The sequence below is a fragment of the Scyliorhinus torazame genome, chromosome 12, assembly GCF_047496885.1.
Source record: "Scyliorhinus torazame isolate Kashiwa2021f chromosome 12, sScyTor2.1, whole genome shotgun sequence".
NCBI lineage: Eukaryota > Metazoa > Chordata > Chondrichthyes > Carcharhiniformes > Scyliorhinidae > Scyliorhinus > Scyliorhinus torazame.
In genome coordinates, this window is record NC_092718.1 from 78,560,305 (window position 1) to 78,682,200 (window position 121,896).

At 53.3% G+C, this 121,896-nt stretch overlaps 1 protein-coding gene across 1 annotated transcript; it reads left to right on the forward strand.

Moving 5' to 3' along the window:
• The first annotated feature begins 30,813 nt into the window (after window positions 1-30,813).
• On the forward strand, window positions 30,814-121,445 carry LOC140386508 (Schwann cell myelin protein-like). The gene is made up of 12 exons (XM_072468901.1): window positions 30,814-31,141; window positions 35,737-35,822; window positions 45,995-46,363; window positions 73,136-73,441; window positions 79,810-80,064; window positions 81,746-82,003; window positions 88,745-89,029; window positions 93,238-93,513; window positions 104,908-105,201; window positions 106,142-106,247; window positions 115,018-115,099; window positions 118,131-121,445. Exons 2-12 carry the CDS (start codon window positions 35,774-35,776, stop codon window positions 118,425-118,427), a joined length of 2,577 nt encoding a protein of 858 aa, XP_072325002.1. The 5' UTR covers window positions 30,814-31,141; window positions 35,737-35,773; the 3' UTR covers window positions 118,428-121,445.
• Window positions 121,446-121,896: the final 451 nt, after the last annotated feature.

Genomic DNA, 121,896 nt, shown 5'->3' on the forward strand with positions numbered 1-121,896 from the left:
ACGTTAGTGGGCAGGCTTTGGGGCACAGTCTGGTGAGCACCACACTACTGATAATGCACATCAGGTGGAGGCAGGCACCCCCAGGTGAGACAGCAGTCGGAGGTCACCTGGATCCCAGGACCCATCTGTGTCCCTGCCTAATGCTGAGCTTGTGGAACAGGTCATCCCGGAGCTGATGCAGATGATAGGGAGCAGCCGCATTCAGGGGGAGATGTCAACAACACTCCAGCACGTCCATGGCCGCTTGGAGGAGTTCCAGAGGCAATGGGCACAGGAGATGTCACCGGCAAAGTGTGGCACCGAGGCCAACACTGCTCGGGTGGCGGCCGCAGTGGAGAGCCTGGTGCACGGCGTCGGCACGATGAGTGAAGGTGTCCACGGCACCGCGCAGTCGGTGACGGCCAAGGCTGAGGGTCTCAGCAGAATGTCTCCACCTCAATTGTGCACCCCGGGCAGACACCTAGATACAGTGGTAGAGCTAGGAGGGAAAAGCATATTGAGGGTCACTGGGGGAGGGAATGGGGAGGTAGGTGAGATGGAGGTTGGGAGGGTGGGGGGGGGTGGGTATTGGGGGGGTGGGGATCAGCACCATCGGGAGATTGGGGATTTGTATTACACATTAAACACCTTTGTGCACAACCAGTGTGACACCTCTGTCACTCTCTTCTGCAATGGGGATTGACATCCGAACGCTTGGCTCATCTCTTGCGGCATCTCTACCTCCCTGTGGCACCCTCTGGCCGTGGTCAGATCCCGGGAGCTGTGTCCCATCCCCTGGGTGTTCGGACGTTGCGTGCGTGGTGCTGCCTCCCGCCGTGGCCTGGCACAGTGTCCAGGCATCGAGGTGTGATTGGGATTCTAGGCAATGACTCCCACATGTTACATGGCCCATGAAGGGGAACTACTTAGGATGTGTGAAGTGCTCACTTAACCACGACTGCCAATTCCCAATTTGCAATCGCCTTCAGCCACACGGCCAGAGGCCTCGGCAGTCGGCGGGGGTTATGGGTGGTCGGTGGGGCAGGCGGGTAGGTACAAGGGTTGCCCCTGGAAGGTGTACACACAATCCAGGGGTTGGCATGGTGGTGCAGACAGCGGTTTCCCCCAGGTTGCACCCCCCCCCCCCAGCACCTCCCCCCCCACTCTCCTATGGCGGACCACCCCTGGGAAGTGTCCCCCACCATCCCGCCGAGCACTGGGACGGCAATCCCAGCGCCTCCGGGCTCTTTGCCTGTGACCAAAGATGGCCACTCATCTCCTCAGCTCCCTATTTCAACCCTTCCGCCAGGTTCACGTTTGTCAAAAGGAATACTAATTGGTGGTGGCGTGACCCCTTGCTGGGGGGCCGCTGAATGACAGGAGACTGTTGGATATGGGGTGTGTTAAATTCTAGTGCGTTGCAAAGAATGAGTCAGTGCCTCAAAGAACGTCTAGCTTGTGACTAGTTAAGATTTATTAAATTACAATAATGCAATAATGTGGGTAGAAAACAATACTAATACTACTAACGAACTGTAAACTGTTAACAACTAGAATAGAAGAGCTAATACTAAACACGTCTATCCACGACGACTCCTCACTCAGACTCCCCCAAGTTTGCAGTGTCACGTGGTGTAGTTCTACTGCCACCTGCTGTTTGGGTGTCTTACATATTAACATACAGAATTGCTTATGCATATCATTACACAATGGCTCTGGTTTAGCACACTGGGCTAAATCGCTGGCTTTTAAAGCAGAACAAGGCAGGCCAGCAGCACGGTTCGATTCCTGTACCAACCTCCTTGAACAGGTGCCGGAATGTGGCGACTAGGGGCTTTTCACAGTAACTTCATTAGAAGCCTACTTGTGACAATAAGCGATTTTCATTTCATTTAATTTCTTGTTAATTGTATGGAAATAGGGCTTAAGCCGTGATAATTGGTTTCTCGCTACACTACGGCGAGATCACGATTGCACCTATGGGAGCGGGCCGGTTGCATCACAAACTGTTTGGCTCCTGGTGGGGTTCTTGCTTTTGGCCTCTCCCGCTATTCACCGGTCACATTTCGCAAGAGCAAGGGTGGAGAAGCACGCCCTCTGTCTCTCTCTCACTCTTTTCACTGTCTCTCTCATTGTGTTTCTTCTTCTCTCTTTCTCAATCTTTCTCATCGTCTCTTGGGCAGCACGGTAGCGTAGTGGTTAGCACAATTGGTTAGCTCCATGGTCACAAGTTCGATTCCCAGCTTGGGTCACTGTCTGTGTTGTAAGGTTTTCGGGCAATTCGGCCTTTTTTGGAACTGCCCAAGAATAAAACTCAGAGACTGTAAACTGACTTTTCAGCCAAGAGAACGTAACCAGTTTTCCCAGCAGGCCTGGTCCGCTGAGCTGAGTAGGGAACATAAGTATTTACAAACCCCCCCCTAGGAGCTACAAGGAAGAAGGAGCCAAACAACGAGATAAGATCAAAACACAGACCAAGGGGCACGGGAATACACAGGGGGCCTGCCTGCAAGCAGGACAATGGGATGGTCATAGCCCCATGCAGATGTAAATGACCTGGCCTCCACCAGAGCAGAATCCAATCAACACCCCATCAACATAGCAGCTATCTCCGGAGCAGATGGAAGTCTTTGAAAATCTTCAAGGGAGCTCAACCTCGTTATCTCAAAAAGCAGACTGGAGGCGGACCTAGGGGAGGTACTCCCATCTCGACAGGTCTGACCGGCTCAAAGGGGGCGGGACCAGCGGGAACTTTAAATCTTACCTTTTTCAATGCAAAAGGGGCTGGCCGATCACAGGACAAAGCCAGGTAAAACAATATAAAAGGGGCTGTGTTTTCGATTGGGGGTCTCTTCGTTCTTGGCTCGACCTCTGCACCCCTGACTTGACCTCTGCAGCCTGTGACCGTAAGTACCCTGCAGCAGCTTGCGAAAATTCCTTGACTTTAATAGTGGTTGAGGCTTTGGGGAAGGGAACTTGTTTTGTGCATTGTGCTATTGCTAAAAACTGTGTAATCATAAGAATTTTCGTTGTGTCCGTTTTAGTACCTTTGAATAGACTTAGTTTGTATTAGAGCATAAGATTTTATTGTATTTCTTCTGTTGATGATTTTGACCTGGGTTTTGCAATAAACCTTGATTTGATGATAATTGGAGTCGTTTAAATTCTTCAATCCTTCACCAGCGATCTCTGACCAAGTCATTGTTAAAATACTCCTCACCTTAATTCCGGGTTCAAGAATCGAGGGTCATCTTGAGCGATTCACTCAGGACAGACTGCTGGTTAGGAAATAAACAGCAGTGTCCTATTCTCTCTCTTGGGAAAGCTACTCTAGTGGAGTAGGAACCGGGTGGGTGTTGCACCACCGGCAAGAGAGAGAGAATCACCTGGGTATTGGTAGGGGTCTGGAGATCTGTGTGATATAAGTCTCAGGCTGTCGGTTAGGAATAAACGGCAGGCTTGAATCAGTGCTCTCTTCAGTGGAAGTGTCCCAGTGCGACATCCCCTGGCCTCTGAAGTTTCAGTGCCAGCTGGAGAGAGACACACACAGATATTCAAACCCCAGATATCGGCCCAGTAGTGGAGTAGCGGAGATGGCACCCTCTACAGTGTGGAGTCTGCACGTTCTCCCCGTGTATGCGTGGGTTTCCTCCAGGAGCTCTGATTCCCTCCCACAGTCCAGGCTAGGTGGATTGGCCATGCTAAATTGCCCTTAGTGTCCAAAATTGCCCTTAGTGTTGGGTGGGGTTACTGGGTTATGGGGATAGGGTGGAGGTGTGGGCTTGGGTGGGGTGCTCTTTTAAGAGCCGGTGCAGACTCGATGGGCCGAATGGCCACCTTCTATATTGTAAATTCTATGATCTATGATCTATGATCTATGATCTTTTCTCTCACTCTTTCTATCTCTGTATCTCTGTTTCAAACTTTCTCACCATATATCCCTCTCTCTCCCTGTCTCTCTCTCTCTCTCTGTCTGTCTCTCTGTTTCAACCTTTTTCACATCTCTCTCTCTCTCTCTCTCTCTCTCTGTCTGTGTGAGCGGCACGGTAGCACAGTGGGTAGCACTGTTGCTTCACAGTACCAGGGGCCCGGGTTCGAATCCCGACTTGGGTCACTGTCTGTGCGGAGTCTGCACGTTCTCCCCGTGTCTGCGTGGGTTTTCTCCGGGTGCTCCGTATTTCCTCACACAAGTCCCGAAAGATGCGCTGTTAGGTGAATTGGACATTCTGAATCTCAATCTTTCTCAATGTCTCTTTCTCTCTCACTTTGTGTCTCTGTCTCAATCTTTCTCACCGTCTCTCTCTCTCTCTATCTCAATCTTTCTCACCGTCTCACTCTCTGTGTCTCTGACTCAGTCTTTCTCACCATCTCTCTCTCTGTCTACCTCAATCTTTCTCAGTGTCTCTCTCTCTTTGTCTCTGTCTCAATCTTTCTCACTGTCTCTCCCTTTCTCTCTCTATCTATCTCAATCTGTCTCACTCTCTGGCTCTCTCTCTTTCTCACCATCTGTCTCTCTGTGTCTCTGTCTTAGTCGTTGTGGTAAACCACTGTTGTACTTATATTATAGGTTGTACAGTAGAACCTGCACTACAGGTTCGCCCGTGGCCCCTGCCTGCTGGCTCCGCCCAGGAGGCGGCGTATAAATATGCGTGTCCTCCAGCTTGCAGCCATTTAGCCAGCTGCTGTGGGAGGCCACACATCTGATAGCAATAAAGCCTGTTTGGATTCAACTTTCGTCTTTAAGTCAAATTGATCGTGCCTCAATTTATTGGTATCAGTTTCAAAGGATGACCTCCGTATTAAACCAGATCGCCTGCAACTGGATCCACACTCAAGCGATGCCAGAAAGGACTTCAAGCACTGGCTAGGTTGTTTTGAAGCGGAGATCAACGCGGCGCCGACCCCAGTTCCAGAGGCTCAGAAGATCCAGATCTTTTTTCCAGGCTGAGCTCCAAAATCTTCCCGCTGATCCAGGATGCGCCAAACTACGCCGAAGCCATGACTCGACTCAAGGACAATTCCGAGCAGAAGACAAACACGCTCTTCGCCAGGCAAGTGCTCGCAACTCGTTCTCAGCTACTGGGTGAGTCCATAGAAGACTTCTGGAGGGCCCTAATCCCACGAGTCCGGGACTGTGACTGCCAGGACGTTACAGCTAAGGAACACTTCGACCTCCTTATGAGGGTCACCTTTGTGACCGGAATTGGGTCAGACAATCATACATCAGCGGCTCTTAGAAGGGGCCACGCGCGACGTCACAGAGACTAAAATGCTAGCGCTCTCCATGACGGTCGCCCTGCGCAATATCTAGTCCTACGCCCCCAGCTTCGCAGCCCACCCCTCCTACGCTTCATGGACCTCACAGACAGCCGCCCCAGCGGGGGCACTGCCCACCCAATACGCCTGCGCTATATGCCAGCCAGCAAACCCCAGGGGGCCCCAATGCTACTTTTGCGGCCAGCAAAAGCACCCCCGCCAACGCTGCACGGCCCGCGCTGCCCTTTGTAAAGCCTGCGGGAAGAAGGGCCACTTCGCTGCGGTGTGCCAGGCCCGCGATCGCCCCAACCCCCCCAGTCACGGACAATGGGCGCTGCCATCTTCTCCTCCCCCCCCCAGACCATGAGCGATCAGTGGGCGCCGCCATCTTCCCCTCCGCGCAACAAGCGTGTTTCATGGGTGTCGCCATCTTGCTCCATCCCCGCAACGTGCGTTCCATGGGCACCGCCATTTTGTAACCCCCAAGATCTCCGGGCGCCGCCATCTTGTCTACCCCCAGCACATGGACACCACCAGCATTCCAAGATCGAAACTCAATGGCCGCCCCATTACCCAACGACCAACCAAGGCTCGCCTCCATGTCACTCGACCAGTCTCGCCCGCATAACCTGACCAATGCATCCACCAGCGTGAAAGTCGACAGTCATGTGACCTCTTGCCTGCTGGACTCCGGGAGCACCAAGAGCTTTATACACCCAGATATGGTAAGGCACTGCTCCCTCACGATACACCCCGCCAATTAAAAAATCTCCCTGGCCTCCGGATCCCATTGCGTAGCGATCCGGGGGTACTGTACGGTCACGCTCACAGTCCAAGGCGTAGAGTTCCGCGGCTTCCGCCTCTACGTTCTCCCTAATCTCTGCGCTGCACTTATCCTCGGCCTGGATTTCCAGTGCAACCTCCAGAGCCTAACCCTTAAATTCAGCGGACTCTTATCACCCCTTACTGTGTGCGGTCTCGCGACGCTAAAGGTCGACCCACCTCCCCTCTTTGCTAATCTAACACCAGATTGCAAACCCGTCGCCACCAGGAGCAGACGGTATAGCACCCAGGATAAGACCTTCATCAGGTCCGAAGTCCAGCGGTTGCTTCGGGAGGGAGTCATCGAGGCCAGCAACAGCCCCTGGAGAGCCCAAGTGGTAGTGGTTAAATCTGGGGAGAAAAACCAAATGGTCGTGGACTACAGCCAGACCATCAACAGGTACACGCAGCTCAACACGACCTCCCATGCATATCTGATATGGTTAACCAGATTGCGCAGTACCGGGTCTTCTCAACGGTGGACCTGAAATCCACCTACCACCAGCGCCCCATCCGCAAATCGGATCTTCCATACACAGCCTTCGAGGCAGACGGCCGTCTATATTACTTCCTTCGGGTCCCCTTCGTCATCACTAACGGGATCTCTGTCTTTCAAAGGGAGATGGACCGAATGATCGACCGGTACGGTTTGCGGGCCACGTTTCCATACCTAGACAATGTCACCATCTGCGGCCACGATCAGCAGGACCACGATGCCAACCTTGCTAAATTTCTCCACACCGCCACTCTCCTAAACCTCACTTACAACAAGGAGAAGTGCGTGTTCAGCACAAACCGCTTAGCCATCCTTGGCTATGTGGTCCCCCGATCCCGACCGCATGCGCCCCCTCATGGAGCTCCCCCTCCCCCACTGCCCCAAGGCCCTCAAACACTGCCTGGGGTTCTTTTCATATTACGCGCAGTGGGTCCCAAACTATGCGGACAAGGCCCGCCCACTCATACAGTCCACCCAGTTTCCCCTGACGGCCGAGGCCCAACAGGCCTTCGCCCAGATCAGAGCTGACATTGCCAAGGCCACAATGCACGCTGTACATGAGACACTGCCCTTCCAAGTAGAAAGCGACACATCAGACGTCGCCCTCGCCGCCACCCTCAATCAGGCAGGCAGGCCCGTGGCATTCTTTTCCCGCACCCTTCATGCCTCTGAAATTCGGCACTCATCCGTCGAAAAAGAGGCCCAAGCTATCGTTGAAGCTGTGCGGCATTGGAGGCATTACCTGGCCGGCAAGAGATTCACTCTCCTCACTGACCAACGGTTGGTAGCCTTTGTGTTCAACAACACACAGCGGGGCAAGATCAAGAATGATAAAATCTTGCTGTGGAGAATCGAGCTCTTCACCTATAATTACGAGATTAGGTATCGCCCTGGCAAACTCAACGAGCCCCCGGACGCCCTAACCCAAGGTACATGTGCCAGCGCACAGGTAGACCGACTCCGGACCCTGCACGACAGCCTTTGTCACCCAGGGGTCATACGGTTGTACCACTTCATTAAGGCACAAAATTTGCCCTACTCCATCGAGGAAGTACGGACAATCACCAGAGACTGCCAGGTCTGTGCGGAGTGCAAAACGCACTTCTACCGGCCGGACCGCGCGCGTCTGGTGAAGGCCTCCCGCCCCTTTGAACGCCTTAGCGTGGATTTCAAAGGGCCCTTCCCCTCCATCGATCTTCACACATATTTCCTCAGTGTGATCGATGAATACTCTCGGTTCCCCTTCGCCATCCCCAGCTCCGACATGACGTCTGCCACCGTCATTAAAGCCCTCAATTCGATCTTCACTCTGTTCGGTTTCCCCGCCTACATCCACAGTGACAGGGGATCCTCATTCATGAGCGATGAGCTGCGTCAGTTCCTGCTCAGCAGGGGTATCGCCTCCAGCAGAACAACAAGCTACAACCCCCGGGGAAACGGACAGGTAGAAAGGGAGAATGGGATGGTATGGAGGGCCGTCCAGCTGACCCTACGGTCCAGAGATCTCCCGGCCGCCTGCTGGCAAGAGGTCCTCCCTGATACACTACATTCCATTCGCTTGTTACTCTGCACTGCCACTAACAATACACCGCATGAACGTCTTTTTGCCTTCCCCAGGAAGTCCACATCCGGGGTGTCGCTCCCGACTTGGCTCACAGCTCCGGGAACCGTGCTTCTCCGTAAACATGTGTGACTCCACAAGGCAGACCCGTTGGTGGAGAGGGTACACTTGCTCCACGCAAACCCCCAGTACGCCTACGTGGTGTTCCCCGACGGCCGCCAGGATACTGTCTCCCTCAGGGACCTGGCACCAGCAGGTTCCACCCCCACACCACCCCCGTCGCCCCCGGCGCCACCCTTCCCTCCCCCGTCGCTCGCAACACCACCCCCCCCAGGACCGTCCGCCCTCCCCCTGCCCACGCCCGTCGATGAAGAGGATTTTGGCACGCTCTCGGAGTCACCCTCAACCAGGTCAGCACCAACATCGCCGTTACCACTTTGTCGCTCCCAAAGGACCATCAAGGCCCCGGACAGGCTGAACCTCTGACCGGTCCACCGGACGCCAAGAGACATTTGTTTTGATCTGTAAATATTAAAATCATGATTGTATATAGTTATCCACCACCCCTGCCGGACTCAATTTTAACAGGGGGTGAATGTGGTAAGCCACTGTTGTACTTATATTAGAGGTTGTACGGTAGAACCTGCTCTACAGGTTCGCCTGTGGCCCCTGCCTGCTGGCTCGACCCAGGAGGCAGGGTATAAATATGCGTGTCCTCCAGCTACAGCCATTTCGCCAGCTGCTGTGGGAGGCCACACATCTGATACCAATAAAGCTTCAGTTTGGATTCAACTTTCGTCTTTAAGTCAAATTGATCATGCCTCAGTCTTTCTCACCATCTCTCTCTCTGTCTGCCTCAATCTTTCTCACTGTCTCTCTTTCTCTCTCTCTCTGTCTGTCTCAGTCTTTCTCACTGTCTCTCTCTTTCTTACCATCTCTCTCTCTGTCTCAATCTTTCTCACTGTCTCTCTTTCTCTCTCTCTCTGTCTGTCTCAATCTTTCTCACTGTCTCTCTTTCTCTCTCTCTCTGTCTGTCTCAGTCTTTCTCACTGTCTCTCTCTTTCTTACCATCTCTCTCTCTGTCTCAATCTTTCTCACTCTCTCTCTCTTTCTCACCATCTCTGTGTCTGTCTCAATCTTTCTCACTTTCTCTCTCTCTGTCTCTGTCTCAATCTTTCTCACCGTCCCTCTCTGTCTCTCTCTTTCTCACCATCTCTCTCTCTGTGTCTCTGATTCAATCTTTCTCACCATCACATGCTCTCTCTCTCTGTCTCTGTCTCAGTCTTCTTCACCATCACTCTATTTCTACCTCTGTGTGTCTCTCTTTATCACGGTCTTTCTCTCTGTGTCTCTTTCACACCATTCCTCTCTCTCTGCGCCTCTGTCTCACTTTTTCTCACCGTCTCTCTCTCTCTCTCAGTGTCTCTGTGCCTCTGTCTCAATCTTTCTTGCCGTTTTTCTCTCTTTCTGTCTCAATCTTTCTCACTGTCTCTCTCTCTGTCTCAATCTGTCTCACCGTCTCTCTCTCTCTGTCTCAATCTGTCTCACATAGAAACATATAAAATAGGTGCAGGAGCAGCCCATTCAGCCCTTCAAGCCTCACGGTTTCTCTCTGCGTCTCTGTCTCAATCTTTCTCACTGTCTCTCTTTTCTCCTCTCTCTGCCAATTTTTCTCACCGTCTCTCTCTCTCTCTCAGTCTCTGTCTCAATCTTTCTCACTGTCCCACTTTCTCTACAGCTCTCTCTGTCTCATTTTTTCTCATCGTCTCTTTTTTCCTCTCTCTCTCTGTCTCTGACTCAATCTTTGTCACCGTCTCTCTCTGCCTGTCTCAATCTTTCCCATCATCTCTGTGTCTCTGTCTCAATGTTTCTCACCATCTCTCTCTCTGTCTCTATCTTTCTCAACTTTCCTCTCGCTCTGTATATGGGCAGTACGGTAGCACAGTGGTTAGCACTGTTGCTTCACAGCGCCAGGGACCCGGGTTCGATTCCCGGCTTGGGTCACTGTGATGAACGGTTACTGTAACACTGTACCCTTGTCATCATGTAAGGTGATATCCCCTTTAAGACCGGGCTTGGAACCCTGGGGAACTCCGCCTCCGGCTACGTCCATCTGGGAGCCGTATATAAGGGGCCGCCTTGTGGGCTGTGCAGCAGTTAGCACAAGTCTCGGCACCAGTCTAGTTCTTAGTTTATTAAAGCCTTCTTTACCGTTTACACTCTAAGCATCGTTATTGAGGGTACCACAATTTAATAAACTAAACTACATCAGGATGGACGCAGGCCTAAAACCAGAGAAGCTCAACCTGGAAGCACGGACACCGGAGGCAAAGGAAAATTTTAAATACTGGCTCCGATGCTTCGAAGCTTACCTGGACTCCGCAGAGACTGCCATCCTGGGGCCGCACAAGCTGCTTTTACTCCACGCCCGGGTGAGTCACAGAATCTCCGCCACACTCGAAAAGGCGACGACTTATGAAGAGGCAGTCGAGCTACTCTGCAAGCGGTTCGTCAAGCCTATCAACGAGGTGTACGCCAGGCATCTGCTCTCTACCTGCCGGCAGCGGCTGCTCGAAAACGGGGCAAAAGACCTCCAGGACACGCTAACGCTCGCGTCCTCGCTGGAGCTGGCCCGACATAATTTGGGTACGAACCCCGCGGACTCTGCGAGCCCCCCCCGGACTTCCTCAGCCTCAGCCATATTACAGGCCTGCGCCACACGGCGACCCGCTCATCATGGGGGCACACCATGCTACTTCTGCGGGCAGGGCCAGCACCCACGCTCACGCTGCCCAGCCCGCTCCGCGATCTGCAGCGACTGCGGGAAGAAGGGGCATTTTGTGAGGGTCTGCCTGGCCAGACACAGGGGCCAGAAGAACAAAGAACAGGCTCTCAGGCCTGCAGGCCTCGCAATGCGACTGCGCACCGACCCGACACGCCCCCTTCTGACGCGTCATCAGCCTCGTGCGAATCATGGGAGTGGCCAACTTGTCGGCGGCCATCTTCTCGACCCGACACGCGCAGCCGACAGCGGCGGCCATTTTACGAGTCCGACTCGGCTGAGGACTCGGACTACCCGCGAGTGGGAGCGATCACACTCGACCAAACTCGGCCAAAACACCTGCAGAACTCTATGATGCAGGTCCAGGTCAACGGGCGCGACACTGCATGCCTCTTCGACTCCGGGAGCATGGAGAGCTTTATCCATCCTGAAACGGTAAGGCGCTGCTCCCTGCGCACCCATCCCACGTCCCAAACCATAGCCCTCGCATCCGGGTCCCATTCGGTATGACGAATGTGATATAAGATAGTTACTTTAGAGATATTAGTTACTGTAATGTAGATGTAGGCCGGTCTAATTCTGTTAGTTCACAGACAAAGGATTTCAGAACGCATGGCAAGCAAGGAGGAGGGGTGTCCAGTGAAGGAGGAGAAAAGGATGCTGGGTAATAGGAGACCAGAGGAAGGGATGAGAAGTGAGCCAATTAGGATGTATGGCCAGGTCAGGAGGGGTATAGGATGTCCTATAGGAATCGTGTCTGTGAAACTTGATGCGATTTGAATGTATTGGTAGAGATTTCTTTGTTCTACAGACTCACTCGATTCGGGGACTCAGGAGGAAGCTTGTCTACTGTGTTTGTGTGAAACGAGTCAGACTTGCAAGTCAAATAAAATTAACTAATGCTATGCCTGCAAATCCATCTCGAGTTTTATTGAGGCCAGACTGACGGGTAAAGAATTATTATTTCTCATTTGGTGCCGGAAACCCGGGATTTCTCCAGACAAGCACCGGCCAGCTGCGAAATCAGAATTAGACTGATTTTGGATAAAGGCGAGTGGAAAAAGGCCCACAATGTATAGCTGGAAAATGACCGCGCATGGATTTTCCCCTCTTCTTATCGTCTGATTAGTCTGGTCACTCGCGGTTGGTACGGAATGATCGTCTCAACAAAATCAAAGGTCAGTCTGGAGATTAGAAATTTAATTGATGGGATTTCTTAATTGTTGATTCGGTTTGGGGTTAGGTTTTGGGATTGATGAGACATCTAAAAAAAGATGGTTTAATTCCATGTGTGAGTTCTGATTCGGTTTTGGGTTCGGTTTTGGAATTGATGAGACATCTAAAAAAAGATGGTTTAATTCCATGTGTGAGTTCTGATTCGGTTTTGGGTTTGGTGTTGGGATTGATGGGACATCTAAAAAAGATGGTTTAATTCCATGTGTGAGTGTTTTAAATCTATAGTTGATTGAGCTAAAATTGTACCCTTCGACTGAAGTGGCGAAAAACGCAGTCTTGAGGACTAGTTGAGATTATGGCGAATTGCTTGGCTAACACGAATGATCCAGGCATGCCACTGCAAATATTATGTGATATTTATCCAGATAAAGCGAAAGATTTTAGGACAATGTCAGCAACCTTAAGGAACAAATTGGGCGATGAATGGCCACTAGGGGGCACCAAAGACCTAGACATCATTAAGAAAATTCAGGGACAAATCTGGAAAAAGAGCCAAAGTATGAAAGCAAAAGAATTAATTGGATTATGGAGACAATATTGTCAAGAGGAAAGAGATAAGATCATGTTATCAAGTTGGCAAGACAATGCCCTTAAAATGGGAATTCCAATTAGTGAAGGGGGAAACCAGAAAACGTTAGAGGTCTTGAAAAAGGAGTGTGCATTCAAAAACGCGCAAGTAAAGACAGGGAAGGCTCGGGTCAAACAAAAAATGGGCTATGTAGTTCAATGGCTGGCCTTGCATTTGTCGTCTTTAAAATCTTTCCTACTTCAAGACTGTGAAGAAAGCAACTCTGTCTCGATAAAAATAACTTTGTCTTTATTGACCAAAGTCTGCATGCAGTATGGCTACAGTTTGAAGAGAGAGAGAGCTGTTAAGGCAAATCTGCTCATTCTTTCTCAAGCTCGCAAAGACATGGAGAAAACGTTCAATATTTATACAAAAGCTGTATCATTTTACAAAAACAGACCTTGTTCAAAAATGTCAATACAGTCATAACTTCTGACCAAACATGTTGTCATGGAAAGACCCTGACTCGGCTTATTTGCAGTATTTTGTCTTTAGAGGGTTTAAGACGTGGTCCTATTTGGCTTTCACCTTTGCCCTCATGATGCCTTGACGCAGATGGACCTAGGTCATGAGGAGGTTGTGTTATTAGGACATTCCTAGATCGTGACTTTGTTATCAGGTTTTACTAAGGTCAGGCACTATTTTCCCTCTTCTGGCCTTGTATGACAGATTATGTGGATTCTTAGCTTTGTCTAGTTTGTCAGGGTCTGGTCTTGGCACTAGCTGACACAGCTTTCTTATACATGGTTACATAAGTTGGCTATTTTTCCCATCATGCTATTGCTGAGTTTGTACACTTTCACACATTGACAGAAGATGAAGAATTAGACAATTTGACACGGTCGGCTAGGGTTCCGACTGCACTAATTCCGGAACCACCAGAGTATCATAATTTATATCCAGTCACTGCTCCCCAGATTCAAATCATGCCAGCCCCTCCAGCCCCTTCGGTACCATCTTCACTGTCTGAGAGAGAAGGGGGGCTCTGTTCCACAAGCCCAATTAGCTCTAGGACCCGATCTTGGACAGCGAGAGAAGGGCCTGATCCTATCCAGAAACAATTACACATAACCTCCTAAATCCCTTCAGACCGATAAGGAGGGACAGAAAAGTCCGAGAACAAAGGGAGAGGATAGGGATGACGCTGAGGAGCTGGAGCTCCCTCTAGTGACAGGGAGGCATGTCGAAGTCTTGGAAGAGCCAGAGGAAACAGCTCGAGTGCCCCCTGGTGAGACTCGGAGACAGTTGCCGATTAGGAAAATACCAAACCCTGACGCTGTGATGGCAGCAGCCCAGCCCACGATAGACTTTTATTTCCCATGGAGACCCAGTGAGATGATGGCTATTATGGCTGCAATCCCAGACAGAAAAAAATCTCCTGCTGCTTTCATGGATCATCTGAGAACTACTATCTCAGTTTATCAAGCTGATTCTAGGGACCTCTGGGCCCTAGTCCAGCAGGTTTTAACCCCAGCAGAGTACCACAATCATCTCAATCACTTGAATTATGCTAGCCATGACGCACTCCAGCAGGCCCATGCGTTGGACGATGATAGACGGACACAAATCCTGAATGTGTTAAATAACACATTTCAAAAGCCCATAAACATTTCTGCTATCTTACACCTCAAACCTAAAAAGACTGAAGAGCCAGAGGAATTTCTGGAACGTTTTAATGAAATCTACCGTGGGCAGTCAGGCGACTTGCCATATCAAAATGGTCAGAATTCCCCTCGATATTGTGCTATGTTAATGCATTGCCTACCACCTTCTGTGGCTACTGCCATGAAATGTAATAACATGAATTGGACAGAGAACGACCCTTCCCAGGTGGCCAGGGCAGTCAGATTTTATTGGAAGGAGGGTGTAGGCCAGGAAGGAGGCTCATTTACAAAGATTAAGACTGAGTATGTAATGAAAAAGGATGATCTGAGACCCAACCAACGGCAGAAACGGTGGCTTACCAGCTGGAACCCCAATATTGTGACTTTGGGTGGGTGGATCAGCGAGGGGGGGGATGTCAAACCCACCCAAATGGACCCTCAGCTCCTCTTTATGGCCCACCGTATGTACCAACAGCTTTACAACCGCTGCCCCCTCTGAGGGGCCATTGGTCTACTGGGAGAAGAGGACAGGGCAGATATAGAGGGAACAATGCATGTTTTAATTGCAGCCGTGCAGATCACTGGCAACAGGAATGCCCCTTTAAAAGACAGGCAGCAGAAGGAGACTACCCGACCCAAAGGAGGGGGTACCCACCAAGGGGAGGACAGACGAGATACACTGACTTCTCCCAGGCAAACCCTTTCACAACACAGGATTGACTAGCTAATTTAGTCATAAGGACTCTCCAATCGGACAGGGAACCTATTGTCTCTCTGCAGATAGGAGATCAACATCACCCATTTGTAATCGACACTGGAGCAGTCATGTCTTCAGTGCAATCAGAACTTCGACTACCACTATCTGACCACACGCAGCATTTGTCGGGGTTCCAGGGACAGGTGTGTGAGTATCCTATTTCTGAACCTGTGACAGTCACTTACGAAAATAAGTCTGCAGATCATCAGTTTGTAGTGACTACTGGATTGGACTGTAACTTGTTGGCCCGAGATTTACTGTGTATCTTCCAGCTACAGCTAGAGTGCGGAGACGAAGGGGTAACGGTTCAATCATGGAGGATGAGACAACAGTGCTATATTTCTATCACCCTCCAGTGGTGGACGTTAGACATTGAACATTCACTGCATCACGTTACCCTGGTCTATGACAGAACCGGACAAAACAGGGAGTTGGAGGACAAATACCGGCCGTTAATTGGGATCAAATGGCCAGTCAAGGTTATAGCCACAGTCACGGGAAAAGAAGGTATAGACGATTTTGTTACAATACCACTACATTTATGGCCACAGTCAGCTTCGGTAAGCCCTCATATTACATGTCAGGTCCACGACCAGTACCATGCCAGGGATCTGGGGCCTATGGTAAGGAGGGCAGTGGATCAGTCGGATCCAACAGAGTACGCACTTCAAGTCACGCCAGATGGCACTGCCATAAAATATTTTGAGGTCCCTGAAACGATTAACACTCGACTGCAGCATCACCGGGGTCGTGATGTTTTGGAATATGTCAATCCACAGGTCTGGGCGGAATTCCCATCACAAGTGGGAAAGACAAATGTTACACCTATTAAGGTAACGATTAAGGACCATGTAAAGCTGCCTTCCATTCGGCAATACCCCCTGAAACCCCAAGCTGCCCCGTCTATAGACAAATTAATTCAAGAGCTGTTGCAACAGGGTATTTTGGTCCCTTGCCAATCAGAATGTAACACCCCCATACTTGCTGTGCCTAAACCAGCTAAACCAGACCAGTACCAATTAGTACAGGTTTTACGTTCAATCAATGCCATCGCACAGCCGTTACATGTTCTCGTCCCTAACCCTGCCCACATACTGGCTCAAATTCCAGCTCAAGCCCGGATCTTCGCTATAATAGACCTTCAGCACGCCTTCTTTGCCCTCCCACTTGCGACTGAAAGTCAATATTTGTTTACCTTCACTTACAATGGACAGCAGTATACCTGGACCCGACTGCCTCAGGGGTTCGTCAACTCACCTACGCTCTTCTCCAGATGTCTGCAGACCCAACTCCAGGCTTTGGCATTGGAGCACGGTTCCACTCTAGTGCAGTATGTAGATGACATATTGGTAGCGAGTCCTGACGAGCCCAGTAACAGGGATGATGTGATCCAGCTATTAAACCACCTATCCTCGTTGGGTTATGTTGTTTCACAATCAAAGGTCCTGGTGGCTCAGACAAAGGTCAAGTTCTTAGGAGTTTTATTTACAGCCACAGAAAGAAGTCTTGAACCCAGTAGGATTGAACCAATATGCCAATTCCCTGCCCCTACCATAGCCAAGGAGGTCCGTCATTGGCTGGTTATGGTGAAATATTGTCGGCAGTGGATACCAAACATCGCTGTCTATACAAAGCTGCTGACGCCTTACACTAGAAAAGGGGGGAATTTTACTCTCACCACCGAGGCAGTCGAAGCCTTCCGTTGCCTGAAGCAGGCCTTGTTACAAGCACCGGCCCTCGGGAGGCCCTTGTACGACCGACCATTCCAGATATACTGTACTGTTCTGGAAGGATGTTCAACAGCGGTACTCACCCAACAACATGGGGACAAGCACCGGCCCGTAGTATATTACTCTTCCAAACTCGCCCCAGTGGTGATGGGCCACCCTGTTTGCACCCAGATCTTGGCAGCGATATACAATAGTTTGCAGGCTGCTGCCAATATAACTCTCCAACAGGATATTACGGTGTATAGCTCCCACTCGGTAATCACACCATTGGGGCAACTGCAGACTCAGCATCTTACCGCAGCTCGTCAGAATAGGTATGAAATATACCTTTTGAACAATCCACGTCTGACATTTAAATACTGTACCACTATCAATCCAGCCTGTTTTCTTAGCGGTCCCCCTGTCCATGAGGACGCACCTGGCCACGACTGTTTAGCCTTGATTCAGGAAACTACCACAATAAGGGACGACCTGAGTGATATTCCGTTAGAACAACCTGACATGATTATGTATGTTGATGGCAGTGCATTAATAAGCCCCACTGTCCGGAGACTGTCCGGTTATGCAATCGTCGATCAGGATGGTCTGATTCTAGTAGCGGCAGCTTTCCAGACCCCTTATTCAGCCCAACAAGCCGAACTTTTTGCCCTTACCCGTGTATGTATACTTGGGGTAGATCGTCGGGTAAATATTTACACTGACTCCCGATATGCTTTCGGGGTAGTTCATGACGTCGGACAGCTCTGGAAGAATAGAGGATTCCTTACCTCGGCAGGCACGGAAATATCCCACCGGGGTTTAGTTAATGACCTACTGCAGGCCCTCCTTATGCCCGTGCAGATTTCCATCATTAAATGCGCTGCCCATACAAACGGTAAGACCCCAGTTGACGTTGGTAATGAACAAGCAGGTTGTGCAGCGCGGACGGCCGCGCAAATTCAGCAAGTGATGGTGCCTAAAATGTTAAGTCAGACTAAACGATCTACTATAAATATGTCTGCTTCTGACAAGCTAATGCCAACCATCCAAGACGTCATAATGTTCAGGAGGACGCTCCTGAGAGTGATAAACAAATGTGGAAACGGTTAGGTTGTACATATGATTCTGTTTCCTCTTTATGGACCACGCCAGCACATCAGACTTGTATGTCTGATGTACTGGCTTTATGGGTTGTTGAATGTGTACACTTTGCAACTCATTGTGGGGCTCGGGGGACGAGTGATTTGTTGCTGGACACTTGGTGGCACCCTAAAGTGCAGGGGTTGGCCCAGAACATCAGTAATCGGTGTTTAATCTGTCAGCAATATAACACCGGCAAAGGTATCCCTTGTGGTATGGGGCAAACCCCATTGCCCAGTGGTCCCTTTGAGACGCTCCAAATGGATTACATTGAGTTGGAAAGGTGTCAATGTTATAAATATGTTTTGGTCATTGTGGATGTGTTCAGCAGATGGGTCGAGGCGTATCCGACTATCGATAATAAAGCTGCTACTGTGGTTAAAGTTCTGATGCGGGAAATCATTCCCTGGTACGGTATACCAGCTCAGTTAAGGTCTGATAATGGGCCTCATTTTATTGGACAAATTAACAAGGAGTTTTGCTCCCAGTTGGGCATACACCAGCAGTTACACTGTGCGTACAGACCGCAGGCAGCCGGGTTGGTTGAGAGACACAATCAGACCCTCAAAACTAAATTGGCTAAATTAAGAGCAGACACGGGACTGACATGGCTTAAGTTGCTCCACGTTGCCCTCTTCCAGCTGCGGGTTACACCTGCGGGACCGGCCCGGCTCTCTCCCGCCGAGATTCTTTATGGCAGGCCTCTTAGAACTCCTTGGAGCCTGCAGGTTCCCAGACGGGTTCAGTTTCATCAGATGACTGAAGAGACGACCACCTATGTTCTAGCCCTCACGCAGGTGCTCAAGGAGCTCCATGGCCAGGTCCGCGCGGCTCACCAGCCATCGCCCCCAGTACCTAGCTCACTTTCAGTCCAGCCTGGTAGTTATGTCATGGTCAAAAATTGGACTCAGAAAGGATCGGAGCCGCGATGGGAGGGGCCCTTCCAAGTTCTCCTTACCACCCCCACTGCAGTTAAAGTGGAGGGGCGGAGTTTTTGGGTCCACCTCCACCACTGTAAATTGGGTCCACCTCCACCACTGTAAAAAGGTCGGTTACTAACCTGCCTCCCTTCCCCAGTGCTATTTTACAGGTGTGGAGCATGATGGAGTGGCTACGCACCGTCTGTGTGATCTTCGGCCTCACCTCGCTTGGAGTGTCATCGGCGACGGACATGGAAAAGGGAAATATTATCTACATTTGTAACCCCAACCAAACTACAAGGACATTTTGTTTATGCAGAGGTGATGTTCTTCGCTGCCCCCATATAGGAGGACATGGTATCGACTCATGGAAGGTCATCAAATTAACGGACAATGCAGGACTCATGAAGCAATTGCACCGGTCCCGGCGATGGGAAGGGAACATTATATGGACATTGCCTTGTCTTTGGAGTACATGTAAATTTGATTTTGGATGTGTTAAGATTGGTGCGATAAAGGTAAAATCAGACCGTCAGGAGAGAGTAGGAAGAGGTAGTGAAAGAGAGAGGGGGACTAGAGAGAGGACGGGGCGTGTAAGGAGGGGAGTACAACTAGAACGTAGGTTATCAGGAGATACACTTAATTCATTTAGAGGCCAAACTGAGGAAAACCCGGGCAATATGAATCTCTTCTACCAGATTTACCACCGCTTGTATGGCCACGGACAGGTTGTCTGCTACCCGAACCCCGCAGCGGTGTCTAGGTTATTTTCTGTTTCACCGCTTTGGGGCACTCCCCAAACGGTGGTTCATTGTCAGCGTTCCGAGCCACCGCCCGAGCAAGTCACTCTTCCTTACGATCCGGGTTCAGCACCACCGGCTATTTGCCTTCCCCTTCCTCGGGATAATTCCCACTCACAGTACGATAGGCTGCAACGGTGGAGGGCGTACATACATAGCCACTTCGCTCCCAATAGGGACTCCCGGTCATACGAGAATTGTTTCAACAGTGAAGGATACGGCTGTTTGCTGGTAGAGGTGGACACAAATATAACATGTCTGTTTCCCACCTGTACGGACAGGAGGTGTCATATCACCCTGGCGTCTGGCCAATGCGTTTGTTACAACACCACCTGTGTTCCATTGAACGCCGGCCTCCAGCTCCTTTGTGGCTGGGCGAATGTCTCTCATATCACTGTTGGGACTAGGGCTTTCCGCATTGCTTGGCGGCCTGAATGGGCGTTTCAAAGCTGGATAAACTGGGCTACTGGGGGATCCCTACACAACCGATATACTGATTGTGATGCTAGCCTGTACACGGAGCAAGGACACTACTTTTTATTTAATGGCACAGCGACCAATGTTTTGACACCCCCATTTCCCCGCTAAATTGCTATTGGGACTCTAGTCCCTACCACAGTCCCCTGCCCCTCGGCGTGGATGCTGCATAATCAGTTAGCACGCCGGGCAGTCTCAGCTGAATTCTGCGAGAACTGGAAAAAACCTCAGGTTCTCGCACCCAACCGGGGCCACTTAGCCGGGTGGGGAATTCTGAGCGTCTTGACACTGGGAGGTGTGGGGGGGTTCCTTGGCTGTCAGCGATAGGAATTATTTTATTTGTGGCCTTACCATCTTAGGAAATGAAACCTTGGGAGCCCTTGGGCAATAACCAAGGAACTGTCTCAGCTGCGGTTGTTTGCAATGCAGAACCGGTATGCTCTTGACTATCTTCTGGCCCGTGAGGGTGGGGTATGCATCATAGTACAGGGCAAGTGTATCATGGGAGTTCAAGACTTAACCGCTAACATCACTAAATTTATGGATCGCATACGGGATCACCTGGACGGAATGCAGGATCCTGGCTCTTGAGGTAACTGGGGGTGTGGAGGTTGGAAGGACTGGTTGATAAATATGGCCATGTATTTAGTGGTGGCTATCGGCTGCATCTTTGTGGGCCTGGCCAATTTTAAATGTGTGATGGGTAGAATGCGGGGTGCACTGGAACAGATCAACGTCCCTAGAATCTTGGCGTTAAAATCCACAAGGGTGCAGTGGATGGGGGGGGCTACTACAGGAATTGGAAATGCAGCGACAGATCTTTTTAGATGAGGGACCATAGCTACGGATTGAATAGTTCGGTTATCATGAAATGATAAAAGGAGGGAATGACGAATGTGATATAAGATAGTTACTTTAGAGATATTAGTTACTGTAATGTAGATATAGGCCGGTCTAATTCTGTTAGTTCACAGACAAAAGATTTCAGAACACATGGCAAGCAATTAGGAGGGGTGTCCAGTGAAGGAGGAGAAAAGGATGCTGGGTAATAGGAGGCCAGAGGAAGGGATGAGAAGTGAGCCAATTAGGATGTATGGCCAGGTCAGGAGGGGTATAGGATGACCTATAGGAATCGTGTCTGTGAAACTTGATGCGATTTGAATGTATTGGTAGAGATTTCTTTATTCTACAGACTCACTCGATTCGGGAACTCAGGAGGAAGCTTGTCTACTGTGTTTGTGTGAAACGAGTCAGACTTGCAAGTCAAATAAAATTAACTAATGCTATGCCTGCAAATCCATCTCGAGTTTTATTGAGGCCAGACTGACGGGTAAAGAATTATTATTTCTCAGGTACAAATCAAGTGGTACTGTATCGTGGATCTCTCGATCCAGGGCGCCAAATACAACCCGTTTCAAATTTTATATCCTTCCCCACCTCTGTGCCCCCCTGCTACTCGGACTGGATTTCCAGTGCAGCAACTGAAGCCTAACACTGAAGTTCGGCGGACCCTTGCCCCCCTCACAGTATGCGGCCTTGCGACACTGAAAGTCGTACCCCCCTCTCTATTCGCGAACCTCACTCCCGACTGTAAGCCCGTTGCCACCAGGAGCCGGAGGCACAGTGCCCAAGATATGACTTTTATCAAGTCAGAGGTCCAGTGTTTACTGGGAGAGGGGGTCATCGAGGCTAGCAACAGCCCTTGGAGAGCACAAGTAGTGGTAGTCCGGTCCGGGGATACGAAACGGATGGTCGTGGATTATAGCCAGACCATAAACCGATTCACGCAGCTTGATGCATCGCATCGCGGAAATGGTAAATCGGATCGCCCAATACTGAGTATTTTCCACGGTCGACCTCAAATCCGCCTAACACCAGCTCCCCATCCGACCAAAGACCGCCCCTATACTGCCTTCGAAGCAGCCGGCCGGCTCTTCCACTTCGTCAGGGTTCCCTTCAGCATCACAAATGGGGTCTCCGTCTTTCAAAGGGCGATGGATCAAATGGTGGACCAGTACGGTTTGCGGGCTACATACCCGTACTTGGACAATGTCACCATCTGCAGCCATGACCAGCAGGACCATGACGCAAACCTTGAAAAGTTCCTCCAGACCGCCCAAGCCCTTAGCCTGACCTACAATGAGGTAAAATGCGTTTTCCACACAACCCGGCTAGCCATCCTCGGCTATGTCGTGGAAAACGGAGTCCTACGTCCCGACCCCGACCACATGCGGCCCCTTAAGGAACTTCCCCTCCCCCGCAGCCTCAAGGCCCTCAAACGGTGCTTGGGGCTCTTCTCCTACTACCCCCAGTAGGTCCCCAAGTATGCGGACAAAGCCCGCCCACTCATAAAGGCCACCACTTTTCCCCTCTCGACTGAGGCTCGATTGGCCTTCAACCGCATCAAGGCCGATATTATTAAGGCCACTATGCGCGCGGTGGACGAAACTATCCCCTTCCAGGTAGAGAGCGATGCATCAGACTTCGCCCTGGCTGCTACCCTCAATCAGGCAGGCAGACCAGTCACGTTCTTCTCCCGGACCCTACCGCCTCTGAGGTTCGACACTCTGTAGTCGAGAAGGAGGCACAAGCCATTGTGGAGGCTGTGCGGCGCAGGAGGCACTACCTCGCCGGTAGGAGGTTCACCCTCGTCACCGACCAACGGTCAGTCGCCTATATGTTCGATAACACGCAGCGGGGCAAAATAAAAAACGATAACATTTTGAGGTGGAGGATCGAACTCTCCACCTACTCGTACGATATCAAGTATCGTCCAGGGGAACTCAACGAGCCCCCAGATGCCCTGTCCCGCGGCACATGCACCAGCGCGCAGGACGACCGCCTGCAAGCCATCCACAATGACCTCTGTCACCCTGGGGTTACCCGGCTCGTCCATTTTTATCAAGTCCCGCAACCTACCTTACTCAACCAAGGTGGTCAAGGCCATGGTCAGGGCCTGCCAGATTTGTGCGGAGTGCAAACCTCACTTCTACCAGCCAGACAAGTTTTGGCTCGTGAAGGCCTCAGGGCCCTTTGAGCGACTGAGCGTGGACTTCAAGGGGCCCCTCCCGTCCACCAATCGTAATGCCTATTTCCTGACCGTTATCGATGAATTCTCCCGCTTCCCATTCGCCATTCCCTGCCCCGACATGACCTCAGCCACCGCGATTAAGGCACTGCACAGCATCTTCACTCTGTTTGGTTTCCCCTCTTATATCCACGGCGATCGGGGTACATCGTTCATGAGCGATGAACTGCGTCAGTATCTGCTCAGCAAAGGCAGCGCCTCGAGCAGAACGACCAGTTATAACCCACGGGGAAACGGGCAAGTGGAGAGGGAGAACGCAACAGTGTGGAAGGCTGTCCCTCTGGCCCTACGGTCGAGACGTCTCCCAACTACCCACTGGCAGAAGGTCCTGCCCGATGCCCTACACTCCATTAGGTCGTTCATCTGCACGGCCACGAATGAGACCCCTCACAACCGATTGTTTGTCTTCCCCAGGAAGTCTACCTCCGGGGACTCGCTTCCACCTTGGCTGACGGCTCCGGGACCTGTTCTTCTCCGGAGGCACATGATGGGCCATAAAACGGACCCCTGGTCGAAAAGGTCCGATTACTCCACGCCAACCCAGTTACGCCTACATCGAGTACCCCGATGGCAGGCAAGACACGGTTTCCCTCCAGGATCTGGCATCCGCTGGATCCCCCACTACAGACGCCCCATCCCGCGCCGCTCCCCTGCAGGACCCGGCATCCCCTACAACACACCCCCTCCCGGCCCCACTCCCCGTTGGTGAGCACCTACCACGCGCGCCCCCTAGCGCCCCCCCCCCCTTACACACCCCACCGGTGCCGGCACCGCTACCCCTGGCCCCGCCTATTCTCCCTGTGCCCTGTTCCCCTGCCCCGACCTGGACCGAAGCTCCGACCGCCGTGCTCCCGGATGTACCCTCAACCAAGACGTCCGTGTCCGCCGCACCACCGCCCGAACTGAGGAGGTCGATGAGGACGATCCAGCCACCGAGACGGATGGACTTATGATGGCACTTCACTCCCGCCGGACACTTTTTTAAACAGGGGGTGAATGTGATGAATGGTTACTGTAACACTGTACCCTTGTCATCATGTAAGGTGATGTCCCCTTTAAGACCGGGCTTGGAACCCTGGGAACTCCGCCTCCGGCTCTGCCCATCTGGGAGCCGTGTATAAGTGGCCGCCTTGTGGGCGGCGTAGCTGTTAGCACACGTCTCGGCACCAGTCTAGCTCTTAGTCTATTAAAGCCTTCTTTACCGTTTACACTCTAAGCGTCGTTATTGAGGGTACCGCAGTCACTGTCTGTGCGGAGTCTGCATGTTCTCCCTGTGTCTGCGTGGGTTTCCTCCGAGTGCTCCAGTTCCCTCCCATGAGTCCCAAAAGACGTACTTGTTAGGTGAATTGGACATTGTGAATTCTCCCGAACATGCGCTGTAGTGTGGCGATTAAGGGATTTTCACAGTTACTTCATTGCAGTGGGGGCTTTATAAATTTAGAGTGCCCAATTATTTATTTTTCCAATTAAGGGGTAAATTAGTTAGGCCAATTCACCTAACCTGCACATCTTTGCGTTGTGGGGTGAAACCCACGCAGACACAAGGAGAATGTGCAAACTCCACACGGCCAGTAACCCAGGCCTGGGATTCGAACCCGGGTCCTCAGCACCTTAGACAGCAGTGCTAACCACTGCGCCACGTGCCGCCCTTTCTTTGCAATGTTAATGTAAGCCTACTTGTGATGCTAATAAAAGATTATTATCTCTGTCTCAATCTTTCTCACTTTCTCTCTCTCTCTCTGTGTCTGTCTAGCTCACGGTCTCTCGCTCTCTCTGACTCAAATTTTCTCACCGTCTCTCTCTCTCTCTCTCTCTCTCTCTGTCTCTGTGTCAATCTTTCTCACTTTCTCTCTCTCAATGGGCGGGATTCTCTCAGCCCGGGGCCTGGCAGAGCGGAGAATCGGCACCATTGGCGCCCACGTGGTTGGCGCGGCGCCAGTCGCGGGGCACTCTACGTTGCCCGGGATGGACCGAGCGGCCGTAGTTAAAACGCTGAGTCCCGCCGGCACCAGCCACACCTGCTCGCAGCCAGCAGGAACTCTGCGTGCAAGGGTCGGGTGGCGACCTGTGGGGGGGAGGGGGACTCCGAACCCAGGGGGGGGGCCTCCGATGCGGCCTAGCCCGCGATCGGCGCTCACCGATCGGTGGGCCGGCCTCTTTGCCCCCTGGCCTCTTTTCCTATGCGCCGGCCCCTGTCCTCCTGCGTCATGTTGCGTTGGGGCCAGTGCATTGAAGGAGGCCACCGCGCAAGCGCGAAGTGGCACCGTCGCCACTGCTCATGTGCGTGTTGGCGCCGGTGCCACTGCGATGCGCGGATCCCGCGACACCCAGTTGATGCTGGGATCAGCAGCTGGCGCGGCGTGAACCACTCCAGAGCCGTGCTGGCCCCCTGTCGGGGCCAGAATTACTCCTGGCAGCGGCCCATTCATGCCGTCGTAAATCGCGACGGCGTTTACGATGGTGTGGGCACTCTGCCACGGGATTGGAGAATCCCACCCTCTGTCTCTGTCTCTGTGAATCAATCCTGTCATCATCTCTTCTCTCTGTCTCAATCTTTTGCACCGTCTTGCTCTCTGCTGAATCTTTCTCACCGATTCTCTCTCTCTCTCTGTCTCAATCTTTCTCACTTTCTGTCTCTCTCTCTGTCTCTGTATCAATCTTCCTCACTGTAGTGATCTCTGTATGTGCATGTACATAAGGGGTTAATTTGTAATCAGTGGCACCACATGATCACTAGAGGGCCGAACCAACAGGAGTGTAAAAGGCAACTACATTGGGTCTCTCTCCCTCTCGCTTGGGTGCACTGTGACCAGGACAGTATCAGATTAGTTCAGATGGCAAGAGGAGTTGTGTATAGTTACTGCAGTTATATCTTGTTAACCTTATCACTCGTATCAAAGTTAAAGTAAAGAACTCATGCAATTATTGTTATAGTTACTCAATAAACCTTTTGTTATTACTGGACGAGTTTGAGTCTTCTTCATCGAGATTCAGAAGACCTCATTATTACCCAAGGATTGAGTAGCACATGTTACCTACCACACAGGTAAGGCTCAGGCAGGCAGGCAGGCTTTCAGGGAGCTAGGATGGAAGCTCAGAACTAGAACAAACAGAGTTGTTATCTCTGGGTTGTTGCCCGTGCCACGTGATAGTGAGATGAGGAATAGGGAGAGAGAGCAATTAAACACGTGGCTACAGGGATGGTGCAGGCGGGAGGGATTCAGATAACTGGATAACTGGGGCTCTTTCTGGGGAAGGTGGGACCTCTACAGACAGGATGGTCTACATCTGAACCTGAGGGGCACAAATATCCTGGGGGGGAGATTTGTTAGTGCTCTTTGGGGGGGTTTAAACTAATGCAGCAGGGGCATGGGAACCTGGATTGTAGTTTTAGGGTAAGGGAGAATGAGAGTATAGAGGTCAGGAGCACAGATTTGACGTCGCAGGAGGGGGCCAGTGTTCAGGTAGGTGGTTTGAAGTGTGTCTACTTCAATGCCAGGAGTATACGAAACAAGGTAGGGGAACTGGCAGCATGGGTTGGTACCTGGGACTTCGATGTTGTGGCCATTTCGGAGACATGGATAGAGCAGGGACAGGAATGGATGTTGCAGGTTCCGGGGTTTAGGTGTTTTAGTAAGCTCAGAGAAGGAGGCAAAAGAGGGGGAGGTGTGGCGCTGCTAGTCAAGAGCAGTATTACGGTGGCGGAGAGGATGCTAGATGGGGACTCTTCTTCCGGGGTAGTATGGGCTGAAGTTAGAAACAGGAAAGGAGAGGTCACCCTGTTGGGAGTTTTTTATAGGCCTCCTAATAGTTCTAGGGATGTAGAGGAAAGGATGGCGAAGATGATTCTGGATATGAGCGAAAGTAACAGGGTAGTTATTATGGGAGACTTTAACTTTCCAAATATTGACTGGAAAAGATATAGTTCGAGTACAATAGGTGGGTCGTTTTTTTGTACAGTGTGTGCAGGAGGGTTTCCTGAAACAATATGTTGACAGGCCAACAAGAGGCGAGGCCACGTTGGATTTGGTTTTGGGTAATGAACCAGGCCAGGTGTTGGATTTGGAGGTAGGAGAGCACTTTGGGGACAGTGACCACAATTCGGTGACGTTTACGTTAATGATGGAAAGGGATAAGTATACACCACAGGGCAAGAGTTATAGCTGGGGGAAGGGCAATTATGATGCCATTAGACGTGACTTGGGGGGGATAAGGTGGAGAAGTAGGCTGCAAGTGTTGGGCACACTGGATAAGTGGGGCTTGTTCAAGGATCAGCTACTGCGTGTTCTTGATAAGTATGTACCGGTCAGACAGGGAGGAAGGCGTCGAGCGAGGGAACCGTGGTTTACCAAGGAAGTGGAATCTCTTGTTAAGAGGAAGAAGGAGGCCTATGTGAAGATGAAGTGTGAAGTTTCGGTTGGGGCGATGGATAGTTACAAGGTAGCGAGGAAGGATCTAAAGAGAGAGCTAAGACGAGCAAGGAGGGGACATGAGAAGTATTTGGCAGGAAGGATCAAGGAAAACCCAAAAGCTTTCTATCGGTATGTCAGGAATAAGCGAATGACTAGGGAAAGAGTAGGACCAGTCAAGGACAGGGATGGGAAATTGTGTGTGGAGTCTGAAGCGATAGGCGAGATACTAAATGAATATTTTTCGTCAGTATTCACTCAGGAAAAAGATAATGTTGTGGAGGAGAATGCTGAGCCCCAGGCTAATAGAATAGATGACATTGAGGTACGTAGGGAAGAGGTGTTGGCAATTCTGGACAGGCTGAAAATAGATAAGTCCCCGGGACCTGATGGGATTTATCCTAGGATTCTCTGGGAGGCCAGGGAAGAGATTGCTGGACCTTTGGCTTTGATTTTTATGTCATCATTGGCTACAGGAATAGTGCCAGAGGACTGGAGGACAGCAAATGTGGTCCCTTTGTTCAAAAAGGGGAGCAGAGACAACCCCGGCAACTATAGACCGGTGAGCCTCGCGTCTGTAGTGGGTAAAGTCTTGGAGGGGATTATAAGAGACAAGATTTATAATCATCTAGATAGGAATAATATGATCAGGGATAGTCAGCATGGCTTTGTGAAGGGTAGGTCATGCCTCACAAACCTTATTGAGTTCTTTGAGAAGGTGACTGAACAGGTAGACGAGGGTAGAGCAGTTGATGTGGTATATATGGATTTCAGCAAAGCGTTTGATAAGGTTCCCCACGGTAGGCTATTGCAAAAAATACAGAGGCTGGGGATTGAGGGTGATTTCGAAATGTGGATCAGAAATTGGCTAGCTGAAAGAAGTCAGAGGGTGGTGGTTGATGGGAAATGTTCAGAATGGAGTACAGTCACAAGTGGAGTACCACAAGGATCTGTTCTGGGGCCGTTGCTGTTTGTCATTTTTATCAATGACCTAGAGGAAGGCGCAGAAGGGTGGGTGAGTAAATTTGCAGACGATACTAAAGTCGGTGGTGTTGTCGATAGTGTGGAAGGATGTAGCAGGTTACAGAGGGATATAGATAAGCTGCAGAGCTGGGCTGAGAGGTGGCAAATGGAGTTTAATGTAGAGAAGTGTGAGGTGATTCACTTTGGAAGAAATAACAGGAATGCGGAATATTTGGCTCATGGTAAAGTTCTTGAAAGTGTGGATGAGCAGAGGGATCTAGGTGTCCATGTACATAGATCCCTGAAAGTTGCCACCCAGGTTGACAGGGGTTGTGAAGAAGGCCTATGGAGTGTTGGCCTTTATTGGTAGAGGGATTGAGTTCCGGAGTCGGGAGGTCATGTTGCAGCTGTACAGAACTCTGTTACGGCCGCATTTGGAGTATTGCGTACAGTTCTGGTCACCGCATTATAGGAAGGACGTGGAGGCTTTGGAGCGGGTGCAGAGGAGATTTACCAGGATGTTGCCTGGTATGGAGGGAAAATCTTATGAGGAAAGGCTGATGGACTTGAGGTTGTTTTCGTTGGAGAGAAGAAGGTTAAGAGGAGACTTAATAGAGGCATACAAAATGATCAGGGGGTTGGATAGGGTGGACAGTGAGAGCCTTCTCCCGCGGATGGATATGGCTGGCACGAGGGGACATAACTTTAAACTGAGGGGTAATAGATATAGGACAGAGGTCAGAGGTAGGTTCTTTACGCAAAGAGTAGTGAGGCCGTGGAATGCCCTACCTGCTACAGTAGTGAACTCGCCAACATTGAGGGCATTTAATAGTTTATTGGATAAACATATGGATGATAATGGCATAGTGTAGGTTAGATGGCTTTTGTTTCGGTGCAACATCGTGGGCCGAAGGGCCTGTACTGCGCTGTATTGTTCTATGTTCTATGTTCTATGTAACAAAACACTCACCATCTCTATCTCTTTGTCTCAATTGTTTCACCGTTCCCTCTCTCTATATGTCTCAAACGTTTGCATCGTCTCTCTCTTTCTCTCTTTGTGACTCTGTCTCGATCTTTCTCACCATTTCTCTCATCTGTCTCAATCTTTCTCACCGTCTCTCTCTCACTGTCTCTGTCTCAATATTTCTCACCATCTCATGGAATCATAGAATCTATAATGCAGAAGGAGGCCATTCTGCCCATCGAGTCTGCACTGGCTCTTGGAAAGAGCACCCTCCTTATGCCCAAGCCTTCACCCTATCCCAACCTAACCTTTTTGAACACTAAGGGGCAATTTAGCATGGCCAATCCACCTAACCAACACATCGTTGGACTGTGGGAGGAAACCCACACAGACACGGGGAGAAAGGGCAAACTCCACACAGACAGTCACCCTAGGCCGGAATTGAACCCAGGACCCAGGAGCTCTGAGGCAGCAGTGCTAATCACCGTGCCACCCCTTTCTCTCTCTCTTTCTCACTGTCTCTGTCTCAATCTTCTGCACTGTCTCTGTCTCTCTCTCTGTCAATCTTTCTCAAGCTCTCTGTCTCTGTCTCAGTCTCAGTCTTTCTCACCGATTATCTCTCTTTCTCTGACTCAATCTTTCTCACTGTCTCTCTCTGTCTCTCTTTCTCACCATCTCTCTCTCTGCCTCAGTCTTTCTCACCGTGTCTCTCTCTCTTTCTATCTCTATCTCTCTCAATTTTTCTCACCGTCTCTCTCTGTCTCTACATTTGTCCATCAATCTTCTGGGTTCTCTCATTCTAACCCTGCTATTTCCCTTTCTTTCTGACTGTCACTTTCTCTCAAGGTCTCTCTCTCTTGCTCTTTTTGTCCCTTTCTCATTTCACACTCTGTAACATTGCAGTCACTCTTTCTTTTTCACCCTGTTGCTCTGTTTGTCTCTCTCTCTCTCTCCCTCTCCTTCAGTCTCCCTATCTCCATCGTGCCTCTGTTTCCTCTCTCTCCTAACTTTGCCATCTCTCTTTTTTTCCTGCCCTGTTGCCCTCCTCCAAGCTCTCTCTCACTCTCTCTCTCTGTCCCTCTCTCTCATGTTCAGGGGGTTGGGGCAGCGAGGAGATGGTTGGGTGGGGAGGGTGGTTTGTGATTTAGCGTATTGTCTTCGCGAAGGGAGGAATGTTTCTATGTCACTGGCAGTCGCCGGGCCTCGGAGGGAGGCAGGAACAGCAGGAGGAAGTGACTATTTCCTGCTCCTGTAGCTCAAAAGGCCATGGGAGGAAATTTGACTGGGCAGCGGTGAGGGACTATTGGAGAGTGTCTGAGGTTCATACGGCGACAGGAACTTGCGCCCCCCCTCCCTCCCCAGCCTCTGGTGATTTCCCACAGCGTGAAGAAGGCAGTGGATATCCAGCAGTGTGGACCGTTCTGTTTTCCACGGAGCCCCTTCGACCCCTCTCTCCCGGTGACTTCGCAGGTCTGAGGGTTGTGGGCACGCCGGTGTCTCAGAGGAAAAGACCACATCGCTCACTTGTTAGTCCTGGAGCTGTGACCAGCCCACAGCTGATTCAGGGGCTTGCTGCTGTCACCATGGTACCTGCAGCCTTCTAGAGACAGGTGGGTGACAAATCAATGCTTTCTCCTCCTCCTTCCGAGACCCTTACTCGACAGAGACTCTGCTGACCCCGCCCTCCCCCACAGCCCCCCAGCACCCCCGTGTGCGAACACGCACAGATTCTGTTTGAACACCATCTCTCACGCTCTGACTCCCTCTCGCTGAGCAACATCGGATCTCAGACCAGCGAGAGCACACTTCCAAATTGAGATGAAAAAAAATGAAATTCTCATCCATGTTTTCAAATATCGCCACTGCCCTCCGTATCTCTGTAACCTCCTCCAGCCCCTACACCCCTCCCTATCTCTATAACCTCCTCCAGCCCCAACAACCCTCCCTATCTCTGTAACCTCCTCCAGCCCCTACAGCCCTCCCTATCTCTATAACCTCCTCCAGCCCCTACAACCCTCCGTATCTCTGTAACCTCCTCCAGCCCGTACAACCCTCCCTATCTCTGTAACCTCCTCCAGCCCCCACAACCCTCCCTATCTCTGTAACCTCCTCCAGCTCCAACAACCCTCCCTATCTCTGTAAACTCCTCCAGCCCCCACAACCCTCCCTATCTCTGTAACCTCCTCCAGCCCCCACAACCCTCCCTATCTCTGTAAACTCCTCCAGCCCCAACAACCCTCCCTATCTCTGTAAACTCCTCCAGCTCCAACAACCCTCCCTATCTCTGTAAACTCCTCCAGCCCCCACAACCCTCCCTATCTCTGTAACCTCCTCCAGCCCCCACAACCCTCCCTATCTCTGTAACCTCCTCCAGCTCCAACAACCCTCCCTATCTCTGTAAACTCCTCCAGCCCCTACAGCCCTCCGTATCTCTGTAACCTCCTCCAGCCCCTACAATCCTCCCTATCTCTGTAACCTCCTCCAGCCCGTACAACTCTCCCTATCTCTGTAACCTCCTCCAGCCCCCACAACCCTCCCTATCTCTGTAACCTCCTCCAGCTCCAACAACCCTCCCTATCTCTGTAAACTCCTCTAGCCCCAACAACCCTCCGTATCTCTGTAACCTCCTCCAGCCCCTACACCCCTCCCTAACTCTGTAACCTCCTCCAGCCCCTGCAACCCTCCCTATCTCTGTAAACTCCTCCAGCCCCAACAACCCTCCCTATCTCTGTAACCTCCTCCAGCCACTACAACCCTCCCTATCTCTGTAACCTCCTCCAGCCCCTACACCCCTCCCTAACTCTGTAACCTCCTCCAGCCCCTACAACCCTCCCTATCTCTGTAACCTACTCCAGCCACTACAGCCCTCCCTGTCTCTGTAACCTCCTCCAGCCGCTACATCCCTCCCTATCTCTTTAACCTCCTGCAGCTCCTACATCCCTCCCTTTCTCTGTAACGTCCTCCAGGCCTGACAACCCTCCTTTTCTCTGTAACCTCCTCCAGCCCCGATACCCCTTCTTATTTCTGTAACCTCCTTCATCCCCTACAGCACTCTCTATCTCTGTAACCTCCTCCAACCCTTACACCCCTTATTATCGATGCAACCTTCTCCGGCCACTGCAGCACTCCTTTCCTTCCACAAGTCCCGACAGACGTGCTTGATGGGCGACTTGGACATTTTGAATTCTCCCTCTGTGTACCTGAACAGGCGCAGGAGTGTGGCGACTAGGGGATTTTCACAGTAACATCATTGCAGTCTTAATGTAAGCCTACTTGTGACGATAATAAAGATTATTATTATCTATGTATCCTCCTTCTGCCCCTACAACCCCGCCCGCCCCCCCCCCCCCCTACATCTCTGTAACCTCCTCCATCCCCAACAGCCCTCACTATCTATGTAACCTCCTCCATCCCTACAACCCTCACCATCTCTGGAACACTCCTCATTATCGGTGATACCTCCTCCAGCTCCTACAACAATCCCTATCTCTGTATCCTCCACCAACCCTCTCTAGCTCTGTAACCTCCTCAAACCCCTAGAACCCGCCCTGTGCCTGTAACGTCCTCCCTATCTCTGTAACCTCCTCCAGTCCAACAACCCTCTGAGATCTCTGTGCTCCTCCAATTCCAGCCTCTTGAGCATCCTTCGATTCCCATCGCTCTACCATTGGGGCCCTGCCTTCAGCTGCCTGGGGGGGGGGCCCTAGGCCCTGGAATTTTCTCCCTAAACCTCTCTATCTCTGTCTCCCCCTCTCTGTCTCCCTCTCTGTCTCTCCGTCTCTCTTTCTGTCTCCCCCTCTCTGTCTCCCTATCTGCCTCCCTCTGTCTCTCTCTCTGTCTCTCTTGCTCTATCTCTTTCTCTCTGTATGTCTCTCTCTCTCTTGCTATCTCTCTTTTTAACTCTCGCTCTCCCCCTCTCTATCTCTCTCACTCTCTCTCTCTTCCCCTCTCTGTCTCTCTCTCTTTCTGTCGCTCTCTCTCCCCATCTCTGTCTCTCTCTCTCTCTCTGTTGCTCTCTCTCTCCCCCTCTCTGTCTCTCTCTCTCTTGCTCTCCCTCTCACTTACTCACTCTCTCTCTTTCCCTCACTCTCTCTCTCTTTTCTCCTATGACATGCTCCTTCAAAGCGATTTCTTTGAGTGAGATTTCCATTGCCTGTCCCGCCCATCTCATTCTGTGTCTCCACGCTTGTGAATTGCTGTTTTTGGTAACCTTGGCTTGTTTGACCATGTTAAATGACTGAGATCAATGCAGGCTGTTGACCCAGGCCTCTGCCCCAATTCCCCTCTCAGTCAGTCCCCTCGCTCTCGCCTGTCTCTTTACCCCTCTGCGCTTCTTGACTCTCCTGTCCTGGACACCCTCCCTCTCCTTTCTCCCTGCTCCCCCCTCCCACACCCTCCCTTTCTCTCTCCACTTCCTGATTCTCCATCTCCCCTCCTCGTCTCATTTCCTTCACCAGCCGTTCTCCCCCCTCTCCCGTACGCGAGTTCGGAGCCAGACACTCCATAACAAAGGCCTTTGGTGAAGGGTGTGTTGTGTTATGTGGTTTGGAATGACACAGGCTGCCATTGGTGCAGTTTTAAGTAAAAGATGCTCCAGACTTTGAAATGAGTTCAGTGTGTTTTATTGAACTATTAGCACAGTTCTCAATGAGTTCGACTCTCTGCTAATCTAAATGTAGTAACTCAGTCTAACTGAACCAGCCTTGCTCTAAGCCATGTGCTGGGGTGTGATGCTGAGGATACACCCTGTCTCACTCTGTAGATGTTGGTCTGTGGAAAGAGGTGGGGTGTGAGTACCTGATCCCTTTTATAGTGAGATACCATCCCTGAGTGTCCTGACTGCTCATTGGTCGTGTCCTATTCTAAGTGTTCATTAGCTGCATGTTTGCATATCATGACAGGGTGCACGGTGTCAAAAGATGTATTTTGACTGACTAGTCAGCTGGACGATGGTGAAATTCACCGCATGAATCTGATACATTGTGCAATGTTCTCGGGATGAATGTTTCAACCTGAGCTCTTGTCTGAAAAACGCAACAGATTCATTGCAAACAGCTCACTTCCCATTTCTCTTAGTTTCAACACTATTCATGTCACAACCACCTGCGTTATACGCTGCACTGTTAAAGGGTCAGTACTAAGGGAGTGTTGCACTGTCAGAGGGTCAGTACTGAGGGAGTGTTGCACTGTCAGAGGGTCAGTACTGAGGGAGTGTTGCACTGTCAGAGGGTCAGTACTGAGGGAGTGCTGCACTGTTAAAGGGTCAGCACTGAGGGAGTGTTGCACTGTCAGAGGGTCAGTACTGAGGGAGTGCTGCACTGTTAAAGGGTCAGTACTGAGGGAGTGTTGCACTGTCAGAGGGTCAGTACTGAGGGAGTGCTGCACTGTCAGTGGGTCAGTTCTGAGGGAGTGCTGCACTGTCAGAGGGTCAGTACTGAGGGAGTACTGCACTGTCAGAGGGTCGGTAATGAGGGAGTGCTGCAGTGTCAGCACTCCCTCTTTGTGCTCTTTGTAAGGGCTGGTGCAGACTCGATGGGCCGAATAGCCTCGTTTCCGCACTGTAAATTCTATGATTCTATGATTCAATACTGAGGGACTGCAGCACTGTCAGAGGGTCAGTACTGAGGGAGCGCTTCACTGTCGGAGGGTCAGTGCTGACGGAGGGCTGTACAGTCTGTCTATCTCTCTCCGCAGCTCTTTCTCTGTCCGACTCTCTCAATCTCTCTGACTATGTCTCTCTTACTCACTGTCTCTCTCAAAATCTCTCTTTCTCTCTCTCTCTGTCTCTCTATCTCTCTCCGACTTTCTCTCTGTCCCTCTCTCTCTCTCTGCCCTTCTCTCTGCCCCCCTCTCTCTGCCTCTCTCTCTCTCTGCTCCTCTCTCTCTGCCACTCCCTCTTTCTGCCCCTCTCTCTGCCCCCTCTCTCTCTCTGCCCCCCTCTCTCTCTGCCCCTCTTTCTCTCTGCCTCTCTATCTCTCTGCCCCTCTCGCTCTTGCTCTCTCTGTCACTGTCTTCCTTTAAGACACTCCTTAAAACTGATTTCCCTGATCAAGCTCTTTATTGCCTGTCCCCGAGTGACCTGCGTTGAATTGGGGTTTGATTGACATTCCTGAGGCGAGCATTGGGAACATTTCATTGTTCAATAGGTGCTGGACAAATGACAGGTGTTGTTGTTGTCATTTTAACCTCTCTTACTATCTTCCAGGTTCTTCAGTGATTTCGAGTGAAGCCAGTTTCTGACGATGATTGGTGCAGCCAGGGCATTGTTTCTGCTCTCAGTTCTGATCCAAGGTATCAACGTGTAAAAATAACCAGAGCCAGAGAGAGAGAGCTGGGAGACAGGGAGAGGGAGAGAGAGACAGGTTGAGAGAGAGAGAGCTGGTAGATAGAGTGAGAGAGAGAGAGGGAGAGAGAGAGAGATAGAGATAGAGAGAGACACAGGGAGAGACGGGGAGAGAGAGACAGGGAGAGAGGAGAGAGAGAGACTAGGAGGGAGAGAGACAGGGAGAGAGAGATTGAGAGAGAGAGAGACAGGGAGAGAGAGATAGGGAGAGAGAGAAACAGGGAGAGAGAGAGAGAAAGGGAGAGAGAAAGACAGGCAGAGAGATAGAGACAAGGGGAGAGAGAGAGAGACGGGGAAGAGAGAGACAGAGACAGGGAGAGAGATAGAGAGATAGAGAGGGAGCGAGAGACAGGGCGAGAAAGAGAGACAGGGAAACAGAGATACAGAGAAAGTGGGAGCGAGAGACAGAGAGCGAGAAACAGAGAGAGCGAGAGAGACGGGGAGAGCAAGAGACAGAGAGAGGGGGGAGGGGGCGGCACAGTAAAACACAGTAAACCCTGATGTACCATTAATCTACTGCTAGACAATGAGAGTGAGAGAACATAGGCTTTATTACACAAGAACCTGCCTGCCTGAGATCGCTGTAACAACTGAGTGCCGTCCCAGGCGGCCGGTCTGTATACCGACCGGGGGGAGGAGCCAGAGGCGGAGCCCACCAGGGTTCCAGTACACTACATGGAAAGGGATCATATTACAGTACTCTACAGACAACTTATTCTGGTGAATACATTCACCACATTCACCCCCTGTTAAAAAAATGAAGTCCATCAGGGGTGAAGTGGGGTCATCAAATGTTCAGTCTGTCTGGAGGCCAGACTCTTCGATTGGACCTCCTCAGCCCTGGCGGTGCGGCGGGTGCTGCCGATGTAGTCGTTGACTCCGGGAGCGTGTCGTCTGGAGCTTCGGTCCGGCATGTCGGCGACGGTTGAGTAATGGGGTAGGCAGGGGGAGGTGGATAGCGGTAAGTGGGAGGTGGATGACGGCAGGGTAGGCTCGGGACAGTACAGGAGCCCCGGGGTGGGGGGGGGGGCGTAAAGGGTTGGGGGGGTGGCGGTAGGGGGGGGGGCACATTGGCATGGGATCCAGCAGGGGCCAGGTCCCAGAGGGAGACCGTATCGTGCTGTCCAACGTGGTGCGCGACGAAGGCGTATTGGGGGTTGGCGTGCAGCAGCTGGACCCTCTCGACCAGGGGGTCGGTCTTCTGGTTCCTCATATGCTTCCGGAGAAGGATAGGTCCCGGAGTTGTCAGACAGGATGGAAGCGAGACACCGGAGGTGGACTTCCTGGGGAAGACAAACAAGCGGTCGTGAGGGGTCTCATTCGTGGCTATGCAGAGGAGCGACCTAATGGAGTGGAGGACGTCGGGGAGGACCTCCTGCCAGCTGGGAATCGGGAGACTTCTAGGCCGGAGGGCAAGAAGGACAGCCTTCCATACCGTCGCGTTCTCCCTCTCCACCTGCCCATTTCCCCGGGGATTGTAGCTGGTAGTCCTGCTCGAGGCGATGCCCTTGCTGAGCAGGTACTGACGCAGCTCATCACTCATGAATGAGGTGCCTCGGTCACTGTGGACGTATTCAGGGAAACCAAACAGGGTGAAGTTATAACAGTGGCCGAGGTCATTCCGGGACATGGGATAGCGAAGGGGAAGCGGGAGTATTCGTCAACGACGGTTAGGAAGTATATATTACAGTTGGTGGAAGGGAGGGGCCTTTGAAGTCGATGCTGAGGCGCTCAAAGGGCCGAGAGGCCTTTACCAGGTGGGCCTTGTCTGGCCGGTAGAAGTGCGGTTTGCACTCCGCGCAGACTTGGCAGTCCCTGGTCATGGCCCTGACCTCCTCGGTGGAGTAGGGCAGGTTGCGGGCTTTAATAAAGTGGATAAGCCGAATGTCCCCTGGGTGACAGAGGTCATTGTGGATAGCCCGAAGTCGGTCATCTTGCGCGCTGGCACATGTGCCGCGGGACAGGGCATCTGGGGGCTCGTTGAGCTCCCCAGGACGATACTTAATATCTGAGTATAGGTGGAGAGTTTGATTCTCCACCTCAAGATTTTGTCGTTTTTTATTTTGCCCCGTTGTGCGTTGTCGAACGTAAAGGCAACCGACCGCTGGTCGGTGACGAGGGTGAACCTCCTACCGGCTAGGTAGTGCCTCCAATGCCGCACAGCATCCACAATGGCTTGCGCTTCCTTCTCGACAGAGGAGTGTTGAATCTCGGAGGCTTGGAGGGTTCTAGAAAAGGCGACTGGCCTGCCCGCCTGGTAGAGGGGGGCGGCCAGGGCGACGTCTGACACATCGATCTCTACCTGAAAGGGATGGACTCGTCCACCGCGTGCATCGCGGCTTTGGCAATATGTTCCTTGATGCGGCTGAAGGCCGCGCGGGCCTCAGCCGTCAGGGGGAATATAGTGGCTTTGATAAGTGGGAGAGGGGGGGGTGGAGTACACTACATGGAAAGGGATCATATTACAGTACTCTACAGACAACTTATTCTGGTGAATACATTCATCACAAACCCCCTTGACCACAACTCGTATGATGCCTCTCACTTTTTTCTGCAATGTGGCTCATCTCTCCAGGCATCTCCCCCTCCCCCAAGGCATCTCCTCCTCCCCATGGCATTCCCCCAACCCCCTGGCCATGGGCATGGTCCCAGAGCTGTGTCCCATCCCCTGGGTGTTTTGATGTTGGCTGCTGCATGTGATCAAGGTGTGATTGGAATGCTAGGCAATGACTCCCACATACTACATGGCCCACCCACCCATGGAAACCCATTTAGGTTGTGTGAAGTGCTCACTTAACCACGATTGCCAGGGGCCTCAGCAGTCGGTGGAGGTTATGGGTGGCCAGTGGGGCAGATGGGCAGGGTAAATGGTTGCCCCAGGAACGGGTACACACGATCCAGGGGTGGCATGGTGGTGCCACGCCCGTTTGCCCCTCCCTCCCATGGCGGCCCACCCCTGCGTAGGATCACCCACCCCGATCCGAGAACTGAGGTGGCAAGCCCAGCACCCCCGGGCCTTTTGCCTGTCCCCCCTCCTCGGCTCCCCGCGGAAGCCCTTCTGCCAGGTTCCCGTTTTTCAAATGGAGTACTAATCGGCGCCAGTGTGAGCCTCTGTTGGGGAGGCCACTGATTGCGGGGGGTCATTGGATATGGGCTGGCTCCTGAAAATGGGATGGAAATAGGGCTTCAGGGTGATAATTGGTTTCTCGCCACGCTACGGCGTGATCCCCATTGTGCCTGCGGGAGCGGCCGGTTGCACCGCTAACTGTTTGGCGCCTGGCGCGGTTCTCGTTTTTGGCCACTCCCGCTACCCACCGGCCTCATTCCGTATGAGGGAGAGCGCAATGCGGCCGGAGAATCGCACCCAGCGAGAGAGAGAGAAAGAGAGAGAGAGGGACAGAGGGCACAATTCTCCGGAACAATTTCTAGGTGTGGTAGCGAGCGGGACTCACCGCGAGCTTCCCAGTGCTCGGCCCAGCGAGGCCGGCAATGCAATTCAACGTTAATTGGTCCAGTTAACGGTGCCTCATGAGCTTCTCACTGCAAATGAAGGCTCGCCAGTTGCTTCACCCGCCCCGCGCTCGCCAGTCCCCCCACTAACAAGGCTGAGCAGCACTTAGGCTGCACTTGCTCTGCCAACCCCACCCAGCTCGCAACAATGGCACCCAGGAGACTGGCCCCAAGATTTGGGGACGCTGACCTGGGAGGCCCGCAGACACGGTGGGGGCCAGGAGGGATGTACTGTTACCATGAGGGTCCCGTATGGTGAGTCACAGGGCAGCCAGTGCTGCCTGGGATGAGGTGGCAGCAGCTGTCAGCTTGGGAAGTGTGACCAGCAGGACTGGCCACAGGGTCGGAAGGAGGTTAACGACTTACCGGGCACCAACGCCCCCTCCCCCATCTCCCCAAAGGGAGCATCCACCCCTCAAATCCCCATGTGACCCCCAGCCCTTCCTCCACCCCCCCCCCTTCAATCCTCCCAACCCCTCCTTCACACTCTGTGGTAAACCACTGCTGCACCTATATTAGGTGATGTATGGTAGGACCTGTACTACAGGTACAACGGTAGTCCCGGCCTGCTGGCCCCACCCAGTAGGCGGAGTATAAATATGTGTGTCCTCCGTGCAGCAGCCATTTCGCCAGATGCTGTGGGAGGCCACACATCTTAGAGCAATAAAGCCTCAGCTGTATTCAACTCTCGTCTTTGTGCAATTGATCGTGCATCAATTTCTTGCTCTAAGATGAGTGCAATTGATCGTGCATCACACCCCCTCTCCCATCACTGCGAACCAAGCTTGTGGCTAAAGGTACTCCAAATGTGTGTCCTCATCAAAAGCTCTCCCATAATCGGCCAGAGAGGCCCAAACTGGCGGTGGGGTGCCGGACTTGAGAATCGTCACCACCTTTGAGGAGTGGGCCCTGGAGGTGATGGGGATGATTGAGGATGGGGTCACCCGCGCGGAGGCTGGCGGACGCCGCAGAGGTGAGGAACCACCGGGCTCCACCAGAGGACCTGTCGAACGTGATTTGTTACTGCCTTACTGACTGATCCATCCCTCCCACTGACCACATGTCCATTCTCCCACAGGCCTCCCGCCGACGACGCCGGCACATCCCCGGTGCCACCCTCTCCTGACTCTGAGGAGACCATCTCGGAGGGGAGCTACGAGGATGAAACTATTATAGCTGCGGCACAGCTGTGTCCCTCCCCCGGAGGCAGGAACCCCTAGGCGAGACAGCAGTCGGAGATCTGCTGGATCCCAGGACCAGCTGGGTCTCAGCCTGATGCTGAGCCTGCGGTACAGAGGTACTGGGAGCTGATGGAGCGGCTGGGACATAGAGGGAAATGTCAGCATCACTCCAGCAAATCCGTAGCCGATCGGAGGAGTCCCAGAGGCTACGGGCGCAGGAGATGTCGCTGGCAAAGGGTGGCACTGAGGCCAACACTGCTAGGATTGCGGCCGCAGTGGAGAGCCTGGTGCACGACGTCGGAACCATGAGTAAAGGTATCCAAGGCATTGCTCAGTCGGTGACGGCCATGGCTGAGGGTCTTGGCAGAATGTCCGACTCGCTGGCAGATGTCACCCAGTACCAGGCTGACCTTGATGAGGTGCTACGGGACATGTCCCGCTCTCAGATGGGAATATCCGAGGTGCCGGAGAGCATGTCCCAGTCTCTGAGGAGCATTGTCGAGGGCATCAACACGATGCTGTGGACCATGTGGAACTAGCAGAGCAGATGATGCAGGGGCATCCGGGGCTTGAACCAGCTTCCCCTCCATCTCAAGGGGAACCCCAGGGCCCTATGTGCACTGACCAGGAGGAGGGGGTGCGGAGTGCCAACCCGGACCCGTCCCATAGAGTGGGGATGGCGGCAACCCACCTCTGATCAGGCTGCCTCTTGAAGTCAGCACATGGGACAGGCCGTCACGTCTGTGCATGTGCCGCCGACAAGTGAGCCAGGGCCCTCCAGCCTCAAAGACCCCAGATGACGTCCGCCAGGGGCATCGAAGGCCATGGGCCGAGGTAGGCAGCTGGCTGCCTCCACCTCAGTTGTGCATTCTAGTGAAACAGCTAGATGTAGTGGTAGAGCAGGAAGGGCCAAGCATGATGAGGATCACCGAGGGCACCAGAGGTGGGGGTGGGGGTTGCGGGGGAGTAGACAGCGGGTGAGGAGGGTAGATAGCGGGTGGGGAGGGGGGGGGGGTGGGGGGGGAGTTGAGGGGAGTAGATAGCAGGTGGGGAGGGGGGGGGGAGTGGGGTGGGAGTTGAGGTGAGTAGATAGAGGGTGGGGAGGGGGGGGTGGGGTGGGAGTTGAGGGGAGTCGATAGCGGGTGGGGAGGGGGGGGGGGTGGGGTGGGAGTTGAGGGGAGTAGATAGAGGGTGGGGAGGGGGGGGTGGGGTGGGAGTTGAGGGGAGTCGATAGCGGGTGGGGAGGGGGGGGGAGTGGGGTGGGAGTTGAGGGGAGTAGATAGCGGGTGGGGAGGGGGGGGAGTGGGGTGGGAGTTGAGGGGAGTAGATAGCGGGTGGGGAATGGGGGGGGAGTGGGGTGGGAGTTGAGGGGAGTAGATAGCGGGTGGGGGGGGAGTGGGGTGGGAGTTGAGGGGAGTAGATAGCGGGTGGGGAGGGGGGGGAGTGGGTAGGAGTTGAGGGGAATAGATAGCGGGTGGGGAGGGGGGGGAGTGGGGTGGGAGTTGAGGGGAGTAGATAGCGGGTGGGGAGGGGGGAGTGGGGTGGGAGTTGAGGGGAGTAGATAGCGGGTGGGGAGGGGGGGGAGTGGGGTGGGAGTTGAGGGGAGTAGATAGCGGGTGGGGAGGGGGGGGTGGGGTGGGAGTTGAGGGGAGTAGATAGCGAGTGGGGAGGGGGGGAGTGGGGTGGGAGTTGAGGGGAGTAGATAGTGGGTGGGGAGGGGGGGGAGTGGGGTGGGAGTTGAGGGGAGTAGATAGCGGGTGGGGAGGGGGGGGGAGTGGGGTGGGAGTTGAGGGGAGTAGATAGCGGGTGGGGAGGGGGGTGTGGGATGGGAGTTGAGGGGAGTAGATAGCGGGTGGGGAGGGGGGGAGTGGGGTGGGAGTTGAGGGGAGTAGATAGCGGGTGGGGAGGGGGGGAGTGGGGTGGGAGTTGAGGGGAGTAGATAGCGGGTGGGGAGGGGGGGAGTGGGGTGGGAGTTGAGGGGAGTAGATAGCAGGTGGGGAGGGGGGGAGTGGGGTGGGAGTTGAGGGGAGTAGATAGCGGGTGGGGAGGGGGGAGTGGGGTGGGAGTTGAGGGGAGTAGATAGCGGGTGGGGAGGGGGGGAGGAGTGGGGTGGGAGTTGAGGGGAGTAGATAGTGGATGGGGAGGGGGGGAGTGGGGTGGGAGTTGAGGGGAGTAGATAGCGGGTGGGGAGGGGGGAGTGGGGTGTGAGTTGAGGGGAGTAGATAGCGGGTGGGGAGGGGGGGAGTGGGGTGGGAGTTGAGGGGAGTAGATAGCGGGTGGGGAGGGGGGGAGTGGGGTGGGAGTTGAGGGGAGTAGATAGCGGGTGGGGAGGGGGGGGGAGTGGGGTGGGAGTTGAGGGGAGTAGATAGCGGGTGGGGAGGGGGGGTGGGGTGCGAGTTGAGGGGAGTAGATAGCGGGTGGGGAGGGGGGGGGAGTGGCGTGGGAGTTGAGGGGAGTAGATAGCGGGTGGGGAGGGGGGGTGGGGTCGGAGTTGAGGGGAGTAGATAGCGGGTGGGGAGGGGGGGGGGAGTGGGGTGGGAGTTGAGGGGAGTAGATAGCGGGTGGGGAGGGGGGGGAGTGGGGTGGGAGTTGAGGGGAGTAGATAGCGGGTGGGGTGGTGGGGAGTGGGGTGGGTGTTGAGGGGAGTAGATAGCGGGTAGGGAGGGGGGGGAGTTGGGTGGGAGTTGAGGGGAGTAGATAGCGGGTGGGGAGAGGGGGGGAGTGGGGTGGGAGTTGAGGGGAGTAGATAGCGGGTGGGGAGGGGGGAGTGGGGTGGGAGTTGAGGGGAGTAGATAGCGGGTGGGGAGAGGGGGGGAGTGGGGTGGGAGTTGAGGGGAGTAGATAGCGGGTGGGGAGGGGGGGGAGTGGGGTGGGAGTTGAGGGGAGAAGATAGCGGGTGGGGAGGGGGAGGGGGAGTAGATAGCGGGTGGAGAGGGGGGGCGGGAGTAGATAGCGGGTGGGGAGGGGGGTTTGGTGGCGGCACCATCAGGAGGGGGGTATTGTACAACACATTAAACACCTTTTCGCACAACCGTTATGATGCCTCTGTCACTTCCTTCTGCAATGTGGGCTGACCTCCTGACCCTTTGCCCGCTTCTATAGGCATCACCCCCCCCAGCACCCTCCCCATGGCACTCACCCACCCTCTGTCTGTGGACATGTCCCCGGAGCTGTGTCCCATCCCCTGGGTGTTCGGATGTTCCGTGTGTGATGTTGCCTCCCGCAGTGTTCAGGCACAGTGTCCAGGTACCACGATGCAATTGGGATGCTAGGCAATGACTCCCACATGCTACATGGCGCGCCCACCCTCGGGAATCCACTTGGCATCTGTGAAGTCCTCACTTAACCACGACTGCCAATTCCCTATTGTCAATAACCGTCAGCTGCGCAGCCAGAGGCTTCAGCAGTCGGTGGGGGTTACGGGTGGTCCGGGTCAGACGGCCAGGGACACGGGGTGCCCCCGGAATAGTCCAGGGGTTGGCATGGTGGTGCCACAAGCAGTTGTACCCCGGTTGACCCCCTAGCGCTATCCCCCACACTCGCATTATGGCCCACCCCTGCGGGGGATCACCCACCCCCCATCGAGCACAGCGGCAGCAAGCCCAGCACCCACAGGCTCTTTGCCTGTGAACAAAAATGGTACTCCCCTCCTCAGCTCCCCAAAGAAACCCTTCCACCAGGTTCATGTTTTTCAAAAGGAGTTATTATCAGCGCCAGCGTGACCACTTGCTGAGGAGGCCGCTGAATGCCATTGGATATGGGGTGGCACTCGTTAATTGTATGGAAATTGGGCTTAAGTGCTGACAATTGGTTTCTCTCCTGTTGCGGTGAGATCCCAATTTCGCCTACGGGAGCGGGCCGTTTGCATCACAAACTGTTTGGCGCCTGGCGCATTTCTCATTTTTAGCCTCTCCCGATATTCACCGGCCTCATTACGCTTGAGTGAGAACGTAACAAGGCTGCAGTATCGCACCCAGAGAGAGAGAGAGAGAGAGACCGGGAGTGAGAGAGGAATAGCGAGTGAGGAAAATTGAGGATGTGTGATACATGAAAGTTAAAAACAAATGACCGTGGATGCTGGAATCTGAAACAAAAACAGAAAATACTGGGCAATCTCAGCAGGACTGACAGCATCTGTGGAGAGAGAAGAGTCTGGACGACTCTTTGTCAAAGCTGACAATAAAGGACGATAGCGGACAAGAGGATGACACTGTGACAATCCAGAATCAAAACATTAGTTCCCTTCTCCCTCTCCAGATCCAGTCAGGTCTGGTGAGATTGACCGGTGGTATATTCCAGTCTTCTCTCGAAATCTGATCGGAAAGATTAATATGTCAGAGAAATATATCACTGAAGCCATGACAGATAAAAGGTAAGGAAAGAAAAACTGAGTGAGAATGAACAGATGAAGGAGAGACTGTTGGAGAATAGAAAATTTGGGATTCCCCATCCTCCTCCAGCCCCTCACGAAGTCCCAAAGCCTCTCACAGCCAATGAAGGGCTCGTTTTGTCACTGTTGCAATGCAGGAACAAAACACCAGTGTGCGCACAGCAAACTTCACAGACTCCCTCAGAACTGAGCTTCCGACAGTGCAGCACTCCCTCAGAACTGATCCTCTGACAGTGCAGCATCCCTCAGAACTGACCCTCTGACAGTGCAGCATCCCTCAGAACTGACCCTCTGACAATGCAGCACTCCCTCAGTACTGACCCTCTGACAGTGCAGCACTCCCTCAGTACTGACCCTCTGACAGTGCAGCAATCCCTCAGTACTGATCCTCTGACAGTGCAGCACTCCCTCAGAAGTGAACCTCTGACAATGCAGCACTCCCTCAATACTGACCCTCTGACAGTGCAGGACTCCCTCAGTACTGACCCTCTGACAGTGCAGCGCTCCCTCAGTACTGACACTTTGACAGTGCAGCACTCCCTCAGTACTGACCCTCTGACAGTGCAGCGCTCCCTCAGTACTGACCCTCTGACAGTGCAGCACTCCCTTTGAGCTGACATTCCGACAGTACAGCACTCCCTCAGTATTGACCCTCTGACAGTGTAATGCTCCCTCAGTACTGACGTTCCGACAGTGAAGAACTCTCTCAGTACTGACCCTCTGGCAGTGCAGCATTCCTTCAGTGCTGACCCACCAACAGTGCAGCACTCCCTCAAAACTGGAACTCTGACAGTGCAGCGCTCCGTCAGTACGGACTCTCCCACAGTCCAGCACTCCATCCAAACTGACCCTCTGACAGTGCAGCACTCCCTCAGTACTGACCCTCAGACAGTGCAGCACTCCCTCTTTACTAACCCTCCGACAGTGCAGCACTCTGAGGCCTGAGGGTTACCACTGCCGGGCTATCCGAGATATTTAAACAGATGATTTGAACACATTCTGGATCTTGTGTTGTGAAATGCATATCATTTCTTCCCAGGAGTGGTCTCAACTGAATCGAACTGCAAAATTATACTGCCAGAGTCATTGACAGGATACATTGGATTGTGCATGCTGATTCCATGTAACTACAGTCATGCCGGCATCCTGAATACATCACAGTTTGAAGCTGGTTGGTACAAGCAGAATCAGACATCGTCTCCGGTGACCATCTACGACGTGGTCCAGTATTTTATCCACCAGGATTACAGATTCCGTACTCAGCTGATAGGCAACCTTACCGAGCTCGACTGTTCCCTCGCCATAAACAGCATCGGAGACGGAGATGATGGAACGTATTATTTCAGAATCAAGCTGCTTGATCTTAATCAAACTTGCAAGAGCGCGCCACTCAGTATAACAGTTTCAGGTGAATTTTATTTTCTCCAGTACAAAATAAAGGCACCGCCACACTGTCCCCATCAAATACTCCCAGCACACTGTCCCCATCAAACACTCCCAGCACACTGTCCGCGTCAAACACTCCCAGAACAGGTACAGCACACTGTCCCCATCAAACACTCCCAGCACACTGTCCGCGTCAAACACTCCCAGAACAGGTACAGCTCACTGTCCCCATCAAACACTCCCAGCACACTGTCCGCGTCAAACACTCCCAGAACAGGTACAGCACACTGTCCCCATCAAACACTCCCAGCACACTGTCCGCGTCAAACACTCCCAGAACAGGTACAGCACACTGTCCCCATCAAACACTCCCAGCACACTGTCCGCGTCAAACACTCCCAGAACAGGTACAGCACACGGTCTCCATCAAACACTCCGGGAAAAGGTATCGCATACTGTCCCCGTCAAACACGCCCAGCACACGGTTCGCGTAAAACGCTTCCAGAACAGGTACAGCACAGTGTCCCCGTCAAACACTGCCAGCACACTGTCCCCGTCAAACACTCCCAGAACAGGTACCGCACACTGTCCCCGTCAAACACTCCCAGAACAGGTACAGCACACGGTCTCCATCAAACACTCCGGGAAAAGTTATCGCATACTGTCCCCGTCAAACACGCCCAGCACACGGTTCGCGTAAAACGCTTCCAGAACAGGTACAGCACACTGTCCCCATCAAACACTCCCGGAACAGGTACAGCACACTGTCCACATCAAACACTGCCAGCACACTGTCCCCGTCAAACACTCCCAGCACACTGACCCCGTCAAACACTCCCAGAACAGGTACAGCACACTGTCCCCGTCAAACACTCCCAGCACACTGACCCCGTCAAACACTCCCAGAACAGGTACAGCACACTGTCCCCATCAAACACTGCCAGCACACTGTCCCCGTCAAACACTCCCAGAACAGGTACAGCACACTGTCCCCGTCAAACACAACCAGCACACTGTCCCCGTCAAACACTCCCAGAACAGGTACAGCACACGGTCTCCATCAAACACTCCGGGAAAAGTTATCGCATACTGTCCCCGTCAAACACGCCCAGCACACGGTTCGCGTAAAACGCTTCCAGAACAGGTACAGCACACTGTCCCCATCAAACACTCCCGGAACAGGTACAGCACACTGTCCACATCAAACACTGCCAGCACACTGTCCCCGTCAAACACTCCCAGCACACTGACCCCGTCAAACACTCCCAGAACAGGTACAGCACACTGTCCCCGTCAAACACTGCCAGCACACTGTCCCCGTCAAACACTCCCAGAACAGGTACAGCACACTGTCCCCGTCAAACACAACCAGCACACTGTCCCCGTCAAACACTCCCAGAACAGGTACAGCACACTGTCCCCATCAAACACTCCCAGCACAGTGTCCCGGTCAAACACTCCCAGAACAGCGACAGCACACTGACCCCGTCAAACACTCCCAGAACAGGTACAGCACACTGTCCACGTCAAACACTCCCAGCACACTGTCCACGTCAAACACTCCAAAAACAGGTACAGCACACTGTCCCCGTCAAACACTCCCAGAACACTGTCCACGTCAAACACTCCCAGAACAGGTACAGCACACTGTCCCCGTCAAACACTCCCAGAACAGGTACAGCACACGGTCTCCATCAAACACTCCGGGAAAAGTTATCGCATACTGTCCCCGTCAAACACGCCCAGCACACGGTTCGCGTAAAACGCTTCCAGAACAGGTACAGCACACTGTCCCCATCAAAAACTCCCGGAACAGGTACAGCACACTGTCCCCGTCAAACACTCCCAGCACACTGACCCCGTCAAACACTCCCAGAACAGGTACAGCACACTGTCCCCATCAAACACTGCCAGCACACTGTCCCCGTCAAACACTCCCAGAACAGGTACAGCACACTGTCCCCGTCAAACACAACCAGCACACTGTCCCCGTCAAACACTCCCAGAACAGGTACAGCACACTGTCCCCATCAAACACTCCCAGCACAGTGTCCCCGTCAAACACTCCCAGAACAGGTACAGCACACTGTCCCCGTCAAACACTCCCAGCACACTGTCCCCATCAACCACTCCTGGAACAGGTACAGCACACTGTCCCCGTCAAACACTCCCAGAACAGCTACAGCACACTGTCACCATCAAACTCTCCCAGAACAGGTACAGCACACTGCCCCCATCAAACACCCCCAGCACACTGTCCCCGTCAAACACTCCCAGAACAGGTACAGCACACTGTCCCCGTCAAACACACCCAGCACAGTGTCCCCGTCAAACACTCCCAGAACAGGTACAGCACACTGTCCCCGTCAAACACACCCAGCACAGTGTCCCCGTCAAACACTCCCAGAACAGGTACAGCACACTGTCCCCATCAAACACTCCCAGCACACTGTCCCCGTCAAACACTCCCAGAACAGGTACAGCACACTGTCCCCATCAAACACACCCAGCACAGTGTCCCCGTCAAGCACTCCCAGAACAGGTACAGCACACGGTCTCCATCAAACACTCCGGGAAAAGATATCGCACACTGTCCCCGTCAAACACTCCCAGCACACTATTCCCGTCAAACACGCCCAGAACAGCTACAGCACACTGTCCCCATCAAACACTCCCGGAACAGGTACAGCACACTGTCCCCGTCAAATACTCCCATACACTGTCCCCGTCAAACACACCCAGCAGACTGTCCCCGTCAAGCACTCCCGGAACAGGTACTGCATACTGTCCCTGTCAAACACTCCCAGCACACTGTCCCCGTCAAACACTCCCAGAACAGCGACAGCACACTGCCCCCATCAAACACTCCCGGAACAGGTACAGCACACTGTCCCCGTCAAACACTCCCAGCACAATCTCCCCGTCAAACACTCCCAGAACAGGTATAGCACACTGTCCCCGTCAAACACTCCCAGCGCACTGTCCCCGTCAAACACTCCCAGAGCAGGTACTGCACACTGTCCCCGTCAAACACTCCCAGCGCACTGTCCCCGTCAAACACTCCCAGCGCACTGTCTCCGTCAAACACTCCCAGCACACTGTAACCATCAAACACTCCCGGAACAGGTACAGCACACTGTCTCCGTCAAACACTCCCAGCACACTGTCCCCATCAAACACTCCCTGAACAGGTACAGCACACTGTCCCTGTCAAACACTCCCAGCACACTGTCTCCGTCAAACACTTCCAGAACAGGTACAGCACACTGTCCCCATCAAACACTCCCAGCACACTGTCCACGTCAAACACTCCCAGAACAGGTACAGCACACTGTCCCCGTCAAACACTCCCAGAACAGGTACAGCACACTGTCCCTGTCAAACACACCCAGCACACTGTCCGCGTCAAACACTCCCTGAACAGGTACAGCACACTGTCCCCATCAAACACTCCCAGCACACTGTCCCCGTCAAACACTCCCAGGACAGCGACAGCACACTGTCCACGTCAAACACTCCCAGAACAGGTACAGCACACGGTCTCCATCAAACACTCCGGGAAAAGTTATCGCATACTGTCCCCGTCAAACACGCCCAGCACACGGTTCGCGTAAAAGGCTTCCAGAACAGGTACAGCACACTGTCCCCATCAAACACTCCCGGAACAGGTACAGCAAACTGTCCCCGTCAAACACTCCCAGCACACTGACCCCGTCAAACACACCCAGAACAGGTACAGCACACTGTCCCCATCAAACACTGCCAGCACACTGTCCCCGTCAAACACTCCCAGAACAGGTACAGCACACTGTCCCCGTCAAACACAACCAGCACACTGTCCCCGTCAAACACTCCCAGAACAGGTACAGCACACTGTCCCCATCAAACACTCCCAGCACACTGTCCCCGTCAAACACTCCCAGAACAGGTACAGCACACTGTCCCCGTCAAACACTCCCAGCACACTGTCCCCATCAACCACTCCCGGAACAGGTACAGCACACGGTCTCCATCAAACACTCCGGGAAAAGATATTGCACACTGTCCCCGTCAAACACTCCCAGCACACTATTCCCGTCAAAGACTCCCAGAACAGCTACAGCACACTGTCCTCATCAAACACTCCCGGAACAGGTACAGCACACTGTCCCCATCAAATACTCCCATACACTGTCCCCGTCAAACACACCCAGCAGACTGTCCCCGTCAAACACTCCCGGAACAGGTACTGCATACTGTCCCTGTCAAACACTCCCAGCACACTGTCCCCGTCAAACACTCCCAGAACAGCTACAGCACACTGCCCCCATCAAACACTCCCGGAACAGGTACAGCACACTGTCCCCGTCAAACACTCCCAGCACAATCGCCCTGTCAAACACTCCCAGAACAGGTACAGCACACTGTCCCCGTCAAACACTCCCAGCGCACTGTCCCCGTCAAACACTCCCAGACAGGTACTGCACACTGTCCCCGTCAGACAATTCCAGCACACTGTCCCCGTCAAACACTCCCAGCGCACTGTCTCCGTCAAACACTCCCAGCACATTGTCCCCATCAAATACTCCCGGAACAGGTACAGCACACTGTCCCCATCAAACACTCCCGGAACAGGTACTGCATACTGTCCCCGTCAAACACTCCCAGCACACTGTCCCCGTCAAACACTCCCAGCACAGTTACAGCACACTGTCCCCATCAAACACTCCCGGAACAGGTACAGCACACTGTCCCCGTCAAACACTCCCAGACAGGTACTGCACACTGTCCCCGTCAGACACTTCCAGCACACTGTCCCCGTCAAACACTCCCAGCGCACTGTCTCCGTCAAACACTCCCAGCACACTGTCCCCATCAAACACTCCCAGAACAGGTACTGCATACTGTCCCCGTCAAACACTCCCAGAACAGGTACAGCACACTGTCCCCGTCAAACACTCCCAGAACACTGTCCACGTCAAACACTCCCAGAACAGGTACAGCACACTGTCCCCGTCAAACACTCCCAGAACAGGTACAGCACACTGTCCCTGTCAAACACTCCCAGCACACTGTCCCCGTCAAACACTCCCAGCACTCTGTCCCCATCAAACACTCCCAGAACAGGCACAGCACACTGTCCCCGTCAATCACTCCAAGAACAGGTACATCACACTGTCCCCGTCAAACACACCCAGCACATTGTCCCCGTCAAACACTCCCAGCACACTGTCCCCATCAACCACTCCCGGAACAGGTACAGCACACTGTCCCCGTCCAACACTCCCAGCACACTGTCCCCATCAAACACTCCCAGCACAGTGTCCCGTCAAACACTCCCAGAACAGGTACAGCACACTGTCCCCGTCAAACACTCCCAGCACACTGTCCCCATCAACCACTCCCGGAACAGGTATAGAACACTGTCCCCGTCAAACACTCCCAGAACAGCTACAGCACACTGTCCCCATCAAACACTCCCAGAACAGGTACAGCACATTGCCCCCATCAAACACCCCCAGCACACTGTCCCCGTCAAACACTCCCAGAACAGGTACAGCACACTGTCCCCGTCAAACACACCGAGCACAGTGTCCCCGTCAAACACTCCCAGAACAGGTACAGCACACTGTCCCCGTCAAACACACCCAGCACAGTGTCCCCGTCAAACACTCCCAGAACAGGTACAGCACACTGTCCCCATCAAACACTCCCAGCACACTGTCCCCGTCAAACACTCCCAGAAGAGGTACAGCACACTGTCCCCATCAAACACACCCAACACAGTGTCCCCGTCAAACACTCCCAGAACAGGTACAGCACACGGTCTCCATCAAACACTCCGGGAAAAGATATCGCACACTGTCCCCGTCAAACACTCCCAGCACACTATTCCCGTCAAACACGCCCAGAACAGCTACAGCACACTGTCCCCATCAAACACTCCCGGAACAGGTACAGCACACTGTCCCTGTCAAACACTCCCAGCACACTGTCCCCGTCAAACACTCCCAGAACAGGTACAGCACACTGTCCCCATCAAACACTCCCAGCACACTGTCCACGTCAAACACTCCCAGAACAGGTACAGCACACTGTCCCCGTCACGCACTCCCAGAACAGGTACAGCACACTGTCCCTGTCAAACACACCCAGAACAGGTACAGCACAATGTCCCCATCAAACACTCAGCACACTGTCCACGTCAAACACTCCCAGAACAGGTACAGCACACTGTCCCCGTCACACACTCCCAGAACAGGTACAGCACACTATTCCCGTCAAACGCGCCCAGAACAGCTACAGCACACTGTCCCCATCAAACACTCCCGGAACAGGTACAGCACACTGTCCCCATCAAACACTCCCAGCACACTGTCCACGGCAAACACTCCCAGAACAGGTACAGCACACTGTCCCCGTCACGCACTCCCAGAACAGGTACAGCACACTGTCCCTGTCAAACACACCCAGAACAGGTACAGCACACTGTCCCCATCAAACACTCCCAGCACACTGTCCACGTCAAACACTCCCAGAACAGGTACAGCACACTGTCCCCGTCACACACTCCCAGAACAGGTACAGCACACTGTCCCTGTCAAACACACCCAGCACACTGTCCGCGTCAAACACTCCCAGAATAGGTACAGCACACTGTCCCCATCAAACACTCCCAGCACACTGTCCACGTCAAACACTCCCAGCACACTGTCCCGGCAAACACTCCCAGAAAAGGTACAGCACACTGTCCCCATCAAACACTCCCAGCACACTGTCCACGTCAAACACTCCCAGAACAGGTACAGCACACTGTCCCCATCAAACACTCCCAGAACAGGTACAGCACACTGTCCCTGTCAAACACACCCAGCACACTGTCCGCGTCAAACATTCCCAGTACAGGTACAGCACACTGTCCCCGTCAAACACTCCCAGAACACTGTCCACGTCAAACACTCCCAGAACAGGTACAGCACACTGTCCCTGTCAAACACACCCAGCACACTGTCCCCGTCAAACACTCCCAGCACACTGTCCCCGTCAAACACTCCCAGCACACTGTCCCCATCAAACACTCCCAGAACAGGTACAGCACACTGTCCCCGTCAAACAGTCCAAGAACAGGTACATCACACTGTCCCCGTCAAACACTCCCAGCATACTGTCCCCATCAACCACTCCCGGAACAGGTACAGCACACTGTCCCCGTCAAACACTCCCAGCACACTGTCCCCATCAAACACTCCCAGCACACTGTCCCCGTCAAACACTCCCAGAACAGGTACAGCACACTGTCGCCATCAAACACTCCCGGAACAGGTACAGCACACTGTCCCCGTCAAACACTGCCAGCACACTGTCCCCATCAAACACTCCCAGAACAGGTACAGCACACTGTCCCCGTCAAACACTACCAGAACACTGTCCACGTCAAACACTCCCAGAACAGGTACATCACACTGTCCCCGTCAAACACACCCAGCACACTGTCCCCGTCAAACACTCCCAGAACAGGTACAGCACACTGTCCCCGTCAAACACTCCGAGCACACTGTCCCCGTCAAACACTCCCAGAACAGCTACAGCACACTGTCCACGTCAAACACTCCCATTATAGGTACAGCTCACTGTCCCCGTCAAACACTCCCAGAACACTGTCCCCGTCAAACACTCCCAGAACACTGTCCCCGTCAAACACTCCCAATACAGCTACAGCACACTGTCCCCGTCAAACACTCCCAGCACACTGTCCCCGTCAAACACTCCCAGAACAGGTACTGCACACTGTCCCCATCAAACACTCCCAGCACACTGTCCACGTCAAACACTCCCAGCACACTGTCCCCGTCAAACACTCCCAGAACAGGTACAGCACACTGTCCCCATCAAACACTCCCAGCACACTGTCCACGTCAAACACTCCCAGAACAGGTACAGCACACTGTCCCCGTCACGCACTCCCAGAACAGGTACAGCACACTGTCCCTGTCAAACACACCCAGAACAGGTACAGCACACTGTCCCCATCAAACACTCCCAGCACACTGTCCACGTCAAACACTCCCAGAACAGGTACAGCACACTGTCCCCGTCACACACTCCCAGAACAGGTACAGCACACTGTCCCTGTCAAACACACCCAGCACACTGTCCGCGTCAAACACTCCCAGAATAGGTACAGCACACTGTCCCCATCAAACACTCCCAGCACACTGTCCACGTCAAACACTCCCAGCACACTGTCCCGGCAAACACTCCCAGAAAAGGTAAGCACACTGTCCCCATCAAACACTCCCAGCACACTGTCCACGTCAAACACTCCCAGAAGAGGTACAGCACACTGTCCCCATCAAACACTCCCAGAACAGGTACAGCACACTGTCCCCGTCAAACACACCCAGCACACTGTCCGCGTCAAACATTCCCAGTACAGGTACAGCACACTGTCCCCGTCAAACACTCCCAGAACACTGTCCACGTCAAACACTCCCAGAACAGGTACAGCACACTGTCCCTGTCAAACACACCCAGCACACTGTCCCCGTCAAACACTCCCAGCACACTGTCCCCGTCAAACACTCCCAGCACACTGTCCCCATCAAACACTCCCAGAACAGATACAGCACACTGTCCCCGTCAAACAGTCCAAGAACAGGTACATCACACTGTCCCCGTCAAACACTCCCAGCATACTGTCCCCATCAACCACTCCCGGAAAAGGTACAGCACACTGTCCCCGTCAAACACTCCCAGCACACTGTCCCCATCAAACACTCCCAGCACACTGTCCCCGTCAAACACTCCCAGAACAGGTACAGCACACTGTCGCCATCAAACACTCCCGGAACAGGTACAGCACACTGTCCCCGTCAAACACTGCCAGCACACTGTCCCCATCAAACACTCCCAGAACAGGTACAGCACACTGTCCCCGTCAAACACTACCAGAACACTGTCCACGTCAAACACTCCCAGAACAGGTACAGCACACTGTCCCCGTCAAACACACCCAGCACACTGTCCCCGTCAAACACTCCCAGAACAGGTACAGCACACTGTCCCCGTCAAACACTCCGAGCACACTGTCCCCGTCAAACACTCCCAGAACAGGTACAGCACACTGTCCCCGTCAAACACTCCGAGCACACTGTCCCCGTCAAACACTCCCAGAACAGCTACAGCACACTGTCCCCGTCAAACACTCCCATTATAGGTACAGCTCACTGTCCCCGTCAAACACTCCCAGAACACTGTCCCCGTCAAACACTCCCAGAACACTGTCCCCGTCAAACACTCCCAATACAGCTACAGCACACTGTCCCCGTCAAACACTCCCAGCACACTGTCCCCGTCAAACACTCCCAGAACAGGTACTGCACACTGTCCCCATCAAACACTCCCAGCACACTGTCCACGTCAAACACTCCCAGAACAGGTACAGCACACTGTCCCCGTCAAACACTCCCAGACCAGGTACAGCACACTGTCCCTGTCAAACACACCCAGCACACTGTCCGCGTCAAACACTCCCAGAACAGGTACAGCACACTGTCCCCGTCAAACACTCCCAGAACACTGTCCACGTCAAACACTCCCAGAACAGGTACAGCACACTGTCCCCGTCAAACACTCCCAGAACAGGTACAGCACACTGTCCCTGTCAAACACTCCCAGCACACTGTCCCCGTCAAACACTCCCAGCACACTGTCCCCATCAAACACTCCCAGAACAGTCACAGCACACTGTCCCCGTCAAACACTCCAAGAACAGGTACATCACACTGTCCCCGTCAAACACACCCAGCACATTGTCCCCGTCAAACACTCCCAGCCCACTCTCCCCATCAACCACTCCCGGAACAGGTACAGCACACTGTCCCCGTCAAACACTCCCAGCACACTGTCCCCATCAAACACTCCCAGCACAGTGTCCCCGTCAAACACTCCCAGAACAGGTACAGCACACTGTCCCCGTCAAACACTCCCAGCACACTGTCCCCATCAACCACTCCCGGAACAGGTACAGCACACTGTCCCCGTCAAACACTCCCAGAACAGCTACAGCACACTGTCCCCATCAAACACTCCCAGAACAGGTACAGCACACTGCCCCCATCAAACACCCCCAGCACACTGTCCCCGTCAAACACTCCCAGAACAGGTACAGCACACTGTCCCCGTCAAACACACCCAGCACAGTGTCCCCGTCAAACACTCGCAGAACAGGTACAGCACACTGTCCCCGTCAAACACTCCGAGCACACTGTCCCCGTCAAACACTCCCAGAACAGCTACAGCACACTGTCCCCGTCAAACACTCCCATTACAGGTACAGCTCACTGTCCCCGTCAAACACTCCCAGCGCACTGTCCCCGTCAAACACTCCCAGAACACTGTCCCCGTCAAACACTCCCAGAACACTGTCCCCGTTAAACACTCCCAATACAGCTACAGCACACTGTCCCCGTCAAACACTCCCAGCACACTGTCCCCATCAAACACTCCCAGCACACTGTCCCCATCAACCAATCCCGGAACAGGTACAGCACACTGTCCCCGTCAAACACTCCCAGAACAGGTACAGCACACTGTCCCTGTCAAACACACCCAGAACAGGTACAGCACACTGTCCCCATCAAACACTCCCAGCACACTGTCCACGTCAAACACTCCCAGAACAGGTACAGCACACTGTCCCCGTCACACACTCCCAGAACAGGTACAGCACACTGTCCCTGTCAAACACACCCAGCACACTGTCCGCGTCAAACACTCCCAGAATAGGTACAGCACACTGTCCCCATCAAACACTCCCAGCACACTGTCCACGTCAAACACTCCCAGCACACTGTCCCGGCAAACACTCCCAGAAAAGGTACAGCACACTGTCCCCATCAAACACTCCCAGCACACTGTCCACGTCAAACACTCCCAGAACAGGTACAGCACACTGTCCCCATCAAACACTCCCAGAACAGGTACAGCACACTGTCCCTGTCAAACACACCCAGCACACTGTCCGCGTCAAACATTCCCAGTACAGGTACAGCACACTGTCCCCGTCAAACACTCCCAGAACACTGTCCACGTCAAACACTCCCAGAACAGGTACAGCACACTGTCCCTGTCAAACACACCCAGCACACTGTCCCCGTCAAACACTCCCAGCACACTGTCCCCGTCAAACACTCCCAGCACACTGTCCCCATCAAACACTCCCAGAACAGGTACAGCACACTGTCCCCGTCAAACAGTCCAAGAACAGGTACATCACACTGTCCCCGTCAAACACTCCCAGCATACTGTCCCCATCAACCACTCCCGGAACAGGTACAGCACACTGTCCCCGTCAAACACTCCCAGCACACTGTCCCCATCAAACACTCCCAGCACACTGTCCCCGTCAAACACTCCCAGAACAGGTACAGCACACTGTCGCCATCAAACACTCCCGGAACAGGTACAGCACACTGTCCCCGTCAAACACTGCCAGCACACTGTCCCCATCAAACACTCCCAGAACAGGTACAGCACACTGTCCCCGTCAAACACTACCAGAACACTGTCCACGTCAAACACTCCCAGAACAGGTACATCACACTGTCCCCGTCAAACACACCCAGCACACTGTCCCCGTCAAACACTCCCAGAACAGGTACAGCACACTGTCCCCGTCAAACACTCCGAGCACACTGTCCCCGTCAAACACTCCCAGAACAGCTACAGCACACTGTCCACGTCAAACACTCCCATTATAGGTACAGCTCACTGTCCCCGTCAAACACTCCCAGAACACTGTCCCCGTCAAACACTCCCAGAACACTGTCCCCGTCAAACACTCCCAATACAGCTACAGCACACTGTCCCCGTCAAACACTCCCAGCACACTGACCCCGTCAAACACTCCCAGAACAGGTACTGCACACTGTCCCCATCAAACACTCCCAGCACACTGTCCACGTCAAACACTCCCAGCACACTGTCCCCGTCAAACACTCCCAGAACAGGTACAGCACACTGTCCCCATCAAACACTCCCAGCACACTGTCCACGTCAAACACTCCCAGAACAGGTACAGCACACTGTCCCCGTCACGCACTCCCAGAACAGGTACAGCACACTGTCCCTGTCAAACACACCCAGAACAGGTACAGCACACTGTCCCCATCAAACACTCCCAGCACACTGTCCACGTCAAACACTCCCAGAACAGGTACAGCACACTGTCCCCGTCACACACTCCCAGAACAGGTACAGCACACTGTCCCTGTCAAACACACCCAGCACACTGTCCGCGTCAAACACTCCCAGAATAGGTACAGCACACTGTCCCCATCAAACACTCCCAGCACACTGTCCACGTCAAACACTCCCAGCACACTGTCCCGGCAAACACTCCCAGAAAAGGTAAGCACACTGTCCCCATCAAACACTCCCAGCACACTGTCCACGTCAAACACTCCCAGAAGAGGTACAGCACACTGTCCCCATCAAACACTCCCAGAACAGGTACAGCACACTGTCCCCGTCAAACACACCCAGCACACTGTCCGCGTCAAACATTCCCAGTACAGGTACAGCACACTGTCCCCGTCAAACACTCCCAGAACACTGTCCACGTCAAACACTCCCAGAACAGGTACAGCACACTGTCCCTGTCAAACACACCCAGCACACTGTCCCCGTCAAACACTCCCAGCACACTGTCCCCGTCAAACACTCCCAGCACACTGTCCCCATCAAACACTCCCAGAACAGATACAGCACACTGTCCCCGTCAAACAGTCCAAGAACAGGTACATCACACTGTCCCCGTCAAACACTCCCAGCATACTGTCCCCATCAACCACTCCCGGAAAAGGTACAGCACACTGTCCCCGTCAAACACTCCCAGCACACTGTCCCCATCAAACACTCCCAGCACACTGTCCCCGTCAAACACTCCCAGAACAGGTACAGCACACTGTCACCATCAAACACTCCCGGAACAGGTACAGCACACTGTCCCCGTCAAACACTGCCAGCACACTGTCCCCATCAAACACTCCCAGAACAGGTACAGCACACTGTCCCCGTCAAACACTACCAGAACACTGTCCACGTCAAACACTCCCAGAACAGGTACAGCACACTGTCCCCGTCAAACACACCCAGCACACTGTCCCCGTCAAACACTCCCAGAACAGGTACAGCACACTGTCCCCGTCAAACACTCCGAGCACACTGTCCCCGTCAAACACTCCCAGAACAGGTACAGCACACTGTCCCCGTCAAACACTCCGAGCACACTGTCCCCGTCAAACACTCCCAGAACAGCTACAGCACACTGTCCCCGTCAAACACTCCCATTATAGGTACAGCTCACTGTCCCCGTCAAACACTCCCAGAACACTGTCCCCGTCAAACACTCCCAGAACACTGTCCCCGTCAAACACTCCCAATACAGCTACAGCACACTGTCCCCGTCAAACACTCCCAGCACACTGTCCCCGTCAAACACTCCCAGAACAGGTACTGCACACTGTCCCCATCAAACACTCCCAGCACACTGTCCACGTCAAACACTCCCAGAACAGGTACAGCACACTGTCCCCGTCAAACACTCCCAGACCAGGTACAGCACACTGTCCCTGTCAAACACACCCAGCACACTGTCCGCGTCAAACACTCCCAGAACAGGTACAGCACACTGTCCCCGTCAAACACTCCCAGAACACTGTCCACGTCAAACACTCCCAGAACAGGTACAGCACACTGTCCCCGTCAAACACTCCCAGAACAGGTACAGCACACTGTCCCTGTCAAACACTCCCAGCACACTGTCCCCGTCAAACACTCCCAGCACACTGTCCCCATCAAACACTCCCAGAACAGTCACAGCACACTGTCCCCGTCAAACACTCCAAGAACAGGTACATCACACTGTCCCCGTCAAACACACGCAGCACATTGTCCCCGTCAAACACTCCCAGCCCACTCTCCCCATCAACCACTCCCGGAACAGGTACAGCACACTGTCCCCGTCAAACACTCCCAGCACACTGTCCCCATCAAACACTCCCAGCACAGTGTCCCCGTCAAACACTCCCAGAACAGGTACAGCACACTGTCCCCGTCAAACACTCCCAGCACACTGTCCCCATCAACCACTCCCGGAACAGGTACAGCACACTGTCCCCGTCAAACACTCCCAGAACAGCTACAGCACACTGTCCCCATCAAACACTCCCAGAACAGGTACAGCACACTGCCCCCATCAAACACCCCCAGCACACTGTCCCCGTCAAACACTCCCAGAACAGGTACAGCACACTGTCCCCGTCAAACACACCCAGCACAGTGTCCCCGTCAAACACTCGCAGAACAGGTACAGCACACTGTCCCCGTCAAACACTCCGAGCACACTGTCCCCGTCAAACACTCCCAGAACAGCTACAGCACACTGTCCCCGTCAAACACTCCCATTACAGGTACAGCTCACTGTCCCCGTCAAACACTCCCAGCGCACTGTCCCCGTCAAACACTCCCAGAACACTGTCCCCGTCAAACACTCCCAGAACACTGTCCCCGTTAAACACTCCCAATACAGCTACAGCACACTGTCCCCGTCAAACACTCCCAGCACACTGTCCCCATCAAACACTCCCAGCACACTGTCCCCATCAACCAATCCCAGAACAGGTACAGCACACTGTCCCCGTCAAACACTCCCAGCACACTGTCCCCATCAAACACTCCCAGCACACTGTCCCCGTCAAACACTGCAAGAACAGGTACATGACACTGTCCCCGTCAAACACACCCAGCACATTGTCCCCATCAAACACTCCCAGAACAGGCACAGCACACTGTCCCCGTCAATCACTCCAAGAACAGGTACATCACACTGTCCCCGTCAAACACTCCCAGCACTCTGTCCCCATCAAACACTCCCAGAACAGGCACAGCACACTGTCCCCGTCAATCACTCCAAGAACAGGTACAGCACACTGTCCCCGTCAAACACACCCAGCACATTGTCCCCGTCAAACACTCCCAGCACACTGTCCCCATCAACCACTCCCGGAACAGGTACAGCACACTGTCCCCGTCCAACACTCCCAGCACACTGTCCCCATCAAACACTCCCAGCACAGTGTCCCGTCAAACACTCCCAGAACAGGTACAGCACACTGTCCCCGTCAAACACTCCCAGCACACTGTCCCCATCAACCACTCCCGGAACAGGTATAGAACACTGTCCCCGTCAAACACTCCCAGAACAGCTACAGCACACTGTCCCCATCAAACACTCCCAGAACAGGTACAGCACATTGCCCCCATCAAACACCCCCAGCACACTGTCCCCGTCAAACACTCCCAGAACAGGTACAGCACACTGTCCCCGTCAAACACACCGAGCACAGTGTCCCCGTCAAACACTCCCAGAACAGGTACAGCACACTGTCCCCGTCAAACACACCCAGCACAGTGTCCCCGTCAAACACTCCCAGAACAGGTACAGCACACTGTCCCCATCAAACACTCCCAGCACACTGTCCCCGTCAAACACTCCCAGAACAGGTACAGCACACTGTCCCCATCAAACACACCCAACACAGTGTCCCCGTCAAACACTCCCAGAACAGGTACAGCACACGGTCTCCATCAAACACTCCGGGAAAAGATATCGCACACTGTCCCCGTCAAACACTCCCAGCACACTATTCCCATCAAACACGCCCAGAACAGCTACAGCACACTGTCCCCATCAAACACTCCCGGAACAGGTACAGCACACTGTCCCTGTCAAACACTCCCAGCACACTGTCCCCGTCAAACACTCCCAGAACAGGTACAGCACACTGTCCCCATCAAACACTCCGAGCACACTGTCCACGTCAAACACTCCCAGAACAGGTACAGCACACTGTCCCCGTCACGCACTCCCAGAACAGGTACAGCACACTGTCCCTGTCAAACACACCCAGAACAGGTACAGCACAATGTCCCCATCAAACACTCAGCACACTGTCCACGTCAAACACTCCCAGAACAGGTACAGCACACTGTCCCCGTCACACACTCCCAGAACAGGTACAGCACACTATTCCCGTCAAACGCGCCCAGAACAGCTACAGCACACTGTCCCCATCAAACACTCCCGGAACAGGTACAGCACACTGTCCCTGTCAAACACTCCCAGCACACTGTCCCCGTCAAACACTCCCAGAACAGGTACAGCACACTGTCCCCATCAAACACTCCCAGCACACTGTCCACGGCAAACACTCCCAGAACAGGTACAGCACACTGTCCCCGTCACGCACTCCCAGAACAGGTACAGCACACTGTCCCTGTCAAACACACCCAGAACAGGTACAGCACACTGTCCCCATCAAACACTCCCAGCACACTGTCCACGTCAAACACTCCCAGAACAGGTACAGCACACTGTCCCCGTCACACACTCCCAGAACAGGTACAGCACACTGTCCCTGTCAAACACACCCAGCACACTGTCCGCGTCAAACACTCCCAGAATAGGTACAGCACACTGTCCCCATCAAACACTCCCAGCACACTGTCCACGTCAAACACTCCCAGCACACTGTCCCGGCAAACACTCCCAGAAAAGGTACAGCACACTGTCCCCATCAAACACTCCCAGCACACTGTCCACGTCAAACACTCCCAGAACAGGTACAGCACACTGTCCCCATCAAACACTCCCAGAACAGGTACAGCACACTGTCCCTGTCAAACACACCCAGCACACTGTCCGCGTCAAACATTCCCAGTACAGGTACAGCACACTGTCCCCGTCAAACACTCCCAGAACACTGTCCACGTCAAACACTCCCAGAACAGGTACAGCACACTGTCCCTGTCAAACACACCCAGCACACTGTCCCCGTCAAACACTCCCAGCACACTGTCCCCGTCAAACACTCCCAGCACACTGTCCCCATCAAACACTCCCAGAACAGGTACAGCACACTGTCCCCGTCAAACAGTCCAAGAACAGGTACATCACACTGTCCCCGTCAAACACTCCCAGCATACTGTCCCCATCAACCACTCCCGGAACAGGTACAGCACACTGTCCCCGTCAAACACTCCCAGCACACTGTCCCCATCAAACACTCCCAGCACACTGTCCCCGTCAAACACTCCCAGAACAGGTACAGCACACTGTCGCCATCAAACACTCCCGGAACAGGTACAGCACACTGTCCCCGTCAAACACTGCCAGCACACTGTCCCCATCAAACACTCCCAGAACAGGTACAGCACACTGTCCCCGTCAAACACTACCAGAACACTGTCCACGTCAAACACTCCCAGAACAGGTACATCACACTGTCCCCGTCAAACACACCCAGCACACTGTCCCCGTCAAACACTCCCAGAACAGGTACAGCACACTGTCCCCGTCAAACACTCCGAGCACACTGTCCCCGTCAAACACTCCCAGAACAGCTACAGCACACTGTCCACGTCAAACACTCCCATTATAGGTACAGCTCACTGTCCCCGTCAAACACTCCCAGAACACTGTCCCCGTCAAACACTCCCAGAACACTGTCCCCGTCAAACACTCCCAATACAGCTACAGCACACTGTCCCCGTCAAACACTCCCAGCACACTGTCCCCGTCAAACACTCCCAGAACAGGTACTGCACACTGTCCCCATCAAACACTCCCAGCACACTGTCCACGTCAAACACTCCCAGCACACTGCCCCCGTCAAACACTCCCAGAACAGGTACAGCACACTGTCCCCATCAAACACTCCCAGCACACTGTCCACGTCAAACACTCCCAGAACAGGTACAGCACACTGTCCCCGTCACGCACTCCCAGAACAGGTACAGCACACTGTCCCTGTCAAACACACCCAGAAAAGGTACAGCACACTGTCCCCATCAAACACTCCCAGCACACTGTCCACGTCAAACACTCCCAGAACAGGTACAGCACACTGTCCCCGTCACACACTCCCAGAACAGGTACAGCACACTGTCCCTGTCAAACACACCCAGCACACTGTCCGCGTCAAACACTCCCAGAATAGGTACAGCACACTGTCCCCATCAAACACTCCCAGCACACTGTCCACGTCAAACACTCCCAGCACACTGTCCCGGCAAACACTCCCAGAAAAGGTAAGCACACTGTCCCCATCAAACACTCCCAGCACACTGTCCACGTCAAACACTCCCAGAAGAGGTACAGCACACTGTCCCCATCAAACACTCCCAGAACAGGTACAGCACACTGTCCCCGTCAAACACACCCAGCACACTGTCCGCGTCAAACATTCCCAGTACAGGTACAGCACACTGTCCCCGTCAAACACTCCCAGAACACTGTCCACGTCAAACACTCCCAGAACAGGTACAGCACACTGTCCCTGTCAAACACACCCAGCACACTGTCCCCGTCAAACACTCCCAGCACACTGTCCCCGTCAAACACTCCCAGCACACTGTCCCCATCAAACACTCCCAGAACAGATACAGCACACTGTCCCCGTCAAACAGTCCAAGAACAGGTACATCACACTGTCCCCGTCAAACACTCCCAGCATACTGTCCCCATCAACCACTCCCGGAAAAGGTACAGCACACTGTCCCCGTCAAACACTCCCAGCACACAGTCCCCATCAAACACTCCCAGCACACTGTCCCCGTCAAACACTCCCAGAACAGGTACAGCACACTGTCGCCATCAAACATTCCCGGAACAGGTACAGCACACTGTCCCCGTCAAACACTGCCAGCACACTGTCCCCATCAAACACTCCCAGAACAGGTACAGCACACTGTCCCCGTCAAACACTACCAGAACACTGTCCACGACAAACACTCCCAGAACAGGTACAGCACACTGTCCCCGTCAAACACACCCAGCACACTGTCCCCGTCAAACACTCCCAGAACAGGTACAGCACACTGTCCCCGTCAAACACTCCGAGCACACTGTCCCCGTCAAACACTCCCAGAACAGCTACAGCACACTGTCCCCGTCAAACACTCCCATTATAGGTACAGCTCACTGTCCCCATCAAACACTCCCAGAACACTGTCCCCGTCAAACACTCCCAGAACACTGTCCCCGTCAAACACTCCCAATACAGCTACAGCACACTGTCCCCGTCAAACACTCCCAGCACACTGTCCCCGTCAAACACTCCCAGAACAGGTACTGCACACTGTCCCCATCAAACACTCCCAGCACACTGTCCACGTCAAACACTCCCAGAACAGGTACAGCACACTGTCCCCGTCAAACACTCCCAGACCAGGTACAGCACACTGTCCCTGTCAAACACACCCAGCACACTGTCCGCGTCAAACACTCCCAGAACAGGTACAGCACACTGTCCCCGTCAAACACTCCCAGAACACTGTCCACGTCAAACACTCCCAGAACAGGTACAGCACACTGTCCCCGTCAAACACTCCCAGAACAGGTACAGCACACTGTCCCTGTCAAACACTCCCAGCACACTGTCCCCGTCAAACACTCCCAGCACACTGTCCCCATCAAACACTCCCAGAACAGTCACAGCACACTGTCCCCGTCAAACACTCCAAGAACAGGTACATCACACTGTCCCCGTCAAACACACCCAGCACATTGTCCCCGTCAAACACTCCCAGCACACTCTCCCCATCAACCACTCCCGGAACAGGTACAGCACACTGTCCCCGTCAAACACTCCCAGCACACTGTCCCCATCAAACACTCCCAGCACAGTGTCCCCGTCAAACACTCCCAGAACAGGTACAGCACACTGTCCCCGTCAAACAATCCCAGCACACTGTCCCCATCAACCGCTCCCGGAACAGGTACAGCACACTGTCCCCGTCAAACACTCCCAGAACAGCTACAGCACACTGTCCCCATCAAACACTCCCAGAACAGGTACAGCACACTGCCCCCATCAAACACCCCCAGCACACTGTCCCCGTCAAACACTCCCAGAACAGGTACAGCACACTGTCCCCGTCAAACACACCCAGCACAGTGTCCCCGTCAAACACTCCCAGAACAGGTACAGCACACTGTCCCCGTCAAACACTCCGAGCACACTGTCCCCGTCAAACACTCCCAGAACAGCTACAGCACACTGTCCCCGTCAAACACTCCCATTACAGGTACAGCTCACTGTCCCCGTCAAACACTCCCAGCGCACTGTCCCCGTCAAACACTCCCAGAACACTGTCCCCGTCAAACACTCCCAGAACACTGTCCCCGTTAAACACTCCCAATACAGCTACAGCACACTGTCCCCGTCAAACACTCCCAGCACACTGTCCCCGTCAAACACTCCCAGAACAGGTACTGCACACTGTCCCCGTCAAACACTCCCAGAACAGGTACAGCACACTGTCCCTGTCAAACACTCCCAGCACACTGTCCCCGTCAAACACTCCCAGCACACTGTCCCCATCAAACACTCCCAGCACACTGTCCCCATCAACCAATCCCGGAACAGGTACAGCACACTGTCCCCGTCAAACACTCCCAGCACACTGTCCCCATCAAACACTCCCAGCACACTGTCCCCGTCAAACACTCCAAGAACAGGTACATGACACTGTCCCCGTCAAACACACCCAGCACATTGTCCCCGTCAAACACTCCCAGCACACTGTCCCCATCAACCAATCCCGGAACAGGTACAGCACACTGTCCCCGTCAAACACTCCCAGCACACTGTCCCCATCAAACACTCCCAGCACACTGTCCCCGTCAAACACTCCCAGAACAGGTACAGCACACTGTCACCGTCAAACACACCCACCACACTGTCCACGTCAAACACTCCCAGCACACTGTCCCCGTCAAACACTCCCAGAACAGGTACAGCACACTGTCCCCATCAAACACTCCCAGCACACTGTCCCAGTCAAACACTCCCAGAACAGGTACAGCACACTGTCGCCATCAAACACTCCCGGAACGGGTACAGCACACTGTCCCCGTCAAACACTCCCAGCACACTGTCCACGTCAAACACTCCCAGCACACTGTCCACGTCAAACACTCCCAAAACAGGTACAGCACACTGTCCCCGTCAAACACTCCCAGGACACTGTCCCCGTCAAACACTCCCAGAACAGGTACAGCACACTGTCCCCGTCAAACACTCCCAGCACACTGTCCCCGTCAAACACACCCAGCACACTGTCCCCATCAAACACTCCCAGAACAGGTACAGCACACTGACCCCGTCAAACACTCCCAGCACACTGTCCCCGTCAAACACTCCCAGAACAGCTACAGCACACTGTCCCCGTCAAACACTCCCAGCAAAATGTCCCCGTCAAACACTCCCGGAACAGGTACAGCACACTGACCCCGTCAAACACTCCCAGCGCACTGTCCCCGTCAAACACTCCCAGAACAGCTACAGCACACTGTCCCTGTCAAACACTCCCATTACAGGTACAGCACACTGTCCCCGTCAAACACTCCCAGCACACTGTCCCCGTCAAACACTCCCAGAACAGGTACTGCACACTGTCCCCATCAAACACTCCCAGCACACTGTCCACGTCAAACACTCCCAGAACAGCTACAGCACACTGTCCCCGTCAAACACTCCCATTATAGGTACAGCTCACTGTCCCCGTCAAACACTCCCAGAACACTGTCCCCGTCAAACACTCCCAGAACACTGTCCCCGTCAAACACTCCCAATACAGCTACAGCACACTGTCCCCGTCAAACACTCCCAGCACACTGTCCCCGTCAAACACTCCCAGAACAGGTACTGCACACTGTCCCCATCAAACACTCCCAGCACACTGTCCACGTCAAACACTCCCAGAACAGGTACAGCACACTGTCCCCGTCAAACACTCCCAGACCAGGTACAGCACACTGTCCCTGTCAAACACACCCAGCACACTGTCCGCGTCAAACACTCCCAGAACAGGTACAGCACACTGTCCCCGTCAAACACTCCCAGAACACTGTCCACGTCAAACACTCCCAGAACAGGTACAGCACACTGTCCCCGTCAAACACTCCCAGAACAGGTACAGCACACTGTCCCTGTCAAACACTCCCAGCACACTGTCCCCGTCAAACACTCCCAGCACACTGTCCCCATCAAACACACCCAGCACATTGTCCCCGTCAAACACTCCCAGCACACTCTCCCCATCAACCACTCCCGGAACAGGTACAGCACACTGTCCCCGTCAAACACTCCCAGCACACTGTCCCCATCAAACACTCCCAGCACAGTGTCCCCGTCAAACACTCCCAGAACAGGTACAGCACACTGTCCCCGTCAAACACTCCCAGCACACTGTCCCCATCAACCACTCCCGGAACAGGTACAGCACACTGTCCCCGTCAAACACTCCCAGAACAGCTACAGCACACTGTCCCCATCAAACACTCCCAGAACAGGTACAGCACACTGCCCCCATCAAACACCCCCAGCACACTGTCCCCGTCAAACACTCCCAGAACAGGTACAGCACACTGTCCCCGTCAAACACACCCAGCACAGTGTCCCCGTCAAACACTCCCAGAACAGGTACAGCACACTGTCCCCGTCAAACACTCCGAGCACACTGTCCCCGTCAAACACTCCCAGAACAGCTACAGCACACTGTCCCCGTCAAACACTCCCATTACAGGTACAGCTCACTGTCCCCGTCAAACACTCCCAGCGCACTGTCCCCGTCAAACACTCCCAGAACACTGTCCCCGTCAAACACTCCCAGAACACTGTCCCCGTCAAACACTCCCAATACAGCTACAGCACACTTTCCCCGTCAAACACTCCCAGCACACTGTCCCCGTCAAACACTCCCAGAACAGGTACTGCACACTGTCCCCGTCAAACACTCCCAGAACAGGTACAGCACACTGTCCCTGTCAAACACTCCCAGCACACTGTCCCCGTCAAACACTCCCAGCACACTGTCCCCATCAAACACTCCCAGAACAGGCACAGCACACTGTCCCCGTCAAACACTCCAAGAACAGGTACATGACACTGTCCCCGTCAAACACACCCAGCACATTGTCCCCGTCAAACACTCCCAGCACACTGTCCCCATCAACCACTCCCGGAACAGGTACAGCACACTGTCCCCGTCAAACACTCCCAGCACACTGTCCCCATCAAACACTCCCAGCACACTGTCCCCGTCAAACACTCCCAGAACAGGTACAGCACACTGTCCCCGTCAAACACACCCAGCACACTGTCCACGTCAAACACTCCCAGCACACTGTCCCCGTCAAACACTCCCAGAACAGGTACAGCACACTGTCCCCATCAAACACTCCCAGCACACTGTCCCAGTCAAACACTCCCAGAACAGGTACAGCACACTGTCGCCATCAAACACTCCCGGAACGGGTACAGCACACTGTCCCCGTCAAACACTCCCAGCACACTGTCCAGGTCAAACACTCCCAGCACACTGTCCTCGTCAAACACTCCCAAAACAGGTACAGCACACTGTCCCCGTCAAACACTCCCAGGACACTGTCCCCGTCAAACACTCCCAGAACAGGTACAGCACACTGTCCCCGTCAAACACTCCCAGCACACTGTCCCCGTCAAACACTCCCAGAACACTGTCCACGTCAAACACTCCCAGAACAGGTACAGCACACTGTCCCTGTCAAACACACCCAGCACACTGTCCCCGTCAAACACTCCCAGCACACTGTCCACGTCAAACACTCCCAAAACAGGTACAGCACACTGTCCCCGTCAAACACTCCCAGGACACTGTCCCCGTCAAACACTCCCAGAACAGGTACAGCACACTGTCCCCGTCAAACACTCCCAGCACACTGTCCCCATCAAACACTCCCAGAACAGGTACAGCACACTGCCCCCATCAAACACCCCCAGCACACTGTCCCCGTCAAACACTCCCAGAACAGGTACAGCACACTGTCCTCGTCAAACACACCCAGCACAGTGTCCCCGTCAAACACTCCCAGAACAGGTACAGCACACTGTCCCCGTCAAACACTCCGAGCACACTGTCCCCGTCAAACACTCCCAGAACAGCTACAGCACACTGTCCCCGTCAAACACTCCCATTACAGGTACAGCTCACTGTCCCCGTCAAACACTCCCAGCGCACTGTCCCCGTCAAACACTCCCAGAACACTGTCCCCGTCAAACACTCCCAGAACACTGTCCCCGTCAAACACTCCCAATACAGCTACAGCACACTGTCCCCGTCAAACACTCCCAGCACACTGTCCCCGTCAAACACTCCCAGAACAGGTACTGCACACTGTCCCCGTCAAACACTCCCAGAACAGGTACAGCACACTGTCCCTGTCAAACACTCCCAGCACACTGTCCCCGTCAAACACTCCCAGCACACTGTCCCCATCAAACACTCCCAGAACAGGCACAGCACACTGTCCCCGTCAAACACTCCAAGAACAGGTACATGACACTGTCCCCGTCAAACACACCCAGCACATTGTCCCCGTCAAACACTCCCAGCACACTGTCCCCATCAACCACTCCCGGAACAGGTACAGCACACTGTCCCCGTCAAACACTCCCAGCACACTGTCCCCATCAAACACTCCCAGCACACTGTCCCCGTCAAACACTCCCAGAACAGGTACAGCACACTGTCCCCGTCAAACACACCCAGCACACTGTCCACGTCAAACACTCCCAGCACACTGTCCCCGTCAAACACTCCCAGAACAGGTACAGCACACTGTCCCCATCAAACACTCCCAGCACACTGTCCCAGTCAAACACTCCCAGAACAGGTACAGCACACTGTCGCCATCAAACACTCCCGGAACGGGTACAGCACACTGTCCCCGTCAAACACTCCCAGCACACTGTCCACGTCAAACACTCCCAGCACACTGTCCACGTCAAACACTCCCAAAACAGGTACAGCACACTGTCCCCGTCAAACACTCCCAGGACACTGTCCCCGTCAAACACTCCCAGAACAGGTACAGCACACTGTCCCCGTCAAACACTCCCAGCACACTGTCCCCGTCAAACACACCCAGCACACTGTCCCCATCAAACACTCCCAGAACAGCTACAGCACACTGTCCCCGTCAAACACTCCCAGCAAAATGTCCCCGTCAAACACTCCCGGAACAGGTACAGCACACTGACCCCGTCAAACACTCCCAGCGCACTGTCCCCGTCAAACACTCCCAGAACAGCTACAGCACACTGTCCCAGTCAAACACTCCCATTACAGGTACAGCACACTGTCCCCGTCAAACACTCCCAGCGCACTGTCCCCGTCAAACACTCCCAGAACACTGTCCCCGTCAAACACTCCCAGAACACTGTCGACGTCAAACACTCCAAGCACACTGTCCCCGTCAAACACTACCAGGACAGGTACAGCACACTGTCCCCATCAATCACTCCCAGAACAGGTACAGCACACTGTCTCCGTTAAACACTCCCTGAACACTGTCCCCGTCAAACACTCCCAGAACAGGTACAGGACACTGTCCCCATCAAACACTCCCAGAACACTGTCCCCATCAAACACTCCCAGAACAGGTACAGCACACTGTCCCCATCAAACACTCCCAGAACAGGTACAGCACACTGTCCCCGTTAAACACTCCCTGAACACTGTCCCCGTCAAACACTCCCAGAACAGGTACAGAACACTGTCCCCATCAAACACTCCCAGAACACTGTCCCCGTCAAACACTCCCAGAACACTGTCGATGTCAAACATTCCAAGCACACTGTCCCCGTCAAACACTCCCAGAACAGCTACAGCACACTGTCCCCATCAAACACTCCCAGAACAGGTACAGCACACTGTCCCCGTTAAACACTCCCTGAACACTGTCCCCGTCAAACACTCCCAGAACAGGTACAGAACACTGTCCCCAGCAAACACTCCCAGAACACTGTCCCCATCAAACACTCCCAGAACTGGTACAGCACACTGTCCCCATCAAACACTCCCAGAACAGGTACAGCACACTGTCCCCGTCAAACACTCCCAGAACACTGTCCCCATCAAACACTCCCAGAACACTGTCCCCATCAAACACTCCCAGAACAGGTACAGCACACTGTCCCCATCAAACACTCCCAGAACACGGTCTCCATCAAACACTCCCAGAACACTGTCCCCATCAAACACTCCCAGAACAGGTACAGCACACTGTTCCCGTCAAACACTCCCAGCACGCTGTGCCCATCAAACACTCCCAGAACAGCTACAACACACTGTCCCCGTCAAACACTCCCAGAACTGCTACAGCACAGTGACCCCGTCAAACACTCGCAGAACAGCTACAGCACACTGTCCCTGTCAAACACTCCCAGAACAGCTACAACACACCGTCCCCGTCAAACACTCCCAGGACAGCTACAACACACTGTCCCCGTCAAACACTCCCAGTACAGCTACAGCACACTGTCCCCGTCAAACACTCACAGCACACTGTCCCCATCAAACACTCCCAGGACAGGTACAGCATGGGGTTAGATGCAGAGTAAGCTCCCCCTGCACTGTTTCCCATCAAACACTCCCAGGACAGGTTCATCATATGATTAGACACAGAGTAACTTGAGGGTGCTGAATTCACCTCCTCCTGATTTTAACAGCCTCAAGGGGACTGAATCGACCTCCTGCTGTTCCTGTATCACGTACTCAAGTGGGCTGAATGGGCCTTCTTCTGTTCCTTCGTGCCAGGCTCGAGGGGCTGAATGGTCTCCTCCTGTTCTTGTGTAACCGCCTCGAGGAGGGGGCTGGATGTGCCTTCTCAAAATTCTAACTCTGTTTTCTATCCTTGTCCTGCCAGATCTGGAGCTGAAACCCAACATTTCCTCAACTTCAACGATTGTCGAGAATGTAAAGAGCACACTCACCTGCAGATTCCACCACTACTGTGGTGGCATCGCACCTAACCTGACCTGGACTAACATCACAGCGTTAAATATTTCATCTTCCTTCAATGGGACAGAATCAGATGGCACCAACTCAGTCTTTTCCATCTCTTTGACCTTCCTTCCAGCAGCGGAAGATGATGGCAAACAAATGGGGTGTCGAGCTCAATACAATCGCTCCAACACGGAATCTTCACAAACATTTCTTTTGGACGTTCAGTGTAAGTGTCAGCTTTATTGGAACTGATTTTGAAACATAGAAACGTAGAAAAAAAGGTTAGTGGAGGCTATTCAACCATTCATAATAATCATTGTTGATCATCCAACTCAATTTCCTGATCCGGCTCTCCTTCCATATCCTTTGTTCCCCTTCATCCCAAGTGCTGTATCCAACTGCTTCCTGAAAACATAAACAGCAGGATCCTGCACCGGCTGGATTCTGCATTGCGCTGGCAATGCACCCACGCCCGCGGATTTCCTGGCGGTGCAGGGCGTTCACAATGGGGGGCGGGATTCTGCGGGAATCGGCGGGGCGGGCAACTCCGGTGCCGAGGGGTGGCGTGAACCACTTCGGCGTCGGGCCGCCCCAAAGGTGCGGAATTCTCCGCACCTCCAGGGGCTAGGCTGGCGCCAGGGTGGTTTTCGCCGTGCCAGCTGGCGGGGAAGGGGCTTGGTGCCACGCCAACTGGCGCCGAAGGGCCTCCGCCGTCCGAGCGAGTTGCCGCATATGCAGGAGCGCCAGCGTGTGCTGGCATCACCCCAGCGCATGCGCGGGGGGGGGGTTCATCTCCGCATCGGCCATGGCGGAGGACCACAGCGGCCGACACGGAAGAAAAGAGTGCCCCCACGGCACAGGCCCGCCCACGGATCGGTGGGCCCCGATCGCGGGCCGGGCCACCGTGGGGGCACCCCCCGGGGCCAGATTCCCCCGCGCCCCCCCCCCCCCCGAGGATCCCGGAGACCGCCCGCGTAGCCAGGTGCCACCGGTAAGTACCTACTCTAATTTACGCCGGCGGGACCGGCCAAAAACGGGCGGCCACTCGGCCCATCACAAGCCGGAGAATCACCGGGAAGGCCGCTGCTAGCAGCCGCGGACCAGCAGGGCGTGATTCCCGCCTCCGCCAAATCCCCGGCACTGGCGAATTCGGCAGCCGGCGGGGGCGGGATTCATGCTGCCTCCCGGCGATTCTCCGACCTGGCGGGGGGGTCGGAGAATCCTGCCCGGGAAATCCCATTTACAGGTGGCGGGAATGGAGAATCCCGCTGCCAGTCCTGGGCGCGTCGCCATGGAACACGTGGCTGGTAGACTGGAGAATCCTGGCCGGATATTTTGGCTTCAACTGGCTGTGGTAATGAATTCCACCGGCCGATCACTCTCTTGATGAATAAACCTCTCCTCATCTCTGTCCTAAATGGTCTATCTCGCATCCTCAGACTGTGACCCCTGGTTCTGGACACCCGCACCATTGGGAACATCCTTCCTGCATCTGCCCTGTTCGAATTTTATGGGTTTATATGAGATTCCCCTCATTCTTCTGAACTCCAGCGAATACAATCCTAACCAATTCAATCTCTCCTCATACGTCAATCTGACCATCCTAGGAATCAGTCTGGTAAACCTTCTCTGCACTCCCTCTACAGCAAGAACATCCTTCCTCAGATAGATAAAAACAACAAAACTACACACATTCCAGGTGTGGCCTCATCAAGGCCCTGTATAATTGCAGCAATACTGCTCCTGTATTTGAATCCTCTCGCAATGAAGGACAGCATACCATTTGTCTTCTTTACTACCTGCTGTACCTGCATGCTTACCTTCAGTGACTGGTGTATGAGGACACCCAGGTCTCGTTGCACATTCCCCCCTCCTAATTCATGGCCATTCAGATAATAGTCTGCCTTCTCATGTTTGCAACCAAAGTGGATAACCTCGCGTTTCTCCACATTATACTGCATCTGCCATTCATTTGTCCACTCACTCAACTTGTCCAAATCACACTGAAGGATCTCTGCATCCTCCTCACAGCTCACCCTCCCACCCAAGCTGAATGTTTCTGCAATTTTGAGAAATTTGGATTTGTTACATTTAGTTCCCTCATCTAGAATGTTGATCTAGATTTGGTTTACCAGACTGGACTATCCAATGCTGCCCAAGGTGGACATCCACTCACTCAGCTTCCATTCAGCCCCCCTCTCCTCCCACTTCTTATACCATGTCCCATGTACCCATCACCTCCCCCACCTGCCCCCTCCACCACGTCCAACACACCTACAGGCACCACGGTAGCACAGTGGTTAGCACTGTGGCTTCACAGCAACAGTGTCCCAGGTTCGTAACCCGGCTGGGTCACCGTCTGTGCGGAGTCTGCACGTTCTCCCCGTGTCTGGGTGGGTTTCCTCCGGGTGCTCCGGTTTCCTCCCACTAGTCCCGAAAGACGTGCCATTAGGTAATTTGGACATTCTAAATTCTCCCTCTGTGTACCCGAACAGGTGCCAGACTGTGGCGACCAAGGGCTTTTCACAGTAACTTCATCACACCGTAAGCCGACTTGTGACAATAAAAGATAATTATAATTACTCGCTCGCGGAACGGCACCGAATCCCGTTACGGCGAGAATTTCTTTTTAAAATTCCCCCTACGTTTCAAATCCCTGCTCTCCCTCCCTATCTATGTAGCCTCCTCCAGCCATTACAACACTCCCCATCTCTGTAACCTCCTCCAGCCCCTACAACTCTCCCTATCTCTGTAACCTCCTCCAGCCGCTACAACACTCCCTATCTCTGTAACCTCCTCCAGCCCCTACAACTCTCCCTATCTCTGTAACCTCCTCCAGCCCCTACAACTCTCCCTATCTCTGTAACCTCCTCCAGCCGCTACAACACTCCCTATCTCTGTAACCTCCTCCAGCCCCTACAACTCTCCCTATCTCTGTAACCTCCTCCAGCCCCTACAACTCTCCCTATCTCTGTAACCTCCTCCAGCCGCTACAACACTCCCTATCTCTGTAACCTCCTCCAGCCCATACAACTCTCCCTATCTCTGTAACCTCCTCCAGCCCGTACAACTCTCCCTATCTCTGTAACCTCCTCCAGCCGCTACAACACTCCCTATCTCTGTAACCTCCTCCAGCCGCTACAACACTCCCTATCTCTGTAACCTCCTCCAGCCCCTACAACTCTCCCTATCTCTGTAACCTCCTCCAGCCGCTACAACACTCCCTATCTCTGTAACCTCCTCCAGCCGCTACAACACTCCCTATCTCTGTAACCTCCTCCAGCCGCTACAACACTCCCTATCTCTGTAACCTCCTCCAGCCGCTACAACACTCCCTATCTCTGTAGCCTCCTCCAGTCACTACAGACTAAAGGTATGATTCTTTAAAACAGAGATGAGGTGGAATTTCTTCAGCCAGAGGGTGGTGAATCTGTGGAACTCTTTGCCGCAAAGGCTGTGGAGGCCAAATCACTGAGTCTCTTTAAGACAGAGATAGATAGGTTCTTGATTAATATGGGGATCAGGGGTTATGGGGAGAAGACAGGAGAATGAGGATGTGAAAAATATCAGCCATGATTGAATGATGGAGCAGACTCGATGGGCCGAGTGGCTGTATTCTGCTCATGTGTCTTATGGCCTAACCCTCCCTAACTCTGGAATCTCCTCCAGCCCCGATAACCCTTCCTATATCTCTAATCTCCTCCAGTCCCTGACAACCCTATCTCTGTAACGTCCTCCAGGCCCTACAACCCTCCCTATCTCTGTAACCTTCTCCAGTTCCACAACCCTCCCTATCTCTGTAACTCCTCCAGCCCACAACCTTCCCTATCTCTGTAACCTCCTCCAACCCCTACAATCCTCCCTATCTCTGTAACCTCCTCCAACCCCTACAATCCTCCCTATCTCTGTAACCTCCTCCAATCCCTACAACCCTCCCTAACTCTGTAACCTCCTCCAACCCCTACAATCCTCCCTATCTCAGTAACTCCTCCAGTCCCACAACCCTACCTATCTCAGTAACTCCTCCAGTCCCACAACCCTCCCTATCTCTGTAACCTCCTCCAGTCCCACAACCCTCCCTATCTCTGTAACCTCCTCCAGTGCCTACAACCCTCCATTTCTCTTTTACATCGTCCATCCCCACCAACCCTCCCTTTCTCTGCAACCTCCTTTAGCCTCTACAGCCCTCCGAGATCTCTGCGCCCCTTCAATTTCTGTCACCTCGTCCACTCTTGGTTCAATGCAGACCGTCCTGGTTTCCAGATGCTGTGTTTATACAGAGTAGGAAATCTGTACTGTCTTCCATAATACCGGAAAATGGGGCATTGGAGAATTGGAAAAGAAAACTTACTGAGAATGATATCACCGCTTGGAGAAAGTTACCAGGAAAGGTTGAAAAGACTAAGGTTTTTTCATTCTTTCAATGAAAAGGCGGATTGTGTGACCGAATAGAGATCTTTAAAATTATGAGACCCATGTACACCACATCCACAGGTTCCCCTTCACCCACGTTGCTTGTTCCTTCCTCAAAGAGCCCCAATACATTAGACAAACATAATTTCCCTTTTGAAAACTGTGTTGACTCTGTGATCCAAGTGAGATTTTTTAAATGCCCCTCTATAACCTCCGATCCCTGGGACAGATTAGTAAATTAACTGGCCTGGAGTTTCCAGCTCTCTGTCCCTCAACTTTTCTTGAACAGAAGGCTACATTAGCGATATTCCAACTCGCTGGGAACAGTCTTTACTCCAGAAAAGTGAGGTTGAGGGGGTGACCTGATCGCGGTCTTTATAATTCTTAAAAGGTTACGATAGGCTTCGACGTAGAAAAGATGTATCCACTTGTGTAGGGAGAGATCAGAACTCGGGGCCATCGATATTCCAAAGTCACTAATAAATCCAATGGGCAAATCAGGAGTAACTTAATTTACCCAGGGAGTGGACAGAATGTGGGACTTGTTCCCATAGGGAGTTGGGAGGATGCGTGACTCGCTCCCACAGCGAGTGGGGAGAATGCGGGGCTCAGTACCGCAGGGGTTGGGGAGAATGGGACATTTGCTCCCTCAGGAAGTGGGGAGAATGTGGGGCTTGGTCCCACAGGATGTGGGGGGAGTGTGGGGGGGAATGTGGGACTCGCGGCCACAGGGAGTGGGGAGAATGTGGAACTTGCTCCCCCAGGGAATGGGGAGAATGTGGGGCTTGGTCCCACAGGGTGTGGGGGGGAGTGTGGGGGTAATGTGGGACTCGCTCCCATGGGGAGTGGGGAGAATGTGGGACTCGCTCCCACGGGGAATGGGGAGAATGTGGGACTCACTCCCACGGGGAGTGGGGAGAATGTGGGACTCGCTCCCACGGGATGTGGGGAGAATGTGGGACACGCTCCCATGGGGTGTGGGGAGAATGTGGGACTCGCTCCCATGGGGTGTGGGGAGAATGTGGGACTCGCTCCCACGGGGAGTGGTGAGAATGTAGACTTGCTCCCACAGGAAGTGAGGAGAATGTGGGACTCGCTCCCACAGAGAGTGGGGAGAATGTGGGACTCGATCCCACAGGGCGTGGGGAAAATGTGGGACTCGCTCCCACAGGAAGTGAGGAGAATGTGGGACTTGTTCCCACAGGGAGTGGGGAGAATGTGGGACTCGCTCCCACAGGGAGTGGGGAGAATGTCGGACTCGCTCCACGGGGTGTGGGGAGAATGTGGGACTCGATCCCACGGGGAATGTGGAGAATGTGGGACTCAGTCACAGAGGGAGTAGTTGAGGTAAATAGTGTTGATGTATTTTAGGGGAAGCTGGTTAAACACATGAGGGAGAGAGAAATAGATGGATATGGTAATGGGGGGTTGAGATTAAGTGGGTGGGGCTCGGCGGAGGCACACGTGGAGCAGGAACGCCAGCTTGGAGCAGATGGGCCAAATGTCCTATTTCTGCTCTGCAAACATTTGGCAGCACGACGGCACAGTGGTTAGCACTGCTGCCTCACAGTTCCAGGGACCTGGGTTCAATTCCGGCCTTGCGTGAATGTGTGGTGCTTGCAGTTCCTCCCCAAACCCCTGCGTCGGTTTCCTCCGGGTGCTCTGGTTCCTCCCAGAGTCCAACGATGTGCAATTTAGGTGGATTGGCCATGCTAAATTGCCCCTCAGTGTCCACAAGGTTAGGTGGGGTTACTGGGTTACGGGGATAGAGTGGGCTTAAGTAGGGTGCTCTTTTCAAGGGCCAGTGCAGACACGATAGGCTGAATGGTGTCCTGCATTGATTCTATGATTTGACTTCACTTTGTGTCAGGCGGCATGGTAGCACAGTGGTTAGCATTATTGTTTCACAGCGCCAGGGACTCGGGTTCGATTCCCGGCTTGGGTCACTGTCTGTGCGGAGTCTCCTCGTGTCTACGTGGGTTTCCTCTGGGTTCTCTGGTTTCCTCCCACAAGTCCCGAGAGACGTGCTGTTAGCTAAATTGGACATTCTGAATTTTCCCTCAGTGTACCCGAACAGGCGCTTGAGTGTCTCGATTAGGGGCTTTTCAAAGTAATTTCATTGCTGTGTTAATGTAAGCCTACTTGTGACACTAATAAATATTATTGTTATTTGACACTTAGATGGCCCGAAGATTGACCTGATGAAGGAGATCACAGTGAACGAGTCTGACCAGGTCACGATTGAATGCATTGTTAACAGCAATCCAGTTTCAAATATAATGTGGTTGAAAAATAACAGGAGCATCGTATCAGCTGTGAACAAATCACTGACACTGGAGATTAACAATATCTCCCACCGAGACACGGGGTATTATTGTTGTCGAGCTCGGAACGCCTATAATACAGTACAGAAGATTCTGAACTTCACGGTGAACTGTGAGTATTCAGTGAGAGACCAGCAGGGAGTGAGGAGTGGGTGAAGGTCCCAAAACAAATTCTCATTTAACAAACGTGCTGTTTGACAGTGAGATTTCCAATCCCAGAAAGCAGAGGGCGACACCTTGATCAAGCACCAAAAACCCATGTGTTTTGTTATTGCTGCAGTTGACATAGGCAGGTGCCAGGTGACCTTTCCAGGAGGGTTCACAATGGTCACACAGACGCAGGCGACCCTCTCTGGCTCCCGGACGCACGCCCACTACTGGGTGATCTCCGGCATGTTTGAGGAACGAAGGACAGAATTATACAAACTTGCTTGTTGAAATTTGATTGATGCAAGGATAAGGAAACCTTATCACAATCCTGCAGAATGACACCCTGGTGTACTGCGTACAGCACGGGGTTAGATACAGAGTTATACTCCCTCTACTGTCCCTATCAAAGTCCCAGGACAGGTACATCATGACTTCAGCAGTCAAGGGCATTCAGCCTCTGATCTCTGGGTAAGCGTTCTCCAAGGCGGCCTTCAGGACGCGCGACAACGCAGAATCGCCGAGCAGAAACTTATAGCCAAGTTCCGCACACATGAGTACTGCCTCAACCGGGACCTTGGATTCATGTCGTATTACATTCATCCACCCTGGACTTGCGAAATCTTACCCATCTGTCCTGGCTTGAGACAATTCGCTCCTCTTTAACCTGGGATTACCCCTATCTCGAGATCTGTAAACACTTAATTACCTGCAAATTCTCGCATTCAAAGTATTGTCTTGCATCTTTGACTTTGTCTATTTGTATGTTTCTGGAACATACCTCTTCATTCACCTGAGGAAGGAGCAGTGCTCCGAAAGCTAGTGATTTGAAACAAATCTGTTGGACTTTAACCTGGTGTTGTAAGACTTCTTACTGTACTCCCAGGACAGGGACATCACGGGGTTAAATACAGAGTGAAGCTCCCTCTACACTGTCCCTATCAAAGTCCCAGGTACAGCACTGGGTTAGATACAGAGTAAATTCTAAGGACAGGTACAGCACAAGGTTAGATACAGAGTAAAGCTCCCTCTACACTGTCCCCATCAAACACTCCCACGACAGGTACAGCACAGGGTTAGATACAGAGTAAAGCTCCCTCTACACTGTCCCCATCAAACACTCCCACGACAGGCACAGCACAAGGTTAGATACAGAGTAAAGCTCCCTCTACACTGTCCCCATCAAACACTCCCACGACAGGTACAGCACAGGGTTAGATACAGAGTAAAGCTCCCTCTACATTGTCCCCATCAAACACTCCTAGGACAGAAACAGCAAGGAGTTAGACACAGAGTAAAGCTCGCTCTGCACTGTTCCCATCAAACACTCCCAGGACAGGTACAGCATGGAGCTAGATATAGAGTAAAGCTCGCTCTGCACCGTCTCCATCAAACACTCCTAGGACAGATGCAGCACGGAGTTAGACACAGTAAAGCTCGCTCTGCACTGTTTCCATCAAACACTCCCAGGATAGGTTCAGCATGGGTTAGATGCAGAGTAAAGGTTCCTCTTTACTTTAGGTTTGCAGGACCCTGTTACCATGAATGATCCTTCTTTCAATCTCTGCTGTTGTACACAAAGTCACTGAATAAGTTTGCTCTCTCTCTTTCGTCCTTGTCGCTCACACCTCTACCTTGTCCATCAGACGGACCCCGGATTGAGCCAATGGATCAGCCGAGTGGCATGCTGGAGGGCCACCCATTGCAACTGGACTGCCTCGTTAACAGCCATCCCCTGTCCAACATCACGTGGTCCAGAGATGGAGCAGTTCTCAATTGGACAGTCTCTGAGAAGCTCACCCTCTCCAACGCTGCAGTGAGGGAATCCGACTCCGGATTGTACACATGTTCGGCCTGGAATCCGTTTGGAAATGCTAATCTCTCGGTTGACATCCAGATCGAGTGTGAGTCAGGAACGGTGCTCTGTGGGGTTGAGGGAGAAGTCGTCTCTGTGGCTGATGTCAGACAGACTGTCGAGTATCACCTCCCTCACGTCCTCCCTCTTATCTCCACTGTCAGCCTGTTCCTCCAACCATCCTCCGAGATTTTGCTCGAAACGGGACATTCTCGGTCGCCTCCTGCTCAACCCGTCACCTTTTGGAAATTTCTGCTCCTCTGAAATTCTGTTACCCCCCCTACTTGTATCACAAACTCGCACCACCGCCCCCCTCACTCACCACTCACTCCATTGTTATCCAGTTCAAAAAGGTCCCCATTATAGGCCAGTCAGTACTTTGTTTCATAGCCCTCCTCCAGACCACCTCACTATCTCTGAACCTGCCTCCAGACAACTCGCTATCTCTGAACCCTCCTCCAGACCACCTCATTATCTCTGAACCCTCCTCCAGCCCACTCCCTATCTTTAAACTCTCCTCCAGACCACCTCACTATCACTAAACCCTCCTCCAGCCCACTCCCTATCTCTAAACTCTCCTCCAGACCACCTCACTATCACTGAACCCTCCTCCAGCCCACTCCCTATCTCTAAACTCTCCTCCAGACCACCTCACTATCTCTGAACCCTCCTCCAGACCACCTCACTATCTCTAAACTCTCCTCCAGACCACCTCACTATCACTGAACCCTCCTCCAGCCCACTCCCTATCTCTAAACTCTCCTCCAGACCACCTCACTATCACTGAACCCTCCTCCAGCCCACTCCCTATCTCTAAACTCTCCTCCAGACCACCTCACTATCTCTGAACCCTCCTCCAGACCACCTCACTATCTCTAAACTCTCCTCCAGACCACCTCACTATCACTGAACCCTCCTCCAGCCCACTCCCTATCTCTAAACTCTCCTCCAGACCACCTCACTATCTCTGAACCCTCCTCCAGCCCACTCCCTATCTCTAAACTCTCCTCCAGACCACCTCACTATCTCTGAACCCTCCTCCAGACCACCTCACTATCTCTAAACTCTCCTCCAGACCACCTCACTATCACTGAACCCTCCTCCAGCCCACTCCCTATCTCTAAACTCTCCTCCAGACCACCTCACTATCTCTGAACCCTCCTCCAGACCACCTCATTATCTCTGAACCCTCCTCCAGCCCACTCCCTATCTTTAAACTCTCCTCCAGACCACCTCACTATCACTAAACCCTCCTCCAGCCCACTCCCTATCTCTAAACTCTCCTCCAGACCACCTCACTATCACTGAACCCTCCTCCAGCCCACTCCCTATCTCTAAACTCTCCTCCAGACCACCTCACTATCTCTGAACCCTCCTCCAGACCACCTCACTATCTCTAAACTCTCCTCCAGACCACCTCACTATCACTGAACCCTCCTCCAGCCCACTCCCTATCTCTAAACTCTCCTCCAGACCACCTCACTATCACTGAACCCTCCTCCAGCCCACTCCCTATCTCTAAACTCTCCTCCAGACCACCTCACTATCTCTGAACCCTCCTCCAGATCACCTCACTATCTCTAAACTCTCCTCCAGACCACCTCACTATCACTGAACCCTCCTCCAGCCCACTCCCTATCTCTAAACTCTCCTCCAGACCACCTCACTATCACTGAACCCTCCTCCAGCCCACTCCCTATCTCTAAACTCTCCTCCAGACCACCTCACTATCACTGAACCCTCCTCCAGCCCACTCCCTATCTCTAAACTCTCCTCCAGACCACCTCACTATCACTGAACCCTCCTCCAGCCCACTCCCTATCTCTAAACTCTCCTCCAGACCACCTCACTATCACTGAACCCTCCTCCAGCCCACTCCCTATCTCTAAACTCTCCTCCAGACCACCTCACTATCTCTGAACCCTCCTCCAGACCACCTCACTATCTCTTAACCATCCTCCAGACCACTCCCCATCTCTGAACTCTCCTCCAGACTACCTCACTATCTCTGCACCCTCCTCCAGACCACCTCACTATCTCTGAACCCTCCTCCAGACTACCTCACTATCTCTGAACCCTCCTCCAGACTACCTCACTATCTCTGAACCCTCCTCCAGCCCACTCCCTATCTCTAAACTCTCCTCCAGACCACCTCACTATCACTGAACCCTCCTACAGACCACTCCCCATCTCTGAACCCTCCTCCAGACCACCTCACTATCTCTGAACCCTCCTCCAGACTACCTCACTATCTCTTAACCCTCCTTCAGCCCCCCCTATTTCTGCACCCTTCTCCAGCCCCCTCCCTATCTCTGCACCCTCCTTCAGCCCCCCTCCCTATCTCTGCACCCTCCTCCATCCCCCTCATCTCTGTAACCTCCTCCAGACCACCTCACTATCTCTGTAACCTCCTCCTGACCCGTCCCTATCTTTACACCCTCCTCCAGCCCGATTCCTAACTCTATCCCCGCCTCCAGCCCCCTCCTTATCTCTGAACCCTCCTCCAGCCCGATTCCTAACTCTATCCCCGCCTCCAGCCCCCTCCTTATCTCTGCACCCTCCTCCAGCCCACTCCCTTCCTCTGCACCCTCCTCTAGCCCCCCATCTCTGTACCCTCCTCCAGACCTCTCCCTGCGTGTACATTCTTCAAGCCCCTCTCTATCTCTGCGCTCTAATGCTGCCCACTCTCTATCTCTGTTCCCTACTCTAGACCCTCCCTATCTCTGCACCCTCCTCCACCACCCTCCTGATCACTGCACCCTCCTTCAGCCCCCTCACTACCTCTGCACCCTCCTCCAGCACCCTCCTTATCACTGTACCCTCTTCCAGCTCCCACACTGGCTCTGTACCCTCCTCCAGCCCCCTCGCTGCCTATTCACCCTCCTCCACATCCCTCCCTATCACTGCACTCTCCAGCAGACCCCTCCCAAACTCCAAACCCTCTCGACCCCACTATCTCTGTAACCTCCTCCAGCCCCTACATCCTTCCCCATATTTGTAAACCCCTACACCCCCACCATCCCTCCCTATCTCTGGAACCTCCTCCAGCCCCTACAACAATTCCTGTCTCAGTAGCCTCCTCCGTTCACTAAACCCTCCCTAAACCTGTACCCTCCTCAAATCCCTACAATCTTCCCTATCTCTGTATCCTCCTCCAGCCCTTACAACCTTTGCTATCTCTGCAACCGCCGACAACCCCGACAGCCCTCCCTATCTCTGTAACCTCCTCCAGCCCCGACAGCCCTCCCTATCTCTGTAACCTCCTCCAGCCCCAACAACCCTCCCTATCTCTGTAATCTCCTCCAGCCCCAACAACCCTCCCTATCTCTGTAACCCCCTCCAGCCCTGACAACCCTCCCTATCTCTGTAACCTCCTCCAGCCCTGACAACCCTCCCTACATCTGTAACTTCCTCCAGCATCGCGACAACCCCCTCCGATATCTCTGTCCTCCTCCAATTCCAGCCTCCCCCTGTCCCTGATTCCCAATTGCTCCCACATTGGCGGCCATATGAATTTCAGGAAGATGGGAACATGAGGAGGCCATTCAGCCTTGATCCTCTCCCGCCTTTCAATGCGATTGTTGATGATCTTAGTGACGTATGTAAGGTTGTGGGGTGTTTCACAGGGTGGATACTCAGAGAGGATGTTGCGGTGGGACTACGGATCACTGAATATATTCAAGGCCAATTGAGATAGATTACTGATCGGCAAAGTCTAGCAGCTCGCATGGTCCTACTCCTGCTCCCTAAATCCTGCATTCCCGTGTGCCGGCCCACATCTTAATCCCATTCAACTTCTCGGCTCCATTGCATAGAAACCCTACAGTGCAGAAGGAGGCCATTTGTTCCATTGAGTCTGCACCGACCCTCTGAAAGAGCACCCTACCCAGGCTCACGCCCCCTCCCCCACCCTATATAAAGTTATATAGAATTGGAACAGGATCTTGATCAATTGGGCCAGTGGGCCGATGAATGGCAGATGGAGTTTAATTTGGATAAATGTGAGGTGATTCATTTTGGTAGATCGAATCGGGGCAGCACCTACTCCGTTAATGGTAGGGAATTGGGGAGAGTTACAGAACAAAGCGATCTAGGGGTACAGGTGCGTAGCTCCTTGAAGGTGGAGTCGCAGGTGGGCAGGGTGGTGAAGAAGGCATTCAGCATGCTAGGTTTCTAGGTTTTATTGGTCAGAACATTGAAAACCGGAGTTAGGGCGTCTTGTTGAAGTTGTACAAGACATTGGTACGGCCACATATGGAATACTATGTTCAGTTCTGGTCATGCTATTATAAGAAGGGTATTGTTAAACTAGAAAGAGTGCAGAAGAGATTTACGAGGGTGTTACCAGGACTTGATGGTCTGAGTTAGAAGGAGAGGCTGGATAGGCTGGGACTTTTTTCCCAAGAGCATAGGAGGCTTAGGGGTGATCTTATAATGGTCTATAAAATAATGAGGGGCATAGATAAGGTAGATAGTCAACATCTTTTCCCAAAGGTAGAGGAGTCTAGAACTAGAGAGCATAGGTTTAAGGTGAGAGGGGAGAGATACAAAAGAGACCAGAGGGGAAATTTCTTCACACAGAGGGTGGTGAGCATCTGGAACGGGCTGCCAGAGGCAGTGGTAGAGGCAGTGGTACAATTCTGTCCTTTAAAAAGCAGTTAGACAGTTACATGGGCCGGGTGGGTATAGAGGGATATGGGCCAAATGCTGGCAAGTGGGACTAGCTTAGTGATAGAAACTGGGCGGCATGGACCAGCTGGGCCGAAGGGCCTCTTACCGTGCTGTAAACATTTATCGATCTATCTATCCAGTAACCTAGCAACCCCACCTAACTCTTTTGGACACTGAGAGGTAATTTAGCATGGCCAATCCACCTAACCTGCACTTCATTGGACTGTGGGAGCAATTGGAGCACTCGGAGGAAACCCACGCAGACACGGGGAGAACGTGCAAACTCCGGACGATCTCTCAATCTCATTGTCCCAGGAGAAACCCATCAACCCCCAGATCGGAAATGATTTGTTGGCCCTCTGCAGCGTCTCCCATCCTACCGCAGACACCCCCCTCCCCCTTCCCGGCAAACACCCCCTGACAGACCGTCCATTCCATGTGAGGAATTGTTCCGACCCTCCTGTCTTATTTGTTCCGATTCCGATTTTATGCTTCCAGTTCGTTGCCCTGACAAACCACCCCTCCCTAAGCAGCTGAGAAGCTTCCTGTCCTATCTACCCAGACAGACCCTGAAATAACTCATTCAAATCCCACTCACCGCCCACTTCCTGCCTTTAACATTCGAAATTCCAGGTGCTACTGTCCGCGTTTGTTCTTAATTTCTCCTCGCCATTTAACCATCCCTTGGAGACTGCATCCTATTTGGGGCCTTGGGAAGGGTGTTGGGGTCTGGGGGAGGGATTTGCTGGGGGGAGATTTACTAGAATGTTCCTGGGGATGTGGGGGGACTTCAGTTCACGAGACAGGTGGGCAGGGTGGTGAAGAAGGCTGGGAGAAGCTGGGATTGTCCTCCTTGGAGTGGAGAAAGTTAAGGGGGAGATTGAATTAGGGTTTGGATCGAGTCGATGAGGAGAACTTGTTTCCCAGCAGCAGTAACCAGAGAAGGGGGGATGAGGAGAATTTTTATTTCACACACAGCGAGTTGTTGTAATCTGGAAGGTGCTGCCTGAAAGGGCGGTGGAAGCAGATTCAAGAGGAACTTTCAAAAGGGGGAGTGGGAGGAATACTGGAAGGGGGAACATATGCAAGAATATGGGGAGAAAGAGCAGGGGGGAGAGTGGGGACTAATTAGAGAAATCTTTCAAAGAGATGGTAATGGAGAAGGCAAATGGAATGCTGGCTTTTCACGTTCTCCCCGTGTTTGTGTGGGTTTCTTCCGGGTGCTCCGGTTTCCTCCCACAAGTCCCGAAAGATGAATTGGACATTCTGAATTCTCCCTCAGTGTACCCGAACAGGTGCCGGAGTGTGGCGATTAAGGGATCTTCACAGTGGCTTCATTGCCATGTTAATGTAAGCTGACTTGTGACACTAATAAAGATGATTATACTATTATCATTTCAAAGAGGGGCTGGAGCATAAAAGAGAAGGGGTTTTGCTGTGACAGTGCAAGGTACTCGTGAGGCCACATTTTGAATACTGAGTACAGTTCTGGTCCCCTTATTGAAGGAATGATACATCATGATTGGAGACGGTACAGAGGAGGTTGACTGGGATGATCCCGGATATGGAGGGCCCGCCGAATGAACAAAGAATAAACAGGTTGGGTCAGTGCTCCGTGGAGTTCAGGAGAATGAGCAGTGACGTGATTGAAACATATAAGATTCTCAGGGGGGTTTAGACAGGGTAAATGTGGTGGGGATGTTTCCACTCATGGGGAGAGTGTAGGATCAGAGACTACAGTCGCAGGGGATGCTTGTTTAAGATGAATTTGAGGAGGAATTTTCCCTCTCAAAGAACGGTGAGTGTTTGGAATTCTTAACCCCGGGAAGCTGTGGAGGCCGAGACCTTGAATATTTACAAGGCGCGAGATCGAGGGGTTTTAAATCAACGGGGGAATTAAGGGGTTACGGAGAAGAAGGCAGGAAATTGGACTTAGCAAGTATTGGATCAGCCACGACCGTATTAAATGGTGGAGCAAGTTCGAAGGGCCGAATGGCCTCTTCCTGCGCAGGGTAAGTCCAGGATTCTGTCGCCCCTGAACAAGTCGGCTGGCGATGCTAACTGGTGACCCATTTGCTGGGCAGTGGGTAATACCTTGCCATCTTTCTATTCTTCGCAGACGCCCCGAGGAACCTCTCCATCGTCGTGCCGGACAACGGGACCATCATCTCTACCATTTGGACGGACGAAGGATCTGCCTTGTCTCTCCTCTGCTCTGTGGAGAGCATTCCGCCCTCTAACCTGACCTGGAGGGTGAACGGGAGCCCAAGGAATTTCAGCACGGGGAGCAACGGGCTGTGGCTGCACTTTGAGAATGTCACCTACCTGGAGGATGGCGGGCACAAGTGCGTGGCGATGAATACTCATGGCAAGGCGCAGGGCTCGGTGAACGTCCGTTTGAGATGTGAGTGTTGTAACCCCTTCCGACTGCCCCTCCTTCATCATGGTCTACAACATAAGACGTCCGAGCGTTCCTCAGCCGACATGTTATGGCGCTGTGGTCAGAGAGAACGGGAGCACCCAAACTCACAAGACTCGGAGGAGGTGCAGGCCCATTCAAACTCCACAAGGCTCAAAGCATAGGAAGGCTACGGTGCAGAAAGGGGCCATTCGGCCCATTCACGTCTGCCAGAAAAAATTATAGAGGATAACAGGGTGCCACGGTAGCACTGTTGCTTCACAGCGCCAGGGACCCGGGTTTAATTCCCGACTTGGGTCACTGTCTGTGCGGAGTCTGCACATTCTCCCCGTGTCTGCGTGGGTTTCCTCCCCAAGTCCCGAAAGACGTGCTTGTTAGGTAATTCATTCTGAATTTTCCCTCTGTGTACCTGAACAGATGCTGGAATGTGGCGACTAGGAGATTTTCACAGTAACTTCATTGCAGTGTTAATGTAAGCCTACTTGTGACAATAATAAAGATTATTCTTATAATAGATAATAATTCTGGGTGAAAAAGTTTTTCCTCATATCCACTCTAATCCCTCCAGCAATGACCTTAAATCTGTGCTTCCCCGTCCCCCCATCACCCCAAAAATAACTGACCCGCTCATCGAGGGGAAACAATTCTTTCCTGTCTACCCTGTCTTGGCCACTCGTACTTTTGTATGTCTCAATCAGGCTACCCCTCAGCCTTCTCTGTTCTAAGGAAAACAACTCCAGCCTATCCAATCTCTTCTCATGTACTGTCAGACAAGATCAGGAAGATGCTCATTCAGCCCTCTGGAGCCTGTGACACAGGAACAGGAGGAGGCCATTCAGCCCTCTGGAGCCTGTTACACAGGAACAGGAGGAGGCCCATTCAGCCCTCTGGCGCCTGTTACACAGGAACAGGAGGAGGCCCATTCAGCCCTCTGGAACGTGTTACACAGGAACAGGAGGAGGCCCATTCAGCCCTCTGGAGCCTGTGACACAGGAACAGGAGGAGGCGATTCAGCCCTCTGGTGCCTTTTACATAGGAACAGGAGGAGGCCCATTCAGCCCTCTGGCGCCTGTTACACAGGAACAGGAGGAGGCCCATTCAACCCTCTGAAGCCTGTTACACAGGAACAGGAGGAGGCCCATTCAGCCCTCTGGAACGTGTTACACAGGAACAGGAGGAGGCCATTCAGCCCTCTGGAACGTGTTACACAGGAACAGGAGGAGGCCCATTCAACCCTCTGAAGCCTGTTACACAGGAACAGGAGGAGGCCATTCAGCCCTCTGGTGCCTGTTACACAGGAACAGGAGGAGGCCCATTCAGCCCTCTGGAGCGTGTTACACAGGAACAGGAGGAGGCCCATTCAGCCCTCTGGAGCGCGTTACACAGGAACAGGAGGAGGCCCATTCAACCCTCTGAAGCCTGTTACACAGGAACAGGAGAAGGCCATTCAGCCCTCTGGAGTATTTTACACAGGAACAGGAGGAGCCCCATTCAGCCCTCTGGAGCCTGTTACACAGGAACAGGAGGAGGCCATTCAACCCCTCGAGTATGTTCTATCATCAATCAAACCATGGCTGATCTGTACCTTAACATCATCTAGCCGGATTATCCCCATACCCCTTACCGAACCAGAATCTATCTGTCTCAGTCTTGAAATCTTTTGTTGACACCCAGCCTCACAGCTGTTCGGTGGAGAGAGTTCAAGATTCCAGTAAGTCGACAATGTCCGAGCTGTAACTTTGGCTCCACACGAGCCTCCTTCCTACCCCTTTTTATCTCCCCCATCACAATATCCTTCCAATCTTCTCTCGCTCATATGTTTATACAGGTTTCCCCCTTAAATACATCAATACTATTTACCTCAACCACTCCCTGTGGGAGCAAGTCCATCTTCTCCCCACTCCTCGTGGGAGCGAGCCCCACATTCTCCCCACTGCCTGTGGGAGTGAGTCCCAAATTCTCCCCATTCCCTGTGGGAGCGGATCCCACATTCTCTCCACGCCCTGTGGGAGCGAGTCCCACATTCTCCCCACTCCTCGTGGGAGCGAGTCCCACATCCTCCCCACTGCCTGTGGGAGTGAGTCCCAAATTCTCCCCATTCCCTGTGGGAGCGGATCCCACATTCTCTACGCGCCCTGTGGGAGCGAGTCCCACATTCTCCCCACTCCTTGTGGGAGCGGGTGCCACATTCTTTCCATTCCCCATGGGAGCGAGTCCTACATTCTCGCCACTCTCTGTAGGGACAAGTCCCACATTCTCCCCACTCTCCATGGGAGCGAATCCCAAATTCTCCCCATTCTCTGTAGGAGTGAGTCCCACATTCTCCCCACTCCCTGTGGGAGCGAGTCCTACATTCTCGCCACTCTCCATGGGAGCGAATCCCAAATTCTTGCCACTCTCTGTAGGAGTGAGTCCCACATTCTCCCCGCTGCCTGTGGGTGCAAGCTCCACATTCTACCCACTCCATGGGAGCGAGTCCTACGGTTCCCCCCACCCATTGGTTCCACAGGCTCATCACTCTTTGAGTGAAGACGTTTCTCCTTATCTCAGTCCTAAATGGTCTACCCTGCATCCTGAGACTGTGTCCCCTGTTTCTTTATTCCCAACCAGGGAAAACATCCTCCCTGAATCTAGCCGATCCATCCCAGTTAGAATTTTATGCGCCTCAATCAGAACTCTTCAGATCCTTCTAAATTCCAGTGAACACAGGCCCAGTCAAACCAATATCTCGTCATAGGACAGCCCCGCTAACCCTGATATCAGCCCTGTGAACCTCTGCTGCACTCCCTCTATGGCAAGTATATCCTTCCTTAGGTAGGGAGACCAAAACTGCATGCAATACTCCAGGTGTGGTCTCACCAAGGCCCTGCATATCCCAACTTCTGAACTCAAGTGCTCTTGAAATGAAGACCAACAGCCCATTTGCCTTCCTCACTGCCTGCTGCGCCTGCCCCTCCATTGACTGGTGTACAGGAATTTCAGCTGTATTGTATTATATGGACAGCATGGTAGCACAGTGGCTAGCACTGTTGGTTCACAGCACCAGGGACCCAGGTTCGATTCCGAGCTTGGGTCACTGTCTGTGCGGAGTCTGCATGTTCTCTCCGTGTCTGCGTGGGTTTCCTCTGGGTGTCCTGGTTTTCTTCCCCAAGTCCCAAAAGGCGTGCTGGTACGTAATTTGGACATTCTGAATTCTCCCTCTGTGTATCCGAACAGGCGCCAGAATGTGGCAACTAGGGGCTTTTCACAGCAACTTCATTGCAGCGTTAATGTAAGCCTCCTTGTGGCAATAATAAAGATTATTATTATATATTTGGTTAAAAGCCTGGGGTATTGTGTGTATGACCGCTGCAGTCATGCTTTAAAAAAATCCTTGTTTGAAAGGCGGTCGGCATTTTGGAGAGAAAAGTGTAATTAAAGCATCATAAAAGTTTGGGCTAATGGACTGTTTTTTTAAAATAAAAATGAGGTTCCATCGGGAGTAGATAATTAGATTTAACTTAATAAGATGTAGTTAATGTGGGCGCTAGGGGCTGGAGCAGTCAGGTGTTGAGTTGTCAGTTTTGAAATTCACTTTCCTGTGTATGTGGACAGACAAGTAGCTTCTCTGAAAACAGTGAGTTTTCATCTGTCTGTGGTACAGGAGCACTTTCTCCCAAAACAGTGAGTCAAATATTTGCCTGTGAACAGGACAGGAGCAATTTCTCAAGGCCTGGCAGGTTAAACAGGAGTCTGAGACAGGCAAGAATCTGCAGGCTGTTTTCTGACTAGATTTCTCTCTCTCCAATCAGTCTTTTAAAAGGAATTCTATTCAAGTGCCAAGCAAGTATTCCTGAGTTAGCTAAATGTATTTAAAAGTGGGTTTTGACTTGAGATGGGGTTTGCTTGAGTGGAGAAAAAGATAGCAGTGAGAAATTTGTGTTCAACATTGTTTAATGGGCAATTGTAAGCTTTTTTCTTTATGATGTTAAAGTTCATAATACTATGTTAGTAATAAAGTTTATATTAAAATACCAAATCCCTATTTGTGCGTGGAATCACTCCAGGAGCACAGTAGCCTTTTCTCACAGTTTCACAAATATACAGGGTTTTTGTCCTGTATCTTAGCAACTTTTGGGGTCTGGTCCCGCATTGTAATGCTTCCTTTCTGTTTCCCACATCCACGTGTATAATACCTGCTTTTGACTTTTCAGACTCTCCCAAGGAGATATCTGTGAGGATCAACGGGACCCAGCAGGGGGTCCGAGAGGGAGACAATGTCACATTAACCTGCTTCTGCAAGAGTAACCCACCGGTCACCAACTACAGCTGGTTCCACGTTCATGACAAGGCGACGGAGTTCGTAGGAAGCAGCAAGACCCTGAACCTAGGGATCGTGTCGCGGGATAACGATGAAAGCTCATACAATTGCAAAGCGGAGAACGAGCTGGGTTCCAGCAGCTCCCCCCTCTGGCAGCTCAGTGTCGAGTGTAAGTGTCACAGGCTTCAAACAGCAGCTGCATTTATATATCGCCTGGAATGTACTAGAATGGCCTGAGTCCACCTCCAAGGCGGTGTTGCAGAACAATACTTGACCCAGTTTCACATGAGCAGATCAAAGGGACAGGCGACCAAAATGTCCGTCGAAGTAGACGGTGTTAAAGGGCATCTTAAAGCTGAAGAGAGAGAGGGCGGTGTGGGCTGGAGGGAGGGTGGTGGGGGGGCTGGAGCGGAGGGAGGTGCAGGGGGGGGGGGGGGGAGGGGGGGGGGAAGTGGTGGAGAGGTTGAGGGAGGGATTTTCAGAGCTTAGAGCCCCCAGGCAGCTGAAGGCACGGCCGCCAAAGGCGGAGTGATGGGAATCGGAGGATGCTCAAGAGGCCAGAATTGGAGGAGCGCAGAAATCTCGGAGGGTTGAAGGAGCTGGAGTTGGGTGCAGAGATAGGGAGGGTTGTAAGGGTTGGAGGAGGCGACAGAGATAGGGAGGGTTATAAGGGTTGGAGGAGGCGACAGAGATAGGGAGGGTTGTAAGGGCTGGAGGAAATTACAGAGATAGGGAGGTTGGAGGCTGGAGGAGGTTGCAGAGATAGGGAGGTTGGAGGCTGGAGGTCGTTACAGAGATAGGGAGGGTTGTAAGGGCTGGAGGAGGTTACAGAGATAGGGAGGATTGTAAGGGCTGGAGGAGGTTACAGAGATAGGGAGGCTGGAGGAGGTTACAGAAATAGGGATGTCATGAGTTCGCCATGCAGAGATCTGAAAACAAGGACAGGAATTTTACTTTGCAATTTTCTGGATTGTTAGCCAGTCTGTGATGGTTTGATTCAGGATATGCGGGGGGCAGATGTTTGGATGAGTTTACGGTAGGAAAAAGCCTCTGACCGTCCACCCTGTCTATGCCTCTCATAGTTTCGTAGACCTCTATCAGGACTCCCCTCAGTCCCCATCTTTCCAGTGAAAATAATCCTAGTTTATTCATAGACAACACCCTCGAGACCAGGCAACATCCTGATGAACCTCTTTTGCACTCTCTCCAAATCATCCACATCCTACTGATAATGTGGTGACCAGAACTGCACACAATACTCCAAATGCAACCTTACCAACATTTTATATAGCTGCAACATGATTTCCTAACTCTTGTACTCAATGCCCTGGCTGATGAAGGCAAGCATGCCATATGCCTTCATAATCATCTTGGACACTTGTGTTGCTACTTTTAGGGAACTGTGGACCTGCACGCCCAGATCCCTCTGTATGTTAATGTTCCTAAGAGGGGGGCAGCACGGTGGCACAGTGGGTTAGCCCTGCTGCCTCACAGCGCCGAGGTCCCAGGTTCGATCCCGGCTCTGGGTCACTGTCCGTGTGGAGTTTGCACATTCTCCCTGTGTTTGCGTGGGTTCACCCCCACAACCCAGTGTAGAATAGGTGGATTGGCCACCCTAAAGTGCCCCTTAATTGGAAAAAATGTTCCGAAGGGTTCTGCCATTTACAGTAAATTTGGTGGGAAAGTATGACATGTCCAGGACCTGCAGAATCAGAGCCAAGGTAGGCGGACAGGTACCAGAAGTTTCAAACCAGGGGATGCGGTATACTTCGAAGACTTCGGGGATGATGCCAATGGATCCCAGGAACAGTGGTACAGTGGACCGGATCAGTTTTGTACCAGGTAAAGATGTGGGCACGGACCTTGCTGAAGCACCTTAACCACCTCTGGAGTAGAGGCCCAACGTTAGGCCACACCCCACCATAGGAACCGTCTTCCAGCCGCGTTGCCTCGCCACATGGCGGCCTGGAGTTGTTGCCTCCTGGGGGCCCCCACACCAAGATGTGAGAAGTGGTAGACTTCGAATTGGAAATGAAGACCCAGGAATATGATGGCTGTTTTGTTATGCTCTTGTTGTAGCATAAGCTGCTTCCTTGATGTGCACTCTGACAAAGGCAGGTTCAGACTTGGAGATAGCTTCAACACGTTTACTGAACTATTAACAATTCTCCTACTTGGATTCGACTCTACTGTTAATCCTGCTATAGCTACTCAGGCTGACGAACCAGTCTGCTGCAATCCATGTGGTGGGAGTGGTGTTCAATCAACCCTGTGTCTGGACTCACTGAGTGTCTCCACTGGAAAGAGACTGAGCATGTGTGATGTATCCTTTTATATGGGTTGGTGTAATGCCCCCCTGTGGTAGTGTCACCTCTGTGTGTATCGTGACTGCCCATTGGTCGTGTCCTCTCTTACTGACCTATTGGTTGACTGTCTGTGTGTCATGTCTCTGGTGCTCCTCTAGTGTCTAGCTAGGTGTAGTGTATGTACATTAACCCCTTGTGTACTTACAGTGATGTATATCGCCACAATGGCGACCTGGTCAGAGTTCAGTCGGCACTGGGGTAGGCTCCCCCGACACAGCCCCGCACCAGAAGTGCAGCTTCGGGCGAAGAGGAGCAGACATCCTTCCAAGAGACCTACAGCCTTCGGGGCGAGGAATGTTAAATATCCCCCCCACAAGACCTAGAGGGACAACCCTATTAAGCTCCCCATGAGCCTCATGGAGTATAAACTCCCCTGCTGAGGGGCGGAGGCTAGTCAGCGAGATATGTAACTCAGGATCTTAAAAGCACCCAGTAGGAGACGAGCTACAGAGTCCAGACTGGGGCTGGGACTATTTCTCGTAAACACTTTACTTTGGCCATAAAGCATTCATTTGGATCTCCTTTCCAGACTCCTCTGTGACTACTAAACCAGGGACAGTGTAGAGGGAGCTTCACTCTGTATCTAATCTGCACTGTTCCTATCCTGGGAGTGTTTGATGGGGTAGTGCAGAGGGAGCTTCACTCTGTGTCTAACCATGTGCTGTACCTGTCCTGGGAGTGTTTGATGGCGACAGTGTAGAGGGAGCTTTACTCTGTATCTAACACCGTGATGTACCTGCCCTGAGAGTGTTTGATGGGGACAGTATACAGGGAGCTTTATTCTGTATCTAACCCCATGCTGTAACTGCCCTGGGAGAGCGATGCACCGTCAATTACCACAAGACGAGAATGGTGGAACAATCGAGGCTTTATTGAACAAGATGTTGTGCCTCCTGTAACTGGAACAAGAATGGCTGCAGCGCCAGAGAGCACACACTCTTATACGCTGCCTGCTGGGCAGAGCCAGCAGGCAGGGATTTACCATTGGACCTCTATTATACGTGCAGTGCCATAATACATATAATATACCACTAGTGGTGACTACCACATTCACCCCCTATTAAAAAAATAGTCCGGCGGGGGTGGTGGAAACATTACAAGTTAAGTCTGTCAGGCGGCCTTGACCCTCCTCCGCAATTGCCTCAGTCCTGGTGGTGATGTGGGCGCCGACTTGGTCACCTGTAACTCCGGGAGCGTTTTGTCCTCATCTTCGTCACCCCTGAGTGGATCCAGTGGGAGGACGGATCCTCCTGGGATGGGGGCTGCGGTGAGGTTCACTGGAGGGATGATGAGCGGCGCAGAGGTGAATGAGGCACCAGAGGGGCGGGGGGGCGGTGTCAGGTCGTGGGTCGTGGGTGGGGATCCAGCAGGTGCCAGGTCTCAGAGGGAGACTGTGTCCTGGTGCCCGTCGGGGTTTGCCACGTAGGCGTACTGCGGGTTTGCATGTAAGAGGTGGACTTTTCCGACCAAGGAGTCTAACTTATGGGTCCACACATGCTTGCGAAGGCAGACGAGTCCAGGAACTATCAGCCATGTTGGGAGCGAGACCCCGGAGGTGGACTTCCTGGGCAAGGCAAACACACGTTCATGAGGGGTCTCATCAGTCGTGGTGCTGAAGAGTGAAAGGATGGAGTGGAGCGCGTCGGGGAGGACCTCCTGCCAGTGGGAGACCAGAAGATTTTTAGACCGCAGGGCCAGCAAGACGGCCTTCCAGACTGTCCAGTTCTCCCTCTCCACCTGCCCGTTTCCCCGCGGGTTTCAGCTGGTCGTCCTGCTCGAGGCGATGCCCTTGCTGAGCAGGAACTGACGCAGCTCATCGCTCATGAAAGAGGATCCCCGATCACTGTGGATATGGGTGGGGAAACCGAACAGAGTGCAGATGCTGTGCAGGGCTTTGATTACTGTGGCAGAAGTCATGTCGGGGCATGGGATGGCGAAGGGGAACTGGGAGTACTCATCAATCACGTTCAGGAAATACGTGTTGTGGTCGGTGGAGGGGAGGGCCCTTTGAAGTCCACACTGAGGCGTTCAAAGGGGCGGGAGACCTTCACCCGGTGTGCTCAATCTGGCCGGTAGAAGTGCGGCTTGCACTCTGCGCAGACCTGGCAGTCCCTGGTGACGGTCCTGACCTCCTCAATGGAGTAGGGCAGGTTGCGGGCCTTGATAAAATGGAAGAACCGGGTGACCCTCGGGTGGCAGATGTTGTGGAGAGCCCGATGTCAGTCCACTAGTGCGCTGGCACATGTACTGCGGGATAGGGCATTAGGGGGCAAGTTGAGCTTCCCCGGGCGATACAAGATCTCATAATGATAGGTGGAGAGCTCGATCTTCCACTTCAAGATCTTGTCATTTTTGATTTTGCCCCACTGCGTATTGTTAAACATGAAGGCAACCGACCGTTGGTCAGTGAGGAGAGTGAATCTCCTGCCGGCCAGGTAATGCCTCCAATGTCGCACAGCTTCCACAATGGCTTGGGCCTCCTTTTCGACATAGGAGTGCCGAATCTCGGAGGCATGGAGGGTGCGGGAAAAGAAAGCCACGGGTCTGCCCGCCTGGTTGAGGGTGGCGGCCAGAGCCACGTCCGATGCATCGCTCTCCACCTGAAAGGGGAGGGACTCATCGACCGCATGCATCGTGACCTTGGCGATGTCCGCCTTGATGCGGTTGAAGGCCTGGCGGGCCTCAGCCGTCAGGGGAAAAACTGGACTGAATGAGTGGGCGGGCCTTGTCTACATAATTAGGGACCCACTGGGCGTAATAGGAGAAAAACCCCAGGCATCGTTTCAGGGCCTTGGGGCAGTGGGGAGAGGGAGTTCCAGGAGGGGGCGCATGCGGTCAGGGCAACAACATAGGCAAGTCTAGGAAAGAGGACCTGTTTAGAGATTATAAAGAGCTAGGATTCAAATTAAAAAACAGGTCCTCAAGGGTCATAATCTCCGGATTACTGCCCGAGCCACGTGCAGGGAGGCAAGAATAAGGGAAGTTAACACATGGCTGAAAGAGTGGTGTGGGAATGAGGGGTTCCTTTTCATGGGACACTGGCATCAGTTTTGGGACAGGGGGGACCTATACCGTTGGGATGGTCTCCACCTGAACCGAGCTGGGACCAGTGTTCTGGCGAAAAGAGTAAATAGGGTGGTCAATAGGACTTTAAACTAAAGATTGGGGGGGAAGGGAAAGTCAGGGAACCAAGAGGTGAAGTAATCAGCGGGGAGCGTAGCTGCTTAGGAATACAAAACAACACGAAAAGACAAAACTCAGGAGAGGTTACGATAGTCCCCATCCCACAAAATATGACACAGTGTATGGAAAGGCTCAGTAAACCAAGGTCCACCACACTAAGAAAACAAAAAGGGACGGTCAATAGAGAATTAAAGGTGCTATATTTAAATGCGCGCAGCGTACGGAACAAGGTAGATGAGCTTGTGGCCCAGATTGTGACTGGCAGGTATGATGTGGTAGGCATCACAGAGACATGGTTGCAGGGGGTTCAGGACTGGCATTTAAACATCCAGGGATTCACAACCTATCGAAAAGACAGAGAGGTGGGCAGAGGGGGCGGGGTTGCCTTGTTAATTAGGAATGAAATTAAATCAATAGCACTAAACGACATGGGGTCGGATGATGTGGAGTCTGTGTGGGTAGAGTTGAGGAACCACAAAGGCAAAAAAACCGTAATGGGAGTTATGTACAGGCCTCCTAACAGTGGTCAGGACCAGGGGCACAAAATGCACCACGAAATAGAAAGTGCATGTCAGAAAGGCAAGGTCACAGTGATCATGGGGGACTTCAATATGCAGATGGACTGGGTAAATAATGCTGCCAGTGGACCCAAGGAAAGGGAATTCATTGAATGTTTACAGGAGGGCTTTTTGGAACAGCTTGTGATGGAGCCCACGAGGGAACAGGCCATTCTGGACTTAGTGTTATGTAATGAGCCAGACTTGATTAAAGATCTTAAAGTAAGGGAGCACTTAGGAGGCAGTGATCATAATATGGTTGAATTCAATCTCCAATTTGAAAGAAAGAAGGTAAAATCAGATGTAAAGGTGTTCCAGTTAAATAAAGGTAACTACAGGGGCATGAGGGAGGAACTGACGAAAATTGACTGGGAGCAGAGCCTAGTGGGAAAGACAGTAGAACAGCAATGGCAGGAGTTTCTGGGAGTAATTGAGGACACAGTACAGAGGTTCATCCCAAAGAAAAGAAAGGTTATCAGAGGGGGGGATTAGGCAGCCATGGCTGACAAAGGAAGTTAGGGAATGCATCAAAGCAAAAGAGAAAGCCTATAATGTGGCAAAGAGTAGTGGGAAGTCAGAAGGTTGGGAAGGCTACAAAAACAAACAGAGGATAACAAAGAGAGAAATAAGGAAAGAGAGGATCAAATATGAAGGTAGGCTAGCCAGTAACATTCGGAATGATAGTAAAAGTTTCTTTAAATACATTAAAAACAAACGGGAGGCAAAAGTTGACATTGGGCCGCTCCAAAATGACGCTGGTAATTTTGTGATGGGAAACAAGGAAATAGCTGAGGAACTAAATAAGTACTTTGTGTCAGTCTTCACAGTAGAAGACATGAGTAATATCCCAACAATTCCGGAGAGTCAGGGGGCAGAGTTGAATATGGTAGCCATCACAAAGGAGAAAGTGCTAGAGAAACTAAGAGGTCTAAAAATTGATAAATCTCCGGGCCCAGATGGACTACATCCTAGAGTTCTAAAGGAGATAGCTGAAGAAATAGTGGAGGCGTTAGTTATGATCTTTCCAAAGTCACTGGAGTCAGGGAAAGTCCCAGAGGATTGGAAAATCGCTGTTGTAACCCCCCTGTTCAAGAAGGGAACAAGGAAAAAGATGGAAAATTATAGGCCAATTAGCCTAACCTCGGTTGTTGGCAAGATTCTAGAATCCATTGTTAAGGATGAGATTTCGAAAGTCTTGGAAGTGCAGGGTCGGATTAGGACAAGTCAGCATGGATTTAGTAAGGGGAGGTCGTGCCTGACAAACGTGTTAGAGTTCTTTGAAGAGATAACAAATAGGTTAGACCAAGGAGAGCCAATGGATGTTATCTATCTTGACTTCCAAAAGGCCTTTGATAAGGTACCTCACGGGAGACTGCTGAGTAAAATAAGGGCCCATGGTATTCGAGGCAAGGTACTAACATGGATTGACGATTGGCTGTCAGGCAGAAGGCAGAGAGTTGGGATAAAAGGTTCTTTTTCGGAATGGCAACCGGTGACGAGTGGTGTCCCGTAGGGTTCAGTGTTGGGGCCACAGCTGTTCTCTTTATATATTAACGATCTAGATGACAGGACTGGGGGCATTCTGGCTAAGTTTGCCGATGATACAAAGATAGGTGGAGGGGCAGGTAGTATGGAGGAGGTGGGGAGGCTGCAGAAAGATTTAGACAGTTTAGGAGAGTGGTCCAAGAAATGGCTGATGAAATTCAACGTGGGCAAGTGCGAGGTCTTGCACTTTGGAAAAAAGAATAGAGGCATGGACTATTTTCTAAACAGTGACAAAATTCATAATGCTGAAGTGCAAAGGGACTTGGGAGTCCTAGTCCAGGATTCTCTAAAGTTAAACTTGCAGGTTGAGTCCGTAATTAAGAAAGCAAATGCAATGTTGTCATTCATCTCAAGAGGCTTGGAATATAAAAGCAAGGATGTACTTCTGAAGCTTTATAAAGCATTAGTTAGGCCCCATTTAGAATACTGTGAGCAATTTTGGGCCCCACACCTCAGGAAGGACATACTGGCACTGGAGCGGGTCCAGTGGAGATTCACACGGATGATCCCAGGAATGGTAGGCCTAACATACAATGAACGTCTGAGGATCCTGGGATTATATTCATTGGAGTTTAGGAAGTTGAGGGGAGATCTAATAGAAACTTACAAGATAATGAATGGCCTAGATAGGGTGGATGTAGGGAAGTTGTTTCCATTAGCAGGGGAGACTAGGACCTGGGGGCACAGCCTTAGAATCAAAGGGAGTCACTTTAGAACAGAGATGAGGAGAAATTTCTTCAGCCAGAGAGTGGTGGGTCTGTGGAATTCATTGCCACAGAGGGCGGTGGAGGCCGGGATGTTGAGTGTCTTTAAGACAGAAGTTGATAAATTCTTGATTTCTCGAGGAATTAAGGGCTATGGAGAGAGAGCGGGTAAATGGAGTTGAAATCAGCCATGATTGAATGGTGGAGTGGACTCGATGGACCGAATGGCCTTACTTCCGCTCCTATATCTTATGGTCTTATGGTCTTAGGGCTAGGCCCTCGGACTCCATTTTCCACTACATAGCCAAGGATGGCTAAGCGGTTGGTGCGGAACATTTCTCCTTATTGAATGCGAGATTAAGGAGTTTGGCGGTGTGGAGGAATTTTTGGAGGTTTGCGTCGTGGTCCTGCTGATCGTGGCCGCAGATGGTGACGTTATATAGGTATGGGAAGGTGGCCCGCAGTCCGTACCGGTCAACCATTCGGTCCATCTCTCGATGGAAGACCAAGATCCCATTAGTGATGCCAAAAGGAATCCTAAGGAAGCGATAGAGGCGGCCATCTGCTTCGAACGCAGTGTATTGGCGGTCCTCCAGGCAGATGGGGAGCTGGTGATAGGCGGACTTCGAGTCCACTGTGGAAAAGACTCGATACTGTAGTCAATGACCATCCTGTGCTTCTCCCCAGTCTTCACTACCACCACTTGAGCTCTCCAGGGGCTGTTGCTGGCCTCAGTGACCCCCTCCCGCAGAAGCCGTTGGACCTCCGACCTGATGAATGTCCTGTCCTGGGCAATGTACCGTCTGCTCCTAGTGGCGCCGGGCTTACAGTCCGGGGTGAGGTTCGCAAACAGGGAAGGTGGATCGACCTTAAGGGTCGTGAGGCTGCAGACGGTGAGGGGGGATAAGGGTCTGCCGAATTTTAAAGTAAGGCTTTGGAGATGGCACTGAAAATCCAGGCCGAGCAACAGGGCAGTGCAGAGGTGGGGGAGGACGTAGAGCCGGAAGTTGCTGAACTCTATGCCTTGGATGGTGAGGGTCGCGATGCAGTACCCCGGATTTCAAAGGAATGGGATCCGGAGGCCAGAGAGATTTTCTGGGTGACGGGGTGACCGCGAGGGAGCAGCGCCTTACTGTAGTGGATTGGATGAAGCTCTCTGTGCTCCCGGAGTCAAAAAGGCAAGACGTCTCGTGCCCGTTGATCTTCACCGTCGTCGTAGCGGTCGCGAGGTTGCGGGGCCGGTCTGATCCAGGGTGATAGAGGCGAGCTGCGGAAGATGCTGGTAGGTCCCGGGCTGGTCAGCGGTGGCAGAGGTAGCGGTAGGTGATGAACGGCCAGACAAGCAGGGGTCCTGAGGCGCAGTCCAAAATGGCGGTGAAGATGGCGGCACCCACGGGGCGCACATGGCGGACGGCATCAAATATGGCGGCGCCCACGGGCCTCACGTGGCTTGCGAAGAGGAAAATGGCGGCACCCCTGGGTCGCATGTGGGGGGTGTAGAAACGCCGGGCCTGGAAACAGCGACGACCAACCGGGCCTGGCAAACAGAAACAAAATGTCCTTTCTTCCCACACCCGTTGCAGGTCGTGCACCGCACCGGGCAGCGCTGCCTGGTGTGTTTGTTTTGTCAGCAAAAATAACACTTGGACCCCCCAGAATTGGCTGGCTGCCGCGTGGCGCAGGCTTGCGGTGAGCTGGAGTCGGCAGCTGGTGGGGCCCACAATTCCCACGAGGGTGCCGCGCGGTCGGGGGCGTAGGACTGAACATTACGGGAGGCCTCTTCTAACGAATTAGCGAGCTGCCTAGTCCCCGCAAGATCGAGCGTACCCCCTTCCAGTAGCCGCTGGCGGATGTACGCAGACTTCATGCCCGTGACGTAAGCGTCTCTAATTAAACGTTCAGTTTGTTGGACTGCCGAAACTGCCTGGCAGTCACAGTTCCTACCTAGGATCTGCAGGGCATGCAAGAAATCATTCAGAGTCTCCCCGGGGAGTTACTGTCTCATGGCCAGGAGGTGCCTGGCGTACATTTGGTTCACCGGTCGAACGTAATGTCCCTTCAGGAGCGCCATCGCTTCGGAGTAGGTGGGTGCACCCGGATGAGGGGAAAAATATCAGGGCTCACCCGTGTATAGAGGGCTTGGAGCTTCTGCGAGTCCGAGGGTTCTTCAGCGGCTGCTCTGAGGTAGCCTTCGAAGCAGGCCAGCCAGTGGTTGAAAGTGGATGTGGCATTGGCTGCTTGAGGGCTCAGCTGCAGGTGGTCAGGCTTGATGTGGAGATCCATCGTTTAAAAAAATCTTGTTCAATAAATTGATGTACCGTCAGTTACCACAATACGAGAATGGTGGAACAATCAATGCTTTATTGAACAAGATGTTGTGCTTCCTGGTGCTGGAACCAGAATAGCTGCAGCGCCAGGGAGCACACACTTTTATACGCCGCCTGCTGGGCGGAGCCAGCAGGCAGGGATTTACCATTGTACCTCTAATATACGGGCAGTGCCGTAATACATATAATATACCACTAGTGATGACTACCACAGAGAGTTTGATGGGGAGAGTGTAGAGGGAGCTTTACTCTGTATCTAACCCCGTGCTGTACCTGTCCTGGGAGTGTTTGATGGGGACAGTGTAGAGGGAGCTTTACTCTGTACCTAACCCCGTGCTGTACCTGTCCTGGGAGTGTTTGATGGGGACAGTGTAGAGGGAGCTTTACACTGTATCGAACCTCGCAATGTACACAGTACACCAGGTGAGGGGTCACTAACGCCCTGAAGAATTGTGAAAAGGTTTCCAAAGGGCAGCACGGTAGCACTGTGGATAGCACAATTGCTTCACAGCTCCAGCGTCCCAGGTTCGATTCCGGCTTGGGTCACTGCCTGTGCGGAGTCTGCACATCCTCCCCGTGTCTGCGTGGGTTTCCTCCGGGTGCTCCGGTTTCCTCCCACAGTCCAAAGATGTGCAGGTTAGGTGGATTGGCCATGATAAATTGCCCTTAGTGTCCAAAATTGCCCTTTGTGTTGGGTGGGGTTGCTGGGTTATGGGGATGGGGTGAAGGTGTTGACCTTGGGTGGGGTGCTCTTTCCAAGAGCCGGTGCAGACTCGATGGGCCGAATGGCCTCCTTCTGCACTGTAAATTCTATGATTATCCTTGTACTCCAAACAAATTTCATCAATGAGTGTGAACTAATTCTTTCCTTTGCTCCTCAGACATGCCAGAGTTCACCCAGGAGTCGCGGTGCTTCCGAGATAAACAGAAGGTCACCTGTACCTGTGTGGCCTATTCGAACCCACCCGGAAATCTCACCTGGCACCTGCCCCATGCAAGCTACAATAGTAACATAACACACGGAATTTGGGAGTCATGGCAGTTCCAAGATGGGGACCAGGTGATTGGCTCCCTGACCCTGACAGGACTCCAGGATGAGGAAGAAGTGATGGCATCATGCTCTGTTCGAAACCTGCATGGGGAGGCCATGTTCAAGGTGTATCTGTGGGTCCAAGGTGAGAGATATTTATTCTGATTGCAAGGTCCTGCCAGCCGCTCAGGACGTCCCATAATGTTTTGCAGCCAATGAGGGAAATCGTGAGGAACTTGCCCACTAGCTCCTACTCGCCCTCGTAAAATGCACACCTCCTTAGTCTTTAACCTGCAACAGTGCAGCACTCCCTCAGTACTGACCCTCTGACAGTGCAACACTCCCTCAGTACAGACCCTCTGACAGTGCAGCACTCCCTCAGTACTGACCCTCTGACAGTGCAACACTCCCTCAGTACAGACCCTCCGACAGTGCAACGCTCCCTCAGTACTGACCCTCTGACAGTGCAGCACTCCCTCAGTACCAACCCTCTGACAGTGCAGCACTCCCTCAATACTGACCCTCTGACAGTGCAGCGCTCCTTCAGCACTGACCCTCTGACAGTGCAGCGCTCTCTCAGACTGACCCTCTGGCAGTGCAGCACTCCCTCAGTACTGACCCTCTGGCAGTGCAGCACACCCTCAGTACTGACCCTCTGACGGTGCAGCGATCCCTCAGTACTGACCCTCCGACAGTGCAGTGCTAACTCAGTACTGACCCTCTGACAGTGCAGTACTCCCTCAGTACTGACCCTCTGACGGTGCAGCGATCCCTCAGTACTGACCCTCTGACAGTGCAGCACTCCCTCAGTACTGACGCACCGACAGTGCAGCACTCCCTCAGTACTTTCCCTCTGACAGTGCAGCACTCTCTCAGTACTGACTCTCTGACAGAGCAGCACTCCCTCAGTACTGACCCTCCGACTGTGCTGTACTCCCTCAGTACTCACCCTCTGACAATGCAGCACTCCCCCAGTACTACCTCGTTGACACTCTTTACTAGTGGGAAGTCCATGAACATGATGCCCTGTTTCCGCCACCTTGCTGGTCTCCAGTGGACTGTAACTTCCCGTTTTGTAATTCCAGGGGACGGCCTACGTCGGGATCAGATTGTTTTGGGAGCTGTCGCTGGCGCGCTTGGAATGCTTATTTTATCTTTGCTGTTGTGTCAGATTTTCATTTGTTGCCGAAGGTGAGATAATAACAAATAACTTCCATTTGTAAAGCTACTGTTGAAACATAGCGGCTCTTCCACCATGGACCAGACCTTGGTTCCCACATGAACAAAACTTAACTCTACGTATTGTACAGTGTGACGCCAAAACAGATTGCTGCTGTCTAGTTCGGTGTGTCCTCCCCCCCCCCCCCCACCCCTGCACCCCCATCCCCCCTTTCCCTAACCCCTCCCCATCTCCCACCACCCACCCCCCCTTGCTAGCCCCCCTAGTCATATGGGGGCTTCCTTTTTTGGTGGATGATTGGGGAGGGGATTACCTCTCCCGCCATGTTGTCCCCCTTTGCTTGTCTCAGACTCTCTGCCCCCTTTCCCCCGCTCCCCCCTGGGTTGTGCGTCCCTTGCATTGCTCCTTGTCTTTTTTTCCCCCCTCTCTACCCCTTCAAGCTCTCCCTCTATTGGTTGTTGCTGGCCTCAAACAGGTTTTGGAACAGACCAACAAATTGCCCCCATGCAGTAAGGAAGCCTTCCTCCGACCCTCGGGTGATGTACTTTATCTTCTCCAGGTGGAGAAATTCCAAAAGGTCGGCTAGCCAGTCCGCAGCTGTGGGTGATGCTGCTGATCGCCAGCTGAGCAGAATTCTCCGGCGTGCGATTAGGGAAACGAAAGTTAGGGCTTCAGCCCTCTTCCCCATGTGTAGTTCTGGCTGCTCTGATACCCCAAAGATTGCTATATTTGGGCATGGTTTCACCCTCACCTCCACAACCGTGGACATTGCCTCGGAGAAGGCTGTCCAGAACCCAGCAAGTTTGGGACAAGCCCAAAACATGTGGGTGTGGTTGGCCGGGCCCCTCTGGCACAGTTCACATTCATCATAGATTATCATAGAATTTACAGTGCAGAACCTCCACCTCGGGGTAGAACCTGCTGATTCGGGTTCTGGTCAGGTGCGCTCTGTGCACCACTTTGAACTGCATGAGGCTGTACCTTGCGCAGGAGGAGGTGGAGTTGGCCCTGCTCAGTGCTTCGCTCCAGAGTCCCCACCCCACTTCTGTCCCCAGTTCGTCCTCCCATTGCCACCTGGTTTCACTGTGGTGTTCGAGTTCTGCCCAGTAGCTGTCCGCATATTTTACCACAGACTCCCCCCTCCTTACTGTTTGTGGTCATCAGGTCCTCTAACAGTTTGGTCTCCGGGCCCTGGGGTATCCTCTTGTGTATGTGCGGAGGAAATGTTTTATTTGCAGGTGTCTCATTTCCTGCCCGGCAGTTCCCATTCCTCCGGCAGTTCATTCAGCATCGCTTGTCTGTGCCCAGGTAGAAGTCCCGAACTGTCAGCATTCCCCCGTTCTGTCTCCATTTTTTAAAGGTTGCGCCCAGCGTGGCTGACGGGAATCTGGGGTTACCGCAGATGGGGGCCATGGGGGACATCCCGGTCATCCCAAAATGTTGTCTTAGCTGGCCCCAGGTTTTCAGTGTGGCCATTACCACTGGGCTCGATGTGTATTTTGCCGAGGGGGATGGGAGTGCTGCTGGGGCCTGGGCCCGGAGGGTCGTTCCCCTGCAGGAGGCCTCCTCTATCTGTACCCACTCTGAGTTGGGTTCATGCACCCATCCTCTCGCCCTTTCCGCCATTGCTGCCTCGTGGTAATATTGCAGGTTTGGCAGTGCCAGGCCTCCCTTACTTTTCCTTGGCACACTGCCTTCCTAGTGAATAGCAGGTTAAAGTCCATTTGTAGCTTTTTCCTGTCTGCCAGCAGCTCTACAGGTCGGGGCCTCAGAGACTTCCAGAATGGAGTCTACCAGTTGTTGCCTGCCCGCCCTCTCTTCACTGTCTCTAGGTGCCTTGTAGGCTATTATTTCCCCTCAGATCACAGCCTTCCGTGCCTCCCAGAACATGGAAGGTGAGACTTCCCTGTTCCGGTTGTCAGTCACATAGTCGCTTACCGACTGCGATGTTTTGTGGTAGAAGGCCTTGACGGCCAGGAGGTCCGTGTCCAGCCTCGATGTAGGGCGCTGAGCACGGCCCGTCTCCAACCTCACAGCCACATAGTGCGGAGCATGGTCGGAGATGACTATCGCCGAGTACTCCGTTCCTGTAATTCCTGGAAGAACTGATTTCCCCACAGCAAAGAAATCAATACAGATGTATACCTTGTGTACTTGTGAAAAAAATGAGAATTCTTTTTCTCCCGGGTGCAGGAACCTCCACGGGTCCACAGTCTCCCATCTGCTCCATAAATGTTCCCAGTTCCTTAGACATGCCAATCTTTTTCCCCTTTCTGGGTTGATCGGTTGGTCAGCGGGTCCTGTACGCAGTTAAAGTCGCCTCCCATAATCAGTTGGTGCGTGTCAATGTTGGGGATTTCCGCCATGGTCTTTTTTATAAAGTCTGTGTCGTCCCAGTTGGGAGCGTACACATTTACCAGTACGACCGGTGCCCCTTCTAGGACACCGCTGACCATGACGTACCGTCCCCCTGGCTCTGTAACCGCCCTAGTTGCAGTGAATCTCGTCCTCTTGCTGATCAGTATGGCCACTCCCCTAGCCCTCGTCATGTAGCATGAATGTTTTGTCTGTCCCACCCAGCCCTTCCTTACCAGTCGCCTGTCCTACTCCCTCAGGTCTGTCTCCTGTAAGTAGACTATGTCCGCCGGCTTCTCAGGCGACCGAAGACGCTGGAATTTTTCACTGGGCCGTTAAGTCCTCTTACATTCCAGGTGACTATCCTGGTGGAGGGTTTCTGACACCCCGGGTCCTGCGGTGTGATGAACGGTTACTGCCTTGTCATCATGTAAGGTGATGTCCCATTTGAGACTGGGCTTGGAACCTTGGGGACTCCGCCTCTGGTTCCACACATCTGTGAGCCATATATAAGGGGCTGCCTTGTGGGCTGTTCAGCAGTTAGCACACATCTCGGCTCTAGCATAGTTCTTAGTCTATTAAAGCCTTCTTTACCGTTTACACTCTAAGCGTCGTTATTGAGGGTACCACAATTTAATAGACTAAACTAAATCAGGATGGACGCACGTCTAAAACCAGAGAAGCTCAACCTGGAAGCAGGGACACCGGAAGCAAAGGAAATTTTAAAATACTGGCTGCGGTGCTTCGAGGCCTACCTGGACTCCGCAGAGATTCCCATCCTGTGGCCACGCAAGCTGAGCCTACTCCACGTCCGGGTGAGTCACAGAATCTCCGCCACGCTCGAAAAGGCGCCGACTTATGAAGAGGCGGTCGAGTTACTCCGCAAGCGGTTTGTCAAACCCATCAACGAGGTACACGCCAGGCATCTGTTCTCTACCTGCTGGCAGCGCTCAGGGCAATCGCGAGACAAATTCATCGAGATACTGACCGCGCTTGCTAGGGACTGTGACCATCAGGATGTGACAGGGGAAGTCCATATGATCCTGCACATCAGAGACGCTTTCGTGTCCGGCATCCGCTCCACCTACATCCGGCAGAGGCTGCTCAAAAACGGGGCAAAAGACCCCCAGGACACGCGAATGCTCGCCTCCTTGCTGGAGGTGGCCCGACATAACTTGGGTACGTACCCCACGGACTCTGCGAGCCCCCCCCGGACTTCCTCAGACTCAGCCGTATTACAGGTCTGCGCCACGCGGCGACCCGCTCACCATGGGGGCACACCGTGCTACTTCTGCGGACAGGGCCAGCATCCACGCCCACGTTGCCCAGCCCGCTCCGTGATCTGCAGCGACTGCGGGAAGAAGGGGCATTTGCGAGGGTCTGCCTGGCCAGACCCAGGGGCCAGAAAAACAAAGAACAGCCGGCTCGAAAATCAGGCTCTCAGGCCCGCAGGCCTCACAATGCTGCTGCGCACCGACCCGACATGCCCCTTTCTGACGTGTCATCAGCCACGTGCGAATCATGGGAGCGGCCATCTTCTCGACCCGACACGTGCGACCGACGGCGGCGGCCATTTTATGAGTCCGACTCAGCTGAGGACTCGGACTACCCGCGAGTGGGTGCGATCACCCTCGACCAAATTCGGCCAAAACACCTGCAGAACTCTATGATGCAGGTCCAGGTCAACGGGCGCGACAATGCATGCCTCTTCGACTACGGGAGCACGGAGAGCTTTATCCATCCTGAAACGGTAAGGCGCTGCTCCCTACGCACCCATCCCGCATCCCAAACCATAGCCCTCGAATCTGGGTCCCACTCGGTACAAATCAAGGGGTACTGTATTGCGGATCTCTCGATCCAGGGCGCCAAATACACCCGTTTCAAATTTTATATCCTCCCTCACCTCTGTGCCCCCCTGCTGCTCGGACTGGATTTCCAGTGCAGCCACCGAAGCCTGACACTGAAGTTCGGCGGACCCTTGCCCCCCCTCACGGTATGCTGCCTTGCGGCACTGAAAGTCGCACCCCCCTCGCTATTCGTGAATCTCACTCCCGACTAAGACAGTCGCCACCAGGAGCCGGCGCTACAGTGCCCATGATATGACTTTTATCAAGTCAGAGGTCCAGCGTTTACTAGGAGAGGGGGTCATCGAGGCTAGCAACAGCCCTTGGAGAATGCAAGTGGTGGTAGTGCGGTCCGGGGAGAAGAAACGGATGGTCGTGGATTATAGCCAGACAATAAACCGATTCACGCAGCTTGATGCGTACCCCCTTCCTCGCATCGCGGAAATGGTAAATCGGATCGCCCAATACCGAGTCTTTTCCATGGTCGACCTCAAATCTGCCTACCACCAGCTCCCCATCCGACCAAAAGACCGCCCCTATACTGCCTTCGAACCAGCCGGCCGGCTCTTCCACTTCCTCAGGGTCCCCTTCGGTGTCACAAATGGGGTCTCCGTCTTTCAAAGGGCGATGGATCAAATGGTGGACCAGTACGGTTTGCGGGCTACATACCCGTACTTGGACAATGTCACCATCTGCAGCCATGACCAGCAGGACCATGACGCAAACCTCGAAAAGTTCCTCCAGACCGCCCGAGCCCTTAACCTGACCTATAATGAGGAGAAATCCGTTTTCCACACCACCCGGCTGGCCATCCTCGGCTATGTCGTGGAAGACGGGGTCCTAGGTCCCGACCCAGACCGCATGCGCCCCCTTAAGGAACTCCCTCTCCCCCGCAGCCTCAAGGCCCTCAAACGGTGCTTGGGGCTTTTCTCTTATTACGCCCAGTGGGTCTCCAAGTATGCGGACAAAGCCCGTCCACTCATAAAGACCACCATTTTTCCCCTCTCGGCTGAGGCTCAATTGGCCTTCAACCGCATCAAGGCCGACATCATTAAGGCCGCCATGCACGCGGTGGACGAAACCATTCCTTTCCAGGTAGAGAGCGATGTGTCAGACATCACCCTGGCTGCTACCCTCAATCAGGCAGGCAGACCAGTAGCGTTCTTCTCCCGAACCCTCACCGCCTCCGAGGTTCGACAGTCTGCAGTCGAAAAGGAGGCACAAGCCTTTGTGGAGGCTGTGCGGTGCCGGAGACACTACCTCGCCGGTAGGAGGTTTACCCTCATCACCGACCAATGGTCAGTCGCTTCTCTGTTCGATAACACGCAACGGGGCAAAATAAAAAAATGATAACATTTTGAGGTGGAGGATTGAACTCTCCACCTACACGTACAATATCAAGTATCGTCCAGGGGAACTCAATGAGCCCCCAGATGCCCTGTCCCGCGGCACATGTGCCAACGCGCAGGACGACCGCCTGCAAGCCATCCACAATGACCTCTGCCACCCGGACGTTACCCGGCTCGTCCATTTTATCAAGTCCCGCAACCTACCTTACTCAACCAAGGAGGTCAAGGCCATGGTCAGGGCCTGCCAGGTCTGTGCGGAGTGCAAACCGCACTTCTACCGGCCAGACAGGGTTCGGCTCATGAAGGCCTCGGGCCCCTTTGAGCGACTGAGCGTGGACTTCAAGGGGCCCCTCCCATCCACCAATCGTTATGCCTATTTCCTCACCGTTATCGATGAGTTCTCCCATTTCCCATTCGCCATTCCCTGCCCCGACATGACCTCAGCCACTGTGATTAAGGCACTGCACAGCATCTTCACTCTGTTCGGTTTCCCCGCTTATATCCACAGTGACCGGGGTACATCGTTCATGAGCGATGAACTGCGTCAGTATCTGCTCAGCAAAGGCATCGCCTCGAGCAGAACGACCAGTTTTTACCCGCGGGGAAACGGGCAGGTGGAGAGGGAGAACGCCACAGTGTGGAAGGCTGTCCTTCTGGCCCTGTGGTCGAGAAGTCTCCCAACTACCCGCTGGCAGGAGGTTCTACCCGATGCCCTATACTCCATTAGGTCACTCCTTTGCACAGCCACGAATGAGACCCCTCACAACCGATTGTTTGTCTTCCCCAGGAAGTCTACCTCCGGGGTCTCGCTTCCACCTTGGCTGATGGCTCCGGCACCTGTTCTTCTCTGGAGGCACACGAGGAGCCATAAAACGGACCCCCTGGTTGAAAAGGTCCGACTGCTCCATGCCAACCCGTTACGCCTACGTTGAGTACCCCGACGGCAGGCAAGATACGGTTTCCCTCCGGGATCTGGCACCCGCTGGATCCCCCACTACAAATGCCCCTTCTCGCGCCGCTCCCCTGCAGGACCCGGCGCCCCCTACAACACACCCCCTTCTGCGCCCCCTGTCGTGCGACCCCCCCCTAGCGCCCCCCCCTTTACACACCCTGCCGGCGCCACTACCCCCCGGCCCTGCCTCATCCCCCTGCCCCGACCCGGACCGAAGCTCCGACCGCTGTGCTCCCGGATGTACCCTCAACCGGGACGTCCGTGCCCGCCGCACCACCGCACGAACTGAGGAGGTCAATGAGGATGATCCGGCCACCGAGACGGATGGACCTATGATGACACTTCACCCCCCGCCGGACTCTTTTTTAAACAGGGGGTGAATGTGATGAACGGTTACTGCCTTGTCATCATGTAAGGTGATGTCCCCTTTAAGACCGTGCTTGGAACCCTGGGGACTCCGCCTCTGGCTCCGCCCATCTGTGAGCCATATATAAGGGGCTGCCTTGTGCGCTGTGCAGCAGTTAGCACACGTCTCGGCTCTAGCATAGTTCTTAGTCTATTAAAGCCTTCTTTACCGTTTACACTCTAAGCGTCGTTATTGAGGGTACCACATGCGGGATCAACCATACAGATGCGCCCCTGCACTCTGGGGTTTCCCTTTGTTAGGGGGCCGTCCAAAATGGCCACGGTCACCGTTCTCCCATGAGGTCAGGCCCGTGCACATCGGGGTTTCCTTTTGTCCAGGGGGCACCCAACATGGCCGCCAACTGTGTGTATGCCACATGGGTGCGCCCCTGCACTGCAGGGTCTCCCTTTGTTGAAAGTGGCTGCTTGCGGCGCCATCTTGATTCCTCGGCCTGCTCCATGCCTGCTGAGGCCTGTGTCTGCATTGCAGCCAACTCTTTCCTATCCTTCTGCCCTTTTTCTGTTCTGTGACCCTCCCACCCCCCCCCCCCCCCCCTCCGGTCCCCATCCCCTTTCCCCTCCATGTCCCTCCTCCCTTTCCTCCCCCCTATATTCGCCCTCTTTTCTGCCCTGCACCCCCACCCCCCCCGCCCCCTCACCCTCGCCCCCTCCTCCCCCAGCCAGACACCCCCTCTCCCCTGAGAGGTACACAATGGCCTCATTTGCTGCTTGTCTTCCCATGCTAGCCTGCTATCCCTGCTTGTGCGGTGGCACCCCTCCCTGGACTGGTCTCACATTGCCTCTGTTCTGTCTGCCCATCTCTGTTCCCTTCCTCGCCTGTTCATCTGTCTCCCCCATCGTCGCTTCCCTCTCTCTGTCCTCCTACTTTAGTCCGAAAATGAAGCAGCACAGTCCCGCGCAAACACCAATCAACAGATCTTGGTCCTGTTTCATCCTTCACTTTCCGTAATTTTCCCTGCTGCATTCACCGTTGCTGCGTCTGTTCCCTCTCTAGACTGTTGGTTTCCACAAACTCTTCGGCCTCCGCCGGAGTGCCGAAGTAGCATCAATTCTCTTGAGGGGTACTTTGCACAGTGCCCCCAGTGTGGTCTAACCGAGGGATATGGAGATCGGAACTGTGCACAGTGCTCCCAGTGTGGTCTAATCAAGGGGTATGGAGATTGGAACTGTGCACAGTGCGGTCTAATCAAGGGATATGGAGATCGGAACTGTGCACAGTGCCCCCAGTGTGGTCTAATCAAGGGATATGGAGATCGGAACTGTGCACAGTGCTCCCAGTGTGGTCTAATCAAGGGGTATGGAGATTGGAACTGTGCACAGTGCGGTCTAATCAAGGGATATGGAGATCGGAACTGTGCACAGTGCCCCCAGTATGGTCTAATCAAGGGATATGGAGATCGGAACTGTGCACAGTGCTCCCAGTGTGGTCTAATCAAGGGATATGGAGACAGGAACTGTACACAGTGCTCCCAGAGTGGTCTAATCAAGGGATATGGGGATGGGAACTGTGTACAGTGTTCCCAGTGTGGTCTAATCAAGGGGTATGGAGATTGGAACTGTGCACAGTGCAGTCTAATCAAGGGTAATGGAGATCGGAACTGTGTACAGTGCTCCCAGTGTGGTCTAACCAAGGGATATGGAGACAGGAACTGTGTACAGTGCTCACAGTGTGGGTCTAACCAAGGGATATGGAGACAGGAACTGTGCACAGTGCTCTCAGTATGGTCTAACCAAGGGATTATGGAGACAGGAACTGTGCACAGTGCTCCCAGTGTGGTCTAAACAAGGGATATGGTCACGTAACCTGCATTGGTGATTTTTGTGATGTGTTTATCTGTTTGTAATCTACTTACAGGAATGAGAAGCGACACCCGATCGACAGAACAGAACTGGAGATGCTTACTGGGCAGCCCATGCTCGTCCGGAGTTTCAGCTTGGTACGAGAGAATGGCCTCCATCTTACTCTTGATTCAGATATCCCCCTGCTCCCATTCAGAGTTGCCCATTACCAATCTTTGGGCCTTGTGGGTGAGGATAGATTGGACAGAGGAAACAAATGGACCAGGGTGAGGCCATTCAGACCTTCGCACCTGTTTCGGCTCTTTGCAAGATCAATCAAATTTGTCCCGCCACTTCCCTCCCCGCTGTATCCCCCATATATCCTTGAAAATTTGTACCCTTCACAAATTCATCACACGATTTGACAAGGTATAACAAACCTATTTGAGTTGGGGTGGTGGGGGGAGGTGCAGCTGTAGAACAGAGGGCAGAACCTCAAACTGAGAGCTCAAGGGACTAAATGGGCATCCTCCGGATCCTGAGTAACAGGCTCCAGGGGGTTGACTGGCCCTCCTCATGTTCCTGTGTAACAGGCTCCAGGGAGCTGAATGGGCCGCCTTGTGTTCCTGTGTAGCAGGCTCGAAGGGTGTGAATGGGCCTCCTCTTGTTCCTGTGCAACAGGCTCCAGGGAGCAGAATGGGCCGCCTTGTGTTCCTATGTAACAAGCTCGAGGGGGGTGAATGGGCCTCCTCCTGTTCCTGTGTAACAGGCTCGAGGGGGGTGAATGGGCCTCCTCCTGTTCCTGTGTAACAGGCTCGAGGGAGGTGAATGGGACTCCTCCTGTTCCTGTGTAACAGGCAGGAGGGGGGTGAATGGGCCTCCTCCTGTTCCTGTGTAACAGGCTCGAGGGGGGTGAATGGGCCTCCTCCTGTTCCTGTGCAACAGGCTCGAGGGGGGTGAATGGGCCTCCTCTTGTTCCTGTGCAACAGGCTCCAGGGAGCTGAATGGACCGCCTTGTGTTCCTATGTAACAGGCTCGAGGGGGGTGAATGGGCCTCCTCCTGTTCCTGTGTAACAGGCTCGAGGGGGGTGAATGGGCCTCCTCCTGTTCCTGTGTAACAGGCTCGAGGGGGGTGAATGGGCCTCCTCATGTTCCTGTGCAACAGGCTCGAGGGGGGTGAATGGGCCTCATCTTGTTGCTGTGCAACAGGCTCCAGAGAGCTGAATGGACCGCCTTGTGTTCCTATGTAACAGGCTCGAGGGGGGTGAATGGGCCTCCTCCTGTTCCTGTGTAACAGGCTCGAGGGGGGTGAATGGGCCTCCTCCTGTTCCTGAGTAACAGGCTCGAGGGGCTGAATGGACCTTCTCCTGTTCCTGTGTGACAGGCTCGAGGGGCTGAATGGGCCGCCTTGTGTTCCTGTGTAACAGGCTCAAGGGGCTGAATGGGCCTCCTCTTGTTGCTGTGTAACAGGCTCAAGGGGGGTGAATGGGCCTCCTCCTGTTCCTGTGTAACAAGCTCGAGGGGGGTGAATGGGCCGCCTCCTGTTCCTGTGTAACAGGCTCGAGGGGGTGATTTGGGCCTCCTCCTGTTCCTGTGTAACAGGCTCAAGGGCTGAATGGGCCTCCTCCTGTTCCTGTGTAACAGGCTCAAGGGGCTGAATGGGCCACCTTGTGTTCCTATGTAACAGGCTCGAGGGGGGTGAATGGGCCTCCTCCTGTTCCTGTGTAACAGGCTTGAGGGGGCTGAATGGGCCGCCTTGTGTTCCTATGTACCAGGCTCGAGGGGGGTGACTGGGCCTCCACCTGTTCCTGTGTAACAGGCTTGAGGGGGGTGAATGGGCCTCCTCCTGTTCCTGTGTAACAGGCTTGAGGGGGGTGAATGGGCCTCCTCCTGTTCCTGTGTAACTGGCTCGAGGGGGCAGAATGGGCCTCCTGCTGTTCCTGTGTAACAAGCTCGAGGGGGCTGAGTGGGCTTCCTCCTGTTCCTGTGTAACAGGCTTGAGGGGGGTGAATGGGCCTCCTCCTGTTCCTGTATAACTGGCTCGAGGGGGCAAAATGGGCCTCCTGCTGTTCCTGTGCAACAGGCTCGAGGGGGGTGAATGGGCCTCCTCTTGTTCCTGTGCAACAGGCTCCAGGGAGCTGAATGGACCGCCTTGTGTTCCTATGTAACAGGCTCGAGGGGGGTGACTGGGCCTCCTCCTGTTCCTGTATAACAGGCTCGAGGGGGTGATTGGGCCTCCTCCTGTTCCTGTGTAACAGGCTCGAGGGGGGTGAATGGGCCTCCTCATGTTCCTGTGCAACAGGCTCGAGGGGGGTGAATGGGCCTCCTCTTGTTGCTGTGCAACAGGCTCCAGAGAGCTGAATGGACCGCCTTGTGTTCCTATGTAACAGGCTCGAGGGGGGTGAATGGGCCTCCTCCTGTTCCTGTGTAACAGGCTCGAGGGGGGTGAATGGGCCTCCTCCTGTTCCTGAGTAACAGGCTCGAGGGGCTGAATGGACCTCCTCCTGTTCCTGTGTGACAGGCTCGAGGGGCTGAATGGGCCGCCTTGTGTTCCTGTGTAACAGGCTCAAGGGGCTGAATGGGCCTCCTCTTGTTGCTGTGTAACAGGCTCGAGGGGGGTGAATGGGCCTCCTCCTGTTCCTGTGTAACAGGCTCGAGGGGGGTGAATGGGCCTCCCCCTGTTCCTGTGTAACAGGCTCGAGGGGGGTGAATGGGCCTCCTCCTGTTCCTGTGTAACAGGCTCAAGGGCTGAATGGGCCTCCTCCTGTTCCTGTGTAACAGGCTCAAGGGGCTGAATGGGCCGCCTTGTGTTCCTATGTAACAGGCTCGAGGGGGGTGAATGGGCCTCCTCCTGTTCCTGTGTAACAGGCTTGAGGGGACTGAATGGGCCGCCTTGTGTTCCTATGTGCCAGGCTCGAGGGGGGTGACTGGGCCTCCTCCTGTCCCTGTGTAACAGGCTTGAGGGGGGTGAATGGGCCTCCTCCTGTTCCTGTGTAACAGGCTTGAGGGGGGTGAATGGGCCTCCTCCTGTTCCTGTGTAACTGGCTCGAGGGGGCAGAATGGGCCTCCTGCTGTTCCTGTGTAACAAGCTCGAGGGGGCTGAGTGGGCCTCCTCCTGTTCCTGTGTAACAGGCTCAAGGGGCTGAATGACCTACTGCTCAATAATCGATGCTCCTCTTTCTATTTCAGGTGGCAGAGGAGGAAGTGGGAGAGGCAGAGGCGGATCCTCAGTCAGAGGAGGCTGACGCTCAGATGGAGGACGCTGACACTCAGACGGAGCAGACCCAAGTTCTCGTGGAAGAGACCGGCCCTCAGATAGAGGTGGGCGGCGAGGCGGGGAGCCCCAAGACAGTGGAGAACGGGGAGGCTGGACAGGAGGTGGAGGAGCTGCACTATGCCTGCATTGTGTTCTCGAAACCCAGCGCCTCAGATGAGATTGTTGGCAGGAGAGACAGTACCCAGTATGCCCAGATCAAACCACAATAAGGGTAGGATGTGAAATGCCATGGCCTAAAGATGACAGAGCACATTGATCCGAGGGACCCTTGCTGCTGAACTTGTGATCCCTCGCTTCGGGAGAAGCAGGACCTATCGCCTCTGGAGAGTCTTCCCCGGAGGGCTTGTCATTTTCCCCTCTATGAACTTTGCTGCACCCCTCATACCCCAATGTCCAACACAGTCGTCGCTCGCTGAACCGCACTGGGGTCAAATCCTCCGACTTCTCCACTTGAAAACTGTCACCCAGTTTCCAGTTCCATCCTGAAATAGCCATTCCTCCCGATCTCTGTAACCTCCTCCAGTCCCTGAAACGCTCCCGATCTCTGTAACCTCCTCCAGTCCCTGAAACCCTCCCGATCTCTGTAACCTCCTCCAGTTGCTGAAACCCTCCCGATCTCTGTAACCTCCTCCAGTCCCTGAAACCCTCCCTATCTCTGTAACCTTCTCCAGCCCTTACAACCCTCCCTATCTCTGTAACTTCCTCCAGTCCCTGAAACCCTCCCTATCTCTGTAACCTCTTCCAGCCCTTACAACACTCCCTATCTCTGTAACCTCCTCCAGTCCCTAAAACCCTCTCTATCTCTGTAACCTTCTCCAGTCCCTGAAGCCCTGTCTATCTCTGTAACCTCCTCCATCCCCTACTACTCTCCCTATCTCTGTAACCTCCTCCAGCCCTTACAACCCTCCCTATCTCTGTAACCTCCTCCAGTCCCTGAAACCCTCCCTTATCTCTGTAACCACCTCCAGTCCCTGAAACCCTCCCTTATCTCTGTAACCTCCTCCAGTCCCTGAAACCCTCCCTATCTCTGTAATCTCCTCCAATCCCTGTAACCCTCCTTATTTATCTTTGTAACCTCCTCCAGCCCTTACAACACTCCCTATCTCTGTAGTGTCCTCGAGTACCGACAACCCACCCTATCTCTGTAACCTCCTTCAGACCCGACAACCCTCCCAATCTCTGTAACCTCCTTCTTCCCCTACTACTCTCCCTATCTCTGTAACCTCCTCCAGCCCCTACAAATATTCCTATCTCTGTAACCTCAACCACCCCCTTAAACCTTCCCTATCTCTGTAACCTCCTCCAGCCCCTACAACCCTCACTATTGCTGTAACCTCCTCTAGTCTCTACCCCCTCACTATCTCTGTAACCTCCTCCAGCCGCTACAATCCGCCCTGTCGCTATAACCTCCTCCAGTCTCTACAACCCTCCCTACCTCTGTAAACTCCTCCATCCCCGACACCCCTCCCTCCTTCTGTAATCTCCTCTGGCCCCCTCCAACCCAGTGTTGTGTCCCAGACTGCATGACGCATGGCCTCCACTGGTGACGCATGGAAATCGAGTGGTGGGATGACAGCTCATGTGGCCCCATGGTGGCCAGGATCGAGTCCCTGAAGACCCACCTGGGTTTGACAAATATAGGCCAGTCTTGTGGACGGCGTGGTTTGGAGGTCAGGGTTCGTTGTCTGACCGCCGTGAGGTTGCAGCGCCGAAGGTTGTTTATTGACCTCTCCTAATCTGGAGGTTTCGACCTGGGATGGGATCTTTGGAAGCTCATTCGGCCCCTCCCGGTGCCGGTGCCTCAGTTCCCTCCGGCTTTTTGATCGCTACTCCCAAAGAGCTTGCTACACTGGACCAGCTGATTCTCTCTGTGCTCTGAACTTCCTTAATATTCACCACTATCGAGCTTCTGATGTTACGCCGCTTCCCCATTGTGTTTGACGTCTTCCTCATCCCCACGGCACCTTCTCAACGCAACCACAGGACATGCAACAGTTCTCCTGTTCCCTTTCCCATTGTCACCTGAAAACTATTTTCCAGCTCAAACAGTGACTCGTGTGTATATTTCAACTTTGTCCAATGTAACAGCTGCTCACACTGGTTTTTAATTAATTCACGTGATGTAAGCATCGCTGGCTGGGTCCAGCATTTATTTCAACAGGTGGTGGTGAGTTGCTGCGGTCCCTGAAATGTAGGTACACCCACAGTGCTGTTAGGGAGGGTGTTCCAGGATTTTGACCCAGCCACAATGAAGGAACCGCCTGATATATTTCCAAGTCAGGGTGGTGAGTCACTCGGAGGGGTACCTCCATGTGGCGGGGTCCCCAGGTATCTGCTGCCCTTGTCCTTCTAGGTGGAGCGGTCGTGGGTTTGGAAGGTGCTGTCTCAGGAACCTTGGTGAGTTACTGCAGTGCTTCCTGTAGATGGGACTTACTGCAGCCACTGTGCGTCGGTGGTGGAGGGTTTGAATGTTTGTGGTTAGCATCTCGATCAAGCGGGTCTGCTCTGCCCTGGATGGTGTTGAGTTTCTTGAGTGTTGTTGGAGCTGCACTCACCCAGACAAGTGGAGAGCATTCCATCACCCTCCTGACTTGTGACTTGGAGATAGTGGATAGGCTTTGGGGGGAATCAGGAGGTGAGATACTCGCTACAGGATTCTGGACCTCTGACCAGTTTTTGCAACGTGGTCTCCTCAATCCTGGAAGGCTGAACACAGGCTGGATCACAACTTGAAGGGGCAGAATTTGCAAGGCAGAGGGGAGGAGAGGGAGGAACTGAGTGGATAGCTCTCGCACAGAGTGGCAGGCAGAATGGAATCTCCCTGTCCGTTATGATTCCACGATGCAAATGAGGTCCCCAGGAGTGAGCCAGGGAGCTTCATCGCCCTTTTAAAGGATGATATTCAGTGGGGTTCTGTCTAAAATCCATCCCTCTGCGGAGCCCCTCTTGCGCAGCAAAGATTAACCTCTAGCCTGGTGAGTGACAGCACGGAAAGACAGATCAGGGGCGAAATTCTCCCCCAACGGCGGGATGTCCGCCGACTGGCGCCAAAGCCGGCGCCAATCAGACGGGCATCGCGCCGGCCCAAAGGTGCGGAAGGCTCGGCATCTTTGGCGGCCTAGCCCAACATTGAGGGGCTAGGCCGACGCCGGAGGGATTTCCGCCCTGCCAGCTGGCGGAAATGGCGTTTGTTTCCCCGCCAGCTGGCGCGGAAATGCGGCGCATGCGCGGGAGCGTCAGCGGCCGCTGTCAGTTTCCCAGCGCATGCGCGGGAGCGTCAGCGGCCGCTGTCAGTTTCCCGCGCATGCGCAGTGGGGAGAGTCTCTTCCGCCTCCGCCATGGTGGAGGCCGTAGCGGAGGCGGAAGGGAAAGAGTGCCCCCACGGCACAGGCCCGCCCGCGGATCGGTGGGCCCCGATCGCGGGCCAGGCCACCGTGGGGGCACCCCCCGGGGTCAGATCGCCCCGCGCCCCCCCCCAGGACCCTGGAGCCCGCCCACGCCGCCTGGTCCCGCCGGTAAATACCAGGTTTGATTTACGTCGGCGGGACAGTCAATTCCTGGGCGGGACTTCGGCTCATCCGGGCCGGAGAATCCAGCGGGGGGTCCCGCCAACCGGCGCGGCCGGATTCCCGCCCCCGCCCAATCTCCGGGAGCGGAGACTTCGGCGGGGGCGGGGGC

What these genes read in the sequence shown, in the direction of transcription:
- LOC140386508 (XM_072468901.1), top strand. Translation starts at nt 35,774, where the DNA reads ATGATTGGTGCAGCCAGGGCATTGTTTCTGCTCTCAGTTCTGATCCAA. An exon ending in ATTTCTTTTGGACGTTCAGT is followed by an intron (nt 73,442 to 79,809) that starts GTAAGTGTCAGC and finishes TTTGACACTTAG; the next exon opens with ATGGCCCGAAGATTGACCTG. An exon ending in GGTGTATCTGTGGGTCCAAG is followed by an intron (nt 105,202 to 106,141) that starts GTGAGAGATATT and finishes TTGTAATTCCAG; the next exon opens with GGGACGGCCTACGTCGGGAT.